General features: G+C 36.7%; 1 protein-coding gene across 1 annotated transcript; it reads left to right on the top strand.

The window, feature by feature from the left end:
• The first annotated feature begins 3052 nt into the window (after positions 1-3052).
• Positions 3053-69932, top strand: SLC15A1 (solute carrier family 15 member 1). The gene is made up of 23 exons (XM_020964062.1): positions 3053-3162; positions 17799-17815; positions 18222-18303; positions 18404-18545; positions 19220-19339; positions 22303-22402; positions 22625-22715; positions 29982-30065; positions 37322-37404; positions 45282-45368; positions 46714-46803; positions 47117-47161; positions 47251-47283; positions 47386-47474; positions 48902-48983; positions 50731-50847; positions 56540-56683; positions 57751-57800; positions 60343-60450; positions 65583-65667; positions 66293-66439; positions 68514-68621; positions 68901-69932. The coding sequence occupies exons 1-23, from the start codon at positions 3159-3161 to the stop codon at positions 69102-69104; spliced, it is 2112 nt and encodes a 703-aa protein (XP_020819721.1). The 5' UTR covers positions 3053-3158; the 3' UTR covers positions 69105-69932.
• The last annotated feature ends 45575 nt before the right edge of the window (positions 69933-115507 follow it).

Below are 115507 nucleotides of genomic sequence, written 5' to 3'. Positions count from 1 at the left end.
TTCTTCACTAACCATTAGCAATTACGTATTATTATTTTGCTTATGATGTGTATTTACAGATGTTCATGTGTAATCTGCATAATTTCCCAGGACTGCAAATTCTTTGCCTGGAAGAAGACTAGAGAGGGACAGCTAAGGTTTTTCCCTGGTCAAATACAGTACTGCTTCTGACAAATATGGTAAATAAAGGCAGAAACGCATGTGAGTGGAGAACAGTGTTTTTGCCACGTAAGCTTACCTTTGGTTGTGACACAAATCTATTTGCATGCTAAACCATAAAGGAATTTGTAATGTCTAATCCTGAGTTAGATAATTATCTGGAATGGAGTATTAATGATCTCAAATTTAGGGGTTGAAAAGAAATCAATCTTAGCCTAGGGACAATATGCCTAGCTTTTATTAGATAATATAGTGGCCAATAAAGATCTATAAGATTGACTTTATCATGGAGAGATTGTAGTCACTGAACTCTGATCAATGAGCCGATATGGACAGTGGGTGACCCTAAAGCTATAAACAGAGAACCTGGTGGCAAGAAATAACGCCTAGCTAAGACTATGTACCCAGCAGCCACCACAAGCTCCAGAAATCACCATGAGATCAGCATGAGATCAGAGGAGATAACATCTCCATGGGAGTTTGATGACATTATCAGAAGATCAGTATCACAGGCATGGATTGCTCTATGTGCACGTACACTTGCCACACATTTTCTTCATATCCCCCACCATGCCTATGCATGCACACTCTCCCCACTAATAGTGTGTTTATTTGTGAGTGTGCCCTAGATTTATGGGGAGGAATGTTCTATTGAAACTTTTCTTATATTTTTTTTATTAAATTAACTTTGCAATAATTGCATCCTCTGTTTACTAGTGGAAAAAAAAGGGGCAACTAGGTGGCACAATGGATAGAGCACAGGGTTTGGAATCAGGAAGAGTCATCTTCATGAATTCAGATATTAGCTGTGTGACCCTGGGCAAGCCACTTGACCCTGTTTGCCTCAATTCCTCATCTGTAAAATGAGCTGGAGAAGGAAATGGCAAACCACTCCAGTATCTTTGCCAAAAAGAAACAACAAAAAAACCCCCAGCAAAAATGGGGTCATGAAGAGTCAGACATGACTGAAATGACTGAACAATAACAACAAAATTACTAGTGAAAAAATGATTGTAAACTACGGTTTCAAATGCATGCAAGATCCACCAAATACTTTAAACCTGTGTTGGCTATTCCAGGGGCCCTAAAATAAAGGGGAAAACCTTAGGGATACAAAAAAAAATATTACATGAAAAGTGCCTTTGAGATGTCCTATGTGAAGCCCAGGAGAAATCAAGGAAGACCTCCTGGAGGAGGTGGCATTTGAATTGGATTTTCAAAAATAGTCAGGCATTCAGCTGGGAGATAAAGGAAGACAATACAGAAAGTTTCTTAATAGCAGACTTTCCTTTTTTCTCTCCTTTGTACCCCCAGCATCCAACACAGTTTTAGAGATGCTTAATAAATGACTAATTTATATTTTGTGGACAGAATACTACTTGAATAAGGCTTACAAAGTAATTGTGTCTCTCCTGCTTTAAAGTGAGGGAAAGTCACAGTCAAGTTTTCCAGCTGTATCAGCTATGCTAAGATAGTCCCTGACATTCCCAAAGAAAAATGCCTGTGTCTGGGAGTCAGGAGTATCTCGGGAGACCTTAGGGAATCCAGGAGTTTCCAAAACCATGTAGCATCATAGAATCTTGATGTGTTCTCTCTTCCCCTTGTGTGTGTGTGTGTGTGTGTGTGTGTGTGTGTGTGTGTGTGTGTGTGTGTGTGTGTGTTCTCTCAGTACTTCACCTTGGGAAAGCTTATTTTTTCCCCTTAAAACAATAATAAATTGGGGGCAGCTAGGTGGTACAGTGGGCACCAGCCCTGAAGTCAGGAGGACCTGAGTTCAAATCCTGCCTCAGACACATAATACTCACTAGCTGTGTGACCCTGGGCAAGTCACTTAACCCCAATTGCCTCACCAAAAATAAACAAACAAAAAACCTAATAATAAATGAGATTTTATTTCAACGGTAACAATATAGGCACAAAAAAAAAGTCATTCAATTCTTCTGCTGAGAGGTTTGATTCTTGTCTGAATCTGAAGAAAATTCCATTCCTTGTGGAAGCAACAGAGCAGTGTTTCTAATTACATGGAAGTCAAAGGTGCATGAGAATTGCAAAAAGAGATATTCCAAATAGAGAAGACATTGATCAAGATAAAACATCACAAACTTGACATTTCTACCTGTGGCTTCTGCTTAAGTTTAAAGTAATAACTATGAAACATTCTTCTTTCCTTTCCATAAGTTAATTTGGGTTATCTCTTAGTAGATCCCATACTTCTGCTCAAGCCCTCATGCCCTTGGCTAACGTGGGCAACTGCCATTGAAGAATGTATTCCACGACTTCACGTGATCACCACACCCTTAAAGGTGAAGAAAGGTGGAGACAAGAGGCTCTTCTGTCCCAGATTTACATTGCCCAATCAGGGCTGGGAATCTTTGTGACAAATCCGCCCTACAGAACCCCTAACAAGTTTCAGGTGTAGGCGAGAGAGGCATCTAAAGTGGAGGTGCGGAAGGCGCAGAAAGGCAAGACTCACGGGTGAATGTGACACATCTCTATTCTCCTTGCCACCTGTGTTGATCTCCTTGCCACCTGTGTTGATCTCCTTGCCACTTGTGGTCATCAGCTAGATTTCCCAACCTGTACTTCCCTAAGTTCTCATTCATTCATTCTCCTCTTGACTCTACGTAGAGGCACAGCTCCCAGGCTGGGCGGATGGTTCCCTAATAGCCCCCTTTGCTTTGAGCTTCCCCTAGATGCTACAGCTGTCCTCCTCACACCTGTTATTGGGAAATTGGTCCCTGGGCTCTCTGGAACACCCCTACTCTGGCCTGCGCTGAGCTTCAAACCTTACTGCTTCCCTCCCCTTCCCCCACCTGGAGGGTGGAGCCCCGGCCCGCCCCAGCCTCCAACCATTCCAGCTGGCCAGGTAGCTGGGCTGGGCTTGGAGCAACACCTTTATAGGAGGAAGACAAAAAAACCCCCCAAAACCAATCAAAGATAAAAAGTCTTCACAGTTCCTCTGTCTTGGCAGTCCCGTAGAGGCGCTCCAACCTGTCACCATGGGTAAGTGAGAGGGGATAGAATGTTGGCGGATCAGAATCAAAAGTTTTGCCCAACTCTTGCCTAAGTTTCCCTTCGTTACCGCAAAATGCCTGCTGTCTAAAAGACCTTAGGACCTAGCGGGTGAGCTAAGGGAGCTTTTAGACTTCCAGAAGCTGAAAGGGCTCAGGGTAGTAGGAGATGAGGGTGGAAGCGGCCCCAGGGTAGCAGCAGGCTACCCCCACCCCGCGAAGCGAGCCCACCTCCCCCATAGCACCTAAGTTCTCCTGGAGTAGCAGCAAGCCTCTTCCGAGTAGCCTGGAGCTCCCCTTTCTGCCTCCTAGTGCCGAGATTTCCCTTAAGTGGCACGGAGCCCCCTGTGAGTAGCGACTTCCCCCCACTCAAAGCCCTAAACTTCCCCCTGGGTAGCAGCGAGACCATTACTCAAAGCTCCCAGAGTAGGAACGAGCCCACCGCAGTAGCAGTGAGCCCCTCAGAGTAGCACGGAGAATCTTCTCCCCGGCTCAGGTGTAGCAAGCCCACTACTCACAGCTTACTCCAAATAGCAGCGACCCTTCCCCACCCTCCACCCCCAGTAACAGAGAACCCCCTTGGGCATATCAAGCTCAAACGGAGGTCTCAGCTGAGTGCCAAGTCAGAGCTCAGCCCCGGACTAGTGGGCACATTCTCTACCAGAACCGGCCAGCCCCAGAAATCCTCACAGTCCTACGTCTGTGGTAGGGTGGGTAGTAAGGGAGGTGGGATGGAAAAAAGAGATGCCAGAGCACACGAAATAGGACATAGGGAAAGAATGAGTCCCAAGAGGTCAATGAGGTTGCTTGGGCTGGGGCCCTAGCGTCTAATTCCCTTTCCTCAAATGCTGAAACGATGTCTGAGGGTCACATTGGCTGGGTGTGGGCGCTGGGTGGATAGCACCGAATGGGTCTGCCTATTTGGAAGGCACTAGTCTTTGGTCACCTCCAGGGAGCCTCTGCTTTTAGGGAAGAGAAACCAGGACTCAGCCTTTCCTGGCGATTTTGTGCCAAGGGGATGCTTCCAGGCTCCTTTTGTGATGGAGATGGGAGGCTGGGGAGGAAGAAATAGAGAGAGAAAAGCTCAAACCGGTAGAAAATGGATGTGTGTGTGTGTGTGTGTGTGTGTGTGTGTGTGTGTGTGTGTGTGTGTGTTTATTTATTTGTAGGAGGAAGAAACTAAACATCCCATCTTTGTCCAAAATATTCCTATTATGAGTCCTTCCCTAGCTGGGCATCCTTTCTACATTCTAGAAGCAATTAAGTGCTTGCTGTGTGAACAAAATAACAAACTAGCCGATCCTCACTCTCTTGGGAGGCACTCCACTTTCTAAATAGCCAGCTGTCTGAAAATTTCCTCTTTGCCAAACTGAAGTAACAACAATTGAATGACAATCGATTGAAATACCCAAGTAAGGACATCAGCTCATCCCAGTTCTGACTCCCTCTTGGAGAGGCTCCTGCAAAACTTTGGAGACGGCTGTGTACTCCCTCTCCCTCTTCTCTTCCATCACAACTTTTTCTTCTAATGCAGCATGATTTTCTCACTAACTAGTACCTTTCACAGTTCTGGATAAACTCCAATTTGTTAGTATTTTTCTTAAAATTTGGCATCCAGACCTGACTGTTATTCCTGCCCTTCTCCACACTCCATGTGTTTAATTTGGTAAAAAAAAATTTGGCTGTGGTTTTGGTTTTGGTGGAGATAGGAGTGGGAGATTAAATTTGTCCTGCCTAGACAATGGGAAGGAAGGAATGGGGGTGGAAATGGGCAGAAAAATGAAACTCCACATTTCTCAAGTATAGGTCTTAGAAATGGATAAATCTAACTGTCACTTGGGGCTGAATGAATACTATCAAATTGTGGGCTTGTTTGGCAGGAGTTTAAAGAAGTGGTGATCTCCAGCAACTAGGTTGTGTTTGTATTGTCTTCCCTCTTTACTGATCTTGTGAAATGGGCCCTTGATAGCAACTAGTCTGCCAGGGAAAAAGAATCAATATGTTTTGGGGGTCATTGTTTAGTGTTCTGGAGCTAATTCATATGTTTTTTAAGCTAAAGCTTAAAGCTTGAATAATTCTCCTTCTACAAAGAATAAGTGGTCCCTGGCTCATACCACTTCGGGAGTATTGCACTCAATTTATAGACAACAGTAAATCAGCCAGTTGGGCTGAAACATGAAGTAAGTGAGTGGAGAACAATGCAAAATACGTCTAGAAAAGTACATGGAAATCAAATTTTAAAAAATTTGAAGGCCAAACCAAGGAAATTTATATTTTGTCCTAGAGGCAACGGGGAGCCCCCTGGAATTTCTTAATCAGGAATGCGATGCTCCAGGAGTACTATGCTCCAATCATTGGATTGGAGGACGAATTGGAGAAGGAAAACACTAGAAGCACTGAGACCAATTAGGAAGGAAATAAGCATTTATTAAGCACCTACTGTGTGCCCATGTTGCTAATATCTCATTTGATCCTCACAACAACCCTGGGAGGTAGGTGCTATTGTTATCCCCATTTTAGGGGACTGAGGAAACTGAGGCAAACAGGTTAATTGTCTTGTCTAGGGTCTCATGGCTAGTAAAGATCTGAGGGCAGATTTGAATACTGATCTTCCTGACTCTAGGCCCAGTGTTCTGTCCACTGGGCCAGTAGGACTCTATGGCAGTAGTTCTGGTGAGAAATGATGGACTGAAAGAGGGTGACAGTCATTTGAATGGAGAGAAAATGATGATTGTGAGATATTGCAGAGGGTAGAGTAAAGAAGCCTTGGCAATTTATTGGATATAAAGGGACACTAAAAATATGTGAAGGAGCAGGAGGGCAGGTTTAGGAGGAGAGATGAGTTCTGTTTTGATATATGTTAAAGGTGGCAATGTCCAGTAGGCAGAACAGAAACTCAGATATGAAAGCTGGATTTATAGATGTGAGAGTCACCTACATACACATGATCAATGAGATTACTGATTGTGTGTGGCAAGAGAAGTGAGCTGAGAAAAAAAAACTTTGGGGATAACCTGGAGTTAGGAGGAAGGACTTGGATGATCTTAAATAGGTTTGGGACAGCTTCATCTATCTTCCCTAGACCAGTGGTGTCAAACTCAAATAGAAATCTGAGTTTGAAAAATTGGAGATTAATTGGAGCTACTAATCCATGCATGAGGATGACTTTGGACTGCATATTGACTTAGTTTTAAAATGTAATGTCATCTATGTTTTATTGTATTTTAACTTATTGTGTTTAATTTTTCCCAATTACATTTTGATATGGTTCTTGCCTCATTAGGTAGTCATGTATCCCAGGACTTCATGTATTACATTTCTCCTCTAGATTATTTTAAGTATGTTCTAAGACTTATCCCTTAACTATATGCAAGAAACGTTAATGAAATCTTGACTAAGTTCTTGGCTAGCGTTGTTCAAGTTATGTGGAAGATGGGAATTCGATAGAAGAATGCATGGTCTTAGACCTTAAATCTATAATGACTATCTCAATTGGACACTTGAAACTGGGAATATGTAGGGGACAACTTACCAAGTGATAGATGACTATATCCAGAGGGTTCTAGGGGCAGTACTATGTTAGGAATTAGACAAATCAGATGCTCTAGGGTTAGACTGAATGATCTGTAAGATCTCTTCCACTTCTCAATCTATGTTCCTGTGATCCTTAGAGTCTGAGAAGGGGGCAAGATGATAAAGTGTTGGAAGAGAATCTCTGGCTTATGATAAGACTCAGCTTGACAAGCTCTGCGTTATAGATATTTCCACTTTTAAGTACAATTCACTGCCCTACAGTGTATGTAGAAATGCTCATTTATTTGGTGTTTTAAGTTGAGAATTAACAAAAAAAAAGTGACAACTCTAGTGCTACTTTCTCTAGGAAGCCTTCTGTTTCCCTGGCTGTTAGTACCATCTTACCTAAGGTTACCTAACCTCCATCTACTCTTAGTTTTGAAGGTACTGGTTTTTGTGTGTGTGAGAGAGTGTGATGTCCACTATTAGCCTGTAAGTTCCCTGAGGGCAGGAACTATTTTTGCTTTTTCTTTACTTAACAGTGCCTGAAGGCACCAGTTAAAAAATACTTATTGACTGAATTTGGTATGGAGCAGACTAAGGATCCTGGGAAACAAGTGTAGTCTCCATCTCTAATATAATTATTCATAGGGAAGGGGAGTCAGATTTTTGAGGCAGAATAGGAAAATGTGGGATATGAAAAATGGTTAGTTCAAAATGTTGACAAATTTTTTACGCTTAAATGTAAACAATAAAATAAATTATTTGTGAAGCTAATTTGATAGAAAATTTTAGTATTAAAGAAATAAATTAATTAAATATTAGCACAGAAATATGTAGTGAAAATTTTATTTATAAAATAAAATATTATTTATAGTAAGTTGTGGTTATGGTTTGTCCTTTGTTCTCCAAGAGGGCCATGACATCAGGGAGATGATGACATGACTTGCAATTGAATTGGATTATAGTGAGGGAGGGCTGTGCAAAGTCACCAGCCCCACTTTTTCCTCCAGAGTGATCTGGGTCCAGTGGTCAGATATTGATCAGGACAACTGGATATGGTCCAGGACGTAGTGGGAGATGTTGGCCTTTTAAAGCTAAGGTCTTTTCAAGTTCTCACTCTTACTGAGGTTGGGGTTTGGGACAGACAGAATTAAGACATTAAATGTTAACTTTGGGTCATAGTTTTACTGGAGTCAGTGGAGCCTGAATTTCATCTAGTTATTGGGTAAACTAACAGCAGTAATGTGGAGACCTCTGGACAACTTGGTCTATAAATAGCCCTGTTAAAGGGAGTTCAATCAAAGGTAGGCAAGAGGTCTGGAAGGAAATGGTCAGTAGGATGGGTGAGAGAACATTACTGGGATGCAAGCCAGGATTCGAAGAACTGGTCTGGTGTACCAAATCCAGAGTCAACAGACCCAGACAGAATAATCATGATAATGATATTAAAGAGCAGACTTGAGTCAAAGAGAAAAGACAGATCTGCTATATTCTTTTTTCTTTTTCTTTTTTGCTATATTCTCACAGGCATTCTGGGGATATGATTGAGGTCAGTCGCACATGGATGAGATCTTCATAGGAAGGTTCCTTTTGATTAACTAGTATAAGGCGGTAGCCATTTTCCATCGTAAATTCTTAGGCATTGGTCTATTAGCCCTTCAACCTGTGGTATGTTTCTGACCTGCCATGATACCCTTTTATTGTTGGTGTTTAGTTGTTTTCAATGTTGTCTAGGGGTTTTCTTGGCAAAGATACTAGAGTGGTTTTGCCATTTCCTTCTTCAGCTCATTTTACAAATGAGGAAACTGAGGCAAACAGGGTTAAGGTGTGAGGTCACACAGCTAGTAAGTGTTTGAGGCCAGAGTTGAACTCCAGAAGATGAGACTTCCTGACTCCAGGCCCAGCACTCTGCCCATTGTACCACCTAGCTATGCTTACAATTTTCTTACTCTCTAGACCGCAGTTGTTATCTTTTTTTGTGTTATGGATCCCTTGAGCAGTCTACTGAAGCCTATGGGCCCCTCTACATGGACCTCTGATCCTATCTCATTTGTTTTCTCCAGCAGATTGACTCCTCTGTCATCTTTACTTTCTTACTAATCTTTGATCTTCCTTTCTACAGGCTGCTACATTCCCTGCTGCCTACAAATATGCCCATGTCTCCCTCATCCTTAAAAAAAACCAAACAAATTCTCATTTGATCCTACCATCCCTGCTAGCTATTTTACCTCTCTTCCCCTTCTTGGCAAAACTCATTGAAAAAGCTATCTACACTCGGTGCATCCACTTCCTCTCACTTATATCAAAATGTGGATTTGAATCTGTACCATATCAAGTCAACAAGGATTTATTATGTACCTACTATGTGCCGGGCACTCTGTGACACACTAGGCATATAAAGAAAGGCAAAAACAGTCCTTGATCTCAAGGAGCTCTCAGTGTATTAGGGGATATATGTGTGTGTACATATACACATAGACTTATGATAAACTGGAGTTAATCTCAGAGGAAAGGCACCAAGTTAAGAGTTATCTCTGAGAAAAGGCACTGGTCAGGGAAAGACTTCTTGGAAAAGGCAGGGCTTTAGCTGAGATTGGAAGGAAGTCAAGGAGGCCAGGAAGTAAAGATGAGAAGGGGGAAAATACTAAGTATGAAAGCCAGTGAAAGTACCTGGAGTTGGGAGGAGGGTTACGAACAGTAGAGAGGACAGAGTTGCTGTGTGATAGAGTAAGTGAAGGAGAGAAAGATGTAAGAACACTGGAAAAATAGGAAGAGAACAGGTTATAAAGGGCTTTCAGAGCCAAACAGGATTTTATATTTGATCCTGGAGGCAAGAAGGAGCTGCTGTAGTTTATGGAATAGAGAGGAGATATAGTTAGACCTGCACTTAAGAAGTTAACTTTGATAGCTGAGTAAAGGTTGGGCTAAAGTGGAAAAAGTCTTAGTAGTAGTGTAACCTAGAGAAAGTCACTTCAAGCCTCAGTTTCCTTGTTACTTACACTGTTTAGCTTAGAAGGTGAGATTAAAGTAGCTGAAAATGCTATACAAATGTGAACTATTATTCTTCCGGCCCAAAGGTATTTCAAAGGCAAAAGGCAAAAAACCCTAGCCATTACTAGCTATGGACATTGTGGGGTGTGGGGAGGTGGGAAAGAGTAAGGATGATTAAGAAAATAAAACAAAGGATAGGTCTATTGCTTGGAAAGTTTAAAGTACGAGATAGAACTACTCTATTTTGTTTCTGTATTGTCTAATAAAGACAAAGATCTTTAGGCTGACATAAAATTTAAATTAGTGAATAGTAAGATAAAATCTGTGATAAGGGAGGTGACTTAGTGAGAGTACTTACCTGCCTTTCATGAAGTCACGTTAGGAGATTTGATTACAAAAACAACAATAAGCAAAATAATTTGGAAATGATGGCCATGCCAATGTTTCAGCACAGAAAAAAAAAAAGGAAAATGGGAGAGTTGCCACAGGACTAAGGAATCTAAGGTCTGTCTGTCTGTCTCTCTCTCTCTCTAAATGGGAAGGGGTTTGTAGAATTCTTTGAACTATAATGAGCTTTACTTGGTTTCACATTTTAGAATATTGCAAGGAATTGGTTTATGAGCACTCAGAAAGGAAAGCAATGATAACATAATGTCATGTTTGTGGACAAGTCAAAAGAGACCAATTTTATTTCTCTTTGGCAGAGGTATTAAATGGAAATGCTATATAAATTGTACTGAGATTTTGGCAGGGTTTTTAAGCTCAAGGTATCATAAACTGGTATTTAGAGTTGTAGCAGACCTTCTATATAATCTAGTCCACTCTGTATCAAAGATGAACCGCTGAAGACTTATAAAGGCTAATCTATAATCACACAGTAAATAATAGAATCAGGATTTGAACTCAAGTCTTTTAATTCTAAATCGAGCATTCTTTCCAATGTATTATATTAAATTTTTTTATATCTTCTGTCCATCTTTTGATGGACAGCTGTGACTTTTTTGCTATGACTTCTTGAATCAAAACTGTTTGAACAATTGGACCTAGAAGTTATGAGTGGATTAAGATAACATGTGCAAAGCACTCTGCAAACTTTAAAGTGTTATATATATTATTATGTTTATTATTACTAATTAGTCTATATCACCTTGACATAGAAAGGCCTGTAATAATGTCACAGATCTGTTCTTAGTGCTTTTCAATATTTTGATCAATGATTATATGGCCCCCTTTATCAGATTTGTGGATGACAAACCAAAACATCCACCATATTGGATGACAGAATTGGACCCCCCAAAGATTGGCTAGGTAAGAACAATCTGATGAAGAAGATGAAGTCAAACAAGTGTATGTGCAGGGAACTGAACTTAGGTTAAAAACATCTGATGACACAAGCACAGTGTGGAGAAAAGTGTGGTTACGTAGTTCATACAAAAAGAGATGGAGAGGTGGGTCTTTAATGAACTACAAAATTAACCACTTCACAATTACATAGGGACCCCCTCCCCCACATATAAAACATATGTATCTATGTTTTAATTTGTATCATAGTTATCTGTGTATGAAACCTTTTGCTATTAGGCCTTAAGACAACAGCAAGTCTGCATTCCTAGTGAATGCCAACACCACCCACTTTGCAGTCAAACAGTGGTGTGCAATTATTTGAGCAAAGTAAAATAATTAATCTATTGACTTACAAGCTCTAAAAACATTAAATATGAAGCATACCCTGTTTTTGCTTCAGTCACTTGTTTTATGTGATTTGATGTTGAGTTCATACATTTTTAAAGTCATCATGAAACCATACTTTTATTACGTTGTACATAAAGCATCCTTTTGACAAACTCGTTTTCAAGTTCTTTTTTTTTTTTTTGTGAGGCAATTGGGATTAAGTGACTTGCCCAGAGTCACACAGCTAGTGAGTGTTATGTGTCTGAGGCCAAATTTGAACTCAGGTCCTCCTGACTCCAGGGCCAGTGCTCTATCCACTGCACCACCTAGCTGCCCCTTGTTTTTCAATTCTAGTCTCGATTATAGCTCATAGGTTTTCAGCAGGGTTTAAATCACACAAATTCCCAGGCCACTAAAGCATGTCAATCTCCATCCTTTTGATAAATTTCTTAGTCTTTGTGACAGGTGACTGACCTGCTTTTATAGAAGGAATTTCCTCCCTTGGGAGTTCCCTATGCTTATGAATTCATAGGTCAGGTCCGTCTCTAGCAGTAGAATAGGCTGCTTAAGGAAGCAACAATAACTAGTTTTTGGTGTCTATGATTTGGTCAGGACTAATAAGTAATAATCAGAAGGAACAATTACCCAGAATACCCCAGTCCTAGGCTATTTTTTTTTTGTTTCTGTTTTTTGGTTAGGCAATGGGGTTAAGTGACTTGCCCAGGGTCAGCTAGTAAGTGTTAAGTGTCTGAGGCCGAATTTGAACTCAGGTCCTCCTGAATCCAGGGCCGGTGCTCTATCCACTGCGCCACCTAGCTGCCCCCTTCCTAGGCTATTGTTAAAGGCTTTTTACTGTAACTTACAAAGTGTCCCTGAGAGGTCACCCTTTTAATAGCTAGCCACTCTGAATTATCTACTTTAGGCGTTATTCATGCTGTTCTGTACAACCGACCATTCATTTCACTGCTCGTGATTGTTTTTTTCCTTTTAAAAAAAATAGTCAAGGAAAATGAAAGTTCTGCTTCAAAACTAATTGTTTATGTCTTGTTAGCACTATTGCGGGGTTTTTTGTGAGAATTACATTAATTTTTATTTTATTTTTTCTCAATTACATGTGAACAAAAATTTTAACATTCATTTTTTAAAATTTTGAGTTCCAAATTCTCTCCCTTCATCCTTCTCTTTTCCCCTCCTTGAGAAAGCAAGCAATTTGATATAGATTACACATGTGCAATCATGTAAAACATTTTAATATTAGCCATGTTGCAAAAAAATGCAGACAAAAAAGGATAATAAAATTTAAAAAGTATGCTTCAATCTGCATTCAGATGCCATCTGTTCTTTTTCTGGAGGTGGGTACCATTTTTCATCGTAACTCCTTCATAATTGTCATGGCTCATTGTATTTCTGAGAATAGCTAAGTCATTCACGGTTGATCCACTGTACAATATTGCTGTCGCTGTGTACAATATTCTCCTCGTTCTGCTCATTTCACTCCACTTAACTCTGGTTTCCTCATTTCTTCATCAGTATAATGTTCTGGAGAAGAAAATGGCAAACTACTCTAATGTCTTTGCCAAGAAAACCCCAAATGGGGTCACAGAGACTTGGACAGGACTAAAATGACTTAGCAACAATAATGTTCCATCACAACCATGTCATGACTAACTGGTTTAGCCATTTCCCAATTGATAAGCATCCTCTCAATTTCTAATTCTTGCTAACCCAAAAGAGCTGCTATGAATGTTTTTGTACATATAGGTCCTTTTCCTTTTTTCACTATTGGTTTTAAAATAAAAGGCAGCAAGGCATAGTCAATAGACATTGCCAGAAAGACCTGAAGTATGGCTCCTGGCACATATGCCTAGGCAAGTCACGTAACCTCTCACTGCTCTAAGTAACTCTCTAAGACCAACAGTTTCACAGAAGGTGTTGACATGCTCTAGTAGAAAGAATTTCCTCATCTGGCAGTTCCCTTTATAGATACTTTCATAGGTTCAAACCTGTCCCTACGAGTATTCATAATACAGAGGCATTTCATGTTTCACTTACAGCAACTATTATGTGCCATGCACCCTGCAAGGGGTAGGAGATACAAACACAAAGAAGCTGTTTCTACCCCCTTCAAGGAGTATGCATGCTAATGGGGGAATGAAGACATGTATAAGCATTGAGATAATAGCAGTTAGGAAGGTAGTTAGGGAGGAAGGGCACTAGCAATTGGCAAGAGGTGCAGTCATCAGGAAGTAGTGCTTGAACTGCACCTTGAAAGAAGAGATAGGTTTTATAAGGTACAGGTAAGGAGGAAATGCATAGACTGCATAGTAAGCAAAGAGAGCTTAAAGATAAAAACCTTACCTAAAAAAAAAAGTCTTACCTAAAGTCATACCAAGATGGGGGTGCATAAAATACTATGGCTGTGCAAAATTATTAAGTGCCTACTGTTTACTGTTGGCATATATAGAGACAAAAGTTCCTACCCTCAAGGACCTCACATTGTACTAGGGAAATACAATACATAAACAGATAAATATATTCATGATAATCCTTCATCTCCCTGGATTTCAGTTGTCTCCTCTGTAGAATGTTGGGATTGACTAGATTTCTCAGGACTTTTCAGTCATAATATAAGATTCAACTGTTTCATATGCCCACACACTCTGGATACTTGAAACTTCCTTTTTCAATGAGATTCCTCACCTACTAACTTCAGAATGTTACACTTAGCAGCTAACCTACAAAAGGAGATTAACTGTTCTTGGAAAGAGCCATGCCAAGATTCTTAACACCTTTCATTTTGATAGACTCTACATTGAAGAAGGAGTAAGGGGAAAAGAGAAAGAAGGAATACTGAAGGCAAATTAAACATTGACCACCTACCATTGAGCCTGAAAAGCAGGGCGTGGGGAAGTCCTGCTTCCCCTGATGCTTCCTGTTGGTAGTGACTTTTCAAAATGGCAAAGGCATCATGGGTGCAGCAAACCAGTTGTTTCAGATCTCTATAAAAAATCAAAGCGAATGAAAGCTCCAATCTGAGGCTGATACATTTCCATACAATTTCACCTTTGTGTTGCTATGCTACCAGAACCTATCTGTGCACTGGTAAAAGATAATAATTTTAATATTCCCAAGACAATTGCTAAAAATCAGTCTCACTACTAACTCCTAGGAATGCAGTACCTTCCTATTACTACTTTCTATCTCAAAATGCCAGTGGAGAACACCATTCTAAGTTCACCTGATGCTCTCAAGAATCACTCGCCCCACCTACCTTTGGGACAACACCACATTTCCCTTATGCCTTGTGTTAGGTCAAACTAACCTAAGAACTGTAGTTTACCATTGCTATTTCAAGTACTTCGTGTTAAATCACATATTGTTTTATGTTTCTTTTTCAAGAAGAAAACATTTTATGTTAGGCTGATTTGTGTAGGAGATATCTAAACTGACCCTACTATTACTTCAATTAAAAAAAAAAGCAGCTTCCCAAAAGCTTTTCTTTCTGGAAAACTTAACCTGAATGTGTATAGCATGGTTGTCTAAAGTATTTTCAAAGCCACAAACATAGCCCTTGAACTATACATCTGTTTTCTGTTTCTCAGATCCCCCTCTTTTTGATATCTTGTTATTCAAGTGATACTGCCCTATCCCTCACGCTCATTATGTCTTTTCAACACCTTTGGGATACTTGCATTTTAGACACCTCAGGTTGTGATATTTTATGACTTGCCACCATGGAGCATTGATTGGATAAAATGGTCTATTGGCGGTTAGCTCTCACAGCAATGAATAGTTTTGGATTGCTGAAAATACTGAGCAACTTGCTAGGTGATAAATCCAGCCTTACTTATAAATTCTGGGTCCAACTCATTGGCCAATTATATAGGCAAGATTTTTTTTTTCCCTGAGTGTGTGCCTTTCTGTCAGTGTATTTGTATCACCTTCCTGAAGAGAAAGTTAAATTTAAGTTTGTAAACTATGAACAAACCACGGTACCAAAGAAAGCAAACATATGACCCAGCACATCAGCTTAAAATCTCATAAGCATAAAAACTTAAATATCAAAGTACACATCGTTGTCTTTGCACTTGAGCTTTCTGTACCTGATAAATCTGTTTACCTGTACTATAATAAGATAAGAAATGCTGATCATAATTAAAGGCGATAGATAGCTTGAGGCCCTCTTAGACTTGGAGTCCAATAATCTCTGATTTCTCTTGTAATAAAGAATGTTCCCCTTCAGGAAGGCTATAAAGGTGACTGCTTAAAGGTGGAGCTTCCCTTCAATGCCAGAGGTCAAGTATTCAATCTCAGATTTAACTTGAAGTTTCTTATATTTTAGAGCAGGAAGAGGATGAACTATTCCAATATTCTCATTTTTATATACAAAGAACCCAATGCTCAGGTTATCCAAATCTTATCAGTGCCTTAGCCAAAATAATATAGCTATTAATACCCAAGACCTCCAGATGCCAAATTCAGGGTTCTTTTCATGATAAAACATGGATATGTTTAGTAACTTGACTTTCTTTAGTATTAGTTATGATGACTGGTTAATACATACCCATCTCAATGAGGTCATAGGTCTAATCATGTATGAAAACTGTAGTAAGACCCCTTCTCTCTATTGAAACTACTCCCTTAAAGAAAATCACCCATCTCTTTATTGTGAAATTCAATGGCGTTTTCTCTTTCTTCATGTACCACAACCTTTCTGCAGATTTCCATACCAAAAATCCCTTCCTTCTGGTTAATTTCTCTTCCCTTGACTTCTCTGACACTTCTCTTCTGACTGTGTTCCTTTCTCACAGCAATTTGTCAGTCTCCCTGGCCTCTTTATCTCTTGTTTCCTGAGTATGGAATATTACTTAAGGCTGTATCTTGGACTGCTTTATTGAACCCATCTGTTTCCATATCATTTCTGTGCAGACAACTCCCCAAGTTATATCTCCAGTCCAAACTTCTCATGAACTCTTGTCCCGTATCTCCAACCTCTTACTAGACATGCCTTCTGTAGTCATTGGTAGCAACTCAGATCAAACACATCCGAAACAAAAACTCCTTTTCTTTCCTCTCCCTGAACCTTCTTCCTCTCAATCTGTCATGAAGCAATGGTGCCACGATCTTCCCAGTTACCCAGGGTTACAGCCTCAGTCCTGGATCTTCCATTTCTCCACTCCCATCCAATCAATTGCCAAGTCCTGGCAATTCTACCATTGCTATGTTTTATGTATCCACACTCTTCTCTCAGTGTTACACACACACACACACACACACACACACACACACACACACCCCATTCTAGTTTAGATCTTATACCACTTGCCTTGACTATTACAATAGCCATAAATTGAGCCCCCAATCTCTCCAGCCTTCACATGAAGGGGACAGGGAGAGGAAAAAAAAAGTCTATATAGCATCTATATAGCACCTACTGTGTATCAGGCACTGTGCTAATTACTTTTTAGAGATATCGGGGTGGGGTTTTTTTGATCCTCAGAACAGCCTTGTGAAGTAGATGCTATTATTATTCTTCCCCATTTTACAGTTGAAGAAACAGAGAGAGAGGTCAAGTGACTTGCCCAGGGTCATATAGCCAGTATTTGAGGCTAGATTTTGACTTGTCTTCTTTATTTTAGGCCCATCTCTCTATCCACTGAGCTATCTAGTACTTAATTTAAATATAAAAGTGACTGGTATGATGTTATGACTTTGTTCTAAAGTAGCTAGGAGTCATTTGCCCTTTCTCCCTCCCCATCCCTGCTTTGGTAGCCAGAGCACTCTCTTCCAGTTCAGTTCTCTTCCAGATAATCTAACAGGTAAGTTTGCCATCAAGCCTCTCATTATCCCAATTAAACCAGAGCATAATTAGTCTCTATAAATCTACAAAAAGGATTATGGGGTAAAGAGTGTAACTCTGCAGATATCTGGGAATCATTCACTTTTGTCTTCACTAAGTAAATCATGGGTCACCAAGTTAGAATGTCACTTTGGTCTTTTTAAGGTAAACACAACCATGTCACAGGTATAATATGCTCTTCCTTTTTCAAGAAGAAAAAATGGAAACTGAGATATTTCACAATTTGATTTGCATGTGTGTAGGTGGGGCAAGCATGGTTGAGTTCTGAGTTTTTCTTTTGCTAATCTCCTTGTAACTAGGAAGGTTTTCTACTCAGTGACATAAATCAAAGATTTTCATTTCTGTTTTTCATCTGGAAAATAAATCTAAAATGCATTAAGGCAAAAGTATAGCACAATTGTTTATGGTGTTCTGGAAAGAGTTATATCTGAAAGATCATACACTTCGTATTCACAGTAGCCTGAATTACCCAGTCACTAACCAATATATTCGAATTCAAGTTTCAGTATTTATGAGATTAATATATAAAATATTTAGAAATATTTTATTTGACTTTCTGCTCTTAACTGAATTTTTTTCTTCCTTTTTAGGGACCACCAAATCACCAGTGAGTATATAATTTCAGTTATTCCTAAATGTCTTCCTTTTTAAGACTTCCATATGTGTGAACAATTCTGTTACATTCTTAAATTTTCATTGATAATTATCAAGTAGTCTTCAATACCTAAGCCTTTTTAATTATGAAGAGATTATACTGACTAGTTAATTTATATAAAATGTTTCATTCATAAATGCCTGCAAAGCTGTTTTCCTAGACCAGCTCATAGTAGTTGTGAAGTGATTTAAGACAAAGAATTATGAACTTTCAAACTGAATTGTTGCATAACTTTGAATAAGTAACTAAATATAGCTGTCTCTTTTCTTGTCTCTGAGAATACTAATGTGAAATAAATTCCTGAGTCCACGATGTACACTTCAGTGTAACTAGAATATTTTCTCCCCTTCTTCTTCAGAGTTTCCTTGGTTATCCTGTAAGCATCTTTTTCATCATCGTCAATGAATTCTGTGAAAGATTTTCCTACTATGGAATGAGAGGTAACCATTTGAATTCCCACCCTTTCATTAGCTTCAACAAATGATTGTCTTGGATATTTTAACATCTCCTCTTTACACTCCCTGCCCCTTCCACATACAGCAATTCTAGTTCTGTATTTCCAACGTTTCCTTGGATGGAATGATGACCTATCTACTGCCATCTATCACACATTTGTTGCTCTATGCTACCTAACACCAATCCTTGGAGCTCTCATTGCTGACTCATGGCTGGGAAAGTTCAAGTGAGTAGTTTCTATTTTTTTTATTTAAGGAGATAATCTACTTTTATCAATTTGGATAGTATCCTTTTTTAGAATCTGTAAATTATGGACTAAGCAAAGTGTATGTGTTTTTCTTTAATGTGTATAGAGTTAAGCTTTAACATTCTTCAAGTAATGGAACAACATGCTATGTGTAGGGCACCATCCTGAAGTTCAGGTAAGGATGGATACATGGGACACCTTTCCTCATAGGCCTTGTAATTTCACTGGAGTTGGAAACATGGATACACACAAAAATAGAATGTACTAACTTTTATTCAATGAGACTATGCTATAGGTGGTCAAAGAAAGTGGGGAGGACTTGAGCTGGAAATGAAGGAAGTGTAGGAAGGCATTCTTAGATGGAAGAATGGCTTGAGCAAAGATGCAGAGGCTGGAATGTCTGATATTAATCACATTAAAAGAAAAATTATGCTTTGCTACTGCTCTGTTCAATTCAACAGGCATTTCCCATTATACTTGTCATTATATGAGGCAGATAGTTATAAAAGACCTCAAAGTAACTTAATACAAATTGTCCTGAATATTGTATAATGAGTAATTGATATTTGTGGAATAGAGAATCTTTTTTGGCATGGGGAAAAGTTACAAGTATAGATAGATCTTCTTATCTCAACTTTTTCTTTGTTTTAAAGAACAATCATCTCATTGTCCATTGTTTATACTTTGGGGCAAGTAGTCACTGCCATAAGTTCCATTAATGACCTCTCGGATGCTAACCATGATGGAAGCCCTGATACCATTGCTTTACATATGTAAGTTGAAACTTATTCTCTTATGTATTTTTTTTTCAGCTTTATCTGTTTAACTTCATTCTCTCTTGCCCCTAAAAATTGTGCCTGTTCTTCCACAGTTAACTTATAGAAATAAAAGAGCCCACCATAGCTTAATAGAAGGCCACCGCAACCAAACAATCCAAGCACTACTAATTACAAGTCTTTTAGGCCTATACTTTACCATACTACAAACCCTAGAATATTACGAATCCTCATTCACTATCTCAGATGGAATCTATGGTTCTACCTTCTTCATAGCCACAGGATTCCACGGCTTACATGTGATCATTGGCTCAACATTCCTAATTGTCTGCCTCATATGACAATTCAACTATCACTTTACATCAACACACCACTTCGGTTTTGAAGCAGCTGCATGATATTAACATTTCGTAGATGTAGTATGACTCTTCCTATACGTATCAATCTACTAATGAGGGTTATATTTTTCTAGTATAATTAGTAGTACTTCTTAATCACAAGTTGAGTGTTGAGTGTATCATCGTTTTCATGTCAAATGGTATTTTCTGTCCTCTGGGTCTGATGTTCCATCTACCTCCATGTCTCACTCATAAAAAAGCAATTTGTATTGGGATCAGATTCTCCTTGAGGCAATTGAAAGTTTCCCAGTGGCAAGCAGCTTAGCAAACACAAGGCACTTTCTCAAGGCTTAGATGTCACCTTTTTGCTGACTTCAGTATTTAAGTCAAATGTTAACTTTTTCTAGACTGAATTCATTTTCTCTTCAGTGAGGTGTGGCCTAATAACCAAGACCTAAGAGTGTCCTTGGTTGTATACTATCATGTTTCCATAAGTATATAGAAAGTGAAGCTGAGAACTAATATATCCTTTGCAGGCTGGACAAGCCAAGCTGGGAAAAATTGTTCCTTAAAAAATTGGATCCCTTGCAGTAATTTACTTTCCATAGAGAACTGTGGACATTCAAATAATAGATTTTTTTTTTTGCTTATAGTAGTAATATTTAACATTCCTTCCAGGAAGGAAATATAACATTTAAAAGCCTCTATAGCCAGGTAAGCAAGAAAAACAAAAGTTTTAAAGAATTTTTGCTTTTAAGCAATATCCTCTAGCTTTCCTACCGGTTTTTCTGAAGTTTACAAGATGTTTGATGAACGTCCTTAACATAAAACTAATAATTTAGCCTACCTTTCTCTTCCTGGCTAAGACTTGCTGGTTTGTTGGTATTCACTTGTTTCAGATTCCAGTAAAAACAAAACAAAAAAAATTCTTTTCATTAAAAAAAAGGCTTAAAAAAAAACCAGAATGTGGAGTATTTAGTCTTTGCCAACTCTGGACTTAAGATAAGTTATTTAACCTGTTAGGGTTTTAAGGAACTCTAAGACAGTAAGTAGCAGATGAAATGTCAGTTGGTATCAGCAGAAGGAATCTTTACACTGAGAATCCCTACCCTCGTGAAATTACATCTGGACCTCAAAATAACTGCCCTAACCGGTGTCATTTTGTGACAATGTGATTGCTATTCTGTACTCTACCCTACTGTTGGGATTTCCCCTCCCGAGGGTCTTTAACTAATCCACAGGACTATCTCAGCCTATTCAGTTTCATATCTTTATGTGAGGACTTAAGTTTTATAACAGCGTCAGTTACTTTACATAAACTGTCCGTATTTAAGGACTCTTCCTTTGTCAGTAGTAATAATATTAATACTAGCTAGCATTTATGTAGCATTTTAAGGTTTACAAATGTTACCTCATTTGATCTTCACAACAACCTGGTGAACTAGGCGCCATTATCCCCAGAGATAGAGTTAATTGACTTTCCCAGAGTAACACAGCTAATAAATATCTAAGGCAGGATTCAAACTCAGGTTTCCTGACTCAAAGTTCAGCACTCTATTCCTTATGCTACCTAGTTGTTAAGATGTGGCTACTTGGATGTGGTCAAGAAAACAAAGAGAAAAGCCATATATGTGTATGTGTGTGTGTGTGTGTGTGTGTGTGTGTGTATATATGTATATGTGTGTGTGTGTGTGTGTATATATATATGTATGTATGTATTTAAAAAGCCCTTAAGCTGTGTTCCATAATTTTAGGTCACTGTCCCATTGGTTTACTTGGTATCTAAAACCTCTTATTTAAGGGGTGTCGGGGATATTTGACTTCCTAATCCCTAAGTTCCAGCTTTGGAACTTGTTAGACTAACTAGTTAGACTAATGTGTGAGTCCAATTTGTGGGACTAACCCTTGTGGGACCCCTAGAAGAGGTTAGTAGATTTTCCTCCTAAGAAGTCAATCTAAACTCATTTGAGTTGTAATCTCTACTTGTGAAGATCTGGTAATCACTAGTGGAAAAAGTAAGTCCCTCTTCCCATCCTACTTCAAAAAAGTTAGTTGAAAATTTGTCTCCTGTCATTGAATCAACCATCTCTTAGCACTCCAGCATGCTACCTGTAAACCTCAGGTGTTCCTCTGGTAACTTTATACAGATCTCAATGTTTTGCATCTGCTAGCATAGCCAAACAGACCCATCTACCACTCAGTACTGTTAATCCTAATAGGTCTCTAAAGGCTGATTTTAAGCTGATTTTGTTCAAGCTTTAGCTACTCAAGTATGCCCCTTCCAGATATAGATTGTTGCTATGGAATTTAACTGTCCCTTATAACGTTGCCTTACTTAGTCACATTTTTGTGGAACCATTCAAAGGCATTAGATACAATATGATTATGTCATTTTCTAGATATGCTGTTTACTGGGAGGAGAGAAAATTTATTGTATGCCACTAAGATATTGTCGATAAAATTTGTAGGAATCAGAATTTCACTTACTTTCCTCAATAAATATTTGAGCCTGCTCTGTGTCACCATATCACATATTACAGAAAGGGAAGATTGTTAAGAACAGAGAAGAGGCCCTCTGCCTTTGTGTAATGGATGTTTTTAAAAGTTAATTCCTTTCCCTAGAACTTTGTCTATGGTGGGTCTTGTCCTGATTGCTTTTGGTACTGGTGGAATAAAACCTTGCGTTTCGGCATTTGGTGGAGATCAGTTTGAAGAAAATCAGGTATGTGCTCTTTGTTGAAGAGGGATAATTGGATCAATATATCTAGGAATAAAATGCCATTGATATAAGTTCATCAGCCACTTGGTTTTTTTTTTTAAGTATTCTTGGAGTAATGCATACAGTGATAGAAGATGAGCTAATGTCAGATAACTAGTTGGTTTTTGTCCTTAACAGTTCCTATTGATTTGTGCTCACTTTTTAAAAATGTCCCTTTCCATACAGGAAAAACAAAGAAACAGATTTTTTTCCATCTTTTATCTGGCCATCAATGCTGGAAGTCTGATTTCTACAATCATAACTCCCATACTCAGAGGTAAAATATCTTGACCCATAGGGTTCCTACTTTCTCTTCTTTCTCGGATGGCAAAATCACATTACTGCACATTGGATTGGGAGTCAGAGCTGGAATTTGAATGCCAACTCGACTAACTGACAATATGTCAATTTAGGCCAAGTCTCTTCATCTTTATTGTCCTCAGTTTCCCCAACTATACAATGAAGGGACTTGATTAGATGACTTCAGAAGTTCTTTTCAATGCTAACTCTGGTCCTAGGAACTTTTCCTTTTCCCCTTGCTATTTACCATACAGGAATAGAAAGTGTTTTCCCCTTTCTTGTAGCTCAGGTTAGGAAGAGAAATCTGGACTCAGTTTCTACTCAACTTTATCTCTACATTCTAGTCTTTTACTAGTTATGTCCCAAATCTCAAAGAAACCTATGAGAAATTTTTATTCATTAGTTTTTAATCCACAATGCAACTTATTTAAAGCAAAGGAGACTAGTTGACATTCCTATCTCCCTGCTCCCCATACACCATATGAACCAGAAGTTGTTTCTTGAAAACTAAAGAAAAGAAAATGACCATTCAGAAAATAGCATAAGTATTTCTTAGAAAAAAAAATGAAAAGACAATTTGAAAATCAACAGAATTCACAGGATACCAATAGGAGTAAACTTCCAATGCAGTTCATTTGAATATTGTCATGCTTTAAGAGTACAAGGTTGATTTCATAATAGCTAAGTAGAAAGATGTCACATTAAAAATTAGTCATTCAGCCAACAAAATTTTTCTATCAAAAAAGATTACAGGAAAAGCAATAGTAGGAATAAGATATTCTGATAGTTAATTTCCAAACCAGCTCCTCAGCAAAACTGTGTTCTTTTTTTATAAATAAAATTATGTTAATTTTTTTATTTTTACATCACCTAAATTTCTCCCCATATCCCTCCTCCTCCCAAATAGCCATCTGTAGAAGAAATAATATTTTTAAGGAAAAAATGAAAGGAAAAAGATTTTTAAAATTAGCGAAACAGATCAACACATTGAGAAGGTCGGAAAAATAGAATAGGACAAAGATTAGGTGGGTAGATACTAAATAATACTCCCAAATCAAGCAGAGGTGGAAGTATGTTGAGAGAAAAGAAGAGAGGACTGGAAAACCTAGATTTCAAATGAAATCTATAGTTAATAGTCTAAAATAGCACTATGTTGAGTTGTATGTATAGAGTTAATACTAATAAAATGGAAATATCTATTGTCTTCTGATGAAACAATTTTATCAAAATATGATAGAAGATAAATAGAGCTTAATTATTATAATAAAATTTAATATAAATAAATTGAATTGTCCTGTTCAGAAGAAAAGATATTTAAGGATGTTAAACACAATCCAACAATGTTGCTTCCAAGCAGCAATGTTACAGCACAAGTACTTATTGCTCTAAGATGAGAAGATAAACTAAAGTTTACAATGCTTTAGCCACTTTTGGGAAGCCAAGAGTAGCCATGATATCAGACTCTAGTAGGAATAGGAAATGTTGAGATAAGGGAATTTTATATCATGCTTAAATGTTTCATTAACAGAATTTCAATATCAAGCATATAGGTACCTAATTGTACAGCGATTATATTTATAAAGGAAGTATTACTAGAGTTCTAAAAAAAATAGAAAATCAATAATAGTGAAAGATTTTAACATTAATGGGATATGATAGATGAAAAATCAAGCAAAAATCAGACATTATGGTATAGATAGAATGGTGTAGAAATTGGATTACTTTTGGAGAGAACTTAATGAAAATGTATGGAATATATACTATTTTTAAAATAACAAACATTCAAAAATGGATGCAGGACATCAATGAAAAAAATTCAAGCACATTTTAAAAAGTGTTATTGTCTATGTGACCCCAGACAAGTCTCCTTATCTCAGTGCTCTAGGTAACTCTCTAAGACTGTTGATGGAAGAACTGTAGCTGTTCTGTATTAGAAAAGACAATTACCTCACTGGGAGTTCTCCACACTCATCATTACAAATCCTAAACTAACATAATAATAATAATAATAATAACAATAATAATAATAACAATAATAATAATAATAACAATTCAGAAACAGTCAACAAGGAAAATAAGATCAGAAGATATTTACAGGCTTACAAAGAGGAGAAAATAATGTCTATACCAATTCTTTTATTAAATTACAGAAACAATAGCATAATGATATTATAAACATAGCATGTAAAAATTTGAAATTGAAACAAATTTATATCAGTGGACATATCAACAAGAAACTACCAGCTTGAATTTATAGAGAACTAATACATCTAAAAAAGTAAGAAAACATAAAAATTAGAGAACTATCAAATTAATAAAAATAGATCTGGTTTTTATGAAGACAAATTTAGTAAACCAGTAGTGAATTGAACCTAGAATGAAGAAATGAATCAAATGATCAAAATAAGATATCTCAATCAATGGAGAAATCTAGAAAATTGTATTATGCTTTTATGTTATATAATTAAATAATTATGTATCAGATGATATATTATTAAAAGCTAAGCATTAAATAAGAGATTAATAATTAGAAAAACAAATCAAATCCAAATTGACAAAATAAGAAAGCCAAAATCTATTAATAATGAAAAAAAGAAATTTAAAGATTCATAAAAAGCTGATATATCAAAAACTCTAGAATCTGATGGATTCACGAGTCAATTCTAGTTAATAAAGAATATATTGCCATGATATACATGATCCTCAAGTCTGTTAAGAATGAGGTAGACAACTTTAGACTTATCACTAATGTAGATCAATGTCTACAGTAAATACATCGACATGTCAAAATGATTATAATGATCAAGTAGGATTGTGAAATTGACTGCAAAGATGAGTCAGTATTAGGAAGTCAATCAGTATAATTGCTTCTATTAAAGTTCTACTTTGTAGTTTAGTGTTTTTTTCAGACATATCTAACTCTTCATGACCACATTTGGGTTTTTCTCCACAAAGATACTGGAATGGCTTGACATTTCCTTCTCCAGCTCCTTTTACAGATGAGGAAACTGAGGCAAGCAGGGTTTTTTGACTTGCCCAGGGTCATCCAGCTAGTAAGTGTCTAAGGCCAGACTTTGAAGAGGAGTCTTCCTGACTCCAGGACTGGCACTGTGCCACATAACTGCCCAACATTCTACTACAGTGCCCTGTTGCAGGGGTTCTTAACCTTCTCTGTGTCAGAGACCCCTTTGGCAGTCTGATGAAGCCAATGGACTGCCTTCTCAGAATAATTTTTTTAAATGAATAAAACACATAGGATTACAAAGGAAACCAATTATACTGAAATAAAGGGTTTTTTTTCCAATTCAAGTTTATGTAGCTGTGAACAATAAGTTAACGGGTGTGGGTAGGGAGAAATAGACGTTTACAGAAATATTTCTGCTGGCTGAGAGGAGGAAGTACAGGCATCAAGAAGCCAAAGAAGTGGAACTACTAGAGAGATGCCTTGGCGACTGCAGAGAGACTCAGTGGGATGCGCTGGAGGAAAGAGGTTCAAGGACTATAACTTCACCACTAGATCCAATTTCTACTTGCTGTTCCCTCCTCCGTGGGCTCTTGAAGGGATTGGAGAGGGGTACCTTGGGAAAGATTCTAGGAACTGGCCCCAGAGGGCAGACCTAGGACCAAAGGATGCCTCTTCTGGGGAGGCCAAATTCAGAGTAAGCACCAGAGACATTCCAAATGGATCAAGCTTCTTGGGGAAGTGGTAAGCATCTTGTCACTGTGAGTATTCAAGAAAACAATGGATGAACTAGTGGAGGTCATAGACCCAGGATCAGAGACCTTAGGAACCATCTAATCCGGGGCTTCTTAACCTTTTTTTGTATTATGGATCCCTATGGCTGTCTGGTGAAGCCTATGGACTCTTTTCTTAGAATGATGGAAAATAAGTTATATTGAAATTAAGAATTGTCCCCCTAAGTTCATGGATCATAGAAATCTATCCACAGACGTCAGGTTAAGAGCACTGCCCTGTGTCATTGAAATGACCCTGGAATCTCAAAAGCTGTGAATTAAGCACAAGCTCTAGCAGGTCCTACCAAGACGGAAAATGACTTTGTTGTTGGAGGACCAACCTAGCAAGGTTTGGAGGAGCTCTTGAGGACAACTGTGGGTTTACCCCACAATTCTCAAAGACCAAATCTTAAATTGTAACTGGGTTGTCTTCATTGATCAGTTCACCAAGGATCTGTGACTTTAAATTCAGTATAATGAAAAGGAACCATTGAATACACACACACACACACACACACACACACACACACACACACACATTCATACATATATTGCCTAAAGGGGTCAATTTATCAAGTTTTGGATGACTTTTTATCTCAACTGGGAAGAGAATGATTTGCCAACATGAAGTATTTATTTGGAGCTATCATATAAAATTTTTTCCAAAATTGTTAATTGATATATTTTCTTTTTTAAAATTTATTTTATTTTTAATTTATAGAATAAAACAAGCATTTCCATAACATAGTACAATAAAAAATGATTGCATACAAAACTGCAAATGTACTATACACAACTTGCTATTCCTTTCAAGTATACAACAAAATTATCATGTAAATTTATTTTTTTCTTCTCTCCCTTCCTCCCACCTTAGAGATGTCTACCATTAGATACAATAGGTATATGTATATGTAAAATTATTAAATATTTTCTTACATATACCTCCTTCCCTTTTTTGCTCAGTGAGACATGTGTTATAAGGAAGGAGGAAAAGAAGTGTGTGTGAGGAGGGGCCAAATCAAGTCAACCATCACATCCACTCGGTGTGGCAGCATATGCAATATTCTCACTTGTAGTCCTCCCTGCAAAGAAGGGATCATAGGTCCATAAGTTTAGGGCTGGAGGGCACTGATTCCAACCCCTCCATTTTGCAGATAAGAAAATTGAGGCTCAAATAGGTAGAAGGACAAGTCCTCACAAAGAAAGTGGCAGAGACAGTATTTGAACCCAGGTCCTCTGACTCAAATCCCTTGTTCTTTCATATTGTACCAGGGGAGGGTGGTAGTTAAAGAAATGCATTTTAAGACAGAGAGCTCACTACACTTACTGAATTTTCTTGCATGCATATCAAAGTTTTATAACACACACAATTATTAGTGCAGTAGGACATTTTTTAAGAACTCAGTTTTATTTTATTTTCAGCCTCAAATTCTCTCCCTCCTCCCTCATCTCTCCCCACTCATTGAGAAATCAAGACAAACAAAACTCAGACAAATGGTGCAATGGAGAGAGTTCTGGGCCTGGCGTCAGGAAGACCTGAGTTTAAATCCAGCCTCAGCCACTTACTAGCTGTGTGACCCTGGATATGTCATTTATAGTCTTGAGCTATAGTAAGTGGGAAAAAAACATGAAAACTTCAAAAGACTATGAAAAGACTTTTATATAGAATAATGCAGCATCAATATCCATACTAATTATAGACACAGATTATAGCTATGTTAATGATGGGAATAAAATAAGGGAAAGAAAAAAGTTTAGAATGAGATATGAACCCAATTTTGTTATTATTTCATCAAAGTTGAATGTACTTGAATTGAAAATACCATCATAATGAAATCTTATAATTTGTAGTTTAAAAATTCATTATGTATTCAAATCTATTATAAACATTTCACAATGTCTCATATGTTGTCCAGTCTTTTTTCCCTCTGCTGGATTCTGGTTCCAATTTATTGCCCATCGGAACTGACTCGTCCTCATATATGTATATACATATGTATAACATGCTATGCAGCAGCATGTTATAGTTTGAAGTATATGCAATATACTTCTCTATTTTTTTCTACAATATTAGCCTAATTTTTTATCCCAAGATGCTCCTCAGCACGAAAGCCCTTTTTGTTAACCCAGATCTTCTCACAGTGATGCTGTAGGGTTGCAAATCTTGACATTCCAGTTGGCAAAGACTATAGTAGCATAGGAACTGAGAGGCATGACGGATGCTAGTAGGTTGCAACATGTTTCTAATTATCACATACAGCAAAACGTATGGAATGAAGAATAACTAGGAAATGAGTGGTGAGAAATGATGGCCCTTATTGTGTAGAAAGAGCAAGACATATCTGATGTTAGACTGATGCAGTGGTACCGACAAAATGTAAAAATGTCTAGAAGCAGGTCTTTAGAACGCACATTGAGAAGATCCTATGGAGCACCCGTGGGATGACATGATCAAATATCTCACAGGAGATGAAGGCATAGATGGGCTGTTGTCAGGAAAAACTGAGTTTAAATCCAGCCTCAGACACTCACTAGCTGTGTGACCCTGGACATATCACTTATAGTCTTGTGCTGTAGTAAGTGGGAAAAACATGAAAACTTCAAAAGACTATGAGAAGACTTTTATATAAAATAATGCAGAATAAATACCCATACTAATTATAGACACACAGATTATAGTTATGTTAATGATGGGAATAAAATCTGGGAAAGAAAAACAGATGGTACCCAAGTCAATGAAGTCCCAAATATATCTAAATATAATGGATGCGAATGTTTCTGTGAATGTCTATTAAGTTTGTAAATTCTTTTTGAGTAGGCAAAAAAAGATCCAAACCACCCATTTGAATTTTTGTTTGTTTAATTTCCAGGAGAGATTCTGTTAGAGAATCTTTTTTTGTGACTCAAACACAAGCTTCATGATATCAAGGTTTATATTAAAAGTTAAACATTGATCTAAAACATATGTGGCAGAATTACTATGTGATTACATTTCATGATAATTTATTTCTCTTTTTTCTCTAGAGAAAATACTACAGAACTGAAAGTCATAGATTCTTTTTGTTAAGGGCTGGTTGCTGTCATGTATGCCAACTCACTTTTTTTTCCTATGAGGAAACGAGCCTAGAGAGGTGTCTTGGTGGGTCAAGTTGGATAAGAAACCAGGTTTCCTATCTCCAAGGTTATTACTCTTCCCTTTTCCTTTTTTCTCTCTTCATTATAACATAGCCTACTAAAATAGGAGCTTTTGGATGTTAGAGGTAAAAGGGAAAGTCCAGGTGGTTGAGTAAAGAAAAAATGTATTTAAGTTGAATGTAAGCTCCTTGAGGGCAGGGTTGATTTTCAAAGTTTGTTTCATCTGTCATGGTACTTTTTATGTGGTAAGTACTTAATAAGCATTTTATTTTTAAATTGGTAGCTAATCTAGATTTTATTAAATAAAATATGTGTGAAAGAAATTTCTTTTCATTACTGTAACAAAGTATGGTTTGACTTAACTTTCCTACAGTTCAAGAATGTGGCATTCATAGCAAACAAGCATGTTATCCATTGGCATTTGGAGTCCCTGCTGCTCTGATGGCTGTAGCTCTATGTAAGTCTCTCCAGTTCACTAATACAACAAACTTACTGAGTCTACCATCGTACACAGCAATTGGATAGCTTTTTTTTTTAAGTGTTTACAATCTTTGAAAATACTGGTAGAAAGGCTATATTCTCATCCTAGAATGTAAGTACGGATGATTTCGTGTTTTGACTTTGTTTCTCCAGCACCTAGCATATTGTCTTTTACATCAAGCTGGTTGATTCCTGCTTTCTTCTTCAGTGACTTCAGCCACTGACTGATGGCCTTTCTCTTCTCCCAAGCTTCTTTTCTAATACTAGGGGACTTCAGCCTCCATGTTGCTACTCCCTCAAACACCTTAACTTTCCAGTTCCTCAATTTACTATTTCCTATTACCTATTCTTCCACTCTACCTCTAAATCTGGTTATACTTTTGATTTTGCCATCACCCACAAATGTTCCACTTCCACGTTTATAAACTGAAATTCCTTTATCTGATCATAATCAATCATTCTTTCTCTCTGCTTTGCAATGCCTAACCCTATACTTTATCTTCACTGTGACCTCCACCCTTTAGTTCTTTCTTAGGCCATAATCCCTATACTAGCTATACACTCTCTTTACTCTTGACCCCTTGGTGGATTTCCTTAATAATCAAGTCCCTTGCTCTCTTAACCAACCATGTTTTGCTAAGCTTCAACCTTATATTATTCCTTTCATCTTCTGCCTGTCTTCTATTCTATATGCGATAATATTTGTAAAGCACTCAGTACAATGTCCAACACATAGTTGGTTCATTGGTTGTTGTCCTTTGTTCTCAAAGAGAACCAAAATGACATCACTACGTTAGAGTCAAGTTACGGTGGCTATGGCTGATCAGATCAGTATGAGCTCAGAATGTACAGGTCAGGCACAAATAGTCCATGTGAACATTTGGAGTCATCCAGTCTTTAAATTTGTGCATCTCACGTTTCTTCTGAACTACCTGAATTCTGCTTTGCTCATAGAGCACAGCAACCTTCTCTGAAGAGGACGTGCCATGCTGGGAAGTCCTGTACCAGTGTCTCCCATGCCATGTAATCAATTCCAAAATTCTTAAGAGATACCTTGAGAGCACATAGTAGGTGCTATCTAAATGCTTATTCCCTTTCCTTCCTCTACCCTTATTCATATGCTAATGAGCAGAGCTAAAGAAAATCATGAAACTGTGCTGACTGGATATACTAGAAAGTTATGTTACATAATCTCACCTGGGCTGTCATTACAGCAAGGTTATCTTATTATACCTCCCTAATTGATTATTATTCCAAACACCACAGAGACTTCTCCAAATTTTTTCATCCTTCATCAGACCTCCCATGACAACCTCCCACCCTCTCAGCTGAGAACCTTGCTTCATACTTTGCTGAAAGAAAAGTGAGGCCATTTCCTGAGAGCTCTCACTTCCCTCCTCCTCATCTTACATCACTCAGTTATCTTCCCCATTATCTCACAGGAAGAAATGGTTCTTTTCCTTGCCAAGGTAAACCCTTCTACATATGCTTGTGATCTCATTCCATCTCATCTTTTCCAGAAAATTGCTCCCTTTATCATCTCTACACTCTGACTAATCTTCCTTATCTACAGGATGCTTATTTATTGCCTACAAACATGCTTGTGTCTCTTCTATCCTTAAAAAACCTCACTTGAACCATCCATCCCAACTAGTTATAGTCCTTTATCTCTTCCTTTTTTTTTCTTTTCCTTTTTTTTGGGGGGGCTAGGCAATGGGGTTAAGTGACTTGCCCAGGGTCACACAGCTAGTAAGTGTTATGTGTCTGAGTCTGGATTTGAACTCAGGTCCTCCTGAATCCAGGGCCAGTGCTCTATCCACTGTACCACCTAGCTGCCTCCATCTCTTCCTTTTCTTAGTCAAGTTCCTTGAGAAAGAGCTCAACAATGAGTGCCTCCACCTTCTATCCTCTTACTCTCTACCAAATAATTTTCAGTTTGACTTCCCAGCTCATCATTTAACTGAAGCTACTTTTTCCAAAGTTACCAATAATATTTTATTGCCAAATCTTTCACGTAATTATTGTTTCTATGATTTGTCCTTTGACTCACTCATTACTTAGGATTTCATTATTAAGTCTCCATTTGGGTCTGCGTTTTGTGTGTATGTATTTGTATGTGAGTATGTTCCCTATACTGAATACTAGTTTGATTGTGTTATATAGTCTGTAATAGATGTATTTAACTTTCTATTTTTTCGTATTTGTTTGCACTATTTCTATGCCTTAATATCTGGTTAGTTTTTATAAAAGCTCCACATGCTGTCAAGAAATATATATATTTCTTTAGCAGTCACATTTAGAAGATGATGTAAGTCTTTTAGCTCTGGTCTTTCTACCAATTTGTTCAAATCCAAATTATCCCTTTTATTTCTCATTCTGTTAGATTTATTCAAAACAGAGAGAGACGGTGAAATCTCCCTGTAACTATTGTGTTACCATGTCTTCTTGCAGTTCAGTTAATTTTTCTCTTATAAATTTAGATGCTAAGGTATTTGAAGCATATAAGTTTAATATTGATATTTGTTGTTTATGATTTCCCTTAGCAAAATATAGTTTCCTTCCTTATTCCTGCCTATGTTGTGAATTTTTGATAACATGAATACAACTCTTGTTTTTTAGAGTCATCTTATGCATAGTTTTATTCTGTGTATATCTTTGTTTTTAAATGTTTCTTATAAGCAACAATCATGGAATTTGATATTCGTATCCAATCTATTGCTCTTTTTTATTTTATTGGATCGTTTAATTCTCTCATATTTAAAGTTATGAGAGTTAGTTATATACTTTCCTCCATTTGTCTCTAATTTTTTTTTCCAAATTAGAGTTTCTTTCTAAATGTACACAAGTCACATTCTACTGGGAGACCTCTATTCTTTAAGTTGTCTCTACATATCCTATCTTCAGGATCAAAATGTTTTGCTTGTAATGAGATCATCTTTTCTTGTAACATTTTTTTTTGTTTTTCTTTCATATTGTCCTTCACTTCTGTGTCTTTGCATTCTCAATCAATTATTCTCACTTTTGTTTCTTGATGAGACTTGCCACTGTGGATTCAAATTTTTCTATTTTGTCAATTTTTTCTGCTGTGCAAGCCATACATTTTGCTTTTATAATTCTTATTTTCCTTTTAAACCACTCAAAAACATCCTGCTATGGTTCCATGCTTTCTTGGAAATCCACAGGGTCCTCTCCCTTGTCAGGTGTTGATTCATTGTTCTTTATCTTACAGTATTTATTCATAAATATCTGGGCTCATTTATCTCATCTAGCGGTCATATTCCCTTTTATTATTAATGCTTTAATTATTGGCTTACCTGCTTATATTCAAGATCTTTAGCTGAATTGTCTTCTTTATGAGATCCTTGGTAATTTCAGAATTCTTTTTTCCTTTATACTTTCCTATTGCTAACTTTTGTACTCTTTCCCCTTAGATAGGGATTTCCTTGGAGGCTACATCTCAAAGCCATTTCAGCCTCCTCCCATGCTGGACAATTTATATTTTGCCAACCTCAGTTTCAACCTCAGTGTTATCTAAGGAAACAATACTGGCTTCAACTGGATGCTGAACTCTTGTGCCACACAGCCTCACATCCTGTCATCCTATCCTAATTCCCTTCATTCCTCAGTTCTTCAGTTGAGCTCTGTTGTAGTACAGAGAGATTCCCACATTGCTCTTTCAACCAGAGAAAACCTCTGTGTTTTTGGCTTTCCAATTCACCAGCAGGAAGAAAGAAGATAGAGTTGAGTTTTGTCCTGGGATGGGTTGTGTAGTCTTGCCAGAGCATTGGGTACAATGGGGTAGAGACTGATGAGTGAGCACATTGGAAATTAAGGATTACCTTTCTCTACATGATCTAGATCATGAAGAGAGCTGAAATTATGAGTATTCTCCAGGGCTCTTTTCTGGATCCTCTCCTCATTCTATATTATGTTACTTGATGATCTTGCCAGTCCCCATGAAATCTATTCTCTTCTCCATGTAGATAATTCTTAGATCTATTTGTCTAGCCCTCACCTCTCTCCAGACATCCAGCCTCTCATCTCCAACTGCCCATCTGATATTTCAACTGAATGCCTTTTTTCCATCTCAAACTCAATATGTTCCAAACTGAACAAATCATCTTTATTCCTAAATCCTCCTGTCTTCTGAATTTTCCTGTTACTGTTGAGGGTACTACAATACTCTTCATCACTCGGGCTTGAAACCTAGATGTCATCTTCAACTCCTTTCTTGCTTTCACCCTCTCATATCCATTCTGTTGTCTGTTTTGTCAATTATATCTTTGAACATCTCTCATATGTCCTCTTCTCTCCAACATGGTGAAAGCTCTCCTCACCTTGTGCCTTGTCTATTGCAATAGCCTTCTAGTTGGTCCCTCTACTTCAAGTCTCATCCCATCCCATTCCATCCTTTGCTGCTGCCAAAGTGATCCCCCTAAAACTCCAATCTGACCATGTTACTCAATTACTCAATATCTTCCTTTTACCTCCAGGATCAGCTATAAAGTTCTCTTTTTAGCTTTTAAAATCCTTCCAAACTTGACAGTTTCCTGTCTTTCCAGTTTTCTTACACTTTACTTCTCTACACATACTCTGTGATCCAATGACATTGGTCTCCTTGTTGTTTTTCAAACAAGCCACTCCATCTCCCATCTCTAGGCATTTCCCCTAGTAATCCGCCATTCCTGCAACGTTCTGCTTTCTTAACAGCCAACTCCAGGCTTCCTCTTTGTCTCAGCTAAAATTTCACGTTTTACAATAAGCCTTTCCATCAATGCTAATGCCTTTTCTCTGAAATTATCTCTGATTTTCCCTGTATGTATTTTGTATGCACATAGTTGTTGTGTTGTCTTTCACCTATTAGAATGTGACCCTTTTTTTTTGCCATTCTTTGTATCTGCAGCACTTAGTGAAGTACGTAACACATCATAAGCACTTATTAAATGGTATTTGACTTGGCTAATTTACTTGATAGATGATCTCCCCTTCTGAATTCCTTCAACATATCTTTGTAACATTCATTTGCTTACAACACTTGGAAAGTTAACCATTAGCACAGCCAATGGCATAAGGCAGAGCTAAATAGATGTTACAAATGGATGTTACAAAAAGAGTTCTGAAAATCAATACCTGTGGACTGAAGTATCCAAGAAAGTCTTCAAATAGGGCATAGAATTTAGGGTGGACCTTAAATGTTGAGCAGAATCTGAACAAACCTGTAGTCATGTAGTTCAGGAATTATAGGAGAGGCATTGTGGGAAAGCATTTGGAAGAACCATCCAAGGTTGAACTATATGAGCTATAGCTCAACATAATGAGTGAATATTTTTTTTAAAACAGTCTAAAGAGCAAAAGCCCCTTCATTAGATCATATTAGACATTAATTATTACAAAGTAATTCTGTTTTGTATGTAGTTTTGTATAGAAGACTTAGAATTTCTAATATCCAAGTCGTGAAGCAAAATACCATTTTACTGCAACTAGAGAATGGTGCTTTAGAAGATTCAAATATAATAGGGTAAAATTGATTATACCTTTTAAATACATAACAATCCCTAGCCATGTCTTTGTGGGTTACCCTTGTATTCTTGCTCAGGCAAGTACAGGACTCAAACTCCATTACATAATGCCAACTTTTGCTTCCTTTATGTATATATTGCCTGAAGTTGATTGTTTTCTCTTTAATCAGCATTATAGTCTGTCTGTATGACTTCTATAAGACCTCAGATAGACTATGGTCTAATACCTGAAGAAATTCACTTGAAACATATGAGAAATTGTTGAATTGTCTAATGGGAGACCTGTTTTCCAGTTTACTTATTTGCATTGTTAAATTATCAGAAAGCAAACTACTTGAACTTTAAAAAAAACTTGTAAAAAATACATCCACTAAGTTGCGAGTTTTTTATGCTCTATATTTTTGTAAGAGTGGATATGAAAGCAGTCTGTCTGAAGAATACTTCAGTATCTTTTATAAAACTGGGTTACAGATTTTTTTCGTGATGTCCTTGTACGTAAAGAATAGCATGAGAAATCCTTCTCTTCACTTGAGTTATAGGGGGTAAAGTGTTCCTAATAGATGAGATTGTATGTGTTTTCATCAGAAAACAAATTGATGAGTGAACATTTCTCTTAATCATAACAGTTAGGAAAATTAGAGCCAGGTTTGCTGCTTAAAAAAAAACCACCATTGTATCTAGATAAGGGTATTCAAAATAATTCCAGAATGGAAAGAAAATACTCACAACTAGGGGAGGGTGGATATAAGGAAAGACTTCCTCCAGGAAATACTTTAAAGAAAGGCTAGGAATACAAGGCAGAAGGAAAGGAATTCATCCCCAAATATTTTCAAAGGCACAGACAGGGGCAAAAGATAGAATGCCATGTAAGGGGAACTGAGAGGCCAGTTTAGCAATAATGGAGTGCTGTGAGATCCAGCTTGAAAGATAATTTGGAGTCTGATGAAAAAATGATTTAATACAATTCAGTGTATTTTATCTGGAGTAAATAGGGAGTCACTGGAACTTCTTGAGTTGGAATGATATGGTCAGATATACTCTACAGCAATACTAATGTTACTGTTACAGGATTGATTGGAGGGAAGAAAAACTAGAGGCAGAGCAATTGGGAGGTTTGTCTAATCATCCAGGTATAGATGAGATGCTGATTTTTTATCTTCAGAGAAGTGGTGACTGAATGGACATGGGACGTGAGGATGACTTTGAGGTTGTGAAACTTGAGGGCTATAGAAGGATAGTGGCATTGTCAACCAAAGTAGAGAAGTTTTGGGAGGGCAGTTTAAGGAAGAAGAAAATAAGTTCCTTTGGTGGTATGTAGTACTTGAAATGCATGTGGGACATCCAAGGGGAGGAATCTAGCAGGGAGCAATTGATTTAAGATGATTGGTGCTCAAAGAAGAGACAAGGGCTCTATATGGAGATCTGGAAGTCATCTGTCTAGAAATGATTAACCCATAGAAGCTGAGGAAATCAATGAGAGCTGATGTACTAGGAAGTCATAATAGTGAATTAGTGATTTAGTTATAGCATGAGTCAAATTAGGTAGACTTAAAGGTCATAAGGTCCTTTTGAATTTTATACATCCCAATAGAATGTAAGCTCCTTGACAGCAAAAACTGTTTGATTTTTGTCTTTGTATTCCTAATACAGCACATGAAACAGTAGGAGTTTAATAAAGGCTTGCTGACTGATTGTTTGATCTGTTCCTCTCTAGTTGTGTTCATCATTGGCAGTAGCATGTACAAGAAGGTTCAACCTCAGGGCAACATAATGTCTAAAGTTGCCAACTGCATTGGTGTAAGTATGACAAACTATTCCATTTTTATATTTAATTTAAAATCTGAGGATAAAGGGGAAGAAAAGGGAGGGGGCTAATATGTGGAGGCGGGACTGAGGGAAGTAGTGTTTAAAAGCAAAACACTAGTGAGGAGGGAAAGGGAGAAAGGAGAAAGAAAAGCATAAACAGGGAGGAAATAGTATGGAGAGAAAGACACAGATAGTAATCATAACTGTGAATGTGAATGGGATGAACTCTTCCATAAAATGGAAGTGGATAGCAGAGTGGATTAAAAACCGTAATCCTACAATGTTGTTTACAGGAAACACATTTGAAACAGAGGGACATACACAGGGTAAAAGTAAAAGGCTGGAGAAGAATATATTATGCTTCAGCTGAAGTAAAAAAAGCAGGAGTAGCAATCCTGATCTCAGACAAAGCAAAAGCAAAAATAGATCTTATCAAAAGAGATAAGGAAGGAAACTACATCCTGCTAAAAGGCACCATAGGCAATGAAGTAATATCATTACTAAACATATATCCACCAAATGGTATAGCATCCAAACGCTTAGAGAAGTTCAGGGAGTTACAGGAAGAAATAGACAGCTAAACTATAGTAGTGGAGGACCTCAACCTCCCCCTCTCTGAACTAGATAAATCTAACCACAAAATAAATAAGAAAGAAGTTAAGGAGGTGAATAGAGTTTTTGTAAAGTTAGGTATGGTAGACCTCTGGAGAAAATTGAATGGGTATAGAAAGGAATATAGTTTTTTCTCAGTGGCACATGGCACATAGACAAAAATTGATCATGTATTAGGGTATAAAAACCTCACAATCCAATGCAGAAAGACAGAAATGTTAAATGCATCTTTTTCAGGTCATGATGCAAATAAAAATTATATGTAATAAAGGGCCATGGAAATATAGACCAAAAAATAATTGGAAACTGAATAGTCCTAAAAAATGAATGGGTCAAACAACAAATCATAGAAACAATCAATAACTTCATTCAAAAGAATGACAATAACAAGACAACATACCAAAACTTATGAGATGCAGCAAAAGCAGTTCTTAGGGGAAGTTTTATATTTCTAAATGATTACATAAATAAAATAAAGAATGAGAGATCAATGAATTGGGCATACAACTAAAAAAAGGCTAGAAAAAGAAACAAATTAAAAATCCTCAATTAAACACCAAATTGGAAACACTGAAAACCAGGAGAAATTAAGAAAATTGAAATTAAGAAAACTATTGAACTAATAAATAAAACTAAGAGCTGATTTTATGAAAAAACCAATAAAATAGATAAATCTTTGATTAATTTAATTAAAAAAAGAAAGAAGACAACCAAATTACCAGTATCAAAAATGAAAAAGGTGAATCTGCTACCAAGAAAGAGGAAATTAAAATAATAATTAGGAACTATTTTGCCCAACTGTATGCCAATAAATTTGACAATCTTAGTGAAATGGATGAATATTTACAAAAATATTAATTGCCCAAATTAACAGAAGAGGAAGTAAAATACTTATATAATCCCATCTCAGAAAAAAGAAATTGAACAAGCCATTGATGAACTCCCTAGGAAAAAATCTCTAGGGCCAGATGGATTTACAAGCAAATTCTATCAAACATTTGAAGAACAATTAATTCCAATACTATATAGACTATTTGGGAAAATAGCTGAAGAAGGAGTCTTACTAAATCCTTTCTATGATACAAATATGATGCTGATACCTAAACCGGGAAGAGTCAAAACAGAGAAAGAAAATTATAGACCAATTTCCTAATGAATTTTGATGCAAAAATTTTAAATAAAATATTAGCAAATAGATTACAGCAACTTATCACAAAAATAATACACTATGACCACATAGGATGTATACCAGGAATGCAGGGTTGGTTCAATATTAGGAAAGCTATCAGCATAATTGATCATATCAACAACAAAACTAACAGAAACCACATGATCATCTCAATAGATGCAGAAAAAGCTTTTGACGAAATACAACACCCATTCCTTTTAAAAACATTAGAGAGCACAGGAATAAATGGAGTCTTCCTTTTTTTTTAAATATAAATTTATTTATTTTTAATTTTCAACATTCACTTCCACAAATTTTTGAGTTCCAAATTTTCATCCCATCTCACCCTCCCCCCACCCCAAGATGGCATGCATTCTGAATATCCCTTCCCCTAGTCTGTCTTCTCTTCTATCTCTCCCCCCTTCTCTTGTCACCTTCCCCTTCTATTTTCCTGTAGCACAGGATAGACTTCTATACCCCATCTCCTGTATTTCTTATTTCCCAGTAGCATGTGAAAACACTTTTTTTTAAACATATATTTTTAAAACTTTAGGTTTCAAATTTTCTGTCTTCCTCCCTCCTCACCCACCCTCATTGAAAAGTCAAACAATATAGGTTACACATGTGCAGTTATGCAAAACACTTTCATGGTAGACATGTTGTGAAAAACTAACTCTATTTCCCTTAATCCTATCCTGCCCTCCTATTTATTCTGTTCTTTCTTTTGACCCTGTCCCTCCTCAGAAGTATTTGCTTCTGATTACCCCCTTTCCCAATCTGCCCTCCTCTCTGTCATCCCCCTGCTCTCTTGTCCCCTTCTCCCCCTATTTTCCTGTACGGTAAGACAGATTTCCATACCCAATTGAATGTGTATGTTATTCCCTCGCTTAAGCCAAATCCTATGAGAATAAGATTCACTCATTCCCTCTCACCTTCCCCTGCTTCCCCTCCACTGTAAGAGACTTTTCTTTTCTGTTTTTTTTTGTGAGATAATTTACCCCATTCTACCCCTCCCTTTCTTCTTCTCCAAGTACCATCCTCTCTCATCCCCTAATTTTATTCTCCAGATATGACCCCTTAATCTTCAACTCACCCTGTGCCTTCTATCTATCTATCTAAATATACATACATATAATTTTTTCTCTTCAGCTACCCTAATACTGACAAAGGTCTCATGAGTTATAAATATCATCTTTCCATGCAGGAATGTAAACAGTTCAATCTTAATAAGTCTCTTATGATTTCTCTTTCCTGTTTACCTCTTCATGTTCCACTTGAGTCCTGTATTTGAAAGTCAAATTTTCTATTCAGCTCTGGTCTTTTCATCAAGAATGCTTGAAAGTCCTCTATTTCACTGAATGACCATTTTTTCCCCTGAAGGATTATACTCAGTTTTGCTGGGTAGGTGATTCTTGGTTGTAATCCTATCTCCTTTGCACTCTGAAATATTACATTCCATGCCCTGCGGGTCCTTTAATGTAGAAGCTGCTAAATCTTGTGTTATCCTGATTGTGCTTCCACAGTACTTGAATTGTTTCCTTCTGGCAGCTTGTAATATTTTCTCCTTGACCTGGGAACTCTGGAATTTGGCTATAATATTCCTAGGAGTTTTCCTTTGGGGATCTCTTTCAGGAGGAGATCTGTGGATTCTTTTAATTTCTATTTTGCCCTCTGGTTCTACTATATCAGGGCAGTTTTCCTTGATAATTTCTTGAAAGATGATGTCTAGGCTCTTTTGATCATGGCTTTCAGATAGTCCAATAATTTTTAAATTCTCTCTCCTGGATCTATTTTCCAGGTCAGTTGTTTTTTCCAATGAGATATTTCACATTGTTTTCTAATTTTTCATTCTTTTGGATTTGTTTTAGTGTCTTGATTTCTCATAAAGTCACCAGCTTCCAATTGCTCTATTCTAATTTTTAAGGAAGTATTTTCTTCAGTAATCTTTTGGACTTCCTTTTCCATTTGGCCAATTTTTCTTTTTAGGGCATTTTTCTCCTCATTGGCTTTTTGGACCTCTTTTGCCATTTGGGTTAGGCTATTTTTAAAGGTGTTATTTTCTTCAGTATTTTTTTGGGTCTCCTTTGGCAAGCTGTTGACTTGTTTTTCATGATTTTCTTGCATCACTCTCATTTCTCTTCCCAGTTTTTCCTCTACTTCCCTTACTTGCTTTTCAAAATCCCTTTTGAGCTCTTCCAAGGCCTGAGACTGATTCATATTTTTCTTGGAGGCTTTGGATGTAGGAGTTTTGACTTTGTTGTCTTCTTCTGGTTGTATATTTTGATCTTTTTTAACCAAAGTAAAATAATATAGTCTGACTCTTTTTGCACTGCTTGCTCATGATCCCGGCCAATTACTTGAGTTTTAAACTCTTTGTTAAGGTAAGAGTCTGCTTCCAATGTGAAGAAGTGTACTGTCCCAATCTTTGGGGGGTTTGTATAGCTGTTTTCAGAGATATTTGTTAGGGACCTGTAAATTTTCAATTCTTCCAAGGTGGTATGATAAGGGGTGATGTGTTTTGGAGTCTTCCTTAAAAGAATAAATAGCATGTACCTAAAACCTTCACCAAGCATCATATGTAATGGGGACAAGCTAAAAGCTTTTCCAGTAAGATTGGGGGTGAAATAAGGATGTCCATTATCACCACTTTTATTCAGTGTTGTTCTAGAAACATTAGTTCTAATGATAAGAGAAGAAAAAGAAATTGAAGGTATTAGAATAGGCAAAGAAACAAAGCTATCACTCTTTGCAGATGATATGATGTTATACTAAGAGAATACTATAGAATCAAGTAAAAAACTACTTGAAATAATGAACAACTTTGCAAAGTTGCAGGCTATAAAATAAACCCACATAAATCATCAGCATTTCTATATATTACCAACAAAGCCCAACAGCAAGAGATAGAAAGAGAAATTCCATTTAAAGTTACTGTAGACATTATAAAAATATTTAAGAGTCTATCTCCTGAAACAAACCCAGGAACTATATGAACACAATTACAAAACACTTTCCACACAAAGAAAGTCAGATCTAAATAATTGGAAAAACATCAGTTGCTCATGAGTAGGTTGAGCTAATATAATAAAAATGACAATTCTACCTAAACTAATTTACTTATTCAGTGCCATACCAATCAAACTACCAAAAAATTATTTTATAGAGCTAGGATAAAATAACAAAAAAATTTTTAAAAATTTTAAAAATAATAGCAAGATCCATTTGGAATAACAAAAGATCCAGCATACCAAGGGAACTAATGAAAAGAAATGCAGGGGAAGGTGGCTTCGCTATTCCAGACCTTAAACTGTATTATAAAGCAGCAATCAAAACTACATGGTACTGGCTAAGAAATAGAGTGATGAATCAGAGGAATAGGTAAGGTATGCAAGAAACAGTAGTCAATAACTATAGTAATCTACTATTTGGTAAAGCCAAACACCCGAGCTTCTAGGATAAGAACTCACTATTTGCCAAAAACTACTGGAAAAGAGTATGGCAGAAACTAGGCATTGACCAAAATCTCACATCATATACCAAAATAAAGTCAAAATAGGTTAATGATTTAAATATAAAGGCTGATACTGTAAGCAAACTGGTAGAGCAAGGAATAAATAGTTCACCTATCAGATTTATGGAGAACAGAAGAATTCATGACCAAGCAGGAGATAGAGAAACATTATGAAATGCAAAATGGATAATTTTGATTACATTAAATTGAAAAGTTTTTGCACAAACAAAGCCAATGCAACCAAGATTAGAAGGAAAGTAGAAAATTGGGAAAGAATTTTTACAACCAGTGTCTCTGATAAGGGCCTCATTTCTAAAATATAGAGAGAATTAAGTCAAATTTATAAGAATACAAGTCATTCCCCAACTGATAAATGGTCAAAGAATATGAACAGGCAGTTCTCAGATGAAGAAATTAATGCCATCTACAGTCATGAAAAAATGCTCTAAATCGTTATTGATTAGAGAAATGCAAATCAAAACAACTCAGAGGTACCATATCACACCTATAAGACTGGCCAACATGACAAAATAGGAAAATGTTGGATGTTGCAAGGGATGTGGGGAAAACTGAGACACTAATGCACTGTTGGCAGAGTTGTAAACTGATCCAACCATTCTGGAGAACAATTTGGAACTATTCCCAAAAGGCTATAAAACTGCATATTCCTTGATACAGCAATACCACTGCTGGGTCTATTTCCCAAACATCCAAAAGAAAAAAAAGGGAAAAGGACCTATTCATACAAAAATATTTACAGCAGCTGTTTTTGTGGTGGCTAAGAATTGGGGGAAAAAAAGGATACCCTTCAGTTGGGGAATGGTCAAACAAGTTGTAGTATATGAATAATGGCATACTATAATGCTATAAAGAAATGATGAACAGGCTGACTTCAGAAAAACCTGAAAAGACTTGTATGGTCTGATGTTGAGTGAAATGAGCAGAACCAAGAGAACATTGTACACAGTAACAGCCATGTGTGATGACTAACATCGATAGACTTAGCCCTTCTCAGCAATGCAAGGATCTAAGACATCTCCAAAAGCCTTATGATGGAAAATGCTATCCATATCCAAAGAAAGAACTATGGAGTTTGAATTCAAATCGAAGCATACCATTTGCTATTTTTTTCTTCTGTTTTGCTTTTTTTTTCTCTTTCTTATGGTTCCTCCTATTGGTTCTAATTCTTCCTTACAACATCACTAATGTGAAAATATGTTTAATAGGAATGTATATGTATAGCCTATATCAGATTGCATGCTGTCTTGAGGAAGGAGCTGGGGAGGGAGGGGGAGAAAAATTTAAATCTCAAAAGCTTATGAAAGTGATTGTTGATAAATTAAAATAAATTAATAAAAAAAAACTAGTAAAAAAAAGAAAAAGACAAATCTTCCTGTTTCCCATTGGGGGAAAAAATTTTCCCTGTGTATTAGATTCATATTCTTCCTTACCACTTAACTTTTTTTTTAATGCCATGTAATTTTCATCAAAAGACCTTTTTGAAAATATCAGGCAGTTCTAAGATAAGTCTTGAGTCTCTTCTAGTTTGAATTAGGTTAACTTGTATGCTTGGCTTTACAGCTTTAAGAAGCTCTGCAAATATACTTTTCTTACAATAGATATACAGATTCCTACAACAATGCCTGCAAGAATAGATCCACTTCAAACAATCTTCTCCTTGGTTTCCATTTTAAAAACTGAAGATTCTCCCACTAAAAAGAGCTTTAACTAACATTTAAATGAGGAACCTGCCATCAACTAGCTGTGTGCCTTGGAACAAGTCACTTAAATCATTTTGGATGGGATGTTCAATCCTGGCCTTCTGGTTCTTTATCCAGTGCTCCTTTTATTGGACCACTCTGATTCTAGATTAGAAGATTCATCCTCCCTTAAGTGAGACATTTTACCTTTAGAGGGTGTGACTCCTTGAATACTCTAAGTGAAAAGTTAAGTTGTTTAAATTATTTAAAATCATGGATGACCTAAGGGTCATTGCTTATGCCATCTGGTTCAATCCTTTTAAATATGAAAGCAAAGCCCAAAAAAAGTTTACTGTCTTGTCCAGGATATTTAACAACCAAAAGGAGATCTTCTCCTAGTCTAGTATTCATTCAACAATATCATTACCTTGATATTTGCTGTTATTTGGTCATTTCAGTCATGTCTGACTTTTTGTGACCCCATTTGGGGTTTTCTTGGCAAAGATGCCACAGTGGTTTGCCATTTCCTTCTCCAGTTCAATTTATAGATGAGGAAACTGAGGCAAACAGGGTTAAGTGACTTGCCCAGGGCCACAGAGCTAGTAAGTGTCTGTATCCAGATTTGAACTCAAGTCTTCCTGACTCCAGGCCCAGTGCTCTATCTGCTGCATCACCTAGCTATTTTACAAAACAAAGGTGGTAATTAATGTTATTGTGTTTAGTACTTGACCAAAAAAAAAACTGCTATGGTTGTCATTGCCCAAAATCAATTCTCTTCAGTCTTTTAAGATCAAGATATTCCCTCTACTCTTGTCTTTTTACTGCTGTACTCTTTCCTGATTTAATTTCTGACTTAATTTAATTTTTTTTTTTCCAGTTTGCAATCAAGAATAGATTTAAGCACCGGAGTAAAGAATTCCCAAAGAGGAAACACTGGCTGGATTGGGCTAAAGAAAAATATGATGTAAGTGTTTTATTCATCTTAGATTGGACCCAATTAATTGCTTCCCTCTGGAAAGAGCTTCAGTAAGGCTTTCCATGTGGTAGCCACTGTTTGAGTTGAACTTAATTCATTATCAATGTTATAATATATTTGTTTCTGAAATACTTAGCAAGCATATTACTAAAGAGGTTTCTGAATGTATTCCTTTGCTTAATTATATTCTGCCGTTAGTCTTTCTGCCTCGTGGAATCTTTCCTTTCAAGATGTTGCTCAAGCACCGACTTGTATATCAAGGTTTCTTAACCCTTTTTGTTGGTCTCAAGCTTATGGACCCCTTCTCAGAAAAATGTTTATATATATATATATATATATATACACACATATATATATATATACACATATATATATACACATATATATATACACATATATACACATATATATATATACACACATATATATATATACACATATATATATATACACATATATATATACACATATATATATACACACATATATATACACATATATATATACACATATATATATATACACATATATATATACACACATATATACACACATATATATACATATATACGTATATATATACATATATATATATATATATACATATATATGTATATATATATATACATATATATATATACACATATATATGTATATGTATATGTCAAGGAAGCCAATTATATTAAAAAATAATTATCTAAATAAAATTTTAGTTAATAGAATTCTTGAGAGGAATATCTGTGGGCCCTAACTTTAAAATCTCTGTTCTGCATGAAAAATTCCCCAATTCCACCCTTCTATAACTACTAATTTTCTCCCTTCCTAAGCCACCTTGTATTTAATTACTTTTTATGTATTTATCTTTATTCTGTATACACTTGTTTTATATACACCTACATCTGTGCTTACTGTCTTCCTAATTTGAACTTAGGCTTTTTGTGAGGAAAAATTCTCATTCATTGTATTTATATCCCTAGTGCCTAACACAAGGACTGGCACATGGTAGGTACTCAATAAATTTCTTGTTCATAAGTTGATGTCACTTTCATGTATGCTAATTTTTTATGATTTATTTTTTAAATTTTTTATGATTTCAAAGGCAAACCTTACTTTTTTATACAGTTGATACAGGCTGAAACATATGTAAATTTGGAACCACAGTTTTGAAAAAAATTGTCCAGTTCTTCCATAACTTAGGCTTTTTGATCATGTGAATTTCCAATTGCTTGTAAATTTTTTGAACACATAGCAAAAGGAGACATACTAGAATTGGCAGAGGAGATATGAGGGAAGTGTTTCATGAGGTGTTTTGTTTTGTTTCCCCCTGTTTTAGGAGAGGCTTATTACCCAAATAAAGATGGCTGTAAAGGTGATGTTCCTGTTTATTCCTCTCCCAATGTTTTGGGCTCTGTTTGATCAACAGGTAATAAAGCTATTGCCAGGTCTGCATTTTAAATATTTAACTTCCCAGGAAGCATCCATTTGGCAGGGTGGGAGAGCATTCAGGGTCCCTGTCCCATTCTTAGCCACACTGCTGGCTATACTTCTAACTTAGATATTAAGTGGGAAAGTTAGATTCGGCCAAAAAATCCGGTGAAAGCTTTGGCCAATTTTTAAAAAAAATAAATCTTTTTAGTATCTGAAGTAGAAGTGTAGCCAGCAGAACAGCTTAGGACAGTCATTGCTTACGAAGAATTCAGACAATTTCATTCTTACTTTATCATATTATTTTCAAGGGCTCAAGATGGACTCTACAAGCAACAACCATGAATGGAAACTTTGTAAGTGTGTAAAATATGTGTTCCCAACTTTAGACATTCATTGGTCATCTGGGCGAGTTGACCAACGAAGCCTCCTTTCTCTCTTTTAGGGAGCGATTGAAATTCAGCCTGATCAGATGCAGGTACAGTTGAGGACTTGGCATACTTTAATTCTTAAAAACGACTTGAAACTTTGAAAGTGGCTAAATTAATTGTTAACTTTATTCCTGATTTATTTGCAACAGACCGTGAATGCCATCCTGATTGTTATCATGGTACCAATTGTAGATGCTATGGTTTATCCTTTAATTGCCAAGTGTGGGTTCAATTTCACGTAAGTATAAGTTATTTCATATATCATTATATGTATATGGGTGTATGTGTGTATATACATATATACATATGTGTGCACATGTATATATTTGTATATTTATATATTAATATGAATACATTTTATTTATATACAGATGTGTGTATATATACATACATATATGCATACATACATATGTATGTATGTATGTATGTATGCACACACATATGACTTAAGTTGCTTAGGGGTTCTATGCCTCAACTAGACTGAGTTTTTGGAAGGAGATGACTTTTTATTTACTTCTTCTCACCTCCCAACTGCAATGCTTATCCATTTAAGTTGGTCGAGTACATGCTCATGGGCCTCTGAGAATGTGTGCTTTAAAATTAAGCACCCTTGAAGGAAATCATGAATGTATGTGATTTCTAATTTAGTTGAGGTGAAGGATGATTAGTCAATTCTGGATATCTTCCTGATGGGATAATAGATTTAGAACTATAAGGGACCTCGGAGGCCATTAATAACAACTTATTCCTTTTACAGAAAAGGAAACTGGGGCTGAGAGAGATTAACTGATTTGCCTATGATCGCACAGATCCTAAGTGTCTGAGGCAGGATTTGAACTCGGGTCTCTTTGACTACAGGTCCAGTGCTCTATCCGCTGGACCACCCAGATGCCTCAAGAAACAGCCTTTGACTCAGATGAGGCCTACCTGAGATTTTATTTTTAGCTAAACTTTTTTTCACCTAATGTAGCCATCTCCAGTAAGCCAGCAGTGAGTAAGTAGGTATTGTAAATTAAAGCCTCCTAGTAATTAGGAACTGCGATTAAATCTGAATGCAATTAATTATATAATTAAAGTTATTCATCCTGTAGAGACATGAATTTCTAACGTGATCCATTGGTGAAAACTTAAGAAACCCCTGATTTTATTTTTGGAGGGTCTTTTTGAATGGTTTGGCTGGTCTTTTCAGACTAATGTCAGATTCTTCTTCTTCAGTCCAGATCGGTAGCATCAGGAGTTCTCAACTTAGAAACTCCTTCCACTAGGTTTGCAGCTGAGTCACTTCACCTGTAGTGAAGAAGGAACTACTTTCCATATTCCTGTAAGAAACAGGATTCGGACCTAGATCTTTCTAACTCTAAGGCAAGCCTTCCGTCCATTGTACAATGTTGCCTCTGCTGTAGATTAGTGTTTCAAAGGCCAATGCACAAATACTTTAAGATCAGTTTGTCTTACTCATTGTTTGAGCTGTTGGGATTACCTTCTCCTCCTACTTTTTCCCCCACCTTCTCCCCCTCCTTCTCTGCCTCCATCTTGTTCTCATATTGACCACCCAAATCTAATGGAATTCAGTCCCAGGCTATGTTTATTTTATTTGTACAGAGCAGTGCGTGAGCATTTATATTAGATGCTAGCGTGTAAATGCTCCACATCTTCCCATTGCAGGTCCCTGAAGAAGATGACCGTGGGCATGTTCTTAGCTTCCATGGCATTTGTGGCAGCTGCGATTGTGCAAGTGGAAATAGATGTGAGTTGCCCTTTGTAATTAGGAGCATCTGCAAGCATTTCTCCCGGTGGCGCTAGGGAGGTGTAGAGTTCCTTGGACAGTGAAAGAAAGGAAGTCCAGGTTCTAAAGGCCCAAAAGTCTAAGGCAGGGGTGGGGATCCTGTGGCCTCAAGGCCACGTTTGGCCCTCTAGGTCCTCAAGTGGGGCTCTTTGACAGAATCCAAACTTCACAGAATAAATCTCCTTAATAAAAGGATTTGTTCTGTAAAACTTGGACTCAGTCAAAAGGCCACATCCAAGGACCTAGAAGGTCACATGTGGCCTCGAGGCCGAAGGTTCCCCACCCCTGGAAGAAGTGAACCTTGCCAAGACAGTGAACTTTCTAAGTGAATTAACACACCACTAAAAGGTAGGGATGAACAAACTGTTACCTTTGAACTTCCCCCAGTCAGGGGATAAAGAGCAAAAAGGTTGTGGAAAACTTTTGGGAATTTCTGAGAAACATGTTTGAAGAATGGGAGGGAAGAAAGCAGCCTCTCAAATGCCATTTTTAAATGGGGAGACATGACATTAGGGCAGAGCGTTGACCAATTTTCAAGTAGGTTCTCTTGCCTCTTTTGGCAGCCTCTTCCTCCTCCCTTTATTTTTCCATACTCCTTTACCTAGGCGCAGCCCACCCTTCCCTAAAGTGCTTAAAACTAATATTACAGAGATTGTTTGTTTTCCTTCAGTGAAGTGGATCCCAAATGTGCAGGCTAGCTCTGGCATACCTCTCTAAGACTACATGGCACATTACTTCCTTTTGTACCTGTTGTTCTAGCCTGCCTGTTCTAGCTTGCTTTTATGTCCATTGTTCTAGCTTGCTTGGTTTCCACTCCCCACACTCAGATTTGACAGCCTCCATGCCTTTGTACAAGCTGTTTCCCCCTTCCCCGCTGGAATGTGCTTCTTTGCTTACCTCCACTTGTTTCCTCCCGGGTTTTACTTAGATTCACTCATTGTTCAACTTACTTAGGTACTACAGCACAGGCTACCTTCTCTTATCCTAGCTATTAGTGTTCCTTCCCTCTGCTCCTTCAAATTACCTTTTATTTACTTATCTGACTACACATTGTATTCCATCCACCCAAAGGTAAGCTCCCTGGGGACAGTTAATGTTCTGTTTTTATCTTTGCTTTGCTCATAGCAAACCTAAATGTTTAGGTTGAACTCAGTGAAAAGAAATAGGAAAGATGTATGGTGTATATACCCTAAAATGCAATGTTGGGCCCACATCTCCTAGAATTTGCCAAACAGAGCCATGCCAGTAGGTTGGGTAGCTTAGCAAATAGCACAACTAACAGTGAAGAAATGTGTATGTGCATATGTGTGTGTGTGTGTGTGTGTGTGTGTGTGTGTGTGTGTGTGTGTGTGTGTGTGTTCAAGACCTTTATATTAGGTGATGGTTTGCTGGTAAATGTTTAATACTCAGATCTGGGGAGAGGACAGGGAATATACCTTCATTATTAACATTTTCTCCATCACTTACTTAAGTCTAGATAATCAACAAAACAACAAGATGTAAATGTCCATGCTAAAAATTTAACATTCAACTCTTGTGGGCCACTTTGAGTTGGCTCTGGCACATGCCTGTGTATAAGCCAATTTAGAGGTTTTTCCTTATGATTAAGGCTACTTTTATGCAGTTTTTATTTAGATAATGTCCACTGATTGTAATTACTGCACTAAACATTCCCCTACCTACTTTCCCCCCCCCCCATTTTGCCCAGAAAACTCTTCCAGTCTTTCCTACAGAAAACCAAATCCAAGTTCAGGTACTGAATGTAGGCAATGAATCCTTAAATGTATCTTTTCCTGGACATGGGATGGACTTACACGTGAACGAGGTAAGTAGAATTGAGTACAATTTTTTTTGTTTTTGATGTCTTGCTTACTTTCACTTTGATTTGGAGAAGCTATTCTCCAATAAATCAATTAAATGAAGAATGTCTACTGCCTAAACTATGGTAAATATCTGAATGGATAATTTTCAGAATTTGTCTATGAGTATATATATGTGTGTGTGCATGTTCATACATGTATGTGTATATACATAAATGCACACATATCTATGCACATAGATATGTGTGTGCATGTCACAAGTCCTGAAGCATGTATAGAGATGATCATTATGGAACAATTTTGAATGGCATGGCTTGTTTTTGTTTTTTACAGATAAGAGCTTTATTCAGTCATTCTAACTAGTCATTTTACTTGAAGCTTGAAGTCCTAAAACTATTTTGATAGGAAGAATTACTTTTGCTGGTTCCTATTTGATTGTTTAACTGCCACCTGGAATAATTACAATAGAGTTATTTTTAAGATCTCAAACTATTTTGAATAGGACTAATAGTAAGGAGATTGGGGAGCTAATCTCATCTCTATCAATAATTGCCTTTGTGAACTTTAGAAACTCATGTGTCTTCTTAAGGCTTGAATTTCTTTATAAAGCTGGAGGACTTGGACCTTCAGAGCCCCTACTAGCTCTAAAACAGACATACTAAAATTGAAATACTCTCTGGCTTATTAGTGACTTATGGTTGGGAAGTGGGGTGGTATTCTCAATCTGCTCTGTCATTGATCTGTGTGATTCCATACAGATTAGTTTCTCAATATACTGATCATATTCTCATTATATTATTTCTATTATTCTCTATTCAATCATTCATAATCATTCAATCAATCATAAATGATTTCTAGTCATAGGTTCTCAGATTTGGAAGGGATATCACAAGTCATTTAGGTGAAATCTTCAGATCATGCATCTTGCTTCAACAATCCTAAAAATGACTTGTTAAGCCTTTGCTGAAACATTTCCACTGACAGGGAGACTATACCTGTCCCCCAAGGAAGCTCTCTCTTTTTTGGATAGCTATAGTTATTTTTCCTAAAATATGCTTCCCCTATAACATTTTCTCTAGCAAAACTCCTAGCTCTGCTTTTTGGAGCCAAGCCAAACAAGTGTAATCCATCTTTTGTGTAATAATCTTCAAATACTTGAAGACATCATATTCTTCACTTTGTTACTCCAAATGTTTCTCTTCTCTAGCATAAACATTTTCTATTCCATCTATTAATTTCATATTTTTGACTCCTTCACCACCCTCTTCAACTTCTTTTTATGCTATAGGAATTTCCTAGCAAAGTACTCAAATGGAATTGAACCCTGTTTGACCTTCTGATCATTGCTTGATGTTAGGTGAGATGTGAAACTGAGAGAAAATGTCACTGTCATGGAGGAGGTGGAGCTCAGAGTCTAAATTAGAGGTTTCCTGATAACTATAATAAGTCTTCTAGATTATCCTATTTGTAGATGACATTGAATTAAGTCCTGGAATATTTCAGGTCCTACTGGATAAGATAAAGCTTAAAAGTTTGGTCTCATTATCAAAAAAGAAAAAACCAATTAGATGAAGAGTGCATATTATCCAGACCACAATATGCATTTGAATGGACAATATGTAGGGTTCATCCATGAATATGTATGACTCTCTTAGGCAGATATTGCAAATGAAAAAGGAGATATACTTGGAATTGAGTAGTGGGAGGAAAATAAGCTGGATTGCATTTGGGAAATTACAGATTATTGTCTTGTAATTTCAGTGACCCTAAACTTCCTGAAAATATTTTTAATACCAAATATTCTTCTGTAGATTGGCCAAAAGTCATGCAACCCAAAAATTACCAATAAATTGAAACTGAAGATTACCCAGAGGGTAGTAGAGAAGCAAGCATATGATGAGTGTGAAGATAAAGGAACTTATTATCAACAAGAAATCATGGGGGCAGCTAGGTGGCACAGTGGGTAGAGCACTGGCCCTGGAGTCAGGAGGACCTGAGTTCAGATCTGGCCTCAGACCAAACACTTGACATTTACTAGCTGTGTGACCCTGGGCAAGTCACTTAACCCCAATTGCCTAAAAATTAAAAAAAAATCATGAAGAAGAACTGGAATTAGGGATAGTATTAAAGCAACATATATGTGAAAAATATGCCCATATTATAGTGTAAGTGAGGGATGAGTGATAGACAAGCTCTTGTGTTCCATTCTCATCCCAGCAAGCACAAGAAAAAGGAAGAAAAGTCTTCCACCTGTTGGGTAGACCTTCTGTATCAAATTTAGGAGAGGAAATAGACAAGTCACACAGGTTGGGCTGGCATGGTTGAAATGTGATCTGCACCATTGGGGGTAATACTCATGATGAAAATGCAGATCTATTTGGGTGAGTTTAACCATCTCTTCTAAGATGTCACGCAGAATTAGACTTCCAATGTGATTTGACTTCCCTTGTTCTATTATTTATATTTATATTAAGGAAATTTTAAGACTTCCTTAGGTCTGACTCTTTAAGCTTGCAGTTCACTAAAACCCTTAGGCCTCTATGGCTCCATTGACCTGTGTATGTACAATTGTGGTGGTGCTTTTTTTTTCTTTTTTAAACAGAGGCAAAGGATTTAGACAAAATTAAGTAGGGAATAAATGTAAATTTGAGCCCAGCATTTTAGCCTGCCACTTTGGGGATCTTAAATCTGGCATGCCATGTATTGGCTATTCATAGCTGTCATACACTAATTTGATAAGCATACTATCGGGGCAGCTGGGTGATGCAGTGGATAGAGCACCAGTCCTGGAGTCAGGAGTACCTGAGTTCAAACCTGGCCTCAGACACTTTATTAGCTATGGGACCTTGGGCAAGTCATTTAACCCTGATTGCTTCCAAAGGGAGAAAAAAAAAAGTAATGCAGTTGATAAGTGTATTATTTACACTTGAAGCCAAAAACTTTCTATATATATTGAATAGAATAGGACAAAAGAAAGAGTGCCCTGTGCCACTTGACTGGTCAACCTAGCAGGACCATTCATTAATACTTTTGTATGTAGTCAATCAATATTCCAAAACTATCCATGAAAGAATTACCATAATCCAAGTAATTATAACTGAGGAAAAAATGAGATCAGTTGAAATGACCTATTCTTAATGAGCCCATTTTGGCTCTTGGTAAACATTGTTAAAGCCTTAATTCATTCTGGAATTTTGTTACACATTGAAGGTAAGCTAAGCCAGTGAAGCATCCATCCTTTTCCCTTTATAAAAATTGTGACAGTGCTTTGATTATCCATCTCCAGTTCTAAGCACTTTCCCATTCTTTACAACTTTTCCAAGAACAGACATAATTGCCTAGATTGGTTGTTTTTATTTTTGTCTTTTTGTGTTGTTTTTGAACTCAGGTCCTCCTGACTTCTGAGCCAGCGCTCTATCCACTGCACCACCTAGCTACCCCCCAATAACTTCTTGATATTTTTTTCTTATCCCTAACATAAGTGGAAGGAAAGGTGGTTTTTGTTTTTAGCACTTACTACAAGCCTCGATACCTTCTGGATTTTATTCTTCCTCATATCTTTTACAGCACGTTGTATGTGGTACATACAACATAGGTTGCCATTTTTTTCTATTTGGTCTCACTTTGCCACAGCTTCAGTATATTGCATATGTAAAATATCTGATTACCCTAGGCATTCTCCTTAGCTACATCCCCTTCCCCTTTTCCTTCTCATTCTAGTCAAGGGTGACTAGGCCACCAAATTTAGTTCCTGAAAGTCTCCCATCACTTGTGAGCTAATTTCACTCTCCAAAAATCTTTAGGTCATGGCATCCTATCAATCCTATATCAAACTCTGAAATCCACCCTCTTAAAGTCTTAAAGGGTTTAAGTCAAACTATGACTCCATTCCCCTCTTTTATATAGACTCTAAGATGGCTTGTTGATGTCTGTTGGACAAAGATATTTTGCTTTTTCTCTGATAGGCTTTTTATCCTTAACTTTCATGTTAAACTGGCATTAGTTCTTACCTTTCAGACTATGACTAGACATATATTTGATAAAGTAACTTCTCTACTGGAATACACTCTGATATCAGGATGACCAAAGTAATGAAGACTAAAATCATGGAAACTTCTCCAGGGTTAAGTCATCTTTGGCTTGAGTTATTAATTAAAGTTATTATTAACTAAGTAGACTTTGACACTGGAGCTATCTTGTTCCAATGGAATAGAGGGATTCACTGCAAGTGGTATGACGTATATCACTTGGCAAAGCTGACCGACTTTGCAAGACTAGGCAACTGATTCTATTTCAAACCAGAGAGAGAGGGGCAGCTAGGTGGCACAGTGGATAGAGTGCCAGCCCTGAAGTCAGGAGGACCTGAGTTCAAATCCGGCCTCAGACCAAACACTTGACACTTACTAGCTGTGTGACTCTGGGCAAGTCACTTAACCCCAATTGCCTTGAAAGAAAAAAGACAGCGAGTATGACAAAACTGTAATTGTAATTGTAAAAGTAGCTGTAGTCAAATAGACCCGGGCTTGAATTCTACCTCTGACAGTGGTTTCATGACTGTCATCGAATCACTTTACCTCTCTAGGCCTTAGGTTCCTCATCTATAAAATAAGAGAGTTGGACTTGACCTTGTCCTTTCTAGCTGTAAAATTGGGTCCAATGGTGATAGCTGATATTTACATGGCATGTTAAGGTTTATAAAGCACTTTATATGTCTCATTTGCTCCCCACAATAACTCTGAAATAGGTGCAACATGTATTAACCCTATCTTACAGGTGAAGAAATTGAGGCTTAAGTTAACTGATCGTCTTTGGTCATATGGCTAATAAGTATCGGATGAAGGATTTGAATCGTTGTTCTTTCTATTATATAATTATATATATACATATATATGTATATATATATATATGTATATATATATAATTATATATATACATATATATATATTATATAGTCACTATACTATACTATACTTTACTATACCTAGTAGAACCTCAAAATGTATAACATCCAGTCTGAACTGAGACTTTTGAGAAGTTCTAATATACTCCTTTGTACAGTGAAAAGGATGATTTTTTCCCCTTTTAATTGTTGGGCATGAGATAATAAGGGAAGTATAAGACCCTTGATTGTTATGGCTAGGATGATAACAGATAATAAAATTACTCACAATTTTTCTTCTGCTTACTTTGCCAAAAAGAATCTTTGGTCTTGGGAAAGATAAAACAAAATTTAATAGTAAGCAACTAAAACCCATATAAGGGGGAATAAGGTAAGGTCACCAAAGCTGCTATTATCTGAAACTTCTCTGGTCCACTTGATATATAGCCCAGACAGGATCACTAGACCCATTGTTATATTCTGCCCTTTGGTAGTAATTTCTGTGGTTATGTTCTTTGGCCTTCATAGGATATAATAAAGAAAGATTTGACAGACTTTGTGGAAACTTAACATGCCTTTTGTAATCCTAAGATATCTTGAGGCAAAGGCCAAAGACAAAGGTTGTTGGATGGAGGGTCTAGGCAAATACTGCAAATATAAAGAAAAAAAAGCCTGTTTGTTTAAACATGCATGAAGATGATTCAGGAATTCTGGGGAGTGTTCCATAAGCAACTAAATTCCAGAATCCTGAAATTTCCAATTTGACATGATAGAATAGACAAAATTTATGATTATGGCCATCTTTTTCTCTTCCACAGTCCAGTGGCTTCTGGACTTCGGAAATCAATAGCCCACCAAATATAAACATTAGTTACGGGCAACAACAGTACACAGTTCCAAATAACTTTGAAAACGGCTATCGCCACAGTATTCTAGCATGGGATATCAGCAACATTGTTGTGGTAAGTGTTTCTGTTAAAGAAAAGTAGTATCTCTGTGTTGGTGGGGCTATAGTTGATGTCATGGGCTTTTTATTGTAGTTAAATATCAGCTCTGTAGATTTTTTGTGGGCTGTCCTTTTTACAGAATTGTCTCCGTTCTTGCTGCTTGCAAACTAAGTTATCTTACCTCCTTCCCGTACATATTGGTAGGTGAAACTAAGAAGACAATACTTGATCTTGGTTATAAGGGTTATAAGCCCATCTGATTTCCTTGAGAAGAAAGGAACTAGGGATTAATTAAGCATGTATTATGTGCCAGATACTATACCAGCCAATGAATATGCAAATACAATGTTAAGAATTGTCACTCTGAAGGAGATTGCATTTAGCCCTTCCACATCATAACTTTCCCCATAGCAGTTTTGATATATTTTAGGTGGGCATAAGAAATTAAATGGGATTTTTGGGAGTTTTGCAGAAGCTACAGGTGACATGTGAAGAAAGCTAGCAGGCAACACAGAAAAAGTTTACAAGCTCAGAAATGCATAAAACATAGATACAGATATAGATAGATAGTATTGTAAAATGTCAACATATTTTATCTTTTAATACCATAATAATTCAGAGTTCTCTGGTACGAAGGGAGGGCCAAAAAGTTTTACATGGATTTACCAGTTTGCAGGGGTGCCATGTCCCTAAACCCCCTAACGTGTAAGGGATAACTGCGTACTCTATGTAACATTGAACGCTGAAAGTGTTCTTTTCAATGAACTAGAAACCAACCAACATCACTTTACCTCTCTTAGTACTTGAGAAGCTAGATTTTCTCAGTGAAATGAATTTGGCAAAACTAAGAAGACCTGTTAAACAGCAAGGAAATGCAGATATATACAAGGTCTTCTATTGACACATCTCAACTACAAAGAGGATAGAGAAATTAACTGCTCTGCCCATTACATCACCCAACCCTTTAACTAAGCATCCCTCTACCTTAAAGATGCTTATGATTGTTATTTAATCTAACCTTTATTCTCTGAGAAATACATACTCAAATAACTTCAATTAGAAACATTTTTTTCCTCCCTCAGCTGAAAGACAGCCTTAAAAGCAAGCCAGAAAAAGGAGAAAATGGAATCAGGTATCTGTTTTTAACAAATCTATAGTTTTCTCTTCAGCAGTATAGATTTCACTGAGGATTGGATGTTTTCAGTATACTTCTACTATTTTCCCCCAATCACTTTGTTGAGTCAAATTACAGTTTCTGTTAATTTGGAAGGAAGTATTAGCAATAGCTTTCAAAAGCTATGATCTGTCACTTCTGAGGAGATTTTTGATTATGAAGCTCAGGAAAGATGTCAACTATTTTTGGCCAAAGATTGGCTTCATTTAATGATATGACAAGGTCAAAAAGTGAAGGTTGTATGATCTAACTTTAAATTAACCTAAGTCTTAATCTCCAAGGATGGATCTTGTAAGAGAGAGTTCTGCTTCTTATTTAAATTTGGCGTTTTCTCATCTTTCTTTATGGTAGCCCTAACATAAGTGCCTTTGATCTGTATGCATTTCACTTTGAAATTGTTGATTTGCTCAGAATAACATAAGATCTTCAGTATACTCTCCGATTTATCAAGATCCTATTTTATCTTTAATAATGAGCTCATACCACTGAACACTTTTCTTGAAGCTCGAAAGCATGAAGTGACTGTACCAAGTTCACACATCTGTTAAATATCAGCATCATGACTCAACTTCAGTCCAGATCTCTCAAATGCAGGTCTAGTGTTGTTTCCATTACAACTTGTTGCCTCTCAAAAACTCTATGTTTCAGCCTTCCTTGAAAAGTGGGTCTTATACATGTTGATTCGTTTTGCTTGAGTACTTACTTATTAATGAGTGAGGGTTCTCCCATTGGATGGAGAATCAATGGGAGGTGAGAGATGTTTTTTTTTAAAGAACTTCAAAAAATGCTTAAAGAGAGGTTTCCCCTAAAATCTATTCTTTTGTGTATATATTACCACTTGTATTATATTCTGTCTATTGTGGAGATATTATTCTAATAGGGATTTGAGAATTTGCTAAGCTCAGCTCTCTCATACTATCCCTATTCCCCTAAGCATCACCTCCTTGGCAGTTTACTCCATTAGATGGGGCTAACGCTGCTATACTGCTGCTGTTCTACTCACGAAGATCTATCTCTTTTCTGTCCATCTGCCCTCTTGCAGATTCATGTCTCTTCAATTCGTAGTCTCTTTAATGTGGAGTCAGGACTCAAGTTCACCCACAAATACAAAGATCAATGTAATTCAAATGTTTCTCAGGGTTAGGGGTGAGCATTTCTCCCCCTGAGTTCCAAATTCCAGTCAAACCCTATTATATTACCTCATGTTACACAATTGAGTTTCTGTATTATCAATTTCACTTGTAGTATTTTGCTTAATCCCCTTTCAGTGGAGGTGGGCTGGGAAAGCTTTTCCATTTTTAGAGAAATATAAGCTGAGGGTTGATAATTGTAACTTATTATGTGACCTCAGGGCAAATGAATGCTGGCTCTTGGACTAGAATCTATAACTTCTGACTCTTAACTAATTAATTGCTCTTCTAATATGATGCTATTAATATTCAGTCAGTGAAATAAATTCTAATGATCTGGTTAGAAACTAGAAATCACAGATACTTAAACTATTTAGAGTGACTCCAGCATACATTTTAGAAGGACTTTTAAAAAAATGAATACCTTAAATGAACCAGTCTCTTTGTTTTGAATCTTTCTCCTGAAAGTGGTGCCCAGAAAATTCTAGTAATTTTAGAATTTGAAATAGTTATGTATTAAGTGTATTTTGCATTTCTGTAAGTGCCTTAGAATCTCAGATAAGAGGTTAGGTTTCAACCTGAATTGTTTTACAATCTATAAATTACCTTTTATTAATTATTAAATTCTGATCATTTTTATAGTGCCTTAAGACTTTCAAAGTACTTATTTTCCTTGTTAGTATATCCTACTTTTTTAGGGGAAAAAAACAACAAAGCTTTCAGCCTCAATTTTCTTGCCCAAAGTCATCTGATATCTGGGTAGAAAAGCCAGTATTAGAATCCAGGTTTTTCAATCCCTACTGCAGTGTTCTTTCTGCTTTGTCATTATGGTAATTTTAGCACCTTTAGAATTCTGTACCTTATTTACGTTTGTTTCGTAGTTGAAACTTTTCTTTTTGCTTTAATGCATTTATTTTCATCATGTCAAAATAAGTAAAGGAATTTCTTCCAGATTTGGCACTAAACAAAGCAGCCTATAGAGTAAATGCTATAGTAAATGTGTTTAAATATTAGGAGAACTCTTTTTTTTTTAAATGAATTAATTTTGGAGTGGGGAAGGCAATCAGAGTTAAGTGACTTGCCCAGGGTCACACAACTAGTAAGTGTCTGAGGCTGGATTTGAACTCAGGTCCTCCTGACTCCAGGGAAGGTGCTCTATCCACTGTGCCACCCAGCTGCCCCTGGAGCTATTGTTTTCTAAGTGTTATAGCGAAATATTTTGAACAGAAATTCCATCAAAGAGTAGATCTTAAGAAAGATAGTAAAATATGGAGGCTCTATTAGAAAACTAGTGATAACATGTTAAATGCTCAAGATTCTATACTTTATTGTGTTTCAAAAGACACCTAAATCATTGTCAAACCTTTCAGATTTGTCAATGGCTTGGATCAAACCATCACTGTCAACATGGATGGAAAATTGTATGAGAATATTACCAGTTACAATGCCAGTGATTATGAGTTTTTTACTTCGGGCACGTGAGTACATTGAAAAAAATTTCAAGTGGGGATTTTAAGCTTTATTTTCTTTGAAAACAATAGAATCAAAGCAAAGACCAGTAAAGATGGTGAAATAGAAGGTAGCAGTACAGTACAGCTTCACCCTACAACTACTCCAGCAAAGACCTAGAGCATCAGATTCCCACAAGCAAGGTGTGCAGTTAGAAGATTATACAAATAAGGATGAAGAGATAAGGGGATCAGACAACACTTGAACTTTTTTTTCATCTGAATGAGTCAAAGGAAGGTAGAATACATCCACATTCACTTACACACATGCAAAGAATTGGGTCCAGAAATACACTTCAGTCAACAGGGAAGCAGGAGAGAATAGGGAGTCAAGAGGGGAGAGAAGAAGATAACAAGAGGGAAGGTAAATTCAGGAAGGAATTAATCAGAAACAAAATGAACTCTAATCTAGGAGAACAGATTTCAACGAGAGATTTTAAAGAAAAAAGAGAAAGAGCAAGAACTTATGACTATAGTCTCAGTTGGGGAAAGAGGAAAGCCATTGGGTGAGACAGGGAGGTAGAACCAGAGTACATCAAGCACAGAATGCTGATGCTGAGCACATTCATCTCTTACTTCCCTCTTCTTTGTAAAAAGGAGGGGGAAACAAAAAGATTAAAAAAAATATAAGAGATAGGATGGAGGGAAATGCACAATTAATGATCACAACTCTCAATGTGAATGGAATGAACTCACCCATACCCCCAAAAATGGAAAATTATAGCAAATGGATTAGAAAGTAGAATCCAACAATAAGTTGTTAATAAAAGACACACTTGAAACAAAGGTTTACACAAAATTTAAAAAGGGTCTGAATCTATTCTGTCTCAGCTAGGGTCAAAAAGGCAGAGGTAGTGATCATAATCTCAGATAAGACAACCTCAAAAATATCTTTAATAATAGAATTAATTGGAGAGATTACATTATACTGAAGATGTAATAGAAAATTGATTAATATCAGTATTTAAAATATATGTACCAAAAAGCATAGTACACAAATACTTAAAGGAAAGGCTAAATGAATTACAAGGAGATATAGACAGTGAAATTTAATAATGGGAAATCTCAGCATACCTATTTTAGAGCAGTTAGCTAATCTAATGAAAATATAAATAAGTAGTTAATCACTTAATAGGATTATAGAAACTGTCTATTTATGATAGACATCTGATGATTATTCAATTAGACAGAAGTATACATTTATCTCAGCTGTACATTGGTACCTTTACAAAAGCTGATTGTGTACTAGGGCATAAAAAAACTCAAAAAATGCATGAAAGCATAAATGTTAAAGATACATATTTTATTGATCACAATGTAATAAAAATTACATTTAATAAGGAACCATTGAGAAATAATTAAAAATTAGAAATTAAATAACTTTTTCTTAAAGAATTGGCAGGTCAAAGAACAAATTATAGAAACAATGGTTAATATCATTAATGATAATGACCCCAACTAGACAACAGGCCAAAATGTGTGAATACAGTCAAAGCAATTCTTCGGGAAAAAATTTATATCTCTAAACATGTTTATGAACAAAAGAAAGAAAAAAGATCAATGAATTGGGTGTGCAAGCCAAGAAATGTAAAAACCCCAATTAAACATACAAAACAGAGATTCAGAAAATCAAAGAAGAAATTAACAACACTGAAAGCAAAAAAAAGAACAAAAACCAAAACCAAACAACCTACTGAGTTAATTTTAAAAAAGAGAAAAAAATCAAGCTATTAGCTAATTTGATTTTTTTTAAAAAAGAAAACCAAATTACCATTATCAAAAAAGGAACTTTCACAACAAATGAAGAAACATGGAATTTATTATGAGGTATTTTGTCTACTACGAAGCAAAAAGATGACTTAAATGAAGTGAATGATAATTTACAAAAATATAAAATGTCCAGATTAACAGACTATTAAACAGAAATTTAAATAATCCCTTCTCAGGAAAAGACATTGAACAAACCATAAATGAGTTTCCAAAATAAAAAGAAAAAAGCTTAATGTCATTTGGAGTTATGAGGAAATTCTACTGAAATTCAAAGAACAATTCCAGTATTATATCAACTGTTTGGGAAAAAAATGGGGAAAGAATGAGTACTATCAAATTCCTTTTATAATATAAATATGCTTTTGATACCTAAATCAGGGAGAACCAAAACAGAAAGAAAACTGCAAAACAGTGTCCCATAACCATAGAACGATTTTTAATTAAACATTGAAGCAAAATATTAGTAAGGAGACTACAATAACATACCACAAAGATGTACACCATGTCCAGGTTGGTTCAATATTAGGACAATTATCAACAGAATAAACTAGAGTGACAATAAGAACACAGAAAACAACAACAACACATGATTATATCCAAAAGATGCAGAAAAAGCTTTTGAAAATATACATCTGTTTCTATAATAGAAAACTTAGGAATAAATAGACCTTTTTGAAATAAAAGTAGCATTTATTGAAAATTAAGAGCCAACATTATATGTAATGAGGATGAATTAAAGGTCTTTACAGGAAGATCAAGAGTAAAAGCAAAATATCTATTATTACCGCTAATGTTTGACATAGTGCTAGAAATGCTAGCTATAGAAATAAGGCTAGAAAAAGAAGTTGAAGAAATAAATATAGACAAAGAGAAAACAAAAGTATTGCTTTTTTGCAGATAACATAATGGTTTATTTAGTGAACCTTAGAGAGGAAAATAAAAATTACCTAAAACAATGTCAGCAAACTTGTGGAATGTAAAAGAAATCCACATGAATCATCAGTATCTATATATATATTTGCAATAAAACTCAGCAGGAAGTATGTGTACTTATAAAGTTTATATATGTAGAAAGTATGTATGCTTATAGTGAGAAATTCAATTTAGAACAACTACAGAATCTATAAAAAAAATGGGAATCTACCTACCAAAACACAGGAACTATTATGAATATTGAGTACAAAACACTCTAGAGAAATAGAGACATACAATAAACATTTATAGAGCGCCTGCTATGTGCCAGGCACTGTGCTGAGTACTGGAGATACAAAGGGAAAAAAAAGACAGTCCCTGCCCTCAATGAGCTTACAATTTAACGGGAGAAGACAATTCAGCAAAGGAAGCTGGAAAGCAGAGGTGGGGCACCAGAGAGTAGCCAGCACAGGCATATCATGTTCTGTAGAGTCCAAACCAAACAGAACTGTAGGTGTAAAATGGAGGATTATCTGAAAAGTCTAGACTTTTGCCCTCTCTAAAAGGAAAGCAGACAACAGAGGAGGCTGAGGGAGTTGGGAAGGTATTGAGTACTCAAAGCTGAGTTAATGGTGTAATGATTTTGGATGATCAGTTTGTTCTGTGGGGCATCATATTCTGTGTTGGAGAAATAGTAATAGTTCTTGGATAGACGAGACCAATATAATAAAATGACAATGCTACCTAAATTAATTTATTCAGTGCCAAACCAATCAAATTATCAAAGGATTACTTTATAGAGCTAGAAAAAAATAGCAAAATTAATCTAGATGAATGAAAGGTCAAGAACCTTAAGGGAAATAATGGGGAAAAAAAGTGGAAAGGATGCCTGTCATTACCAGATCTCACACTAAATTGAAGCAGTCATCAAAATGACTGGGTACTGTATAATAGAGAGATCAATCAATGGAACAGGTTAGGTAGACAGCATGTAGGAACAAAGAAACACAGTAGAAGAATGTTTGAAAAACCTAGAAACTGAAGTAAGAACTTAATCTTTGACAAAGAATTCGGGCAAAACTGAGATGCAGTATGCCAGAAACTAGCAATCTCACGAAGTATACCGAAATAAGTTCCAGTGAATACATGACTTAAATATAAAGGGCAATATTATAAATAAATTAGAAGATCAAGGAAGTGATTACCTCTCAGTTCTATGGATTAGGGAACAGTTCATGACCGAACAAAGGTTTGAGAATATCACAGAAGATACAGTGGACAATTTTGATTACATAAAATGTAAACGTTTTTACACAAACAAAATCAATTTAGCTAAAATTAGAAAGGAAGCAGATAACTAAGAAAAAAAATCTTTGCAGCAAATTTTTCTGATAAGTCTCTCATTTCCAAGTATATAAAGAACTGATGTAAATTTATAAGAGTAAGAGCTATTCCCCAACTGACAAATGGTCAAACACTATGAACAGGCAGTCTTCAGAGGAAAAAAAAAATCTATGTTATCAGTAGCATATGAAATAATGCTTTAAATTACTAATAACCAAAGAAATACAAATTAAAGTAACTCTGAAGTCCCACTTCACACCCATCAAATTGACAAAAATGACAAAAAGGAAAAATGACAAATGTTGAAAAGGTTGCAGAAAAATAAGTATACTAGTACACCATTTGTAGAATTGTGAATTGGTTTAGCCATTTAGGAAAGCAAGTTGGAAATACAATCCAAAACTTACTAAATGGTGCATACAGTATAACCTCAAAATATCACTACTAGGCTATAACCTCAAAATATCACTACTAGGCTTATGTCCCAAAGAGATCAAAGAAAGAGGAAAAGAATTCATATGTTCAAAATATTTATGACAGCTTTTTGTGGTGACAAAGAACTAGAAGGGGGTACCTATCAATTGGGGAATGGCTGAACACATTATGGTATTTGAATGTAATGGAATACTATTTTACTATGAGAAATTATGAAAAGGTCTGTTTCAGAGAAATCTGGGAAGAATTGTATGAACCAATGCAGAGTAAAATGAGCTTAATCATAATAACATATAATAACAACACTATAAATAAAACAACTTTGAAAGCAATGCTAATCAAAGCAATGACCACCTGCAATACTAGGAGGCCCATTGTTGAAGCATGCTACCCAACTTCTGCCAAAGAGATGATAGACTCAGGATGCAGATTGAGACATTTTTGGGGCACAACCAGTGTGGGATTTCATTTGTTTATCTATGCATGTTTGTAACAAGGGAGTTCCCCACCTCCACCAATGATGGTGGTGAAGAAATAAATGTTTATTAATTGAACTTTTTCAATTAAAAATACTATAGGAAAGCCTCTGCTTATGAAAAAATGGCTATTAAATGAGAAATCCTTTTTCCCGTCTTCAATAGAAAAACTATCCAAATTTTAGGGGGCTGCGAACGTCGTTCTCCAAAACTTGAATTTGGCAGTGCATACACCTATGTGATAACAAAGGTAAATTACCAATCCCATTTTAGCAGATTTGCTACAAACTTCTGTGCTATTTGTGTCTACCCCACCCCAATTAACTATAGTTAATACTATTATATTTCTAGTGTTTTGAAGGTAGTTATCAATTTAGGATTTATTTTAATTTGGGATTTATCTTACTAAACATTTTTTCTAATTTTAATTCTAATTTCCTAAAAACCAGAGAACATTTAAACAATCTTTTTGATTTTTTATTTTAAAAGGGAGTAATCTTATTCTAAAATTAAAAAAAAATCAAGCCCTGTCATCTTGAGATGTTAGGGACTACTAGAGGATGTTTGAGACAGATTTTTATCCTGTTAAGATGCCTTAAGAAAACTGTACTTCTGCTTGAATTCTCACCCTTTGAAAGAAGTATTAGTGGCAAACACTTTTATAGTCCATAATGATGTAATGTCATAATTCTTTCATGTGAATTAAGTTATCTTCCTTAAACTTCATTGGAAATGCTGAGTGTGTATCTTGGTTAAAAGAAAACAAAATTCATGACTGTCCCTTAACCTTTAAAATGCCATTACTGTTCTTTTTTAAGAAGAAAAAAAATGTATTAATCTCTTTTCTCTCTCTATCTCTTCCCTCACTACTTTAGTGTGATGCTGATGGCCTAGAATTTAAGAGTTTTGCAGATATCCCACCCAATACGGTCAATATGGCTTTTCAGATCCCACAATATTTCCTTCTCACCTGTGGTGAAGTTGTCTTCTCCATAACTGGCTTGGAGTTCTCATATTCACAGGTTCTGTATTCATCTGTTCTCTCTCTAAAAACATTCACATCTGTACCCTTGTTATTTAGATTATAGATCTAGCAATATCATGAGCTCATACACATTGAATACATTTCTCTTTGAATCAGTATTAGAACAATTTTGTTCTTAATTTCACTTAAGGTTCGCATGAACATTTGTTCATACTAAGCCATGTAAGCAACTGACCCAATCTGAATTGGAATGATGGGAAGCATCCTACCCTGATGACCATCCTAGCCATTTACTGAAGTTCTGGAGCAAAGGGTGATATTCAAGAATAGTTTTTTTTTTTAAATCAATTAAAATTTTGCCATTCTCTATAACTAATGTCTTAGGACAGTTCAACTGTGTAGTAGTTTCTGTTCTCATTGAGAACACTTAAAAAAAACATTTCAAAGTAGCAAAATAATACTTCATAAAAGTATTGAATTCATAGAAACATTGACTAAAAGAATGATTATACTCTCCTGCCTCAGACACATAACATTTACCAGCTGTGTGGCTCTGGGAAAGCCACAAGCCACTTAACCCCAACTGCCTCACCAAACCAAAACCAAAACAAACAAACAAACAAACAAACAAAAAGAATGGTTATATCTCCTATGACTTCAGGACTTACATCATAAGGTAGATATTTATCTATTCCAAAATGTCCTGAAAGGTGTGATATAGTGGAATGATCTCCACTATTTCCTGTTCTTGCAACCTCAGGTTATTTTACCTCGCATCTGTAAAAATTGAGATGTTGAACTAGATTTTTTCTATCTCTAAAACTCTGTGATCCTCATAAGGTCTTCCTATAAGCACTTAGGTATGTGGCCATATAAGTGTCAATAACAATTATCAGTATAGTTCCAGCCATATTTCTTTTCTCAGTGCTATAAATGAGAATCCATAAAAGATTTTTGAGGCATCAAACCACATCATCAGTTCAGAATAAAGTTCAGAATAAACCAAATGCTGTTTGATTTCTCACCTAGCCAAACATTCTTTGTAATAACTAGCAAAGTACAACATTAACAGTATATGGGCTGGAGTAGTTCAATAGATCCAGTTCATTAGAATCGTGGCTTTAATCAAATATCTACTAAAGCAGGTCTAAGGTCTACTAAACAATCCTAAATTGTTACTGTTCTCTCTCATCAAATTAATTTTCTCAGATGAATGATTTTCTAGGGAAACATTTGTGTGCAGGAAAAACTTGATGAGGCAGGCTGGTGCCAGAGATTAGTATAATCATTGACTTATGCATGTTGAGAAAGATTGTTTCCATCTAATAATTTTAGACTCTTCTTCAGAGGATAAACTGTATTAGTGATTCTAAATACTCTAATTCAGCAGCTGTTTGGTAGCAACTAGACTGGTTCACATAGGAATTATCTCCAGAAACAATATTTTAAAATACTCATTAAGATCACATTTAATGTCAACCTAGTTAGTGTCTAGATAGCTAAGGGAAAATAATCTTTTCCTAAGAAATGATGAACTGGTTAATTCTAGAAAAACACGGAAAGAATTGCATGAAATAAAGAAAAGTTGAGCTGAAACAAGAGACTATTGTGTATAGTAACAGCATTGTTGTTAAAAAAAATTGTGAACAACCAAGTTATTGTAAGTACTATATACTCAGATCAACTACAAATGACCAATGAAAGAAAATGTTATCCAGCTTCAGAGAAAGAACTGATAAATAGAAGTATGTATAGTATGGTTTTTACGTATATTTATAAATCTGTGTCAAATGGTGGTCTTCTCTAGTTCAGGGTGGGGAAGGAGGGAGGGAGACAGTTCAAAACTTGAAATTTTAACAAAAAATTAATTTGGTTTGATTTATATATGATACATATGTATATATTCATATATAATTCCTTATCTTGTACTAGGTAAGTGACTATTGCAAGGGTATTTTAACACTTGACTTAGCTAATGATCCTTTTTCTTTTCTATATGTAAGCCAGAATGATTGGCTTGATGATAAAATTTTAGTACCAACCAAGCAGTTAATCAAATCTTCCTACTGTTGAATTTGAATTAACATTTTGTTAATGCCTTATTTCTACAGGCTCCTTCCAACATGAAGTCAGTACTTCAAGCAGGCTGGCTGCTCACAGTGGCTTTTGGGAACATCATTGTTCTTATTGTGGCTGGAGCAGGCCAGTTTGGTGAACAGGTAAGTAGATGTTTGAAAGAGCCCTGGTTATGTTCAGTCCTTTTGAGCTCCACTTGGGCAGAGAGAATTGGCTACATTATTAAGCTCATATTTGAGTCGTCAGTATTGTTAGTACCAGTGACCCAGCTGTCTTTATTGCCATAGCCAGAGCTCCATGGCTCTGTACTTTCTACATTATGGATGCAGGTAGCTGTTAGACATAGGAGAATTTCCCTGAAGTCTGTATCTAATAACAATTTTTCCCTCCCTTTTCTCTCAACTACTTCTATACCTTTAAAGTGGGCTGAATACATTATCTTTGCCTCACTGCTGTTGGTTGTTTGCTTTATATTTGCCATCATGGCATATTTCTACACCTACGTCAATCCAACGGAGATTGAAGCCCAGTTTGATAATGATGACAAAACAAAGAAGCTTGAAAAAGTTGGGGATGTATCTGATCCATATGAAAAACCTGAATCATTTTCACAGACGAAGATGTGAATGTTAAGAACAAATGTTGAGAACAATAGAGAGTTCACATTAGGACTGCTGTAATATAAACAGAGCACTATTGGACTGTGACTGATGAGGAAGAACTTAATTTGTCAACACTTATGGTGGCAACTATACCAAGCTAACTAACTCTTCTCAACTGTAATGAATGACAAACTCTGGAAGCATTTATAAGACAGATTTGCTTTAAAAAAGAAAACACAAAATTAATTTTTATAACACAACCTCAACTTTGTTGAAGACTATCCTCGTCTCCACCATGAAGAGAACTAACCATTACTTTTGTGTATTCCTTTTTTTATTGTGAAAAAGTATCTTTCAAAATATACCATATTGCCTGCACTTCAGCACATTTGTAACAACAGATAAGATGTTAGGAAATGTAACTAAAACCCATGCGAACAATGAATCAGCCAACCAATATTTCAGTATATGAGTGTCTAATTACCAGTTAGTGTTACTTCACTGTCCACTTTCACCAACCCCTACCTATTTTTAAGCTGTGTATGTAACTCAAACACTCAGGTGGAGGCCAGTTATGGTACTGGGTGTATAAATGGTATATTCAATAAATTCCTGTTCCTAAAAATAAGTGTTTAGAATTTTTGCTTTGAGGGAAATGAACAGTTTTACTTGTTGAATCTTGGATATTTGACAGATGATCATTTTAATGGTTGGACATTGTAAATTTACTTCTTGGGGGAAAGTTCATGTCCCACAGACTCAGGTTTCCATATTTTCCCAATTTCTGTCCTCAGTTTCTGTACTTCTTGAGCCAGGCAATCTAGAATATCAATAAAATCAGTTCTTTTGAAATACTTAGTGTGGATATTCACTCTGCCAACCTAAACAAAACCCTTATGTGCTTAGAAGGTCTTCACAACCAAAAATTTCATCTTCTGATAGCCAGCCTTCTGTGTTTTCTGAGCTCAATGAACTGAGAAGTAGATGAGGGATGGGAATGTCCATGCTAGAGTCTTTTTTAGATATTGTTGGGTTTTTTTCCTCTCTTCGTCCTCATCCAAGTTAGACTAACTTCATGGTAATCCCTCACAGAATGGGGACAGTCTTAATCCTCTGAGGTCCTAAGGTTGTTCAAGGAGTGAGGATAGAATTGTTCTTAATCCTTGATACTCACCCACTTCTGCCTCAATTAAAATGCAGAACCCTGAACACTGGAAGAAATTCAGGCTGAAACAATGAGGCTTCTACTGATAACAATATTTACAATGCTATATTAGTCACATACTAAAGGTTGCAAAGTTTCTATTTTCTTTCTCTTGATAAACCCTTTAGGTATTACTAGTCCTATTCTGCACGTGAAAGATGATGTTCAAATATACGTTATGAGAAACATTTTTGGATGTGGCAAGGTAGAAAGTGGTTTTGCTTGACTTTGCTCATATGATACAAGGGTTATTTCTTTTTATCTTTCTTTGTGGCTAGATGGAACAATGGGTAGAGTGTTGGATCTGAAGTCAGGAAAACCTGAGTTCAAATATAGCCTTGGACATTAATAAGCTATATGACCCTGGGAAAGTCACAACCTCTGAGTCAGTTTTCTCATCTGTAAAATGGGAATAATAGTAGACCCTATTCCTCAGGATTATTGTGAGGCTCAAAGAATATAATATTTCTAAATCACTTAGCAAACCTTAAAGCACTATCTAAATGCTAATCATTTATTCTAAATCTCTATGTTTCTTCCTTTCTATCTGTTCTCTGTGGTGTGGGTGGGGGAATCTAAGGGAAAAAATGCTTGATAATTGAGAAAATTACTTCACAGAATAGGTTAGAGATAGAGTAGATGTTTCTCAAGTTCTCTTTCATTTCTAAATATTATGGACTGTCTTATAAGCCTCTTAGGTGAAAGAACGTTTATTCCCTTATTTCACAGAATTATGGTGTTATTAAATATTGGATTATTTATGCACAGAAAGAAAAAAGAAAACTGAAAAACAAAATATTTAGAAACGGTACATTTAAAACTAAGTCCATAGTGAAATTAGATCATTTACACTAGGAGCATTCTACAGAAAAAGGGTAGTTGGCATAATAATATTGGTTCCCATAGTATTGTGTACCACAAGCCCAGCCACTCTGGGTAGGGGGAAGAGGAGGATAAAAATTAGTAGCTAATATTTTCAGTTTTTTTTCAATAAAGAAAAGAAGAACCTTGAAGGCATTTAGTGACATCTCTGTGCTTAATGACACCTTACTTTTGCCTAGTTAATTAAGATTGATATCAGTTTTCACAATCTGCTGAAGCAGAGACTTTAATGTGGGACCAACTTATACTAAGTACCAAAATAATATTTCATCCTTGTAATTTTAAAAGAAATTTAGATAAATGTCACCTGACAATTTTTTCTTCACCATTTTATTCTTCCCACCCCTCAATACTGTCCTATTACATTTCTAGAAAGAGTAGTATGTATTTGTTGGTTCTATCTTCCCACTCCAAGTCTGCTACAAACATAATCAGTGACCTAATTGCTAAATGCAATGACATCTTAGTTCTTAATCTTCTTGACTGGTCTGCAGTATTTGATACCGACCACTTCCCTTTCTTTAATGTTGTCTGTTTTACTGTCTTCCATGACACTTCCCACCTCATTCCCCATCCCACCCCCATCTTTCTGAAAGTCTATGTTGGTCTTCTTTGCTCTTCCTCCTCTTGCCCCTTAAGCGTAGCCATCCCCTAACGCTTTGCCCTTGGACTTGTTCATTTCTTTGGTAATCTTCCAGCTACTTCAGCTTCAGTGCTCACTTCTGAAGACAGACAGACCATAAAGTCTCTTCAGAGTTTCTGTGTACTTTCTGAGGAGGTGAGAAACCCAGAGATCATGTAGTTTAACCCTTAACCATGGAGTAATGTCTATGAAGTAATATATGGGTGGTTATCCAACCCCGGGCAGTTAAGGGGCCACAGTGGATAGAATGCCAGGCCTGGAGTCAGGAAGATGAGTCATCCTGAGTTCAAATCTGGCCTCAGACACTTAATAGCTGTGTGACCCTAGGCAAGTTATTTAACCCTATTTGTGAGCTGGAGAAGGAAATAGCAAACCACTCCAGTACCTTTGCCAAGAAAACCCCAAATGGGGTCAAGGAATGTCAGACGTGACTAAAACAACAACGACAACAGTATCAAACCTTTGCTTGAAAAAATCATCAGACTAGGGAGTTCCCCACCACTAAATGTACCACAATCCACTTTTGAATAGCTCTAATTGTTGAGAAGTTTTTCTTTATATTGAGCTGAAATCTTTGTAACTTCTGATCAGTCTTAGTTTTGTCCTTGAGGGCTAACCAAAACAAATCTAATTCCTTTTCCACATTCTATATCTGACAGAGGTTATAAAATGAGACCATCACCACCTTCATTCTCCTCACCAAAGTCTTACTAATGTGGCTTAAGCTCCCATTAGTCACAGAATCATAATTTCAGAGTTACAAGAGATCTCAGTGGTCATCTATTCCAACTCACACCTTTAAAAAAAAGCATCCTATTTATAAACATACCAGAGAAGTGGTTATCCAACCTTTTCTTGAAGACCTCCAATGAGGCACTCCCAAGGCAACCCTTTCCACAACTGGCTAGCTCTACTTCTTTAGGATATTTTTATTTCTATCAAGTCTAAGTTTGCTTCTTTGCAACTTCTATCCATCACTTCTAGCTCAACCCTCTGGAAAGCAAAACCCACATGTCACAGATCATATACATCACCTGTCATTCATTTTTATGTGACTGGCTAGCTTTTTTTCCCCCTTTTTCACTTAGTACATTTAATTTCCTCCACTAAAGTCCTCTGATACCTCATCTTGTAAGGAAGCATCATGGTGTACTACAGAGGCTTCAAAAACATGGGTCCATAAAAACTTTCCAGTGCTACCGAACCAGATTAAAATGTATCAGGGAGATATTTAACAAAATAAAATACAAAATAGTATTAAATTTTGGTTTTCTAAGTCAATATGTGGTCCACAAGTCCTTGTGTATGGTTTAGTGGCCTCTTTCCACTAGAGTTTGACACTGCTGATGGAGTAGAAGGAATGTTGGCTCCAGTTTCCAATCTTGGCTCTACCACTTACCTCTTATGTGTTCTTGGAAAAGCAACAGTAAACCTCCTGGCCCTCAGTTTTCTCATCTGTGAGATGAAGATGCTAGATTGACTCTGAGATCTCCTACCTACAGATCCATGAGGCTATGATCACTATGGCATGGCTGTAAGCACAGGTATCCAAATACCATGTCATGTGAAACATAAACTCTAGCAGGCCCTACCAAGTTGGAAGGCTTCAGGTATTGACCTGGAAATGATGTGTATTTTTCATCCAGAGACCACCCTAAATATATTTGGAGAATATCCAAAATCATCACCAGATTGGCCATAGAGTGAACAAATTTTTAGCCATGCCACTTGATAAAGACTCATAGAGAAGTTTTTGTTAGATCCGGTCAAGTACTCATACCTGGACCTCTGAAATACCTTTAACTTATATAGAAGGAAATAATTACCGGTCTTCAAAGATCATAGAGACACATTAGTTTCTTATTTGTGTGTATATTTTCTAATGATCCAGGTGCGTGAGTATAGAGAGAAGAGATAAAAAAAAATTGGCTAATCCAGAGAGACAAGATACAGTGCAAAGACAATGTGAGGAATGATTAAAAATAAAACAGGTATTCTGTTTTCCTTGTTGTATACTCCAAAGATGATTACAAAGAAAATATTGTCATAAATGCTTTTAACGACAAACAATGTTTCATAATCTCATAAGACAGTAAGCTATGATAGAGATATCATTGAAATTGCAAATGAAATTAAGTCTGAGAATAATCAGTTTATGTCTATAGGCCAATCCCGTATCCTTTCTTAGCCTTAGTTTTCCTTCTCTGTAAAATGGGGGTACTTCTTGTGCTGGGTTGCTATAAGAAAAGCATATAGGAAAGCATTACTTAAATGTGGGTTGTTACTGTTTCTATAAATGATATTTTATTGGTAGAGGGAATTCTGGTGAGAAGCTTCCTCTATCAATGGAAAACTGAGTGATCTGGGGCCAATGAGAGTATAAGTGAATTTCTTGGATCATGCAGCCATTAATTATCACAGGCAATACTTAAACACAAGTCTTCTTCACTCCATGCGCAGATCTCTAGCTACTATACTACACTGTCTCTACATAAATGTTATCATTAAACACAAAGCAGAAGCAAATCTTTGACAGAATTTAAGAATCACTTAAATTTCATGGTAGGCTTATAACATCTTCAATTCAATAGACATTTAAGTTCCCACTCTGTGTAAGGCACTGTGCTAAGTGTCAGGGATACAAAAAGAGGTAAAAGATAGTCCCTCTGCCCTCAAGGAGCTTACAATCTAATGGGAGAAAAACAAACAAACATATTCGAAGTAAACTATTTACAGGATAAATGTAGTTGTGCTGCCAAAGTAAGATATCTATCTCCACATGGGTTATCTAAAATACAGGTTGTGAGAGTCACTGAGAGATATGAACTGAGGTCTGGACTAACTCTGAGTAGAGAAGATTTCAATCACTGCCTTGAGGGCAGGAGAAGGAACACTCAGCTCTAACACTGAACTAAAATTATATTATCTTTACCCCAGTTTTACCCAGTGGCTTAACTCCTTGTTACCAAATGCTAGTTTTACAAAATACCATCACAAACAGTGAATAGTGAGTAAGCGCATTTATCCAACATATAGAAATTGGAGAAGTTATATACAGGATTATGATATACCAGAAAATGTATAACAGTTCTAGAGGAAAGTGAAACTAGAACTCAGATCAACCAAAAGAGAGGTCCTAACCTCATGCTGGGGGAAAAATCTGCAAAGACTCTAGTGAGGCAGATTGGATATCAGAATCATGTTGACCAGCATTCCCCCACATGTGTATCACTTCCATGAGTCTTTCCTCAAAGAGTTTGGAACTATCTATCTTTCTGTCTATCCTTCCTCCCACCTCACCCTCAAAATAACTCTCACACCAACTCCCCTTCTCATTGTCATACCATGTTACATCATCATTCTGTCGGTCAATTAGGTGAGTCACATGCAAAAGGACCTAGACTGGGGCAGCTAGGTGGCACAATGGATAGAGCACCAGCCCTGGAATCAGGAGGACTTGTGTTCAAATCTGGCCTCAGACACTTGACATTTACTAGTTGTGTGACCCTGAGCAAGTCACTTAACCCCATTGCCTAGCCAAAAATAAATAAGTAAATAATTTAAAAAGGACCTAGGCTTAGCTAGAACCCCAAATTATAATAAACTGGAACTTTCTCCGTTTTTAAGAAGGAAACTTTTTCCCTCTTAGGCAACAAACCATTATCCTGAACGTGATGCCTAAAGGAAATAAGCCTCTTCTATAGTAAATAATTTTTTTTGTCCTATGTTGCTTTTTTATGCTATGCCTCTAGTATCTTTATTGTCTCTTGTATGATTTTTTTTTTATCAATTCTAGCCCAAAGACTCTTCTCAGAATTACTCTTCTCACATTACTACATAGAATTCTGAGGTAGGCCTTACTGTAGCTCCCTGTTAAGAAGAGACTGTAGGAAATACTAATATACATTAATGGCACATTAACGTACTGTTGGTGAAGCTGTGAATTGGTCCAGGCATATGGAAAGCAATTTGAAACTATGACGCCAAACCTGCTAGACTGTATAACCTTTTATCACAAAGGTGAAAAAAGAGGAAAAAAGATCTATTTGTGGCGTTAATGAACAAGTAACTTAGGAGATGCCACTCAGTTGGAGAGTAGTTGAACAAATTATCGTATATGAATGTGATGAAACACTATTGTGCTATAAGAAATTATTAAAAGTGATGGTTAAGAGAAACATGGGAAGACTTATATGAACTGACACAGAATGAAGTGAGCAGAACCAGAACAATTTATACAATGACATCATTGTGAAGATAAACAGCTTTGAAAGGCTTAAGAACTGACCAGTACAATAACCAACTGTGATTCCAAAGGATCCTTATGAAACATGCTGTCCTCTTCTTGACAGAGGGGCTCAGGGATTAGGGTGTAAAATAAGACATTTATTTTTTGGATTTGGCCAATGCAGGAATTTGTTTTGCTTGTCTATGGATATTTATTATCCCCCTCCCCACCATGGGTTGGGGGAAAAGGAAGAAAAGACTTTTTGTTTGTTGAAAAAAAATTAGTTAAAAAATAGACAAGCCCAATGATACTATTGCTAAGGATCGATCTCAAATACAATTGTAGAGTAGACTTGTGTCAGCTTCTGAGGAACTGGTTTTAAAGAATTCTGGTTTATATAAATTAAGAGACAAGGTAAGGCAAGGCAAGTCAACAAGTATTTATCCCACCTACTGTGTGCTGAGTACTGCACCAACTGCTGGGAATACAAAGAAAGGCAAAAGACAGTCCCTGCTCTCAAGCAGCTCACAGTCTAATGAGGGAGACAACATGCAAACAACTATGTGGAAAAAAAGGGGTGTACACACACGCGCACACACACACACACACAATATGATAAATTAGAGATAATCAATAGAGGGAGGGCAATAGCATTAAAGGGAATCTGGAAAGGCTTCCTACAGAAAGTGACATTTTAACTGGGACTTAAAGAAAGCCCAGAGGCAGAAATGAGGATGATTAGCATTCCTGGCATGGGGCACAGCCAGTAAAAATTCCTGGATTGCTGAGTATGGTGAGGGTAAGAAGACAGAAAAGACTGGAGGAGGAGCAGATTATAAAGGGCTTTGAATGCCAGTGGATTTTATATTCTATCCTGAAGGTGATCAGGAAACACTGGAGTTTATTGAATAGGGAGGCGATATAATAAGACCCCTGCTCTGGAAGACCACTTGAGCACCTTAATGGAAAAATGGCAGTGAGCGGGGAGATACTTATGACAAGGAGACCTACCAGCAAGCTATTGCAAATAATTAAAGTCTGCGGTAATGAGATCCTGCACCAGAGTGGTGGCAGTGTCAGAGGAGAGAAAGAGGCACACATGAGAAATGTGATGAAGGTAAAGTCAATAGGACTTGGTGACAGCAAGTTGTAATGTCAAGGTTGTAATGTCAAGGAGGTTTATATGGGAAACCAAATTGATGCAAACTGTCCAAATAGGAAAAGTTACTCCTCTACTGCTCATAAAGGCAGGTCAGATAATAATAATAAGTAATATTGATGTGGTAGTTTAAAATTTGCCAAGTATTCAGCACATGTTATCTCATTTGATGCCAAAAGGAAATTGGCCTCTTCTATAGTAAATAATTTTTTTGTCATATGTTGCTTTTTTATGCACCATAAGATAGTTACTATTATCCTCCTTATGTTTCAGATGAGAAAACCAAGTCTCTGAGAGGTTGACTTGCCTGAGTTCACATAGCTAGTAAGCATACAAAGTGCAAGTCAAAGTCAGATCTTCCTGGCTTCAGAATTCTTTTCACTGCCCACATTTCCCCTCTAAGATGGTAACCTAATCCATGACTAGAAAATAAATATAAGATGAGCTAACCACAAGACTCATCAAGACGTGGATCACCAAACAGGCTAAAAAAGAGGAGATGACATATTGCACCTGAAATAGTTTGCTAGTACTTAATTCAAATTAATTCCTGCCAAGAAGAGAAGCAGGAAGTTAGGGTCAGAGCTCTGCCTACAATTCTAGCTCCAAGGTCGTTATGGCTTGAACTCACCATCTTGTGGGTATCACCTCCAGGACCTGAAAGGGAGGAGCACAAACTACACAAAACAAACACATGCCACCAGACCCATTTCTCAGATCTAGGGTAAAACAGAGATAAGTAGGGGAATGCTTGCTGCAAATATCCTTTCCCCTTTCATGAGTTCAGTTCATGACGTGCACAATAGAGAGGAGTTTCTGAAAAGAGCACAGTTGAAAGATGGAAAAAGTGAGAGCAGCTCAATCTCATCAGTTTTAAAAGGAGGCTACCCCCACCAACATGGTAGTGGATTCAGAGGCCTCCATGTTAGACAAATTGGACATGCTCAAAGGTCCCTCCAAGTGGCTCCATCTTAGAACTGGACAGGCCTATACCATTACCTGAGGGGACATCATGAGACCAAGTGCTTTAAAACTAGCCTAAGCTAACAATATGAAATGGTACTTATACCTTCACTGTGTAGAAGTGGATAAACAGTCATTGACAATTGCAGATGGGAATTATATTGGCCATAAGGGTTAAACTAGATGACCTCTTATATTCTGATCCTGATTCTAGTCCAACCCAACATTTTAGAATGAGAAAACTAAGACCCAGAGAGGTTGTGCCTTGCCCTTACTGAGCAGTTTATGCGGCATCTTTGCAAACACATACACTCTAATGAGATCTGTCTGTAGTTTATATCCATCAGCTTGACATTTCATTTGCTCCCTGGAAAAGATAATTTTTTTTTGAAATTTGGGGGATTTCAATGTGTACTTTTTTACTGAGTAAGAATCCAGAGATCAAGTAATTTAACCCTTAACCATGGACTGTATTGGGCAGCTAGGTGGCACAGTGGATAGAGCGCTGGGCTTGGAATCAGGAAGACTCATCTTCCTGAGTTCAAATCTAGCCACAGGCTGTGTGACCTTGGTCAAGTCATTTAACCTTGTTTGCCTTGGTTTCCTCATCTGTAAAATGAGCTGCAGAAGGAAATGGCAAATAATTCCAGCATCTTTGCCAAGAAAATCTCAAATGCGGACATGAAGAGTTGGACACAACTGAAACAACTGAACAACAACAACAATTCAAATACCCCCTCTCCCTACCCCCTACATTTAATTTTTCGGTTTTTATTTCTACACCCAAAGATCTTGCTGAGCTTAGACAAAAAGAAGAGTGATCAGCACTGGATCAGACCAGTTTGGGAACACTGAAAGCATGTAGGTTTCCAGCCTGAACTGTTCCTGAGATAATGTAATAATGCAATACTCAATATCTCAAGAAAGATGCAAAAAGAAGACCTGAGAGGACAAAAGCTCATCCTCGACATTCTTCCTTGAAGTGTGCTGAGCTTGGTTCTAACATGAAGGCAAAAGTCAGAAAGTAGGCTAGAATAATGAGCAAACACGAAAAGAATTCCACCTCAAAGAGCTATTATTGTGACATAGAAACTCAAGATGCAAACCAAGAAGAAAAGAATGGTTCTGAAAATCCGCAAGCAAGATGAAACAAGAGTTTACAATGTAGTTAAAAAAAATTTTTTTTAAGTGAGTGCTAGAGGAAATAATTGGAAAATAAATGAGAGCTACAGAAGAAAGAACTGGAAAGGGAATTAACATGTTGGAACAACAGGCACAAAACCTTATTAAGCAACAAACAACCTGAAAATTAGAATGGACCAAATAGGATTTCATGATTCCATGAGACAGGAAATATTAAAACAAAGTCGATAGACTGGAAAAAAAAAAAGAAAAAATGTAAGGTATCTAGTAACAAAAACAACTATCCTGGAAAATAGATCAAGATGATATAATTTAAGAATTGCTGAACAACCTGAAAGCCATGCCCCTCCCCACTACACACACAAAGCCTAGACATCATATTTCAAGGAATCATAAAAGAAAACTACTCAAATCTCTTAGAACCAGAGAGGAAAGTAGAAAGAATCCACTGGTTACCTTCTGAAAGAAACCCGAAAATGAAAACTCCCAGGAATACTATAGCTGAAATCCAGAACTTCCAGGCCACAGAAAAATATTGCAAACAAACAGAAAGAAAGAACTCAAATACTGAGGAGCTAAAGTCAGGATCACACATGATTTAGCAACTACAACCATAATGGCAGGAAGAGCTTGGAATGCAACATTCTAAAAGGTAAAGGATATAGGCTTACAACCAAGAATAATTTAGTTATCAAAGCTGAGTACAATCCTACAGGAACTGTGATGAAAGAAAAGTCCAAGAGACATAATTTCTGGGTGATTAACAATCATTTTCTTTTTTTTTTTTTAAAGGCAATTGGGGTTGTGACTTGCCCAGGGTCACACAGTTAGTAAGTGTCAAGTGTTGGGTCTGAGGCCAGATTTGAACTCAGGTCCTCCTGACTTCAGGGCCAGTGCTCTATCCACTGTGCCACCTAGCTGCCCCAACAATCATTTTCTTAATTATGGCTAGGGAATAATTAACAAAATGTAGTCAGTGGCTTTCTCTCATTAAACCAAAGATGAACCTTGAGGGCCATTAACACTTAAAAAGCCTCGGAAAAGAGGGTGTGTCTCAGGGTGGAAATCAATTCTGATTGGTTAACAGTCAATGAGGGGTAGACATATTAATGAGGAGATGGGCAAAAAGTCTTCAGCTTCTCCTGCAGAGAATATGACTTAATCATGAGACTTAGCTACTGTAAGCAATCTGGACAAAAGAATCCATCTCTACCCACTACTCACTGGCTGGTGTTCCCCTTCATAAGCAGGGTCACCCTAACTTCTAATGGAAGGTTCCAAGGACAGGGCCTTATTTCCTGAGGGCAACATCTCACCTAGACTGCTTCTTGATATCTTCTAGTTGGACAGAATCCCGCCCAAGATCAAAAAGCATGTACCCCGAGAATTTGGGTGCTTTCATCCATCAGCAATGTCCTTCAGAGACTGAACAACCTACAGGTTTCTGGGTTTTGAATGAGGAAATAAAAGGGGAAAACCTTAATCCTAATTTAATAATTGGTTATTGATATGCAAGAAATAATCATTTCTCTCAGAACCTTTAATGAAATAGTGAGTACTAGGGGAAAAAGTTGGAAAAGAAATAAGTAACTAGTCCCCAGTAATCTATGGGCTGTATGCAGCATACAATATTCCCGAGCATAGCCCAAACCAGAATAAAATGTAATTGGGAAATATTTAACACAATAAATAAAAATAGAGTAATAATTATATTTTAACACTTTCAATAATACATCATAATAAAAATTACATTTTAAAACTAAGTCAGTTTGCAACCTGTAGGGACTGTTATGTACAGATTAGTGATCCCCTTTCCTGTTTGAATTAGACACCACTGAATTAGAGGACTCCCAAGCATTCATGATATAAAGACCAGAACTGCATAGAAACTTTGACATATAAGCACAGAAGTCAAGAGAAGCACAAAAAGGTAAACATGAATAAACAATCATAAGGGACCAAGCAAGGATAAACTGTTTATATGTGTCCCTTCAGAACCCTATCATCATCAGGGGTTTTTAGTGTGAGTCTAATTAGACATACTGTCTGAGAATAGTCCTCTTATGTTTTGATAATCATAAAAGAAAAATGGAAAAGGAATGCACTAGGAGGGGAATGGAAGAGTAAGGATGTGAAAAATTTATCTCCATAATCAAAGTTCACAAGTAGAAGTCTATACAAACAAGGAGTAGGGGATGGGAGAAATGGTTGATACTTGAACTTTACGCTCATCTGAACTAGTTGGAAAAGGAAGAAAATACACACACATAATTGGACATAGATATTCATTTCACTTAACAGATACAATAAGGAAAGGGTTAAGGAGAGAGGAGTGGAATAAGAGGCAAGAATTAACCCTAAGCAAAATAAATTCTAAGAATATGCAAAAATATTTATAGCCACTCTTTTTGCCATGGCAAAAAATTGGAAACTTAGGAGATACACATCAATTTGGGAATGGCTAAGCAAGTTATGGTATCATACCAAAGACTAATTACAGGGACTCAATAAGGACAGACTGTTTACCTTTTATGTATGTAAAATGTATGTTTAAGATTGTTAGTAGTAATTGGGTAATTCATAAAAAAAGATTGGGGTAGACCCGAGTATGATATGATTTTAAAAAGTAAAACCATTTAGCAAGAACTAAAAAGAGTAATTACCTTATGCAAATGAGGTATGAGAGGAAGAATGGACACAACAGAATTAAATTGGAGAGGAGGGCTGGTAGTTCTGAAAACCTACTTTCATTGGGAATGGGTTCAAGAGGGAACAATACATATATATCTTGAAGAGCATAAAAGTCTTCTAAATTCAGAAGGAAATAAAATGCTAAGGGTATGGGGGGGAGGAAAAGGGAGGGATCTTTAGAGAGGAGGGTGAGAGAATAAGTTAAAGGAGGATATAGTAGGGTGTTTAGATTAATGGGAATGGAAAGATAAGGGGTGGATGGGGGTAGGTTAAGTAATAGGAAGGCAAAGTAGTGTATAGAAGAGGGATAAGGAATAAGAGATATGCATAAACATAAAATAAAAGAATTTGTTAGGGAGAAAGGAGCAGGGGTGGTAATCATGATCTCAGACAAAGTTAAGGCTAAAATAGATTTAATCAAAAGAGAAAAAGGGAAACTACACTATGTATCAGCCATATTTATCAACATCATTTTGGGCTATTTAAAACAACTAGACAGTATAAGGTGGGAATATTGGTGTGGTGTAGGAAATGACAAGTTCCAAGTGGACTTGGAAAAATATGGAAAGACTCAAACTTATGAAGGAAGAGGTTATAAGCCCTTAGAGAAACAAAGGATAAATAAGTATAGTATGGGCTTACAATGATGCGTATGAATATATATGTCTATATACGACTATGATTATTGATAGCTAAGTATATGTATATATGGGTGTATGTGTGTTTATATATGTGTATCTTTGTATTTATATGTCTATATGTGTATGTATGTATGTGTATATATGTATGTGTGTGGATCTCCATGCCTAACTATAGCCTTGGGGTGGGGGTGGGGGGAATTTGGAAGTCTATTTGCCAAGACAAATCCAGGAACCATATGAACACAGTTACAAACACTTTTCACACAGATAAAGTCAGATCTAAATAATTGGGAAAATATTAATTGCTCATGGGTAGGCCAAGACAGTATAACAAAAATGACAAGTCTACCTAAAGTAACTTACTTGTTCCATACTATACCAATCAAACTTCAAATAGAGCTGGAAAAAATAATAAGAAAATTCATCAAGAATAACAAAAAGACAGGCATATCAAGGACATTAATTTAAAAAAATGTGGGGGAAGGTGATCTCAAAGCAGTAATCCTCGAAACAATCTGGTACTGGCTAAGAAATAGAATGGGGGATCAGCGGAATAGATTAGGTACACAATACACAGTAATAAATGACCATGGTAATTTAGTGTTTGATAAACCCAAAGACCCAAGTTTTAGGGACAAAAAAAATCATCATTTGACGAAAACTGCTGGGAAAATTTGAAAGCAATTTGGTAGAAATATCTTACACTGTATACCAAGAGAAGAACAAAATAGGTACATGATTTTGACATAAAGAGTAATCACATAAGCAAATTAGGGGAGCATGAAATAATTTATCTGTCAAGTCCATGGACAAGGGAAGAATTTATGACCAAATAAGAGATAGAGAGCATTATGAGATGTAAAATGGATAATTTGGATTACATAAAACTAAAAAGGTTTTACATAAACAAAACCAATGCAGCCAAGATCAGAAGTAAAGCAGAAAACTGAGGGAAATTTTCATAGCAAGTTTCACTGACACAGACTTCATTTCTCAAATATATAGAAAACTTAAGAATATGTCATTCCCCAATTGGTAAATGGTCAAAGGCACGAATGGGCAGTTTTCAGATGAAGAAATCAAAGCTATTTAAAGACATATGAAAAAATGCTCTAAATCACTATTGGTTAAAGAAATGCAAATTAAAACAACTCTGAGATACCACTTCACACCTATCAGATTGACTAATATGACAAAAAAGGAAAATGATAAATGTTGGAAAAGATGTGGGAAAACTGGGACACTGTTGGTAGAATTGTGAACTGACCCAATCATTCTGGAGAGCAATTTGGAACCATAGCCAAAGGAGTATAAAACTGTGCTACCCTTTGATCCAGCAATACCACTGCAAGGTCTGTATCCCACAGTTGCTTTTTTTTTTAAGGGAAAAGAATCTATTTGTACAAAAATATTTGCAGCAACTCTTTTTCTGGTGGTTAAGAATTGCAAATTGAGGGGATGCCCATCAATTCGAGAATGGCTGAACAAATTCTGGTATATGAATGTAATGGAATACTATTTTATATGATTGTGATGGAATATGAATTGATAAGTAGGATGCTGTCAAAAAAAAACTGAAAAAATTTACATGAACTAAATCAAAGTAAAGTGAACTGAACCAGGAGAATGTTGTATGTATTATCAACAATATTATATGATGACCAACTGTAAGTGACTTAGCTATTCTCAGCAATTCAGTAATCCAAGACAATTCTGAATGACTCATGATGAAAAATGCTATCCACCTCCAGAGAAAGAGCTGATGAAGTCTGAATGCATATAAAGCATACTTTTAAAAAACTTTCTTTATTGTGCTTGGTTTGTTTGGGGATTTTTTGGTCTGTCTTTTCTTTCACAACATTACTAATATGGAAATATGCACATACCTAACCTACATCAAATTGCTTGCCTTCTCAATGAGAAGTGAGGAAGGGAGAAAATTTAGAACTCAAAATTTAAAAAAAAAAACAATAAAAATTAAAAATTGTTTTTATATGTAATCGGAAATTTTTTTTAATGAAGTGAAGAGAACTGGGAGAAAGATTTATTCAATGACAGTATTGACATACATTTTTAAAAAAATTTTACCAATAAAGGGATTTGTTTTGCTTGGTTATACATGTTTATAATGGGGGGGTTTGTTTTTCTTTCTTTCTCAATGTGGGGTATAAGAGGGAGAAAAGGTGGACTTTTAGATTTTAAAATATCATAAAAATAATATTTTATAATCATAGAGATGTTGATAGGTATGCTATAAGAAGACCTTTTGGATCTAAGGAATAGAATTTGGTGATTGATGCTAATTCAATAAACTACAAGTTTAAATTCTTTTATATTTAGAATTTTGAAAGCATCCCACTAGCAAGAAATAAAAGTGTTAGGTAGTATTTGTCCTGTTAAACTGTCAGTAACAATCTTTCTAGGAAATATTATTGCACCATAAGAAATTTTATACAATTATATCTAATATAATGGATAAAAGGCTGGCCTCATAGTCTAGACAACGAGCTTTCAAGTCCTATGTCGTACACTTACTGACTGTGGGACAAACTACTGGACAAACTACTGAACCTCTGAGTGCCCTAGGCAAGGTTATTAAATGATAAATTACAAGACAGTTGTTGATCTGCATTGGGAGAAGGAGTTTCCTCATGGGAAGCTTCCTTTACCAAAAAAATTTCCCCATCATCTAACACAGTGCCTGGTACTTCATAAATACTCCTTGAATGAACAAGTGATTAAATGTTTCTGTGACATTCACTTAACTCTAAGCAAGAGCATACTCTGTCTCGAAGTACAAGTGAGTGCAACTCAACACAAAGATAGGTAGGATCATCAATCATCTTGACAATCTCAGCAGTAATTTTAAATGGCCCAATAATATAGATATAATCAGGTCATTTTCGGTTGTCAAGCTGTTCAAAATGACTAAACTGGATATTACACAAGAGTTATGCAATAGAGAAAATGCTGTTCTTGGGGACAAGAAGCCCTGGGTTTGAAGTCTACATCTGATAGACAGTAGCTTTATGATTCTGAATAACCGACCTAACCTGTCCCAGCCTGTTTCTTTGTGTGAAAGATGGGGATAGCATTACCTGTGGCCCATATCTCCTAGAGTTGTTATAAGAGTTCAAATGAAATACAGGATTGCTATGTAAATTATAAATTGTTTGTAATTTGTTTATAATTACAATATAATTGTTTACAATTATAAATTGTAAAATTGCTGTGCAAATTATAAAGTGCTATGTCATAGGATCTTGGAGACAGAATGGACTTTACAGGCTATCTGCTCTGACTCCCTCATTTTATAGTGGAGGAAACTGAGGTCTGGAGAAATTAAAGAATTTGTCCCAAATTACATTGGTGGTAAATATAAAAGGGAAGATTTGAACCCAGAGACTTTGAGTCTAAATCCATTGCTCTACTCCATCATGTGCATTTCCCTTGTTATGACTGTTACAAGAAGAGGTAACTATATGAATGCAGTCTGTAACTGAAAACCAGTATTACATGAAATTGAAAGAAATGGAAAAGGTGGAAAAAAATGTAATTCCAAGCCAGCTGCCTACAGGTATCTTGGGTGGTTCACTCCAAGTGTTTGACTTGGAGTCAAGAAGATCTGGGTTCAAATCCTGCCTCACTAGTTGTATGATCTTGGGCAAGTCACTTAATGTATGTCTGCCTTGGTTTCCTCAACTGATAAAAGAGGTATAATAATAGCACCTACCTCCCGGGATTGTTGTGAGGATCAAATGACATAATATTTGTAAAGTGCTTAGCACAATGACTGACACATAGTAGGTGCTTTGTAAAGGCTTATTTCCTCTCTTTCCCCACATACTCCTAGATTGTCTCTTCAACTTATCAGTTGGAATGTTCATAAAGAAACCAAATAATTTTCAGATTAACTTAAAGAAAAATAAAATTAGCAAGATAAATCTTAGTGAGGGGACAGTCAAATTGCATCATAAAATAAAAAGTGAATTACTTTTGAATTATCCTCATCACTATTTCTCGATAGAAGTACAAACAGCATGTAAAGTGTCTGGAACCATCCATCCCAGTATTCTCCCTGTCGACTCCTCTGATCCAATGGCAGGTAGAATTGTTGCTTCCAGGTCCTTCCAGGACTTTCAGTAGCAAAGGAATCTTGGATTAGGTTTGAAATTCATGATTTACGCTGAAGACTGAGTCTTCAGTGTTTGTTTGCAGGAGGGAATTACAATTTTGTTTTGCAACTCTATCATATTTTTGCTTGATAGAATCCAGACATTCTCTTATTTTCCAACATTTTAAGCCTAATTTTTTTAAAAAAAGGGAATTTTGAAGTCTATAGTTTAAATGTAGATTGCTTAGTAATCTGGGAAAATGTTGACCACATAGCACTTTGAGGGAACAGAAAAAGCCATAACGACACATGAAGGCTTTAGGGCAGAAGACATATATAATATATATTTCTTCAAGGTTTTAAATGAGTGGCCATGAATCATAGGGATTTAATGGACCCAGTGTGGCTTGGTCTATGAAAGTCTATGGGAAGAATGAAGTTTTTATGACACATTATGACACAAGTCTGAAGAGACGCTCACAATAAACTTACTCCATGTTCCAGACTGGGGCAGTTGTGACATACATTGTCAGAATTAAAGGTAAAGTTTATTACACCCTACTGTTTAGTAAAGAGTCAACTAACCTTTAAAAAACAAATATGCTACTTAGTAGGTAGGTAAAGGGAGGAAATCTAAGCAGAGTTATTTTAAGTGTATGATGTGAGAGCTCCTGGCCTAAGAGAAAAATAAAGATTCACAAAATAAAAGTCAATACAAAATATATATACAGCTCTTTATTAAACAGCTGTAAATACTTCACTGTAAAAATCCATAAAACTTTTTAAACAAGCATTTTGTAAATAGAGTCTATGCTACAGTAAAAAAATCAACACAATTATTTACATGCAATACTGACGCATTTGGTACTTTTTGAAAAGAAATGTACAAAACACTTCTGTTTAAAAAGAAATTCAAAATTATAAAAACTCAGAGCATTACTATCATACACTTTGCAAATACTTCACAAACACTTATGGCACGGCTAGCAGAGAGTTCCAGGCTCTTTCTCACCAAGCTCCTTATTACAAGTTTAGGTAACTTTTAATGTGCTTCCATAAATTTGTTGTAAAACCACCTGAACATTGTCAAGAATGAAGTCAAATGCCATATTCCAAAAAAAAAAAAAAGGGGGGGAACCTTTTCTCCTTTCCTTGTCTTTTTGTCCAACTCCCACTAAGAAAAGATTCCCAGGGGGCTTCCACCCAGACTGTGTCTTACCAATATCAAATGCTTTCTACATTCTCCAGGACTTAAAATGACCTGAAAATGTTCCTGTTGCATATTCACTTCTTCCCACCATTTCAGGAGCATAAGTGAGTTTTAAACTTGTTCTATGCACTCTTATTCACTAAAGGGCTATGATGGATTTTTATTTTATTTTCCTAGAGACAATTGTTATCGTGGGTACATCACACAGTATTCTTTGTCAACAGCCCAACACATATTAAAGCAAGGGAGATTGATCAAAGGCACAAACAAGGAAAGGTCTACACCCTGTGATATCTTTGCCAGGTATCAGTGATGGCGACCCATACTCCCCATACCCCTACTCTGCACAGGAAGAGTTGCTTTTAATCTCAAAACAGAAATGTATGTTCAAACATCCTCCTATCCAACCTGAATCTCAAAATCTCAAAATCTCTCTGGCTTTTATTTTTCTATAACAGCTGGCTTGTTCTAATGAGGACCCCTGGCTCTATGAAGTCCTTGGAGATTTGAATGGAGCAAGTAGCTAGCTATGTGGACATGAAGCTATTCCTTTGTGTCTGTTATTCTTTAGCCTACCTGCTGGGCTGAAGACCGATCTTTTTTTTTTTCCTTTTGGGATTCATTTTCTGTGGGATTTTAAGATCCTTTCAGTTCTGTGGGAAACAAAAGACAACTCCCCAGTACAGGACTGGGGCTTTGGGCTTGGTTACTGTCTCCATTGTTAGTGCTATACAAAGACATATATATACTTTTCTGTAATAGTTTCCATTTCATAAGTGACTTTTGGAAACTTAAGCACATCTCATCCCTGCCAAGGAAAAAAACAAGAAGAAAAGGGATCAGCAGCACCAAGTAAAGTGTTCATATACATGTAAGTTTGACAGACTTTCCCTAAGTTATTATTATGGGCAAATGCCACTGATTTGGGAGTCAGAAAATTTGGATAGTGGTTGCGATTCTGCCGTTAAGTACATGTGTGGCTTCAAGGAAGTTACTCTCTGACCTCAGCTTCCTTATCTGTCAAATGAGGCTGTCACTCTAGGTAATATCCGAATGATCTTGAGCAAGTCATTGGAGACATGGTAACATGAAATCATCATTGGAGAAGGAAATGGCAAACCACTCCAGTATCTTTGCCAGGAAGAAAAAAAACAAAAATATGGACAGTGTGGTTCATGGGGTCACAAAGAGTTGCACACGACTAAATGATTGAACAATAATAACAAAAAAGGATGAAGCAGTAGAAAGAATATCAGATTTAGAGAAGTCAGTGGACCGGAGTTCTAATGTATAGCTCTGTGGCCTTGGGTGAGTCACTTTTCTGGTCTTCAGTTTCATCCTCTGTGAAATGAGGGAGTTTGAATTAGTGACTATTAAGGCCCTTCCAGAGCTACATGCCTAGCCTCAGTTTCCCCATCTGTAAAATGAGTTGGTTAATGAACTGATCTTTCAAGTGGCAGCCAGTTTTAAATCTATGACCTTGATTCCTTTCAGCTCTAATTACCAGAGTCCAATGTACTATCTAATGATGCCACCTCATCTCTAATATGTTTATGATCTTTGCACCAGATAGAAACCCAAGCAGCATCTTTGTGCAGGTAATATGATTTCCAGCTGCCCCCTGCTGTTCAGAAGACATCTTATTTGTCTCTCTTTGGCTACTGGGTTTGAACACCTAGAGGGATTCTCAGGATGTATCTATCACTTTGCTCCACCCAATCAACAAGTATTTATTATGCTCCTACTCTATGGCAGGCATTGCACTAGGTTCCAGGGGTACAAAGACAATAATCAAACATTACTTGTCCTCCACGAACTTATATTCTGTTATGTCATAGAGCCAAAAGTCTCTACAATTTTAGATTTAGAAGGGAACATAGAATCCCCTTGTTTTACAGAAGACAAAACTGAAACCCACTAATGTTAAGGAACTTGTTGAAGACTTGACATTCCTATAAATGTGAAGTCATATTTGAATTTTATAAGTGATATTCAAATATAATTTATCATATATGAGAGGTATTATATGTGGATTGTTAGTGACATTCAAATGCAATTTATTGTTTATGGATTGTATGTCCTGTGTTAGGCATTACAGGAAATACACAAGTAGAAACCATGATCCCTTTCTTAAAGGAGTTATAATCTAACTGGGAAAACAAGAAAAACATGTGAGGAAAAAACAGTCTTATCTAGTGGAGCCAGTAATTGGGAGTTCTCTCTCTCTTTTTTTTTTTTGTCAAAAGGTCTCAAGCCCTTATTAATATTTACCTTCTGTGTGATAGAAACATACTAAATGCCTTAAGCTTCAATTTTATGCTTATGTATGTCTCTCCTAGCTCCTTTTCCACTTGCTTCCTTTTTTTTTTAATTTTACATATTTTATTCTGAACTTAAGAAATAAAGCAAACATTTCCACAACATGGTAGAATAGAAAAAAAATAAGATATTGTACATGGATTTCTCTTTTCATTGTCTGATTCATCTTGATCTGGGGAACAGAAATCTTGATAGGCTCTTTCAATTATCCTGGATCTAACTAGGGGAGGTGGGTAGGGGTGGGGTTGGTATGTAAGGCCTAAATGGGATATTGGGGAGAAGACATGGAATCTTTGCAAAAGGATTCTTCTTGACTTGTCATGTGTTGACCTTTTCTGTGATCTTCTTAGGTTCTATCCTCAAATCGTATCTTGATGGCTATTTTAATCCAGTGAGACAAGGAGAAGGTATCCATGGATCAGAAATGGTTGAATTTCTTTCTTCTTCTTCTTCTTCTTCTTCTTCTTCTTCTTCTTCTTCTTCTTCTTATTATTATTATTATTATTATTATTATTATTATTATTATTATTATTATTATTATTATTATTTTGGTAAGGCAATTGGGGTTAAGTGACTTGCCCAGAGTCACACAGCTAGTGAGTGTTATGTATCTGAGGTCGGATTCAAACTCAGGTCCTCCGGACTCCAGGGCTGGTGCTCTATCCACTGATCCACCTAGCTATCCCAGCATTTCTTTAATGATATCGTCACAGTGCCAGTGAAACTAGAACTGCTGTAATGTTTTCCTTTTGTAATGTATATGAGGCATCCAGGTAGCACAGTGGCTAGAATGTTGGTCACAGAGTCAGAAAGAACTGAATTCAAATCATGCCTCCCACATTTACTAATAGTATAACCCAGGACAAGCTCTTTTAGCCTCAGTTTTCTCATCTGTAAAATGGACATAATAATAGCACCTACTTCACAAGACTATTGTGAGATGACAAATGAGGTAGTGTATATAAAGTATTTTGTAAATCTTAAAGCCTTATATAAATGCTAGCTATAATTATATAAGTATTTTGCTCTGGATACATGATTTCATTGGTATAGGAAATTCCCAATGCTAGCTATTATTATATAAGTATTTTGCTCTGGATATATGATTTCATTAGTATAGGAAATTCCCATTGCTCTTCAGCAATGCAAATCAATACCTGCTCAGCATTTAATAGTCTTAGAATGCTGCCTGGGACAATGAAGAATTAAGTGATTTGCCCAGGGTCACACAGGCAGTAAATGTCAGAGCCAGGACTGAACCTTGGTCTTCTTGACTTGGAAGCCAGCTCTCAATCCATTAGCCACCCTGCTTACATTTGTTAAAGACGGGGTCTCAACCATGATAATTTCATTCCCTTTACCAATTGGAGTTCAGCATCTTCTCTCAAAGGTTTACCTAGATCAGAGCACTGAGAGGTCAGACTCGCCTAGGGTCATACAGACAGTAATTGCTCAGAGGCAGGGTCTTGAACCATCTGCCTGCTTCTGAGGCTAGCTCTCTATTCACTACACCATGTTGCCTTTCAGAAGCTTGGTAGTTAATATTATTATAACTGCAAATATTTCCTTTTCTTTTAAGAAATGATTGACTTTAGCTAAGGAAAGCTAAAATCTCCTTAAGGAAAGACTATTGTCTTTTCACCAAAGAATATGCCTCAAGGTCATTTCCCTTGGCCATGGTCAAAGCATTTAGAGATAAAACAACTCCCTTTAGGATACTAACTGTATTTTCCTGCTTGCCTCTACAGTTTGCCTCTTTAGAGTTTGGACTGTTTATTTTCCTGCTTAGCTACGCAATTTTTGCTTTCCATTATTTTGCTTTCTATTCCTAAACTGCTGAGATCTTTCCCTGTTTCCAAAAATTACTACTGTATTTCATAGATAATGCTCATCTCAGCCCAAACATAGTCATTTTTTAGGGTTCCCTAGTTTCCGTAGATCACATTTCTGTAACCTAAGTGCATAAAAGAAACTTTCTTTTTCCCTCTTTTTTCTCTTATTATGTCCCTAACATTACTATGCCTCCCACCTTCACTGAGCAATATTTTTAAGTGAAAAATAAGACCCTCAATCCATAAATGCATAGTCCAGAAAAAAATCCTATATTGGCCATGTCTGGATATGTGTGTCTCAGATATCTTTGCCTTCCCATCTAGCCAGTTACTGCTCTCAGATCTTTGGGAACTGGAAAATTGAAGTCAAGTTGACATGAATCACAGATGGGACTTTTTCTGTTAAAAAGGGAAAGATAATGGGCCCTTTTTGGTGTTGCAAACCCAAGGGCCATCTCCTACCCTCCCAGTGAGTTGATCTAAGACCACAGGTCCCTGTGCCTGCTCAGATCCTATGGATCTCAAAAGAACGTTACATGTTCCTAGTGTGAAATATTAGTATTCTAAACACAAAGAAAACATACAAATTGATGTTTTCACTGCTAAGGCAGATCGAAGTAGGAATCATCAATGAACAACGAAAATGTAAAATCTATTTTGATACACCAAAGGAATTACTCAGAGTCTTGTCAAGAGGGTTTGGAAGACAAGATTAAGAATAATTAATTAATGAATAAGTGAAGTTCTTCAAACAGTTATGAGTAGGACCATCAACTCCAACAGGACATGACTGATGAGAACTATAATATGGCTATTGTATTTACTGATATATACTTTTGGCTGAATTTTGTATTTCTTTTCATGTAATATATGATAATTCACCACCATTATGTAGGAGATCCAGAAGAAAAACATTCTCTGTACATAGTGAGATTCTGCAGATACCCTTGTTTGCAATTTACATTGTAGTGATTAAATTAAACAGAATACAATCAACAACAATTACTAATAAATAAATCAATAAATATTTATTAAGTGCCTACTATGGGCCAGGCACTGTGCCAAGCTAAGAGTTTGCCCTGATTGTATATGCAGGAAAAATAAAGTGGATTAAAAATGTGTGTTACTAAGACTATGATGGACAGGTTGTACAAACTATAAAGATCTCTCTCTCTGTTTCTTTCTGTATGTTTCTCTCTGTCTCAGTGTCTCTATATCTCACTGTCTGTCTGTCTGTCTCTCTGTGTATACATACACACATACATATATATATATGCCTCTTGATAACTATGTATCTATATCTAACTATAAATATAGAAATACATAGATAGTGGTCAAGATTATATGTGTATGTATATACACACACACTGACAGAGAGAGAGAGACAGAGACAGAAACAGAAACAGAGAGGGAGATGTCAGACATTGCAAGAAGAAAATGAGCTCAGACCAAAATTTAACAGGAGAAAGAGGAGACACACCTAAATAACTGGAGAAATATTAATTGCTCTGAGTAGGCTGAGCTAACATAATAAAAATTATAATACTACTTAAATTAATGTGCTTATTCAGTGCCACACCAAATTACCAAAGGAAATTACAAAGTTCTTTTAATAACTCCAAATTTCTCCCTGTTCAGTTTCTTTTTAATTTTTTAATAAGTTTGTTATTGATGCTTTCTATTTTTTGTATCATCTTAATTATCCCAAATATCCTTCACCCTACCCTTCCATATAATCAGCAGTATTTTTAAGAGGAAAAAAAATTATCATAATTTATCAATACATTGAAAAAGTTCAAAAACATGTGCAACATATAACGGCTACAGACCTCTGACCTCCACAGAAGGGTGGGTTGGGGATGTTCTCTTATAACTCTTCATTTGAACCCTGTTTGATCTTTATGATTTTGCTGCATTCACTTTTGATTTTTTGGTATATAGTTGTTCTTTCCATTTACACTGTTGTTGTTATTATGTATGCTGTTTTCTTGGTTCTACTTCATTCTGCATCAGTTACTAGAGATCTTTCCATGCTTTTCTGTATTCATCATATATATAATTTTTTATAGTACATTCCGTTACATTCATGTACCACAATTTGTTTAGCCATTCCTCAATCAATGAGCATCTACTTTGTTTCCAATTCTTTACTATCACAAAAAGTGTTGCTATAAATTTTTTGGTGTATATAGGAACTTTCTTCTTTTCAATGGCTTCTTTGGGGTACAAGCCCAGTAATGACATTTTAGTCACATGTGCATAATTGCAAATTACCTTCCAAAAAAAGTTTGTACCATTTCACAGCTCCACCAGCAATAGCATCAACAACTCCACCAATATTGACTATTGCTATTTTTCCTGTTCATTTTCTATACTACATCAGTATTAAAACATTTTGGTAAAAAATTGATCATTTAAAAATATTTAGACATAGATTAAAATGAAATATTGTAATAAACAAAGATCCATCTTTGGTACACCAATATACTTCTAGACAAGAATGGCTTTGAGTTATAGAACCCTGCACTGTACGAAGAATTAAAGTAGAGACAGGGCAGTAGGGAAATGTGTAGTGAGGCTGAACATACTAATATTACAAACAACAGATTATGAAGGAGGAGTGTCATGAAGGATGTCCTTAAGAATGAATGATGGAAAACAATGAGCCAATCACATATCGAGAGCCAGGAATCACCAACAGTTAGTCTACATGCTCAGTTGGTATTTTCTTGATATCGAGTCAGTTCAAGGAAGACTCTTTCCCCCTCCCCCCCCAAATATTAGGTAGATTTCTCTGTAGTAAACTTATGGGAAGATATGGATAACACACAGAATGAGCAGGCAGGGATGGATTGTCGTCTATGTTGTTAAAACAAAGAAATAAATCAATGAAATCACAGATCCATTGGAGTTTTAGGGCATTCATGTGATTGTAAATTACAATATATGTAAACTCATGTAAATTATAATTCATATGAATGCTTTTCAATAAAGAATATTTATCATATGCATAAGTAAATGTAATTTGATTTTTTATGAGAAGCAGCACGCTGTAGTGTATGGAGAGCTGACCTTGATGGCAGCTGTGTGACTCTGGGCAAGTCACGTAACCCTCTTTGTTCTACACAACTCTAAGATGGTAAGTTTCAGAGAAGCTTCACTGATAAAGAAAGTTCCCTCACCTAGAAGTTCCCTCTGCCAATGAAACTGTAGTCTCTATCCCTTAATTTTTATATTTTATAAGGCTTCTCATAGAAATTCATAAATAGGGGGAAATCCTTTAACAAACCACATGAACTGCTTTTTACTTTGAAAAAAATATGGTCCCCTCATGCATCTACACCTAGCCTTTAACCTTTAAATAACCTTCTTCTCTCGTTCCTCTCCTAAAAGCCTCTTTGGATGGTCTGGTCTCTGCCAAGGTGAGAGACATTCCCCTTACATATACTTTCACTCATAAGTGTGCCTGTGTGCGTAGCAGAAAGAACAATGAAATGGGAGTCAGTAGACATATCAGGTATGTTGTAGGGATGATTATTATTCAGGTATTGGTTGGACTAGATCCCTCCCAAATCTGAGAAGCTCTAATTCTGTGGCTTGGATTCTCCTCTCAGTTCTGTCCCAGCTCTGCCACTAACAAGATGGGTTAGTCACTGTTGTGTTTAAGTTTCTGGGTCTTGGCTTCCTCACATTTAAAGTGAGGGGCTTGGACTAAATGATAAATAATATTATGTATCTAAATATACACACATATGTATACACACACACATATATACATACATATGTATAGATAGATAGATAAAAATTCTTTCACCTCTGGCACTCTCTGGTGCTATGACTCTCTCAGATGAAAGAATGATTCTGCCATTTATATTTGTATTTGTTGCAGGTCATTTCCATGGACCCAAAACAAAGCATCAGGGAAGATTAAAAAAAACCAACCCTTTAAAAAACTACCAACTTGGGGCAGCTAGGTGGCGCAGAGGACAGAGCACTGGCCCTAAAATCAGGAGTACCTGAATTCAAATCCGGCCCCAGACCAAACACTTGGCACTTACTAGCTGTGTGACCCTGGGCAAGTCACTTAACCCCCATTGCCTAAAAAAAAACCTATCAACTTAATAAAACACTAAAAAAATACAAAACAAAAGAACACTGTCTCTTGAGTCAGAGGACTTGGGTTCATATCCTGCCTCTGACATTTAATATTTACAATGACAAATTACTTATCCTTCCTGAGAATCCCTTTTCTCATCTATAAAAAGGAGTTGAAGTAAATGTCCTCTAAGATCCCTTTCAGCTCTGAATCTAAGATCCTCTAATATATGAACCAAACACAATTTAAAAATCCCAAGTAAAATTCGAGCTATTTATATTTTAATAATAAAAATATAATAAAATTTTAGAAAAATCATTAACAATAACAGTTTTTTTTCTCTAACCCCTTTGAACAGGGTTATGTACTTAGGTCAGTTAGGTGGTGCAGTGAGTAGAGTGTTGGGCCTGAAGTCGGGAAGACCTGAGTTCAAATCTGCCCTCAGACATTTATTTAGCTGTATGACCCTGGGCAAGTCACTTAACCCTACTTGCTGCCTCAGTTTTCTCATCTGGAGAAGGAAATGGCAAACCACTGCAGTGTCTTTGCCAAGAAAACCCTAACTGGGGTCATGAAAAGCTGGACATGACTAAAACATCAACATGTACTGAGAACATTTCATTGACTGTGTTTCGATAACAACTATTTGTTTAGCGCTTTACATCTTCTATGGTAGATAATACTAGCTATATCTTACAAAGCTTAAAAATCTTGTCCTATAGTCACCCAGCTAGTAAGTAGGGATAAGAAACCAAATTTGAAGGCAGATTTTCCTGGCTTCAAGTCAGCATTCTATCTACTACCACACTCAGCCTCTAACAAAGTTGTAGTTAATTTGTGTTTTCTGATTCTGCTGAATGGTTTCTTTCTAGTTCCCTGGAGTCAGATGAACCTTGGAAAACAAAATTTTTAATTATGTGAGGAATCATGACCTCTGGATTAGATACCTCCTGGTGGTTACCATGCATGGGGGTGAGAATGGGGGAGGGAGATTAGAGTAGTTCTGGGAAAAGTAAAGTCTTTTAATTTAGCAGTTTCTTAATTGCCTTGAATACTTGAAAATTGCTGAGCCCAGGCAGCATAAGTATAAGTAAAAAGAACAGCAGTTTGGAAGTTAGAGGACCTGGGTTTGAATCTCATCCCTATTACTACTTCTCAGCTGTAAGAGTCCCAATTTCCCCATCTGTCAAAGGAGAAAATGCTCTAATCTAGATGGTCTCTAAAGTGACCCAACAGTGTGCTAGTAAGTGTTTAACAACCAGCTCTCTGGGGTGGAGGGTGGTGTATAAACAAAATACTTTTAAGTTTAACCTGTGTTATTAGCATTCTCTTTCTTCAGTATAGACCATTGATAAAACAAAACAATAAATCAAGCCCTGATTTGGAGCATTTGGTGTCAATACTCACACTGAAAATTTAACAATCTGCTCTCCCAAATCAGCACTCTCCTTCTAAAGGTTCCTGCCACCTCTAAATCTAATTAATTCATTTATTATTTTTCTTTTTGTTGTTCATTCAGTCCTGTCCAATTCTTTGTGACCCCATGGACCATTCTGTCCATGGGGTTTTCTTGGCAAAAGTACTGCCATTTCCTTCTCCAGTATTATTTTCCTATTCTATGTCTGAGGAAGTATTCTGAGTTTTGACCTGAGTTGCTGGCAGACCTGATGCTATATTTTATGAGCAGCAGAGATACTGGTCCAGTTGAGGTGATCTGACTTCACCCCACACTCCAGAAGAGTAAATTTAAAAAACAATTGGGTTGCCTAGTCAACCCTTAGGCCATTCAGGAGCAGTCCCTTAGAAGAGGAGAGCTCACTCCTTATATGGAAATGTTAAAAAAGATGTCAAGATTGAGCTAAGGTTTCAGTCACCTTACCTACAAAAGGAATCTGTCCAGCTGGCTTTCTTGCAGCTTGGGAAGGGAACTTCTGGTGAAGCTGGATATACAAGAGCACTGCACAATGATCTTCCATAGAGAGTCTTTGTTGTTGAAGTTCTAGCTCTGCTATTTACCAGCTGTGTGACCTTGGGTAGGTCACTTCTAAAGTAGGAAGTCCCAAAGGAATGAGTAGCTTCTCTTCCTTGCATGGGAACAGGAGATGGTATTAGAGAGAATGACAGCTTGTAATATGTAGCTAGACTTCTGCCAGGTCACCACTAAAATTCTGCTCAAATCAACCTGCTGTCCAAAGAGCCTGCAGATGAAAAGCTAAGCCAGGTCCCCTGAGAACCTCAGACTAAAAGAGCCTTGGGGTGCCCTGCAAAGGAACAACAACAACAACAACAACAATAATAATAATAACAATAAATCATTGATATTATGTTTTAGGGTTTTGTTAGCTTTACCACAAATTCCAGGAAGCTATTGTTTGAACCAGGAAGAAGCTATTAGAGAAGTTAGCTATTAGAGAAATAAAGCCTTCTAATTAAAAACAAAACTAAGCTCGGAGTGAGTGAAGAACGTTTATTACGATTCTTGCGACAGAACTGGGCATATCTCTCGGAAGAGATAGCACTGATTACAGAAGCAAGAAAATGTTTTATACTGTTAGAATGCCTCAACTCCTCCCTTCCAGGCCCAGATTGGTCCGTTCCTTTCCAGGTTACAATCTTACACATCCACCCATCTCATGTCCCCTTGACATGCCTCCCACCCCCATCCCTTATCATCCAAAAGCCCTCGTCCTTTGTCCTACTTAGAGCTAGTTAAAACCGGCTCTGCCCTCCAGAACTTTGGGGTCCTTCTCATTGGCTTGCCCTTTCAAGGTTTTGCAAGCTTGCTAACACAATGTAACTTGTTATTACCAAATTCTTTGCTGATGTTGTAAGGTGTCAAAAGTTATCTTAAATTGTGGGAGCATGATACCTTGTCCCTTACAAAGCTTTATTAACAGCCTACGAAGGCCAGGCGTTCCACATATGGGAATACATGTGTCAAACGGATACGCACCTTTTTATCCTCTGTTTCCAATGCGAATTTCCCTCCCCTGTTTCCCCATTGGCTGGGTACTGTACAGGTTACAGCCTGTCCAAGGTGCCTAATTTCCCCACGTGAGTCAATGCCCCAAATCTTCCACTCCCCACAATTCAGGGACCCAGGCCCTCACTGCTTTTGCTTTTATTTGGGAACACCCCTTTTGATGTTAATCTATACCTAACCTCAGAACCGATTTTCAGCTGGTTAGGCTATTCACCTACCACTAGTGTTTTCTTATTCTAATTTATGGCTTCCTTTGTTTGACTTCCACCTAACCCTTAGGTTGACTTTTGTGGAAATGAAAACTAGCTATTTCTCACATTCCCTCCCAGTTCAAACTGACCGTCCACACCCTGATGGGTGATATGCAGAATCAACTTCCCTAACCACATTTTCTACAATCCCCTCTTTTCCTTTTATTAATTCTTTGTTCTGCCTGCATCTTAATTCATTATGTATTCTAGTTTTGATCATAATTAGGGTTCACCTCAGTCTCTTCATCTAGCAGGACCAACTCCCTTATACAAGGTATTATGCAACAGCCTACAACTGTCAATACCCCAGCTATCAAGCTAGAGACTGCCATTCCCTTCCACTTGCCAAACCATGATTCTAGCCATCCCATTAATGAATTATCTATCCAAGAATTCTCTGCCAATTCTTCAACTAAAGTGGTTAGACCTTGCAATGCCTTAGTAATGGTTCCATCTGGGCTGTGTTGTTGGGCAACATTTCATCAAGGGGTTTTGGGAACTTATAACAATATGGAAGAAGGGAGGGAGAAATTGATCAGTGCATTGACAAATCAAAAGGGGGCAGTCCCCTTAGTAAGTACAGATTCAGAGACCTGAAAGTAACAATAAACTGTCCATTTAAGGCTTCAGAAGTCTCCTTTCATACAGCTATCTGGTCTTTCTTAGGCAATTGGGGTTAAGTGACTTGCCCAGGGTCACACAGCTAGTGAGTGTCAAGTATTTGGTCTGAGGTCGGATTTGAACTCAGGTCTATCCTGACTTCAGGGCTCTGCCCCCTCCAGCGCTCTTTCTTAAGGAACTAGTTGTTTGTGGAACGTTTGGGGCACTTTCTGATTGGTTGAGGGGCTATCCACAAGATCTTGGAAGTCCTTCTCCGAATCTCCTTGTTCTGTTGTGGAAGCCTAACTTCTAATCCTTTCTCACACCCCATCAGGAGGATGAGATTCCACTAAGGAATTAATAATAGACTCCAATACATACATAAATACATTGAATAATCAATTTTAAAACAGTACATATCAAGTAATAAAACAATTCCAACTTCTGGTCCTGTACAAATAAATAACCCTTAATTAAAATGGATGCTTCTTTCAAGGTATTTACAAGGTAGGCCACAAGTCCTTCTTCTTTTAACATTAACTAATTGTAACAAACAGAGACAACTTTGATATTAACTAAGTAACAGAATAATATCCTGGCTTCACAAGCCCTTGGCCTAATTATCCCCATACCATTATGAGGAATTAAAGGACCCTAACTTATATAGGAATACACTAGTAACCGATATCAAAGTGCAATACTTCATTCTAAAATTCTAGTCCAAATAGCTCAATCTTATACTTGCATCAGTCTATTATTTAATAGATTTGATATTGTTCTTACAACACTTATGATTATAGAAATTTGCTGTGAAAGAACAGGGACATAACTAAAGCAAGGGAACAATGCTTCCCTAATTTCATGTCAATTCCAGGCAGAAGTTATATATTGGCCAACTGCATTGAGCCAGGCTTAAAGTCTGCCGGGTGTCAAAGTGGGGAAATTGAGTCAGGAGAATCCTACCTCATACAGAATAGTCATTCTCGTGACTTTCCCAAGAGAGCACCCTCTGCAGTTCATAGATGCAGCTCATAGACCTCTCCTCCCTCCCAAAGGGTTGCTGGCATCCCAGGTCAGTAGCTCAATCAGTTCCTTAGACTCAGGTTTCAAGTGTGAGAATAATCTCACATTAGTTAGGGAACATCTCTAAAGTGAACCCTAAGTAGTTTGCATGTATGCCTACACATGTTCCAGTTCCTGATTAAATAACATCCTGAATAAAATCAAATTTCTATTAAGATCATAAGTTGCTACTCTAATAGATTTGCATCTCTGTTTTTCAAGCTTATTTATCCTTCTCTAACCATACTTAATCTGAAAGAATGAGACACTTTTAGGAATTGAATCTTATACATATGAGAAGTTCAAACACTAATTCTAACCCTTGCTAGGCCATAAATGAATTCAGATCAAAACAGCAAGATCTTCCCCACTTACAACTCATTATAGTAATTGCTTTAGTATTGATACCTCCCTCTGATGCTCCTCCCACTGAGCTGCTGAGTCTGACTCTACTTCACAGAAAACACCCAGTAAGACCAGTCCAAGGACACAACAAACCTAGGAAATACAAACCTAGGAAAACAAACTCAAAATTCACAGTAGGTTTGGACATAATTGTCATCAATATCAAATTATTACTTGCAACAAAACTAGCTTGCAAATGGAAAGTCAGTAGGCCCTCTAATAATCACACAAAGGATTTTGCAAAACATTTCTTCACGAAAGTATTTCTCTTTCTTAAAAACAGCTTACAATTTATCCTGTTATTATAACAAACTAAATTAATTACTAGGAGGTTCTTTCTTTGCACAATTACCAAGTTTCCTTTCACAAAAATACTTTTACAAATACTTAATTTAAATAATAACTCCAAATAGCTTAGTTAACAATCTTATCTTTCATAAGTGAGAACCAAATAATTTTAGCTGAAACTTCCCTTTAAATACAGACAAAACTTGGAAGTTCATATTTCTTAAATAACAGTATTTAAAAGTGCTATAACACACGGTCAGATAGAATGACCTAATAGCTTCTTAACCCATTCCTTTTTCTCTTTCTCTGACAGTACAGTTCTTAATCTAATAACATCTAGATTATAAAAGAAATTGCTTTTCTAACATAATAGGTGATACAAGTATTTATCAAATTGCACAATTTAGGAATGTAACGATTCTTTACACATTATAATGTACTTGAAACTTGAAACAACTCTTTTTAATATAAGATTTTTTAAAAAATTCTGTAACAATGCAATTTATATTCCACTCTAGAGTTAACCCCAAATTTGTTGCCCCCACAATCACTCAAGTGTTGTAAGGCAGCTAGTGATTATGTGGAAACAAACAATATTCTTTTATAGCCAATTTTTAAGCATTTCCAGAAGAAAACTGGATGAAAAACTACATTTCCTTGCTTTCTGAGATCGGAACATTTAGCTTCATTTAAACCTAATAGTCTAAACATTTCTATAATTATGGCTTTCATGTAGATTACCTGTAGGCAATTAGTAAGTATGGGTTATAAAAATGTGATTTTTCTAGCTTTAACTTTTCTTCCATAATTCAACTGATAGGATATGGGCCCAAACCAAGACCTTTGCCCCTCACCCCCAAAAAAACAATTTGGCCTATCACCTGGCCTTTCCTTATCACCTATGCCCAATCTCCCAGTTCTAATAAAGTCTATTACCTGACTGATGCCCCAATTACTTCCCATCCTTGATTTTATCTAGACTCCATTCAGCCTCCTCTAGTCACTCCCATCAAGACTCTCCTAGAGCCCTCCCCAAGTCAATCCAGCTTCCTCTGTAACTTGATAGGGGTCCCAAAGTATCCTTCCCCCTATCCTGAACCTGTGCCAAAAGAATTTCCCCTGTGTACCCCCCCATCCTATGTTACTACTGTCCTTCAACTTTCTTTTCTCTTTTTTTTGGGGGGGGTGGAGGGGAGGGCTTGGCAATGAGGTTAAGTGACTTGCCCAGGGTCACACAGCTAGTAAGTGTTATATGTCTGAGGCCAGGTTTGAACTCAGATATTCCTGACTCCAGGGCCAGTGTTCTATCCATTGCACCACCTAGCTGACCTGTCCTTCAACTTTCAACCTGTGCTCTCATGCCCTGTCTCCCCAAATCTCCAAATCATAAAGAACTCCCTTTGTTCCCTTTATCCTATGTCATAAAATACTTCCTTGACCTTTCTAATCTCTAACCTCCACAAACCTCCAAAACTACATCATCCTTTTAGGATTTCTAAATAAACATAACTTTTCTCAAATAGTTTTTAGAATACAAGAGAATTTTTAAAATACAATTTAGAAACACAAACAATAAACTTCAGATGACATCAATTGCATTTTCAGATTATCACATATAGAAATTATTAGGTGGAAGTTGAACAAAGGAAGCCATAAATTAGAATAAGAAAACACTAGTGGTAAATGAAAGGAGTGTTCCCAAATAAAAGCAAAAGCAATGAGGGCCTGGGTCCCCAAATTGTTTAGCATGTCAGTCATTTTACAATCACATGATCCTTAAACCATCCGTGAAAAGTGAGTTCCACTATTATCCCCTTTACAGAACAGTAAACTGAGGTAAACAAACTTAAATCAAATCTGGATTTATAATCGCTAATGATTAACATTTAAAAACATTTTTGTTTTTAAATCCAATAATTTTGGCCCTTTTAAAGGAAATATTCTCCACAAATTCATATATTCCTTTAAAAAGACATATGGCAACACTTCCTGGCTCTGAATACCTTTTTTTTTTTACTTCCCTAAGAGAGCTTCAAGCTGATGCAAAACAGCTTTACAAACAGTTTAAATTCACCTGTAATCGCTTAAATCAGCTAAGAGTTTGGCTTAGACAACCTGAGAAACCTGAAAGAATGTTGACAAGTTGCAGTCAATTTTCCCCAGGGAGAAAACATCTAGAGTTCCCATAATTAATTGAATGGCCCAGGAAAACATTTTATCAGTTTATATAACAACCTCAAATCACAATAACCAGTATCTTTACCATAGCCAAAATTTATGCAAGGTCAGATTTAATAAAGCCTTCCTACAGGTTTGTCCTGAAAGGTGGATGGTCTTCCAACCTTTTATAACTTTATTGGTTTTCAAATCAAGCTACAAATTTTTCATTTTCAATTTTTCTACCTAAAATAAAAATAAACATCCTCACACTTATTAACATACTTAAACCATCTGAAACTGGTATAAAGGCACCCAGAACAACCATCCAAGGATGGGGAACTTGGAAGCATGTGGGCCCACCATGGAACACCCTACCCCCATTCACTCTCAAACTAATTTTTTCCTACCCATCATATTTTCATTCAAAACCTTTATTCCTCTTTCCTAATCTTTCAAACCCATTACTCAGACTACCTCCACCTTTCTTCACATTACAAATTAAAAAGATTATATTCACCCCACTTTCGGTCTTGCTTCTCTTCACCCTGTTAGAATCTGGAGGAAGTTAGTTAATGCCTAACAATTTACGAATCAGGAGAGCTGTATTTTCCCCATGCTTTTCACAGACAGTTTTAATAATGTTAATGCTTAAAAAACAGGAAAAACCCCATCTTTGCAGCTCCAAACACATTGCCCAATATCAGACACATTGGCAGAAAGGGTGCAAAGACATTTTTCTAGATTTAATTTAAACATAAAGTACAAACTCTAGATTAAACCTGAATTCAAACCTTTTAGCTTTTCCCTCTCTCAGCCCTTCCTCTAGATCCTTATCAGTAAAGGCTGCTTAATGCTCTGATTTTACCTTCCACTAACTTCTGAGAGAATCTTCCTGCTTTCTCACTACTCATTACCTAACTTTATTCTGGAATCCCAGCTTGGCCAGTGTTGGGACCTGCAAAAAAACCCAACATCTTAATCTCCCACTGAAAGCCTAAGGTGGGAGTAATTCCCCAATGTTCTCTTTCTAATTAGACCTTAGAAGTTCCTTAGAAGTTTTTCTGGCTGCATTTTAGAACTTTCACCACAAATATGAAACATTTTATAAACATACACAGAGACAGAAACAGCTTGACGAGACAAAGTGTGAATGAATCTGATTTTCTTGTTGGCTTTTTAGGAACCTTGACTGGTCAAAAAGAACCCCATTATAGTCAACATAATTTGGGGCTCTTCTTAATTCATTGACATCAGCACTGATCTTTTTCTTATCCTTATGTTCAACATCCTCCCTAAGGACTATCTGGGGTATCTATTGGGGATCCTTCTCCTCTTTCTTCCTTGGTGCCTTATTTTCCTTATTCCACATCCTACTAATTCCCTCTTAGACTCTGGTCACTTTTGATTACTTTTGCTTTACCCTTCTCTGGCTGTTTCCCTCTCAGGACACACAGAACCACGGATCTGGCTCTGCACTCACTTCGTGCCACTCTAGGCACATGTCTCACACACACACACACACACACACACACACACACACACACACACACACACATACTTAGTCTCAGATCCTGCAGGCTGACTCCAACCATCAAGGCAATACTTAATAGTCCAGTTTTTTTCTCACCTTGATCTGTGCGCAGAGTTGCCTGGATGCTGCTTATGTGCCCATTTCTCCTTTTCCCTTTTTGTTCCTGGTTCAGTCATGGCCTCACTCATTAACTTCGACCAATCCATGAGCTGGGATGCCCGCTGAAGATACACAGGACCATTGAAATGAATGGGATACATCTTCCCATTCCTCTGTGGTCACCTCCCCTACTCAGGAGGTTTTTGAATCCCAGATGAACCCCCATCTGTTAGCTTTACCATTAATTTCCACTAAGCTATTGTTTGAACCAAGAAGAAGCTTTAGTAACAGCCTGGGAAGGGCAGGCATCCCACATGTGGGAGCACATGTGTCAAACAGATATATACCTTTTTATACTCTATTCCCAACGCGAATTTCCCTCCCCTGTTTCCCCATTGGCTGGGTACTATACAGGTTACAGCCTATCCGAGGTGCCTAATTTCCCCATGTGAGACTCTGCCCCTAATCTTCCACTCCCCACAATTCAGAGACCCAGGCCTTCATTGCTTTTGCTTTTATTTGGGAACACCCCTTTTGACGTTAATCTATACCTAACCTCAGAACCGATTTTCAGCTGGTTAGCCTATTGACACTACTACCAGTAGTGTTTTCTTATTCTAATTTATGGCTTCCTTTGTTTGACTTCCACCTAACCCTTAGGTTGAATTTTGTGGAAATGAAAACTAGCTATTTCTCACATTACCTCCCAGTTTAAACTGACTCCAATGCTCTCGAGTGTGCTATCACGTAGGTGTCCACACCCCAATGAGTGAAATGCAGAAGGAACATCCCCAACTATATTTTCCACAGGTTTACAAAATGCTTCATAAATATAATTTCATTTTACCCTCACAACAATCTCAGGAAGGTGGTTATTATCCCCATTTTACAGATGAAATAACTGAGGCAGAGATTCAGTGACTTACCCAAGGATCACATAGCTACTAAGTGTCTAAGGCTGGATTTAAATGCAGTTTTTCCTGCTTTCAGGTAGGTCACTCTGTCCACTGAAACACTTTCTTTGCCTAACTACGGTGGCAACAGCAACAGAAGTAGGAAGGGAGTGAGCCACACCAAAGGGAAACAGCCAAGGTCTAAAGGAGAACACAGCCCCTTCACTGAGGCCCTCCAGTCTATTCACTAAGCATTCCCTGAGTTTTCAGAGATGGAGGTCAAACCTCATTAAAAGAGGAGTTCGTGGAAGGGGGCCTTTATTTTGCCTCTATGTTCTTAACTAGTAAGTCTATTCTTTGTTTAATATTTTGTTAGCCTCAGTGCCTGCAGGGAATTTGGTCACTCAAGGAGACATAAGCCAAATTTGATGTGTGTAGTATGAACTTACAGATGAAGAGAAGGAGATTTTAAAGACTGAACCTGGTGCATCACACCTGGCTGACTGAGCAATTGGTTACATACCACTTTTCTGGGCCTCCATTTCCTCTTCTACAAAATGAGATGGGTTTTTTTCTTAAGCCAAATTTTCCCTAAATTCCCTATAAGCTCTAAATGCAGAGACAGTTGAATCATTACTGAGTCTGAAATTACTATTGAATCTGAAATATTATTGAATTATTAGCCAAACTGATATGCCTTAATGAAGGGAAACCCTTGATCTAGCATCTCATCACCAGAGCTATTAATTCTATATGGGAGAGCAGGAACCATCTAGTCAAACTAAGGAATAAACACTTAAAGCCCTCCTTAAAGATGTGTCATAGAATCTTAACTGGAAAGAAACTTAGAGGTTATCCAGTCTGACCCTTAACTGAACAGCAATTTCTTTTACTTTGACAAATAGTCCCCAGTCTTTACACATGGGGAACCCATTCCTTCTCAAAGTATCCCATTCCTCTTTTGAATAACTCTAGGAATTTTTCTTTCCTTACTCTGAATTGAAATCTGCTCCCTTGCATCTATTTCTACTAATTCTTTTATTTAGGGTCTAGCCAAATATGGAATTCCTTTTCTACTTGGCCACCCCTCCAGTATTTGAGCATAGCTTTCTTATCTCCCCAAGTCTTCGCCAGGTTACATTTCTCCAGTTCTTTCAAATGTCCTTTTTTTGTCCCTCTGCTGCTGGCTCATAGTAAACACTTAATAGATGCTTGTTGACTGAGGGAAAGTCATCAGCATAATTTCTAGTCTCTCTGAATCCATTCACTGTCCTCTGTATGTGTTTGACAAACTGGAACTTACTCGCTAGAGTAGCAGTTCTTGAAGTGTAGTGCATGGGCCCCCGCAGGTCCCCAAGACCTTTTTAGTGGTTTCCTCAAGGTCAAAATTATTTTCATAGTCATACCAAGATGTTATTTGCCTATTAAAATGCTCCTCCCTTTTCCAACAACGTATCTATGTGAGGCTGGATTTTCTTCTTATACTTTGACCAAAATGTTGTTTGTCTTTTATTCTTGAAGAGAACCATGGCATCAGGAAGGTGATGCCATGACTTGGCAGTGAATTGGATTTAAGTGAGGGAGAGTTGTGCAAAGTCACCAGTCTCACTTTTTTGACCAAAATAGATGCAATATAAAAGAAAATAAGAGAATCCAATTGCCTTTTATTAAGTCAGACATTGAATAGATTTGCAAATATGTGTAAAACAATGCCACTTTTCTCAATATTTTTTTGTTTTGGAAAATATAGCTATTTTCATAGAAACATGCTATTTATGTTGAAATGTAATGGTTTATCATTATTTAAATTAATGAATTTTTAAATGTTATTTAATATGGCAAATATTGAGATATATAACCCACATTTAAAAATATTTTTCAGGTCTTCAATAATTCTTTAAAGTATGAAGGAGTCCTGAGACCACTGAGCTAAAGTACTCATAATAAGTAATGGGGCCCCCTAATGACCTAGAGAGCATACGTATCAAGAAAGAAATGTCAGTTTCTCTGTTCAATTTAAACTTATTCAAATGCATCCTTTTGGGAGCAGCATTCATGGAAACAGGGCATAGAGCACGCTAACATAAAAAGATTTCTCTTACTGGTAGAGTAAATGACCCAAGGAAATACCAGATATGGAATCTTGTGGGATTTGATGTAACTATGATTTTTGTTGCAGGATACATAATATTTGTTGATTTTTATTTCCAACTAATAATATTTTCTTTTGCTATATCATGCCAGTCTACATGTAAGTGAGAGTAGATGCCAGCTTCTGAGGGTGGGCTATCTAGTGGGAAGTTGTCCTCAGTTTCTCAGTGCATACTTAAACCAAGAGTAAAAAAAAGCTATGTTAGTGCTGGAAGGGTTTTTATATGTCATCTGGTCCATTCCTTTCATTTTACATGTGAGGAAACTTAATCTCAGACATTACAAATCATAGGATTTAGAACTGGATAGAACATCAGAGATCATGTAATCCAACCCCTTATTTTATAGATGAGAAAAGCTAGAAAACAGCAGAGCTCGCACGTTAACCCAAGTCTCTGGACTCCAAGTCTAGTCCAAAAACATGGTGACTTACCCAAAGTCATATATGTTACAGCAACTGGCAGAGTTGGGACTTGAATTAATACTTTCATATTAGAATTTGATTGTATACATACCAGTACTAGGTCTGTGTCCCAAAGATATCAAAGAAAAGGGAAAAGGAAGTATTTGTACAGAAATATTTGTAGCAGTTCTTTTTATGATGGCAAAGAATTGGAAATTGAGAGTATGTACATTAATTGGGAAATGACTGGATAAGTTGTGGTGTAAGATTGTGATGGAATACTGTTGTGCTATAAGAAATGATGAGTAGGATAGTTTTAGAAAAATCCTGGTAAGACTTATATGAACTGATACAAAGTGAAGTGAGTAGAACCAGAACATTATACACAGTAACAGCAATATTGTAACAATGATCAACTGTGAAAGACTTAGCTACGCTGATCAAGACAATGATCCAAGATAATTCTAAAGGTCCCATGATGAAAAATGCTATCCACCTTCAGAGAGAGAACTGATGAACTCTAAGTGCAGATTGAAACATACTTTTTTCACTTTCTTTACTTTTCTTGTCTGTGTGTGTTTTTCTATTGTAACATGGCTAATATGGAAATGTGCTTTGCATGACTCGTATAATTGATATCACGTCGCTTGCCTTTTCAAGGGTAAAAGGGAGAGAGAATTTGGAACTCAATTTTTTTAAATGAATGTTAAAATTTTTTAAATATAATTGGGAAATATTCAATGAAATAAAAAATATTAAAAAGAATTTGACTACATTCAACTATACTTTCCTATAATGTGACATCTCCCCCAAAGAAACATGACACTTTTGTGTCATAAGTATCCATCAGTTAGTCAATAAACATTTATTAAATGTCTTCTGTGTGCCAGACATTGTGCTAAGCAGTAGAGATGCAAATTAAAAAAAAAGAAAAACAGTATCTTCCCTCAAAAAGCATATAATCTGCTTGGGGAAGACAACAAACAAAAGGATACTGAAAGGGGAGAACTCTGGGGGTACCTGTCATAGTGGCATGATGTTCATGGAGTCAAAACCAAGCAGATTCATTGGTGGAAAAGGAAAAGTTAACTGGAAGATTCTGAGCCCTCTCTAAAGGAAGGTTTGGGGAGTGTTTGTTGCTCAGATCTACAGCCCTCCAATTAGAGAGAAGATGCAATTAACGGTGCTGGAAGGTGTTGAATACCATGTATGAGTCAGTCTGCATCTCTGATCCAAGGATTACAGTTTTATGAGCTGTTCTGTTAACAAAAATAAATTGTCATTCATTGGCATAATGGCAAAATCCAAACTGCTAATTTTCAGTTAGAGTTAGAATAGCATAAGCAAAATAGTTATTCATAGACATTTGCTAGCTATGTGACCCTGGGCAAGCCACTTAACCTTCAGTTTCCTCATCTGTAAAATGAGCTGGAAAAGGAAATGGCAAACCACTCCAGTATCTTTGCCGAGAAAACCCCAAATGGAGTCACGAAGAAGCAGTTATGACTAAAAACAAGTGAACAACAAGTTGGAGAGTTAGAATAGCAAATAAAATAGTCATTCATAGACACTTAATGGTCTGTTGTGGTTAGGATATCATCTCACTGACATGGTAAAGAAAAATAGTGCTAGATGGAATGAGGATATCTTGATTTTAATCTTGTCTCTGTTACTAGAAAGACAGAATGGCAAAGGAACTTCTAGATCATACCTAATTCAGCCTCCTCATTTCATGGATGTGGAAACTGAGATGCAGAGAGATGAAGTGACTTGTCTAAAATCACACAGCTAATAAGTAATAAGAACTAGAACTCAAGCCCATTTGACCATTCAACCTCATAGTCCATCAACTCCATTGGCTCTCTATTGCCTCTAAGATCTAGCTTTTAAAACACTCCATAACTTAGCCTCTTCCTGTCTTTGCTATCTTTTTAAACATTCCTTCCTCCACCCCACCTCTTCTGCCAATTCTTCAATCCAGTAACACTGACTTCTTTGTTCTTTCTTTAACCAGACACTCCATCTTTCAACTCTGGGAATTTTCACTTGCTGTTCCTCATGCCTAGAACTCTCTCCCTCTTCATCTTCACCTTCCTTCAAGTTCCAGCTAAAATCTCACCAACTGGACCCCTTAATGCTAGTACCTTCCCTCTTTTGATTATTTCCAATGTACCCTGTATTTATCTTATTCGTATGTGGTTATTTGCATGTTTTCTTCCCTAGACTATAAGTTCCTTGAACTATTTTGTTTGTTTCTAATTTTTATTTATTTTATTTTCAACTTGTGGAATAAAACAGCATTTCTATAACATAGTATAATAAAAAAGATGACTGCCGGCGAAACTGCAAATCTATTATGTACAACTTGCTATCCTTTTTAAATATATAATAAAGTTATCATTTAAATTTCTTTTTTTTTCTTCCCTCCCTCCACCCTGCCCTAGAGACAATTACCATTAGACACAAATATATATAAATGTATATGTGTGTGTGTGTGCACGTAAAATCATTCCAAACATCTATTTATCACTTCTTTCTCTAGATGCAGATAGTGTCTTCATTCTTACGTCCTTTGTACTTAATTTGGGTATTTGTAATAGTCAAAATGAGTTAGTCAAAGTTGTTTTTAAAACAAGATTGCTATTCCTGTATTTAACATTCTCTTGGTTCTGCTCATTTTGCTCTTCATTATTTCATACAAGTCTATCCATGTTTTTCTAAGATTATTGATGTCATCATTTCTTATAGCGTAGTAGTATTCTATCACAATCATATACCACAACTTGTTCAGCCATTCTCCAATTGACAGGCATCCCTATCATCTATAAAATGAAGGGGTTGGACCAAGCCACATTTAAACTTGTCACTCTATGCTTGTTTTGACCTCATTCTATTTAGGTAGATCTGGCCAAACCATTTACAACATACTAACATTTAAGAAGCATACATCTTTTAAGCCAGAAAAGCCTTACAAGTTATCTAGTCTAACATAATTTTTTATAGATGATGAAACTGAGGCAAGTAAAAGTGATGGAGTTACTTGACCCATGTCACATCCCATGTCATATGCAAAGGTTGCTACTACCAAGGTCTCCTAATTCCTAGTATAAAACTCATTTCACTACCACATGCTCTTTGAGAATCTGACTACATATAGTGAGTGCCAGAATATACTCTCCACACTACCCTCCTTCGGTCTGAGTGGGAGGCAATGGAAAGGAACAGCCCTGTGATTTCATTGATGCAAGAAATTCCCTATGAGGAAACTTGGAAGGGAACCTGTCTTGCAACGTATGCTCTTAGAGATTTTCCCAGTTTGAGTAACTAGGAAAAAGTAAGTGTGTCCAAGACCATAGTAGCTATGATGATGGATGGGGCCAGTCACTGAGAGAAACCAAAGAGAAGAAAAGAAAATGGAAGATTTGGCAGAAGCAACTAGGAGAGAAGATAGGATTTTGTCCTCATTTTGCAGAAGGAAGATGGCACAGAAAGATATGGCTTATTTCTGCCCAATGTTGTCACAGAGAAACTGGTGGTCCACAGATCCTATAGAGAAACAACTGGAAGTTAAGGAGAGAAAGAATAAACAAATACTATCTAGTCCTTACTTATTGACCTACATGGAACAGTGAGTCAATAAGGACATCAGAAGGTGTTACAAGGGAACCTTTGGCAGAGGTAATTCAAGATGATGACCACGGGACATATGTATCTATAAATATATGGGGATAGGTACAGATTTATCTATTTGTACAAATGGGGCAGTTATGTAGCACAGTGGTTAGAGCGCTAGACCTGAAATCAGGAAGACTCATCTTCCTGAGTTCAAATCTGGTCTCAGACACTTACTAGCTGTGTGACACTGGGAAAGTCACCCTGTTTGCCTCAGTTTCCTTACCTGTAAAATGAGCTGGAGAAGGAAATGGCAAACCACTCCAGCATCTTTGCCAAGAAAACCCCAAATGGAGTCACGAAGAGTCACATATGACTGTAAACGAGTAAACAACAAATATGTACAGATAACTTTGGCAGTAGTGGTTGCTCATTTGAGGATTCATATTTTGTTTTCCTCCTTCCTTAAATAAAACTTTCTTCTTCTGTAATTCTGTGAACTATGCCTTTCCAAGTGAGGAGTTGGTCTGCAGATACCAAGATGCTGTAGCAGCATTGTTACCCTTTGATTTTACGGCCCAGGAAAAGCCATGCAGACATTTCCCCAGGTCTCTGACTAGGCTTTATAAACCAAGAGAGTGCAAAAGTCAGCTGAAGTGTCCCTGTACCCTTCATGTTACAAGAGTCTCTGACAGGATTATGTTGTTAAGAATACGTATCTTCTGAATAAAAATTTTGTTGTGAAAACCTTGTTTCCAAAAAGGAGAAAAAAGTTTATTTATGCTTTGAATAAGGATACTTGAGTTCCAATTCATTGTCCTAGATTTTTGTTGGAAAAATGACAAGGCCTGTTTAATATTAGAAAACCTTACCTTCTGAATAATGCCTGAAAACTTGTAACAGCTGGGAACCTAGTGTGTGAGCTGTACCTACGACATTGTGAGAACAATACCCTGAATTTTTGTGTTTATACTTTTTATTCTGAGGCTTGTGTCACTTGCTGTAGTATGTGCTTTCATTTATGTTCACAGAAATAATGACAAGAACTCCTTGAGATCAGGGACTATGGATTCTGTGTCTTTATATTTCCCACAGTCTCTCAAAAGGGCCTCACACACGGTAAACTGTGCTCAGTCAACATCTGTTGATTTACTTTCTGGGGTTTCTAAACAATGGGTGAGCTTGAGAAGCTGGGTCGGATCAGAATTTGGTCAAAGAGTGACAACAGGCTTTTGGCCTTCTGCTCTCCGCAAGTCCACCCCTGCTTTCATGCTTTTAGTATGATGGATAAAGGGATTCTACTGTAAATGGTAAATGTGGTATGTTGAAGCTTAGCCACTAGATGGCAGAAATGTATACAGCTCAAGGGATGTCCAGGAGACAAAGGAATTTCATCCAGAAGATAAAAGCTACGTAGAATCTTAATAATTTAGGAATTTCTAGTTCGTTGCTACAACAAGACCTAGTATATAGACTTAGATGTATTTCTTAGAAGGAAAGAAAAGAATCCCATGGATGTAGGTAGGCGGAGGAATTAGAAATTGGGTAATATTTAGGTTCCCTTTCTGGTTTCCAGGTTGAAATTGTGACAGGAGTAAATAGGGCCACCACAATTCCAGAGGACAATTGAAGGAAGAATTTGCTTCCAACCTGGTTTTCTGAAGCTCCCTAGATCATTCTCATGCAACTGAAAATGGATATCATTACATCATCCTCACTGTGCCCCCACAGTGCTTCTAAGCAAAACCAGAAATCAAAACAAACCAAATGACCATTTACAGTATAGTCTTGGACAGACTGATTGGAAACATGAAAGGAGAGAAACTAGATACTGGCATCATGGATGTTTTGGTCAAGATTGAGCACTCACTGTGCACTCAGCATTACGCTATCGGGAGTCATTTTTCAGTTGTGTATCTGACTCTTCGTGACCCCAGTTGGATTTGGGGGGATTTTTTGTTTTTTGCAAAGGTATTACTAGAGTGGTTTGCCATTTCCTGTTCCAGTTCATTTTAAAGATGAGGAAATTGAGGCAAACAGAGTTAAGTGACATGCTCAGGGTCACATAGCTAATAAGTGTCTGAGGCCAGATTTGGACTCAGGATGATGAGTCTTCCTGACTCCAGGCCCAGCACTCTATCCACTGTGCCAAAAGGCCTGAATGTCCTTATCAGTTGGGTGGCTAAGGCTCCCTCTTGTACAAATGAATCTATCCTTAGCTATTTCTATAAACACTGAGATATAAACACCTTGAAGGCAGCAACTATTTCATTGTTGTGTTTGTGTGGTGATTTAATATGGTACAACAGGGTACTTGTGAAGTGGTCTTCTCACCATCCCACACCTCTCCCCCAGGAAGACCGAACTCCTTCAATCCAGGGCAGCTCCTCTCTGACCCTAGAGGCAGAAGCTGTGGGAATACACACAGTAGGTGCTTATTAAATGATTGCTTAATTTACTTGAACCAAATGGATCGATCTCATCATTGGGCAGAATGGTTTGGGCCAAGGGTACTCTCTAAGGGAAAAGAAATGAGCTCTTAAGCCAAGGTCGATTTAGAAAAATAAATAAAGATATTGTGCTTACTAGTTTTCCTTTATTTCTTATTTTACTTTGTGGTTTTTTTTAAAGCAAATAATAATTTGTAGCTTATCAAAAGATCAGTCACCAGGTGTTACATTTTTTGTTCACTTCTATAAAAAGTCTTTCTTGATTCCCCTACCTTCCCTTGTTAGAGTTCTCCCCACCAAAAAAAAAAATTACTTGGTATATGTTTTGTATATTTTTATTTCCTTATTTTAATGTATACCATTTCTCACAATAGAATGCAAGCTTCTTTGCAGGGGGAGGAGGGGGGAGATTTT

This window comes from Phascolarctos cinereus, unplaced genomic scaffold (assembly GCF_003287225.1).
Source record: "Phascolarctos cinereus isolate Bilbo 61053 unplaced genomic scaffold, phaCin_HiC Scaffold_7;HRSCAF=346, whole genome shotgun sequence".
Lineage (NCBI taxonomy): Eukaryota > Metazoa > Chordata > Mammalia > Diprotodontia > Phascolarctidae > Phascolarctos > Phascolarctos cinereus.
The sequence above is the reverse complement of the archived record's forward strand: the minus strand, read 5'-3'. Positions and strand labels throughout refer to the sequence as shown.

Excerpts from the sequence above, each read along its gene's own strand:
- SLC15A1 (XM_020964062.1), top strand. Across the intron at positions 18,304-18,403 it reads TTCCTACTATGGAATGAGAG|CAATTCTAGTTCTGTATTTC; the intron begins GTAACCATTTGA and ends TTCCACATACAG. Across the intron at positions 68,622-68,900 it reads CAGGCCAGTTTGGTGAACAG|TGGGCTGAATACATTATCTT; the intron begins GTAAGTAGATGT and ends ATACCTTTAAAG.